General features: G+C 51.5%; 2 protein-coding genes and 1 long non-coding RNA gene across 3 annotated transcripts in view; 1 reads left to right on the top strand and 2 right to left on the bottom strand.

Annotated features, from left to right (window-relative positions):
• The window catches only part of PRF1 (perforin 1), a 4,951-nt gene extending 1,535 nt beyond the window's left edge, over positions 1–3,416 (top strand). Inside the window, exons 2-3 of the mRNA XM_003483492.4 lie at positions 47–589; positions 1,764–3,416. Coding sequence (XP_003483540.2) covers positions 51–589; positions 1,764–2,892 — 1,668 coding nt within the window. The 5' untranslated portion in view covers positions 47–50 and the 3' untranslated portion in view covers positions 2,893–3,416. The remainder of the gene's footprint in view (positions 1–46; positions 590–1,763) is intronic.
• LOC110256836 lies at positions 16,551–19,306 on the bottom strand. The gene is made up of 3 exons (XR_002338852.1): positions 18,848–19,306; positions 16,979–17,168; positions 16,551–16,703 (listed from the first exon to the last, which is right to left on the bottom strand). It is a non-coding gene; the product is annotated as an uncharacterized LOC110256836 (long non-coding RNA).
• On the bottom strand, positions 34,416–117,734 carry PALD1 (phosphatase domain containing, paladin 1). The gene is given in 22 exon segments (XM_021073790.1): positions 34,416–36,154; positions 38,499–38,654; positions 56,552–56,692; positions 59,594–59,665; positions 59,851–59,991; positions 61,102–61,284; positions 61,594–61,749; positions 61,829–61,945; positions 62,434–62,562; positions 63,005–63,100; positions 65,168–65,272; positions 65,460–65,559; positions 65,911–66,062; positions 66,672–66,747; positions 66,947–67,107; positions 68,202–68,233; positions 68,236–68,313; positions 68,316–68,364; positions 69,437–69,616; positions 71,152–71,254; positions 74,526–74,739; positions 117,439–117,734. Coding segments are annotated over 21 exon segments (2,565 nt in total). The 5' UTR covers positions 74,711–74,739; positions 117,439–117,734; the 3' UTR covers positions 34,416–36,001.

Genomic DNA, 143,697 nt, shown 5'->3' with positions numbered 1-143,697 from the left:
CCTCCATGGCCCAATTCACAAGACCAAACGCCCCCTGTCTCCGCAGCTCCATGGCCTCCCCAGTGCTCCTCCTCAGCATCCTCCTCCTGCTGCTGCCCACGCCCGCCCCCGCCCCCTGCTACACGGCTGCGCGCTCTGAGTGCCGACGCAAACTCAAGTTCGTGCCAGGCGCCTGGCTGGCGGGGGAGGGCATGGATGTGACCAGCCTCCAGCGTTCACGCTCCTTTCCGGTGGACACACAGCACTACCTGCGACCTGACGGCACCTGCACCCTCTGCCAAAATGCTCTGCAGGGGGGCGTTCTCCAGCGCCTGCCCCTGGCGCTCACCAGCTGGCGCGCCCAGGGCACCAGCTGCAAGCGCAAAGTGCTCAGAGAAGAGGGCCGCTCCACCGAGGAGGTGGCTAAGGAGGCAGCCAGCAATATCCGCAACGACTGGCGGGTAGGGCTGGACGTGACTCCCAAGCCCAGCACCAATGTACAGGTGACTGTGGCGGGCTCCCACTCCCAGGCAGCCAACTTCGCAGCCCAGAAGACTCACCAGGACCAGTACCGCTTCAGCCTGGACTCAGTGGAGTGTCGCTTCTACAGGTGAGTGCTGGGGGTGCGGGTGGAGGACTTGAAAAAGGCGTGGGAAACTCCAGGTGGTCTGGGAGCCCTGGAATGGTGGGTGGGCACCCAGAGGCTGCTTCCACCAGGAGGAAATGGCCATCCTGGTGCTCATATACCTTCTCCCCTGAGACCTGATCTGGAAGAGCCCAGGGAGAGAACAGGTGAAGGGAAGAAGCAAGGCTGTGCTTAGAGCCCCCAACCAGTGCCATTCAGGTCTACTGGGCACCCAGGCCCCTCTTTCCTGGGCTTTGCCAGCCTCCTGTGGTCAGGAGACCAGGTAGGGTCCCTCTTGTCCCTGGGCCTTTTTCATTCGTTCAAGCATTCTTCATCTCTGCCTGGTCAGCCTCTGTGCTGGAAATTAGGGCTACAGGCCAAACAACAGCAGCCATGCCCCCAGCCCTCGAGGACCGAGGCGTTGTGAGAAATGCACTGTCTCCATGGGGCCCAGAGTCACCCACTCTGATTTCTCTCCCGGGAGACCATACTTCCCACAGAGTGAGACAAGGTACCTTCTGCCTGCATGGTGAGAGCTGTCAGTAGGACAAGGGACAGACAGACAAAACCACACGACTAGCTTTCAAAACCAGAGGGATACCATCAGTGCAGTGTCATCGCTTTTAAAATTAGAACATAAAAAGGAGGAGTTCCCATATGGCTCAGTGGGTTAAGGACCTGACACTGTCTCTCTGAGGATTCAGGTTCCATCCCTGACCTCACTCAGTGGGTTAAGGATCCAGCGTTGCCATGAGCCATGGTGTAGGTCACAGATGCAGTTTGCATCTGGTGTTGCTGTGGCCGTGGCGTAGGCCGGCAGCTGCAGCTCCAATTCACCTCCTAGCCTGGGACCCTCCATATGCCGCAGGTGCAGCCCTAAAAAGAAAAGAAAAAAGAAAGAAAAAAAATCTTTTTTTTTTTTTTTTTGGAAAAAGGCAAAAATACCTATACAGTCCCTAGGTCACCACAGAGCAGTGGGCACGGTGGGTTTCCCTGATGCTCAGGGGTTCAGAGCTTGGGCTTTAGAGCCAGGCCACCTGGGTTCAAGTCGTAGTCCTGCCACTTAACGTGACCTTGGGCAACTCTGAGGAAGCTACTGAATGGGGAAAAACAGTACCTACCCCTGGGCCCACCTGAGGTTTTTCTCTCCCCTGCACAGTTTTCACCTGGTGCACACGCCCCCACTCCACCCTGAGTTCAAGAAGGCCCTCAGGACGCTGCCCCCCCACTTCAACACCTCCACCGAGCCCGACTACCTGAGGCTCATCTCCAGCTACGGCACCCACTTCATCCAGTCCATGGACCTGGGTGGCCGCATCACGGCCCTCACTGCCCTGCGCACCTGCGAGCTGGCCCTGGAAGGGCTCACGTCCAAGGAGGTGGAGGACTGCTTGTCCGTCGAAGCTGAGGTCAGCATAAGTGGCCGAGCCAGCTCCTCGGCGGCGTACAAGGCGTGTGAGGACAAGAAGAAGCAGCACAAGATGGGGTCCTCCTTCCACCAGGCCTACCGGGAACGCCATTCTGAAGTCCTTGGGGGCCACCACACGTTCACACACGACCTGTTGTTCGGGAACCAGGCTGGGCCTGAGCAGTTCTCGGCCTGGGTGGCCTCATTGCCGGACAGCCCCGACCTGGTGGACTACACACTGGAGCCCCTGCACGTGCTGCTGGAGAGCCAGGACCCGCGGCGGGAAGCGCTCCGGCAGGCGGTGAGCAAGTATGTGACGGACAGGGCGCGCTGGAAGGACTGCAGCCGCCCGTGCCCCCCGGGACAGCGGAAGAGCCCCCAGGACCCATGCCAGTGCGTGTGCCATGGCTCATCGGCCACCAATCAGGACTGCTGTCCCCGGCAGAGGGGCCTGGCCCGGCTGGTGGTCATGAACTTCGTGGCAACGGGTCTGTGGGGAGACTATTTCACTGCCACGGACGCCTATCTGAAGGTCTTCTTTGGCGGCCAGGAGCTGCGGACCAGCACCGTGTGGAACAATAACCATCCCCAGTGGATGATACAGCTGGACTTCGGGGATGTGCTCCTGTCCACGGGGGGGCCCCTGAGGGTACAGGTCTGGGACGCGGACTATGGCTGGGACGATGACCTTCTTGGCACCTGCGACCGGACACCACAGTCTGGCTCACACGAGGTGATGTGCGCCTTGAACCATGGCCACCTGAAATTCTCCTACCATGCCAAGTGCTTGCCTCACCTGACCGGGGGGAAGTGCCTGGAGTACGCCCCCCCGGGGCTTCTGGGGGAGCCTCTGGGAAACCGGAGCGGGGCAGTGTGGTGAGGACAGCGGGCCCCCAGAGGACCAGTGTCCTGGACTGACAGGGTCTCATGCAGGGACCCAGGAACTATCTTCATATCCCATTAGATAGCTGGAAAACTGAGGTTGTTTTATTTTGTTTTGTTTTGTTTTCAATGAGGTGGCTGATTTTACAGGGCAGCCCCGAGTCTCCCTGTATGAATTACCTTTGCTTTTCGATATTCCTGAGCCCCAGAAATGAACGGGGGCTGGGCCACGCCCTACAGCCACTGCTACACAGTCCCCGGCTCAGGTCAGGAGCTGGGCAGAAGGCCAAGAGGCGGCTCCCACTAGGCCGCCTGGTGTCATTCACACCATTCTCTCGCAGCCCTTTCCAGCGTGGTCAATTCTTCACCATATTTGATCTAACCTCTCTGGCTCCAGCTATGGTTTGCTCTATTCCCTTTGCCCAGCAATTTTGCCTCTCAAGACAAATCCAGGGCTGTCTTGACCTGTCTCGTTGTGTACATAGCCCGACAAAGGATGAATAAATGTGATGTGATAGTGACCATGATGGTGGTGGTTGAGGCAGAGAGGATGAGGACCAAATACAGCCTTTGACATAAAGTTCTAGCAACCCTACCAAGCAGAACAGGTGGTTCACCCCTGGGGTAAGGCAGGTGGTGTAAATAAACCTTTTCCATTTTTGTTGGAAATGGTGAGGGGGCGAGACCAAAAATATTTTACTTTGCTCACAACTCTCTGGTTTGAGAAACAGAAGCATACACTCAGTGGTAAATGGCCTTGGACATGCAGCTCCCCACCAGGAGGCAATAAGGAATGGTGAGGACTATGGTGAACTGAAAGGCACATGAATCATCCAGCGGGCACAGCGACAGCTCTGCACCAGCCAAACACAGGCACACATCCCAGGCAGGAATGTGAGCCCAGTGCTACCGGGTCTTCTAATTTATTAAAGTAACCAGAAATCCAGATTTGACTTCTCAGTGTTGACAATTCATTTTGCTTTGTAAAAATAAACCAATTTGGGCAAACACGGTACAAGCCAAAGAGAACACATATGCCAACCATGTTTGATCCAGAGAAATCCGTCTGAAAACTCTATAATTTCAACAAAATCCATCTGCAGGCTGAACAGCTCCCTCCTGACCCATAGTTCTAGGGGAGAAGGCAGTGATTCCAAGCAGGTGGTGTCTGAGGGCCTCCCGGCTTTGGCATGCAGGCAACTGCAGCACAGGTTATGACATACAATGAAATAGTCCTTGTTTCATGTGCCTGGGACACAGGCCTCAGAACACAGGGTTGGCAGCAAGATTCAGGGCAGCCTCCCAGACCCGGTAGGATTTGGCTGTGGAGGGCCACTGTCATAGGGGCTCAGAGTAGCTGGCATGGCCCTCCCTACTCTCTTTGAAACTCGCTACAAATTAAGCCCTTTGAGGCCCGTGTGGACCCAGATGCTCAAAAGACCAGCAGTGACATTACACTGACTCTGAATCCCCCAGTGAGGTGAGGTGGGGAGGGGTGGCTGGCGAGTTCTGGAAGTCTGATCGAAACCACCGTTCTTATACCTTTCCGTTCACAGCCCTACACACAAACAAGAAAAAGCACAAGAGAAATCACAAAACGTCACCCTGGCTACTGCACTAATTGAAAATAAACATGGAGGAGTTCCCACTGTGGCTCAGTGGTAATGAACCTGACTATATCCATGAGGATGCAGGTTCCATCCCCGGCCTCACTCAGTGGGTTAAGGATCCGACATTGCCGTGATCTGTGATGTAGGTCGCAGATGCAGCTCAGATCCCACATTGCTGTGGCTGTGTAGGCTAGCAGCTGCAGCTCTGAATCAACCCCTGGCTTGGGAAATTCCGTCTGCCACGGGTGCAGCCCTAAAAAGATGAATGAAAGAAAAAAAAGAAGGAAGGAAGGAAGGAAAATAAACATGGGTATGACCTTACACTCAGGGAAAGCAGGCCCAGGGCAGGCCTGGCTCTGGGAACAGCCCTTGCAAGAGATGTGAGTCTTAGTCTAGGTCCCACATGGTCGGTGACCTCCAGCAAATCCCTCTGCTCCCTGAGCCTTGGCTTCCCTGAAGGACACTCTTTGTTTTATTCCCGGGGCTGTCTGGGAGGGGCCCATGAGCCTTTCTGGAAGGTCAGCGCTATAGAAGAGGTCGTGGAAGGTCATCTGGCTAACCCTCCTGGCTTTGCATTTAGGCAAACCGAGGCTCAGAAGAAGGGGTCTGACTGTGGTTGCAGAAGTGAGTGGCCCCGTGTGAGTCGTGGGCACTTCACTCTGAGCACAGCTTTGGAGAGACCAGTGGGACGAGGCCAGGAGGGCCCTTGGGGAAGGTGTGGCATCACTGAGAAGGAACAGCCCGTGTTGTGGAGGGGCAGCTATGGAGCCCTTGGCCCTAACTTGACATATTCATTGACATTTCATTGCCACACTTGAGGCCCCTTGTTTGTTGGGGAATTTCCTTGCCTGATGTCTTCCATCAGCTCTCCAGGTCTCGTCCTCACCCTCCTCCACCCTGCCCTGGCCTGGAGGTGGGCAGATCTGAGCCTGTGCGACGGTGGGTGGGAGATTGGCAGAAGGGAGGCGGGGACAGCACAGGGAATAGGCTGTGGGCCTCCCTCAGGGTCTCTCAGTAACCCCCCCATTCCTCAGACTTAGGGACAGTAACCTCGCCACCACTACTAATTCTGAGTCACTGTACAGCTTGCTACATCTTTGTAAAAAGGCCCTTAAATTATCAAAATTTGAATATGCTGTTGGCTTTGGCTGTGGTCTAAATGTTTGTGTCTCCCCACAATTCAGGTTCAAATAGTAATTCCCAAGACGATGGTATTGCGAGGTGGGGCCTTTGGAAATGATTAGGTCACAAGGGTGGAGCCCTCATAATAGAGATTAGTGCCCTTATTAAAAAGGCCCCAGAAAGAGCCCTGGCCCTTGCCCTATGGGAAGACACACTGAGAAGGTGTCTCCTGTGAACCAGAAAGCAAGCCCACTGAATCTGCTGGCACCTTGATCTTGGACTTCCAGCCTCTAGCACTGTGAGAAATACATTTCTGTTGTTTATAAGCCACTCCGTTTATGGTGTTTTGTTACAGCAGCATGAACAGACTGAAACATCTTCCTACAGGGACCCTTACAGCACACTGCCCATTAGTCTTGGTGGGAAGCAGAACCACCTACCCACCCCCACCCCGCCCCCAGAAGCTGAAAAGATTCTTGCTTTTCCAACTTCCTTTCCAACTAGGAAAGGACGTGTGACTGGGTCTGCCTGTCGGAGGCAGCTGGCCCAGGTGTGGGGTCCCTTCAGAAGCAGATGCTGAAACCAGATGTGAGTACAGGTAATTGTGTGGGAGGCGATCCCAGGAAGCCCAGTAGGGGAGAGGGGAAGTAGGCCAGCGGAGGGAGAGTGGCCCACGAAAGGGGTATGACCTGGCAAGTCACGGCTGTGGGCACCCAGAGCCAATGAAGAGAGTCAGCCCGGCTGGGGTGGAGGGAGCTGAGTCCACACAGCCCCTCCCATCCATCACTGGTGAAGGGCTATCTTCTTTTTCTACTTATTTCATCCAGACTCGGCTTCTGTTTCTTGCAGCTAGAAACCCCTGTGATGACTCCCTCCCCATCTTCTCCCTCACGGTTCCAACACTGCCATCCCCTTTCCCAACCATCCTCCCACCCCATGCTGGTGGGCTCATGTCCTTAGAGCCACCACTCAGGTGTCCCCAGAGCCTCCCTCCCAACGGCATGGAGCACAGAAGGGCAGGGACCACTCACGGATTCCATCATTCCCAGAAGGTTACTGAGCACCTTCTGTCAACCGGGTCCTGGGGCCAGTGAACAAGCTGCAGAGCATCTGTCCTCTTGTGGCTTGTGTCTGATGGATGTGGGCACAGAGGGAGATTTAGGGATCAGGGTGGGAGCTGGGCTGGACTGCTTCCCCCTGCCCCCACCTCTCCCCACCCAAGTGATCTCTTCCGAGGCTTGGGGCTGGGTTGACAACAGCCCAGTTTCTGTTGTTGAAGCGGTTGCCACAGAGCCTTCCTCTCCCTTCAGACACACTTCGTGGTCTCTGAGGTGTGGCCCCCCCAGCTGTTGTGGCGGCCGCGTCAGTGTCTCTGACGTGTGTGAGCAGAGGAGTGTCTGCTGGAGGACAGCAGCGTGGGGGTGGGGAGAGCCGGAGGGGAGGGGCAGGGCAGGCTGTGAACCCTCTCTACAGTCATCTGCGTTCCCCCACCTGTCACCAAGGCCAGTCACCTCTGCCTCCTGACATTTGTCCCCTTCTGCCCGTGACCACAGCGTCTCTAGCCCAGGCCACCATCTCTTGCTTGGACTAGTCTTCCTGTGGCCTCCTTGCCAATCTCCAGGCTCCTGTCTGCCCTTCATGGTCCCTCCACCCGACAGCCACAGCGGTGCCAGCATGCTGCCCATCCCCCGCTCAGCCCCACCTCCAAGCTGGCCCTGCATCTCTGCCTGAGAGCCTGTGCTGGGGAACAGCCTTCAACTGATGGCTCATGGGAGGTGGCGTATTGATACCCCAGCTCCCTCCTCCTCATGGTTGGGGGCAGGGGCGGGGGTGGATTGCTCTGAGGGACACATAGGCACTGGTCCCCAGGGTTAAGTTCCAGCACTCACAACAGTGACTTGCTCGACTATACCTGCTCTTTGGGCCGGCCCCCTTCCCTGTCTCAATCCCCCACTGCCCTACTGGTATTTTCTGGAAGCAGCTCCCACATACACAACCTGTTTGCAAATCCCTGTCTCAAGACCCACCTCTGGGAAAACCAGCTAAGATGCCCCTCTGACCACGTTGTTGCCTTGCTTAAAACTCTTCATTGGTTCTGTGTGGTTCTTGGGATAAAGTTCAACCCCCCTGATGTGACCCACAGGCTGACCTCATGCTCAACTCTGCCCCTGCCAACGAAGCCCTGCTTCACTGAGCTTGCTGATTCTTCTGTTGGTCACGCTCTCTCTAGCCCTTTACACGCACTGCCTCCTCTTTCAGGAACTTTTCTTTTCCTCCTCAGCCTTCAGGCTTCAGCTTCAAAGGCGGCTTCCTCCAGGAAGCTTTCCATGGTCCCCTGTACCCTGCACCCATTGTCTTCACTTTTCCCCCATCACAGCAACATGAGGTCAAGGGCTATTTCTATCAGGAATCTACTAGTCTGGCATCTGACATAAGTTTGATGCTTGAAAAATACTGAAGGGATGATTGGATGGATGGATGAATGAATGAATGAGTGAAACCTACCAAAGAATCTTCCAGCCTCTGCTTGAACTCTCCCAGAGACAGAGAGCTCATTACCTCCAAAGACAGTTGTTCTACATGCGAAGGTTTCAGCTATGAACTGTCGTGTGACCCAGAAACCTGCCTCCTTATAACGTCCAGCCCTGGTCATGGATCAGGGATTCTGCGTCTCAGTCTCGAATCCCGTCTCTGACTTGGTTGGGCAGAAGGATCACTAAGCTGATTCCAGTGCAGGCAGCAGCTGGCCCTTACTCCTCCTCCTGCGACGGGGACACAGAAGCTCCACACAGTGCCCAGGTCAAGGCGGACGTGGACTGGGTTGGCCACCCTCCTCTCTGTTAACTGACAGTAGAAGCAAGGAATCCCTCGTGGAAGAATTAAGTCACCAACTAAGTCAGTTCCAAATGGGGCAGCTCTTTCTCTGGGCACAGCTGACACCCCCTTGGCCTAGGCAAGTTGTGACCCCAGAAGGGCCAGGGGTCCTGCTTATGGGGCTCCCCTCCCCCACTCTTGCCCACTTCCCGACATGGTCCTTTCCAGCCAAGCCCCACAACCCAAGTATCCCCACACACAGGCAGGAGCAGACTGGGCATCTGCCTGGCTTTTTACTGTTAGGGAGGGGGTGGGAGGAATGGGGGGATGGTTCTGGTAGAGCTGAGACCGTGGTCACAGGTGAGATTCTCATGGGTGGCTAGACTAGTGTCGCACGGAAAGAGACAAACCTCTGTCACAGACAGGACCCTTGAGAGCAGCCAAAGACTGACAGCTAACCCAGGCCATAGATGAGAGGACCACGGCCACAAGTTTACCCCAAACTAGCTGTAGCGACTTAACCATATGAAGCTTGGATTTGATCCAGCCAGTTCTCATTAGTATATCACACTCACATAAAACTACCTCCAGCCTGCCAGTCCCCAGCTGTCAACAAGGAGCTGCTAGAAGAATGATTTCTGCATGGCTTTCCAGCTGGGAGGGGCTGGGCCCTGACACTCAGTGGGCATGGCCCAAGGTCACGACAGCCCAGTTGCCCCAAATCTGTTGGGTGGGCATACCTCACAAGCACTGCCTTCCCAGTACCTGGAAGAAGTCCTGATCCACTGGCTCTTCTCTTTCCAAAGACCAGATAAGCAACCCCAGCCTGTCAGAACCAGGACAGCTGCTGCTGTTTTGCAGGCCATAGTGGCAATCTGTTTACCACGCAGCTCTGACTGCACATCTGGGCTTATAGTTCATCTCCATAACAGCTAATTCCCTGTTTCTCCTTAAAAGGACCATGACATCAGCGTGCTGGCAGGATGCTGACTTTTCCCCTGGGAGACCCAACCTCCCCACGAGATCAACCACCATAAAAGGAGGCTGGCCCCCAGGAATACATCTGTGTCTCCCTTTCCTCTGATTTTTTTTTTTTTTTTTTTTTTTTTTTTTTGCCTCACCCATGCCATATGGAAGTTCCCTGGCCAGGGACTGAATCCAAGCCACAGCTGCAGCAATGCTGGATCTTTAACCCACTGCACTGTGCTGGGGATCGAACACACGTCTCCACAGCAACCCGAACCTCTGCAGTCAAATTCTTCAAACGCCGTGCCACAGCAGGAACTCCTCTCTTTTTGCTTTATTCACAGGGGACCCTCACCCTGCCTCTGGTGGGAGGCAGTCACTGAGGACACCACTGCCACCTCCACCTCCACCCGCCCCTCTCCCGCAGAAACGTGGGGCTTCTTTGGAAGGCATTTTTCCAAGCTGCAGTAATTGAGAGACCGCACTGTCTCTTCACGCTTCTAAACTTCCCTTATATTTTGCTCACTAACACCACAAGTGAAATACGAATAAATCACATTTCTTGAGGGCTTGTCGTGTTTTAAGAGCTATATGCGTATTAGCTCATTTCATGTTCCAACAGCCCCACGAGGCCGAGGTAGTCAACCCCGTTTTAGGGATGAGGCCTCCCAGGAAGCTGGGGAACGTGCCCTCACATTTGCCCCAAACCTTCTCCAGCCACCCCTCTGTAGGACTCCCGAGGTGTGGAGAGGGTCTTTGGCACCGTCTCCCTCATGTGGCACCTGCACAGACTTCCCAACCATCTTCAACATAAGGCCTTCAAGTGGCTGAAGAGGACCTGCTTTGTGGGGATGGTCTCAGGAAGAGCAATCTCCTCGTGCCACTGCCACTCACTTTTTTTTTGGCTTTTTTTTTTTTTTTTTTTTTTTTTTGGTGTTTTTAGGGCCATACCCACCAATCGGAGCTGTAGCCGCCGGCCTAGGCCCCAGCCACAGCCCCGCAGGATCCGAGCCGCATCTACGATCTACACCACAGCTCACGGCAATGCTGGACCCTTAATCCACTGAGCGAGGCCAGGGATTGAACCCGTATCCTGGTCCAGCTCATTAACCGCTGAGCCACGACCAGAACGCTTACCACTCGCTTTTTTTTTAACTTGATAAACTATATGGAGCATAATATTTATCATTTTCACTCTCTGAAAGTACACAGTTCAGTGGCGTTAAACAGAGTCACGATGTTGTCTGAGCATCACCCCTTATATACCTGGAATTTTTCATCATCTCCAAGAAAAACTCTGTACCCGTGAACAATAACCCCCACCCCCAGCCTCTGGTACCTTTATTCTGTTTTCTGTCTCCATGAAATTGCCTACTCCAGGTATCCCACAGAAGTGGAAGCAAACAGTATTTGCTTTCTGTGTCCAGCTTCTTTTACGCCACCTAATGTTTTCAAGGTCCACCCATGCTGGAGGCGGTGTCGGGAGCTCACTCCTTTCATGGCTGAATAATATTCCGCTGCACAGATATATCACTTTGTTTATCTGTCGATGGACACCTGAGTTGTTTCTACCTTCTGGCTATTGTGAATAATGCTGCTATGAACACTGGAGTACAAGTTTCTTTTTGAGTCCCTGCTCGCACTTCTTTTCTATATACATCGAGGAGTAGGGCTGGCGGGTCATATGGTTCTATGTTTAACTTTTGAGATACCACCAAACTGTTTCCTGCAGCCTGTCCCTGGCTCCTGGCTGGCCTCTGCCTTGACCTGCTTGTGCCTCTATTCCCATCTGTCAAATCAAGGCTTGAACAAGATCCAACTCAGCTCCCCAGCATCAGAGAGCCCATCCTCACACCCATGGCAACGCCAAGCCTTCTTCCACGAAAGACCCGGCTCTGCCCACCATTCCACCCTTCCCTAGAGCTCCCTGCCAGAGCAGTGGCCCTGGGGTTGGGGAGGTGGGCAGAGGGAAGACAGCTGAATGGGTGGGCACTGTCATGAGGCTTCAAGATGCTCTTGCCTGGCACTGTTTCATTCTGTCTCAATCATCTCTGCCTCCCTGCCCCAAGTGGGCCTGGCACATAGTGGGTGCTCAACAGATACTGTTGAATGAATGAGCAAATGCTGGCAGGACTATGAGCTGAGGGAGGTGAAGGGGAGATAATGAAACTGGCATGGGGGAGGGGGGGCGAACACTGGAGCCCTACTCCTGGGAAAGAGAGCTAAGAAGAGCTCCGGCGGTCTCTCCAGTCCAGCCTTGGCTCCTCCCTCCTCAACACCCCCTGCCCCTTCCCCACCCAGAAAGGCCAACTCTTCCTTCTTTTACCTAAAAACAATTTGAGACCCACTGTGTGGGGAGCCAATGTTTGGGAGGAAGGGACTTCCAACCAGAGCCGACCAAGGTGCCCCTGCCCTCACCCACAGGTGCATGAGCGCATGATAAATGCCAAGATGACGTGAGCCCTCAGGGTTTCTGGTGTGTTTTTACCTTCATCGACCATTTCTTAAGGGCCTATGGAGGGACCCACCCTGTGTAAATACACATGATTTCATTAACTTGTCCAAAGAACTCCACTTTACAGATGAGGAAACGGAGGCTAAGAAAGGTTTGATGACTTGCCTGAAGTCTCCCAGTTGCTTAGTGCTGGGAAAGGTAAGATTCGAACCAGGGGTTCTGCTGCCAATGGCCCTGAGTATGTCCTGCTCCTGCTCCGAGGCCACACCCAGCCCAGCTACCACAGACCTGAAGCGGTGCCCAGGCACCTTCTGTCACCCCACCGCTCCTGGCCAGGGCACAGGGGTCTCATTAGGGTCCCTTCCCTCTGGCCCCTCAACCTCCACTCTGTACCATCTTGCATTAAAGGCTCCTGGCCCACCCCAGCTGCCCCCTCCATCCTCCACAGCATTTGGAAATGACTCTCCCAGCTGCCCATAGCTCTCCAGGGGCTAGAAAAAGGGGCACGCTTGGTGTCCCTTTCGGGGACACTCACTGAGCCAGACTCCCAGCTCCCAGGCCCACCCTCTGGACCAGAAGAAGGCGGGGAAGGCTGGCGGGGAATCTCGGGGAAGCTGAAGGGAAGGTAGGGGACACACACTTACTGGGCATCCTTGTGTCAGGCACTGGGCTGCTCTGTCACTCTAACCCCCTCGGCTGCCAGGCAAGGACCCACAGGCAGGACAAGAGGGGGACGTGCTCAAAGCCATGCAGACTGGCTCAGAAGGCCCCACTCCTCAGCAGCCACTCCCTTCCATTCCCAAGGGCTCTCTCCTCTCCCATAAGGCCAGCTGCTAAGGGAGCAGCCAGATGCCAGAGGCAGCTCAGGGGAGAGACCTGGGGACAGGACTCCAGCTTGGCTAGACCACCCCCCCCTTCCCCTTAAAGAGCAAACTGGGCAAAGGAGAGACAGAAAGACTGTGTTTAAGCTGGAGCCGCCAGTCTAAACATAAACATCTGTTTATGATCTCGAAAACAAAACAAAAATACGGTTCGCCGAACCAATTCACAGGGCAAATGACATGGTAGGAGATTCTATAACTTTGTTAAGAACGTAGACTGCTTTCAAGTCCTTTGGAAACCATTTAAAACCATGTAAATGTCTTATTAAGCAAACCGTGCAAATTAGCTTAGAAACCATGAGTAAATCCCTCAGGATTCTTATCCGGTACTTTAAGCAGGTGCTGCAGGGGCCCCAGCTGGGTCAGACGGTAGCTTAGCCTTGGTTTTCAGCTGTAGCATATCTGAAAATAACACTAAGGCTTTCCTTGAAAAGGCTGAATGATTTAGATGCTCTGGGCAGTTCCTCCCTAATTATGTTCCCCCAACGGTTTCCAAAAGGCATTTGGTTTGCTTATTGTTTTGTTGTATCAGCAAAATGGGCAAAAGGGCCTTTAGTGGTACCATCTGGAGTGAAGAGCGTTCCCACAGTCCACCCAGAACAGATGGGTGCAGCAGGCCACACCCTTGCTCACTCCGTGACCTCGAGCAAGTGGGTTCCCCTCCTGGTCCGCATGCAGGTCCTCACATCACCTGGACATGCTAACAGCTAGATCAGTTCGAGATCCCAAATGGGTCCTCCCTGGGAAAGGGCCGGATGTGGGAGCCCCCACAGACACGTGGGGCGCAGCAGCATCAGGAAGGGGTCCCAATGAGGGTTGAGGCCAGTCCTGCCGCAGATCCCACAGGCAGCTAAGGAATCTAGCCTGCAAGGCCAGAGGGGTCAGGAGCAGGAAAGCACTATCAATGCCTTTTAGAGACACAGAAACTGAGGCTGGGAAAGTTGAAGCAATCTTTCAGGCACATGTTAGATAGTACCTGTCACTCAAACACTCATGGAGCCTACTGTGCGCAGAGCTGCAGGGACAAGAAGACACACCCTGCCCCTGCTCTGCCGCTCTCACCTCCCAGCTGAGACCTGCTCCTGCTGAGGTCGATGCTCCCCCTCAGCACACCTGCTCTGGAAAATCTGTTTAGGAAGACACGATCCTGCCTGTCCTCAGCCAGAGAGCGTGGGGCTCGCTGGAGAGCATGCCAGCCACGGCCCGCATGCGGAATCCGAGGCAGGAGGGACCAGCGCTTGTCCAGAATGCATCAGCCTAGGACAGGAAGGAGGGAGACAGGGATCCAGGCAGCCTGAAGGGAGTGGGGTCATCTCACACGGCCACACACCCCTCGTGCTTCCTTTCTAAGAGAGTTATAGACAAGAGGTTGCTCTGGCCACTCAGAGTCTGTATTTTTCAGATTCTCATCCAAACCCCCTGTGAGAAAACTTAAGCCACTGGACCATGACATAACCACCCCATGTGACCTGAGTTCATTCCCATCTTGCACGCCCAGTCACCCTCAGTCATCCTGATGGAAATGCCATCCAGGGATCCAACAGAACCCATGCCTGACCACCTCAGGGGGCGCCTTTCAGAACTGTCTGCAGCCACCAGGACACAAGCTTTAAGTGGCTGCTTCTCTGTGAAGGAAAGGCTCCCAAAAGTTGATGCAAAATGATATGGCAGGGCACAGTGAGCAAAGTAACGGTTGTGTAGCATGTTAAAGCCACACCATCTAATTGAAAGGCCTGTCAATTTTATCCTCCAAAGAATTTGTCCTTCTTATTTGGAAGGGTTAAAATCATCCTTTTATGATATGGTAATGTTGTGAGCATGGTTCATTTCTTTCTTTTTCTTTTTTTTTTTTCTTGCTTTTTAGGGCCACAGTCGAGGCACATTAAGTTCCCAAGCTAGGGGCTGAATCGGAGCTACAGCTGCCAGCCTACACCACTGCTACAGCAACACCATATCCCTAAACCACTGAGCAAGGCGAGGGATCAAACCCGCATCCTCATGGATACTAGCTGGATTTGTTTCCACTGCGCCACAAAAGGAACTCCCGGTTCATTTCTTTTTAATGGACCAACTTTGCAAAAATTTGCATCCTACCATTCTTTTGAAAATTCTCTTTGTCTCTGCAGTCAAAAAGCTGAGGAACCACTGGAGAGAACACGTAAAAGAACCCCCACCCACACTGGGGGCGGGGAATCACAGTTTTTATATTTGTTTTGAGAGCCTGATATAAACTCTGGATCTTTTCCTAGAAAAGTTTTTAAACACAATTTCACACATAACTTCAAGACTGAAGCCCATGGAACCCTCAGTGAGGGAAAAGGAAGACAGGCAAGTGCCAGGCCAGGCACTCACACAGCCAGAGAGGCTCTTAGGAAATGCAGTTTCTGTCTGTCTCCAGGCTCTGGGTTAGTGGGTGGTACCAATCCAGATGCTTGCATGGATCCAGAGAGGAAGGGAAAAGAAAGAGCACTGGGCAGGGAGTCAGCACTCTGGCTCTGGCCCTGGCTCCCTACATGACCTTGGCTATCAATGCCCCTCCAGCCTCAGATCCCTCCTTTGCTAAGTGAAGAGGGGTACGAGCCCCCTTTAGGTATCATATCCCTGGAGTGAATGAATTTCCAGCAGTGAATGCCATATTCCAATAGTATGAAAACACTCACCAAATCTTCATTCATTCTTGCTTTTAAAAAACATTTACTGGAGGAGTTTCTGTCGTGGCGCAGTGGTTAACGAATTTGACTAGGAACCATGAGGTTGCGGGTTCGATCCCTGCCCTTGCTCAGTGGGTTAACAATCCGGCGTTGCCGTGAGCTGTGGTGTAGGTTGCAGATGCGGCTCGGATCCCATGTTGCTGTGGCTGTGGTATAGGCCGGTGGCTACAGCTCCGATTCAACCCCTAGCCTGGGAACCTCCATATGCCGCGGGAGCGGCCCAAGAAATAGCAAAAAGCCAAAAAAACATTTACTGGAGTTCCCATTGTGTTGCAGTGGAAACAAATCTGACTAGGAACCATGAGGTTGTGGGTTGGATCCCTGGCCTCGTTCAGTGGGTTAAGGATTCAGCGTGGCCGTGAGCTGTGGTATAGGTAGAAGAAGCAGCTCAGATCCCGTGTTGCTGTGGCTGTGGTGTAGGCCAGCAGCTGCAGCTCTGATTCAGCCCCTAGCCTGGGAACTTCCATATGCCACAGGTGTGCCCCCCCAAATAACAAAACAAAAAAAACCACAAATGAGATGCCCCAAAGCAATGTATGAAACCCCCCTGCAGGCATTCAATAAATAGAATTCTCTTTCCCCTTCCCTGGGAAATGCCAATGTCTTGTGAATGATCAATTTATCAAACATTAACTGACCACATTCTGTGTGCCAGGCCATCACAGACCCTGAAATGCAAAGAATGGTCAACTCCCAGCCCTTCCTTTAAGGAACTCAAGTTAGTGGAGGCACACACGGTCGACGCACAACCTTGTGAAAGTGCTTTTGAAAAGTGGGCACAGGGGTGCGAGGCTGTTCACACAATTCTTCCAACTTTTCTGTGGTTTTGAAATTTTTCACAATGAAAGCTTGGAGGCAATGTGGGCACAGCATCTTGAGAGGTCAGAGCCCTTTCTCTGGGTATCTTGAGGGCACTTAGATCATGGTGGTCAGGAGATGTGACTCAAGCTGAACTCGAAGCAGAAGGAGCAGTGGGTGAGAGAAAGGGGGGAAGGCACGCCAGGCAGAGGGAAGAGCAGAGGGGAATTCCGGAGGTGTCCCTGGATCAAGGTGCCCGGGCTTCCTCCTTTGCCAAATGAGGACAGTAGCATGCCTACCTCCTCGGGCTGCCATTGAACTACTGGAGGTGACGACATCCTCGGAGCGCTTGAAGGAGGGCTGTGCTGGACATGGTCTGCTTGTCTCCCCCTCGACTCCCCATCTCTGGAAGCAGACCCACCCTGTGGAGTGGACCATGTCACTGGGACTCCCTGCAATCAAAGGAAGGCACTTATCAAAACCAGAGAACAAGAGAAGGGAGACGTCAGGACATCTGTGCCCCTCCACCAGCCCCAGGCTCAGGGATGCTGCTCTGGCCCTGGCTGTCCCCTCCACAACTCAGTTTCTGAAGACACCCACAGAAGGCTCGGGCAACACTGTGCTGCTCTCTCGTCCCTTCAGGTCTAGGGACAGATACCGCTTCCCCCCTGTAACCAGTTCCTGATCACCTCTCATTCCAAGCTGGTTCCCTTAACCCTGCCCATACCTCTGCAAATGGTCCTTTAATTAAATCATCTTTGCAGTGGCGCTGAGGTTGCCATTGTGAGCTGAAGTTTGGACTTGCCATCACCTCTACCTGGAGTAGAACATGAGCCACGACAGCTGCCGACCCGCAGGCACCCTGCGTGGAGCTTGGGGTGGAGACCAGGACTGAGGCACTCTGTGCTCTGGGAAAACTGGAAAAACAGGTGTTTAGATAGTCAGATATTTTCAGGAGAAGATTTTATGTGCTCACTTCTTGCATCTCCTCATATCTAGAAAAACACTAAAATCCTTCATGGTGATGTCTGCTCCTTGTGACTGGTGGTCACCTTCAGGAGATCAGCAACAAACTTTTGTAAGATGTGTGTGTGCTGCATGCACTTCCCCCTCAACCTTGATCATCTCCTGATATTCCCCCTTTTCCTCCTTGGGTGGTATTTCAGCCCAGTCTGTAGTTAAGGATTAAGAATGTCAAGGTCATCTGTAAATGCAGTCACCTCCAAGGGTGAGAGCAGGTGAGCCCTGCGGGCTGTGAAAACTCCGGATACCGGCCCAGAGAGTGGAGGCGCATATCAAAGGAATGATTTCAGTGAGCCCAGGTCTCTTTTGTTCCTGCTCTTGGCCCTTTGTTGCAAAGACTCCTATATATCCTAGCTCCTCCCTCACTGCCTGGGCGCAAAGGTTTCTCAGGGTTCCCTGAGATGCTGTCTCCTGGGCCTAGGTCATTTCACCCCAAATAAAACTCTCAACTTTCAGGTTATGTATTTTTTTTAGTCAACACCATCTATTCTTCGTCAGGACCCTAGTTTCTACAGGGCCTGGTATATAGTGTGAGCTATTTTTATATAAACATTATGTTTAGGTATATGTTCAAGTTCCCTCTGCCAACCCAGTCCTCAAAATGTCATCAAGAATATTTATTTGGGGAGTTCCCGTCGTGGCGCAGTGGTTAACGAATCCGACTAGGAACCATGAGGTTGCGGGTTCGGTCCCTGCCCTTGCTCAGTGGGTTAACGATCCGGCGTTGCCGTGAGCTGTGGTGTAGGTTGCAGACGCGGCTCGGATCCCGAGTTGCTGTGGCTCTGGCGTAGGCCGGTGGCTACAGCTCCGATTCAACCCCTAGCCTGGGAACCTCCATATGCTGCGGGAGCGGCCCAAGAAATAGCAACAACAACAACAACAACAACAAAAAAAGACAAAAGACAAAAAAAAAAAAAAAAAGAATATTTATTTGGGGGGAGTTCTCATTGTGGCTCAGCAGGTTATGAACCCAACTAGTATCCATAAGGATTCGGGTTTGATCCGGGCCTCACTCAGTGGGTTAAGGATCTGGTGTTGCCATGAGCTGTGGGGCAGGTCATAGATGTGGCTCGAATCTGGCATTGTTTCAAGTGTGGTACAGGCCGGCAGCTATAGCTCCAATTTGACCCCTAGCTTGGGAACTTCCATATGCCTCAGGTGTAGCCCTAAAAAGTAAAATACTACTACTACTAATAATAATAATAATAATAAAATTATGTCTTAAATTCAATGCCAGAATTGAATAATAATAATAAGTCAGAAATAATGAGGAATTCCTGGTAGATGTTGATGGAACCTGATAGGCAGGGGAGATGACAGCCATGCAGGTGAATGCCTTTGAGAGAAGATAAGTTTTAAGACAGCTTTCAGCTCAGATGCCAAGCCAGGAGGAAGGAGGAAGCCTGGACCCCCAACAGGACATAGATTGGAGAATCCTAACAGAGACAGCTGGAGAATCTGGCTCTCCCTGTACCCCTTCAGGAGCCCGGGTCAAGTCAGGGTACCAGTAGAGTCTGCCAGGTGGTACCAGTGACTGGGACACTTGGAACAACATCCTAGTGCTGATATATACCTAGCACCCTTGTCCAGAAGGGCAGCCACCAACACATCCTATCATCAGCACGTCTCATTTGTCCCCAGTAGTCAGAAGTCCAGGCTGTGCTAAATACGCACAGGTCTTCCAAACAGGGAAACCTGAAATCTCAAGACAAAGATGAGTATACAACCCAAACGCACCAAACACTGAGGAAATTCACCAACATGAAAAACAAACACCAGGAGTTCCCATTGTGGCGCAGCAGAAACAAATCCAACTAGTATCCATGAGGTTGTGGGTTCAATCCCTGGCCTTGCTCAGTGAGTTGGGCATCCGGTATTGCTGTGAGCTGTGGTGTAGGTCGCAGATATGGTTCGGATCCTGCGTTGCTGTGGCTGTGGTGTAGGCGGCAGCTGCAGCTCCAATTTGACCCCTAGCCTGGGAATTTCCATACACTGCCGGTGTGGCACTAAAAAGAAAAAAAAAAAAAAAAAACACACAGACACACAGCAAATTCAATAAAAAGAACACCACCCAAGGAAAAAGAGCTAACTAAATAAGCCTTCAAGTTAGAATGAATTGGAAAACTTTCAAATTAAAAATGTGAGCTGGAGGGGTGGGGGTAGGAAATACATCAACTATACACTGATTAGAATGGCTAAAGTCAAAAAGAGAGACAATTCCAGAGTTCCATCCTGGCACAGTGGAAACGAATCTTACTAGGAACCATGAGGTTGTGGGTTCGATCCCTGGCCTCGCTCAGTGGGTTAAGGATCCCATGTTGCTGTGGTTGTGGTGTAGGCCGGCAGCTACAGCTCTGATTAGACCCCTAGCCTGGGAACACCCATATGCCATGAGTGCAGTCCTAAAAAAAAAAGAGAGAGAGAGAAAGAGACAATTCCAAGGTTGATAAGGAGGTAGAGGCACTGAAACTCTCACATGCTGTTGGTGGGGATGAAACCGTCTGGGAAAATAGGTGGGCAGGTTCCTAAGATGTTAAACATACACACAGCATATGATTCAGCCATTCTTCTCCTAGGCATTGACCCAAGAGAAATGAAAACATAGGTCCGAAAAAAGACTTACACATGTTCATAACCGTTTTGTGTGTAATAGCCAAAACTTGGAAACAACCCAAATATCCGAAAACAATTTGGAGTAAGCCACTGAGGGTAGGCCATACAGTGGAAACTGCTGAGCAACAAAGAGCAGTGACCAACGGATGTGCTTAAACATGAATGATTTCAAAATAATTATGCTGAGTAAGAGAAGCCAGATAGTAAAGAATACACACTGAGGATTCCATTTATATAAAACCCTAGAAAATGCAAACAAATCTATGATGACGAAAGCAGAACAAAGAGTGCCTGGGGAGAGAGGTGGGGAGGGAAATTACAAAGGGACATGGGCGAATTTTTGGAGAGGATGGATATGTTCATTGTCTTGATTATGACAATTTCACAGGTGTATGTATACATATGTAAAACTTAACAAATTATACACTTTAAATAGATGCAGTGTACTGTATGTCAATTATACCTCCATAAAATTGTTTTTTAAAAACTTTATGGAACTGTAAAACAAACAACCCAATTTAAAAAAATGCACAGATCTAAATAGACATTTCTCCATAGAAGACATACAGATGGCCAAAAAAACACAGGAAAAGATGCTCAATGTCACTAATCATTAGAGAAATGCAAATCAAAACTATTATGAGTTACCATCTTTCACCAGTCTACAAATAATAAATGCTGGAGAGGGTGTGGAGAAAGGGAACCCTCTTATACTGTTAGTGGGAATGTACATTGGTATAACCACTACGGAAAACACTATGGAAGTTCCTTAAAAAATTAAAAATAGAACTACCATAGGATCTAGCAATCCCACTTCTGGGCATCTATCCAGAGAAAACCATAATTTAAAAAAATACACACAGTGCCTGGCCGCACTCAGCTCCCTGCAGGCTGTCCCGCAGCCATCACCCCAAGCTGGATACTGCACACTCTTTAGCCTCATGCCAATACCTGCACACCCGCCATCTTCCTGCCTCCCTTGGAGTCCTGGGCCTAATACCCCACTGCCTGCAGAATAAAGCCTCAACCCCCGTAAAAAAAAAAAAAAAAATACATACACCCCAATGTTCATTTCAGCACTATTTACAATAGCCGAGACATGGAAGCAACCTAAATGTCCATCGACAGAGGAATGGATAAAGAAGATGGGGCACATATACACGATGGAATATTACTCAGCCATAAAAAAGAGTGAAATACTGCCATTTGCAGCAACATGGATGGACCTAGAAACTATCATACTAAGCGAGGTTAGAGAATGAAAGACAAACACCATGTCTTTCTATAGGTAGAATCTAAAAAAAAAAAAGGATAACAAATGAACATATTTGCAGAACAGAAACTGACTCATGGACTTTGAAAAACTTATGGCTACCCAAGCAGACAGGTTGGGGGTGGGAGGGATGGAGTGGGGGTTTGGGATTGGCATATGCACATTGAGGTATACAGAATGATTGTCCAACAGGGACCTGCTGTACAGCACAGAGAATTCTACCCAGTATTCTGTGATAATCTATGTGGGAAAAGAATCAGAGAGAATGGATATGTGTGTGTTTGTGTATGACTGGGTCACTTTGTTGTAAACCAGATATTATCACAACCTTACAAACTAAATATACTTCAATAAAACATGGAGTTCCTGTTGTGGCTCAGTGGTTAACGAATCTGACTAGGAACCAAGAGGTTGCGGGTTTGATCCCTGGCCTTGCTCACTGGGTTAAGGATCCGGCGTTGCTGTGAGCTGTGGTGTAGGTCACAGATGTGGCTCCGATCTGGCATTGCTGTGGCTGTGGCATAGGCTGGCAGCTACAGCTCCAATTGGATCCCTATCCTGGGAATGTCCATATGCTGCGGGTACAGCCCTAGAAAAGACAAAAAGACAAAAATAAATAATAAAACTTCAAAAAAAAAAAAACTTTTTGGAACTAAAAAAAAAAAAAAGAGAGAAAGCTTTGTATTAGAAAAGCACTATTAAAATGAACAATATTTTTCTCACTTATTTTTGTGGATGTTGGTTTATATAAGGTACCTCCAAGTGAAAGAGTGAGAGGTATAACTAGCAGTGACTTGATAAATCTTAGTAAGCTTTTGGGGGCATATTTCCATAAACGAGAGAGTTAATGACTCCTATATCCAGGGAATATATACTTTTGCAATTCACGTGTTCCCCACATTCTCTTGCTTGTAACAGAATTGCAGGAGTACCCACTTGACTGGCAGCCAATGGAAAAAAAATTTTTTTTCATGTTTTAATGAGATCATGACGTGATTTTTGCCATGTTACTCAGAAAAGGCTTGTAGAATTGAGTGGCACTACTACAGCAAAAATTCACCTTCATCTGTAGTTTACGTGATCACAAATTCTCAGTGCTCACATTTATAAGAATGAAAATAGGAGTTTCCGCCATGGCTCAGCAGACAAATCTGACTAGTATCCACGAGGACACAGGTTCAATCCCTGGCCTCATTCAGTGGGTTAAGGATCCGGTGTTACCATGAGTTGTGATAGAGGTGGCAGATACAGCTCCGATCCCGTGTTGCTATGGCTGTGGCGAAAGCCGGCAGCTACAGTTCCAATTCGACCCCTAGCCTGGGAACCTCCATATGCCATAGGTGCAGCCCTAAAAAGGTGTTAAAAAAAAAAAAAAGAAAAGAAAGAAAATAGGTTATTTGACTATAACTATAAAGAGAAAAATGTATAATTGTGACCGAGAAAAACATGTAAGATATTCATAAACATCAAAATTGAGAAAGACAATCACAGATGTAAAGGAGGCTTTTAAGTATTTAAGAGACTATTACATATGATTTTACATTTAAAAATTTTGAAAATCTTGACAGATGTCCATGTGTTACTCTGGCAAAAATGCTGACATTTTGCCAAAATTGATGCAAGAGAAAAGTAATTGGCCAGAAAAGGACAAAAAAAGATTAAAAAAAATTTAAAACCTGGAGTTCCTGTTGTGGCACAGAAGAAACGAATCCAACTAGGAACCATGAGGTCGCGGGTTCAATCTCTGGCCTCACTCATTGGGTTAAGGATCTGGTGTTGCCGTGAGCTGTGGTCTAGGTCACAGATACGGCTCAGACCTGGCACTGCTGTGGCAGTGGCTGTGGTGTAGGCCGGCAGCTGTAACTCTGATTAAACCCCTAGCCTGGGAAGCTCTATATGCCATGGGTGCGACCCTAAAAAGCAAAAAAAAAAAATTTTTTTTTAATTAAAAAACCATTCGAGGAGTTCCGTCGTGGCGCAGCGTTAACGAATCCGACTAGAACCATGAGGTGCGGGTTCCCTGCCTTGCTCATTTAAGATGGCGTGAGCTGTGTGTAGGTGCAGACGCGGCTCGGATGCGGTGTGGTCTGGGTAGGGGTGCTAAGCCGATCAATTAGCTGGGCTCCAATGGCGGGGGGGGCAAGACGGGAGAGGTGGGGGATAGACTGGAAGTTTGGGGTTAGAAGATGCAAACTACTGCATTTAGAATGGGTAAGCAATGAGGTCTATCTTGGGATAGACCATGAGAGAAGCTAATATAAGAAAGGGAATGTATATATATATATATATATATGACTGGGACACTCTGCTGTACAGTAGAAATTGGCACAAAAGAGTAAATCAGCTACACTTTAATAAAAAATGAAAAATAAACAAAAGATTTTTTATGTTTTAATTTTTGTCTTTTTAGGGCCGCACCCTCGGCATATGGAAGTTCCCAGGTGAGGGGTCCAATCAGAGCTTTAGCCACCAGCCTATGCCAGAGTCACAGCAACATGGGATCCAAGCTATATCTGCAACCTACACCACAGCTCATGGCCACACTGAATCCTTAACCCACTCATCGAGGCCAGGGATCGAATCCACATCCTCATTGATGCTAGTTGGGTTCATTAACTGCCAAGCCATGACAGGAACTCCAAAAGATTTTTTTAAATTAGGATGGAAAGTCATCAATGGTCACCAGAATGTGAGTGGATGTTAGGGGCAATGTCAACCACATGTCTACTGTATGGACCCACGCGCACATGAGGACCTGCATATGACAGGGCTGCAGTTCATGGAGTAGGGAAACTTGGCAACTCAATAACGTAGGGTCAATAGGATACCCATTTGGAAAAAATAAATTATTTTCTCTACCTTGTATCATTCACAAACATTTATTCCAGATGAATTGAAGAACAAAACATAAATGACAATACTGTATGAATCATCAAGGATAACACAGGAAGGAGATAAATAACTTTGAGTTGGGAAGGTCTGCTGACACTAAATCTAAAATATGAAATGCAGAAATTTGAAAAATACACTCTAAAAGAATTACAAGACCAGATAAAATGGGATAAGAAAGGGCCATATATATTTCTATTGATCAATCTATCTACCTCTCATGAATGAAATAGATTGTATTAAAAATTTATGCCTAAAGGAGTTCCCTGGTAGCGTAGTAGTTAAAGGATCCAGCATTGTCACTCCTGTGGTGTGGGTTCAATCCCTGGCCTAGAAACTTCACACACTGCAGACAGAAAAAAAATTTTTATGCCTATTAATTTTAAAAAGACAACCCAGAAGCTCCTGCTGTGGCGCAATGGGATCAGCAGTGTCTTGGGAGCACTGGGACATGGGTTTGATCCCTGGCCCAGAACAGTGGGTTAAGGATCTGGCACTGCTGCAGTGGTGACTGTGGCTCAGATCTGATCCCTGGCCTGGAGCTCCATATGCTGAGGGGCGGCCAAAAAAGAAAAAAAGAAGAAGAAAAAAAACAGTAACAAAAATAAGCAAACACATGAGAGAAGAAATTCAAAAGGCTGATAAACATGTGAAGAGATGTTCCATCTCTTTAGTAACTGGGAAAATCATGTTAAGATAAAAATAAAAGACTGTTCTTTTTCCTTATCAGTTGGGCAAAAACTAAAAAGACTGGTGACTTCAAACACTGGGGTGGAAATGGGTGTTTTCATAAATTGTTGGTGTTTAATTCAGCCCAGAAGACAGGCTCTTTTAGCTCAAAGAAAGAATGAAAATTACTTTTGGATAATGTCGCCACACTGTCACGTAGGGTATGCTGATGTGTGAGGTGGGCAGAGGGTAGGAAAAGAAAGAATACGCTAAGGGGAGGCACAAAATGAAACTTAAAAGATACTGTCATGGATAATCTATCAGAGTGACTCATAGGAAACAAGCAGTCTTGTGGGTGTTGAGGGGAACCTCTTAAAAGCACACAGAGGTTTGAAAAGCATCAAGTATGAGAACCACAAGACCCTGGAGGAAAGGTTTTCAAAGTGCTCATTCTTTCCCCTCATGCCCTGCCCTACCCACCCCAGGGAGGGCACACTTCCAGAAGGGCTGACATTTCTCTCCCATCACTGAGAATGTCAGAGAGGATTCTAGTACCCAGAGCTGGCACCAACATCTAACTCTGAAATGAGCATGGGCTTAGAATCAGATATTCTGGGCACACAGATCAGTGGAACAGAATAGAGCCCAGAAATAAACCCATGCACTTACGGTCAATTAACTTCAATAAAAGAGGCAAGAGTATACAATGGAGAAAGACAGTCTCTTCAATATCAGTATGGAGGGTCCTCAAAAAGCTAAAAATAGATCTAGTAATCCTACTCCTGGATATGTATCTGGAAAAGACAAAAACACTAATTCAGGGGGAAAACAAACAAACAAACATGCACCTCAATGTTCATAGAAGCACTATTTTCAATAGCCAAAATATGGAAGCAACCCAAGTGCTCATCAATAGATGAATGGATAAAGAAGATCGATCTATCTATCTAATAGAATATTACTCAGCCATAAAAAAGAATGAAACTCTGCCACATGCAGCAACATGGATGGACCTAGAGAATATTATGCTTAATGAAATAAGCAGACAGAAAAAGACAAATACTGTGTGATAGGACTTATATGTGGAATCTCAAAAATACAACAAACTAGTGAATATAACAAAAAAGAAGTAAACTCACAGGTATAGAGAACAGTTTGTTCTCTAGTTTAGTGGTTACCAGGGGGGAGATGGAAGGTGGGAGGGGCATGATTGGGGTAGGAGACTAATAGGCACAAACTATTAGGTATAAAATAAGCTACAAAGATATATTGTACAACATGGAGAATGCAGCCAATATTTTATAATAACTATAAGTGGAGTATAATCTTTAAAAATTTGAATCACTATATAGTACACCCATTAATTTATATAATATTGTGGGACAGGATTAAGATGGAGGAATAGAAGGACTGGAGCTCAACTTCTCTCATAAAAACAACAAAATTGCAATCAAATGCTGAACAACCTTCAACCAAATGGACTGGAAACTTTCAAAAAGATATCCCATTCCAGAGGACAAAGAGGAGGCCACATCAAGAGGTAGAAGGGGCAATTATGTGATATAAGCAGCCCCATACCTTCCAGGTGGGAAGCCCACAGACTGGAAAGTAACTGTACCACAGAGACTCACCTACAGGAGTGAGAGGTCTGAACCCCACGTCAAATCCCCACGCCTAGGAATCTGGCATTGGGAGAAAGAGCCCCTGGAGCATCTGGCGTTGAAGGCAGTGGGGCTGTGTACAGGAGTTCCAGGGGACTGAGGGAAATGGAGACCCTATTCTTGAAACGTGCACACAGAATTTCATGGGCACTGGGTCCCAGGGCAAAGCAAGTATCCACAGGGATCTGGGTCGGACCTGACTGCAGTTCTTGGAGGATCTCCTGGGAAAACAGGGGGTGACTGTGGTTCTTATGGGGGAAGGACACTGGAGGCAAAGCTCTCAGGAATATTCATCAGTGTGCCTTTCTCTGGAGGTGGCCCTTGGGAAAATCTGGCCCCATCCATCAGTGCTGAGAAGCCCCAGGCCAAATAATAATCCGAGTGGGATCACAGCCCCACCCATCAGTAAACAGGCAGCCTAAAAACCCCCCAGGCACACAGCTGCCTCTAATCTCACCCAGTGACAAAGCCCCACCCACCAGAGGGATAGGAATCAGCCCCACCTACCAGTGAGCAGACACAGTCCTTCCCATCAGGGAGCCTACAGCAAGCCCCCATACCAACTTCAGCCACAAGGGGGGCAGACACCAGAAGTAAGAGAGGCTACAATGCTATTGTCTTCAAAAAGGACACCACACCAAAACCCTATAAAAATGAAAAGACAGGGAGCTATAACTCAGATAAGGGAGAAAGAAAAAAACTCCAGAAAAACAGCTAAGTTATTTGGAGATTATCAGCCTCCAGGAAAAAGACTTTAGACTGTTGATGCTGAAGATGTAAGACACTGGAAATAAACTGGAGACAAAGATTGCTAATTTACATGGAACACTGAGCAAAGAAATACAAGATTTAAAACTTAAGCAAGCAGAGATGTAAAATACAATAACTGAAATAAAAAATTCATAGAAGCAGCCAACAGCAGAATACAGGAGGCAGAACAAATAAGCGAGGTGGAGGACAGACTAGTGGAAATCACTGATCTGGAACAGAAAAGAGAAAAAAGATTGAAAAAAAATGAAGAGAGTCTCAGAGAACTCTGGGTCAATGTTAAACACACCAACATCCATATTATAGGGATGCCAGAGGGAGAAGAGAGAGAGAACAGACAGAAAAAATATTCAAAGAGATAATAGCCGAAAACTTCCCTAACATGGGAAAGGAACCACTTTCTTTCAAATCCAGGAAGCACAACGAGTAGCATATAAAATAAACCCAAGGAGGAACACGCCAGGACACATATTAATCAAATTGACCAAAATTAAAGACAAAGGGAAAATATTGAAAGCAGCTAGGGAAAAGAAACAACATACAAGGGAACCCCTATAAGGTTAGTGGCAGATTTTTCAGCAGAAACTCTGCAGGCCAGAAGGGAGTGGCACAATATACTTAACGTGGTGAAAGGAAAAAACCTCCAACCAAGATTACTCTACCCAGCTAGGCTCTCATTCAGATTTGAGGGAGAAATCAAAAGCTTCACAGATAAGCAAAAGCTAAGAGAATTCAGCAACACTAAACCAGCTCTACAACAAATACTAAAGGAATTTCTCTAGGCAGAAAAGGAAAGGCCACAACTAGAAACAAAAAGACCACAAATGACAAGGCTCATCAGTAAAGGCATATATACAGTAAAGGTAGGAAATTATCCACACACAATTATGCTACCAAAATCAGAAATCATGAGGAAAGGAGGCAGGGCACTGGAGATGCACTTGCAATTAAGAGACCAACAACTTAAAACAATCTCGTATATACATAGACTCCTATATCAAAACTTCAGGGCAACTGCAAACCAAAAATCTACCATTGATACACAAATAAGAAAAATTGACTCAAATACAACACTGAAGATAGTCATCAAACCACAAAAGACAGAACAAGAGAAGGGAAGAAAAAGAGCAACAAAAACAAATCTAAAACAGTTAATAAAATGGCAATAAGAATATACCTATCAATAATTATCTTAAATGTTTATGGACTAAATGCCCCAATCAAAAGACATAGACTGGCTGAATGGATACAAAAAAAAAAAAAAAAAAAAAAAAAAAAAAAAAAAAAAAAAAAAAAAAAAAATGGATACAAAAACAAGACCCATATACTTGCTGTCTTCAAGAGACCCACTTCACTTCTAGGGACACATACAAATTGAAAGGAAGATGGAAGAAAATATTTCATGCAAACAGGAATCAAAAGAAAGCTGGAGTAGCAATACTCATATCAGACAAATAGACCTTAAATTGAAGAATATTTTAAGAGACAAGGAAGTATGCTACATAATGATCAAGGGATCAACCCGAGAAGATATAATTATTTTATTATTTATTTATTTATTTATTTTTGTCTTTTTGCCTTTTCTAGGGCTGCTCCCATGGCATATGGAGGTGCCCAGGCTAGGGTCTAATCCGAGCTATAGCTGCCAGCCTACACCAGAGCCACAGCAACATGGGATCTGAGCTGCATCTGAGCCTACACCACAGCTCATGGCAATGCCAGATCCTTAACCCACTGAGCAAGGCCAGGGATCCAACCCGCAACTTCATGGTTCCTAGTAAGACTGCGCCATGATGGGAACTCTAAGAAGATACAACAATTCTAAATATTTATGCACCCAATATATGATCACCACAATATATAAGGCAACTGCTAACAATATCAAAAGGAGAAATTGACAATAACACAATAATAGTGGGACTTTAACACCCCACTTACAGCAATGCACAGATCATTCAGACAGAAAATCGACAAGGAAATACAGGCCCTGAATGAAGCATTAGACCAGATGGACTTAATATTTATAGGACACTCCATCCAAAAGCAACAGAATACACATTCTTCTCAAGTGCACACAGAACATTCTCTAAGATTGATCACATCCTGGGCTACAAATCAAGCCTCGGTAACTTTAAGAAAATTGAAATCATATCAAGCATCTTTTCCGACCACAATACTATATGACTAGAAATCGACAACAAGAAAAAAAAAGTACAAAAAACACAAACATGGAGACTAAACAACATGCTACTATATAACATTGTGAAGCAACTACAATAAAACAGAAATAAATATACACAAAATTAAACACGTATGAGATTCTATTTTGAGCCACGAAAGTAGCATGAATTTTTTTTAAGAATTTTTTTTAATGTAAGAGGTAGTGCTAGCCAGGCTTAAGAAACAGTGGGCTCATTAACTGCTCTTTGAAATCATCAAATAGGACAGTTTGGGAAGACACACTGAAGGCGCCTCTCAAAAACCTTTGAATGGGCATTCCCCTTATTGGGGAAATAACCAGAGGTTTGCACTGCCACACACAGACTTGGGGGTATCTACCCAGATCACTCTATGTGCCTCGGTCCTCTCTTTCCCACCCAACCCCAACCCCTGGAAAGGTGAGCAACAATCTCCCGCCCTTCAGCCACCATCCACAGGCCACTGGCTCCACACAGAAGTGCCAGAGCAGCGCAAGAGAAAGACAACTTAGTCTAGCTGGAATGGTAACATATGAAGTTAGAAACCCAGCTGGTCCTCTCCCTAAGCAGTGCCTCAACCAGAAAGAAATTCATTTTCAAAAGTATTAAGTATTCACACAACGAAATGTTATCCAGCCCATCAAAAATGTTTCCAAGGTTAAAGTCATAGTGAGATGTTTTTACATGTACATTTAGAGAGACAGAGAGTGATCAATTTCTTATACTAAATTGGCTGATACCATGTTGGAGGCTGGCAAGTCCAAAATCTGCAGAGCTGATGTCCCAGTTGAGGGAAAAGTCAGGCTCTTGGGCTAGTCAGGCCTTCAACTGATTGGGTGAGGCCCACCACATTCGAGAGGGCCATCTGCTTTACTCAGTCCACCCATTCAAATATCAATCTCACCCCGAAACACCCTCACAGACACATCAGAATTCTGTCTGACCCAATAGCCAGTCACCCTGTAACCCAAGCAAGTTGACACAAAAAAATCAACCATCACAATCTGGTAAATGAAAAGCGAGAAAATAAATAAAAGTTTCTGGTCCTAATTTCATCAGGCCTACGTGAATGAATTGTGTGCTCGTGGAAGAGATATGGCACACACGTGATGGGTATATTCATAGACTCAAGCAAGAAGGAAATGGATGCAGACGTTGAGAACATGATTTTGAGCCTTGCGAGACGGCACACGATTTTTGTTTTCTTTCCTTCTTTGTTCTCCAAGCTCCCTCTGGGTTGAAGGAAGCTCCCATCTCCTATCAGACCTTTGTTTCCCCCTCTGCAAGTGTCATAACCCCGGACCTGCTCCTCAGTGTGAATACAGAAGGGAGCAAGCAGCACAGGGCCCAGCACAGACCAAGTGCCCAGCGGGCCTTAGTATGTGTCCTGTCTGCCCTCCTTTAGGCCAATGTGCAGAGGGAGACCAGGTTTCCCATTTGCCCATTATCCCTCAGCCCACGTCAAGATAAGCGGGGCCAGGGCCCTGCTGCCAATTCACAAGAAGGGAGGCCTCCCCAGGTAGCCAGGCACTGGCCCCAGCCCGCAGCAAACTCTAGAACTCAAATCACCCTGGAGCTTCCTGAGCCCTTGCTCCGTCCTGAGCCACACAAAGACAGGGAGGTTTTCCAGAAGTCTGGATGTCTCCCCTAATCCACTTGCAGCAAACCTGCAGAAAGGCTCTCCCAGTGGGCTCGGTGAGGACTGCCCGCTGCTGTCGGCTTCCCCTGGGACATTGGTGAGTCAGCCCTTGGTTAGGCCTCTCCCTGGCCTGCCACCCACCACCCACCACCCCACATTCTAGGCTGCCCTACGCCTGCTCTGGTTGTTCCAAAAGTCAATGTTTTCCTAAGAGAATGGCTGCATGAGATACCAAGGAATGACTCTGTCCCCTCAAACTGGGGCTTCTAGGACAGAAGACCTGGACGGGGCTCATGCAGCCCCCAACAACCAGACGTCCCCACCTGCCCCAACCCCCTGCCATGACCCCCTCCCTCCCTCGGGCTTCCCTGACTTAGGGAACTTGTCTCCACGTCACTATTTGGGTGACATCCCAGCTGGACTCCTTGGCTCCAGATCTCATAATAACAAACTACAGAACAAAGACAATTCCTGCAGGAACACCTATTGTGTATTAACGCGGGTCCCACCCTCCAAAATAGATGTAGAAGAAATCGAGACCCGGAGACGCAAGGTGACCTAGAGCCACAATCTCAACTGCCAGGGTCTTGATGCTGAAACCATCCTTGCTGCCTGGGCGGAGAGGGGTGTGTGCGTCACAGACTATTAGGAGGCCAGAGAAGCAGGCGGGGGTATTATGTCCAGGGACCGCGCAGCCGGGAGAGAGCCCAGCCAACCCACGGACTGCTCCACTCACAATGGGACCTTCTTGCCATAATCAGAAGGTGGGAAGTGGGAGGGGGACCTCGGAGGATAAATTCAGTGATTGAATTTTCGTAGCTAGCATATGATCATGTCTTAATCGTGTGCATAAAAGATGAACAGCTTTTGTTCATCTTTTTGTTAAGATAAAGATGAACAGATAGGACCATGCGGATTCTTTTTTTTTTTTTTTTTTTTTTTATGGCCATACCTGCAGCATTTAGAGGTCAAACCGGAGCTGTAACTGCAACCTACGCCCCAGCCACAGCACCGCCAGATCCAAGCCGCATCTGTGACCTAAGTGGCAGCTTGCAGCAACGCCAGCCCCTTAACCCACTTAGCAAGGCCAGGGATTGAACCTGAATCCTCACAGAGACAACATCAGATCCTGAACCCACTGAGCCACAGTAGCAACTCCTAGGACTGTGCTGATTCTACAGGTGAAATTGGGGGGAGGGGGGTCTCTACTGGACACAGCAGGAAAAGGTGAGGCAGACTAATCTGGGTGGATGCGCCATCCTTCCAGCTTATCCTAAACTGGTCCTTGTGATGAGCCGAGAAACCAAGAGCCTCTTCCATGGAGTAGGACCGATTCCCGGAGTCTGTCCCAGGGACAGTAAGGGATGACTGAGGTGAACAGAGTCATGAGCAGCTCAGACCATCAGTGCTGGATGGTTTCCTGGGGCACAGCGCCCGACCTCAGACACAGCATGACCCCCGGTTCGCTGCCCCAGGGCCCATGACATCAGTGTCTCTTTGTCCTAGGATCTCTATAAGAGGAGAACAACAGAAATCAGGGCCCCAAGCTGAACTCTGATCACATCTCACTGCCCTGTTCATGGGTACCCTGCACCATCCCAGCTCCTGCACCACCCGGAAGAAAGAACTGCTTCACTTTCTTTTCCCTGAAATACCATAGGCTCCAGGAAGGCAGAGCTGTCCCGGTACTCAGCCCAAATTTTACCTGTTGAATCACTGTCCACAGCCCATGTGCCAGTATTGCCACCTTACACACCCCAGCTATGCAGAACACTGCACCAGCTCATTACCAGGCACAGGTGCATGCCTAAGTCAGACAGGGGCCCAGCTGGACCCAGCTAAGGCCCATCAAGTCTGGACATGGTGGCAGAGGGCTCCTGGGAGGCTCCAAGAGAGAAGGCATCGTATGGGAGTGGGAGTCAGGCACATTGAAACCACAGGCCTAGGGTACCCGGTCCTCTGGGGGCAGCAAGAGGATGGGGTAGCAGTTCAACCAAGTGACCTAGTCAGCCTCCTTAGCTCCAAGCAAGCACAGACACGGGGCTCGTTCCAGCTGAAGTGGGGGAGGGCACGGGTGATGTCTGAAGCTGGGGACACAGCAGGCAACAGAGGGTAACCAGAAGTGTGGTAAGTGGGGAGACGACTCCTAAGCACCCCAAAGGGCCTGGAGACGGCAAAGGTGCCTAAAACTGATTGGGAACTTCCTGTGTGTCAGGGTCGTTCCAAAGTTTCACAGGTATCCATTCATTTCATCAGAAACCTCAGATGCTGCTGACAGAGAAGCTACTGAAATGCGGGCCAGTGCCATCCATGTAACTGCCAGATGCCGGCCCACGGCTGGAGCAGCCTAGGAGCATGCGGCCACGCACACGGACACGCCAGCCACTGCTGTGTATCCCCACCCACACCTCCTCGTGCAGGGCAGAGAAGTACAGAGCTAACACACACTCACACACACATACACACTCACAAACACAGTGGTGCACGTACTGCTTCACTCACATTTAGAAGCCATACAGAGCATCCATGGACTCTGCTGTGCTTGGAAATAACCCCAGGAGGCCACCCAACCTAGTGCTGTAGGTTCCATTCTGACCACCCCTAGCTGACCTTCAAACTAAAATCCAGAGGATCTGGAGTTCCTGTTGTGGCTCAGCAATAATGAATCCGACTAGTATCCACGAGGACAAGGGTTCGATCCCTGGCCTTGCTCAGTGGGTTAAGGATCCAGCGTTGCCATGAGCTATGGTGTAGGTCACAGACACAGCTTGGAGCCTGCGTTGCTGTGGCTGTGGTATAGGCCGGCAGCTACAGCTCTGTTTAGACCCCTAGTCTGGGAAGCTCTGCAGGTGGTTGCTGCAGATGCAGCCCTAAAAATACAATTAATTAATTTAAAAGACCCCGAGGGTCTAATTTCCCTAATTCTGGAAGAGCTCATGGAGAAGAAGCCTGGGCTCGCACTCTCTCTGCCTCACTCTCCTTACTGCCTCTTTACATACCAATTTCTCAATGCGAGTGTGTACAAGCCTTCAGGGGCCTCAAGGGATCAAGGGGGACCTGTAGGGATGAGAAAAAGAAGTAGAGGCCGAGGTACACCCACCTTCACAGCCCTCGAAATTCCATGTTGCTCCATTTCCCTGGATAGAACAGTCCTTCACACTTGAGTGTAAATTAGCCTGTTCTGCTGTTTTCTTCAAAGAGGGGCTCAGCATAGCAGCCCTGGGCATTCAGGGTAAGATGGTAGAGCCCGACGAGGGATGGGAAAGAAGAAGGATGTCCAGAAAAACTCACCTTCTGTGAGAATCAGGAGCACTAAGGGGGGGTGCTCTCAGCTCACTCTGCCCTCCTACCCTTACTCTGAAGGAGCAGGGACCCCAGCTTGCATCGGTTCTATAATACCTTCCCCACACTAAAGACATCAGCAGCCAGGCGCACTTCACATTTAGCTGTTTTTAATGCTCAAAAGCTCTGTACAAAAACAAAACAAAACAAAACAAATCACAAATGAATCCTCACAACACCCCTGTGAGGTAGGTAGGCAAGTATTATTCTCCCATTTTACAGATGGGGAAACTGAGGCAGAGAGGTGAAGTGACCAGCCAGTAGTCCCAGCACAGCTGAAAGTCAGGGCCAACCGTGAGAACACAAAGGATCCCTCTCCATTCAGCCCCGATCTCTGACCCCTCACCTAGACTTTGTCTGCGAAGAAATTAACACTTTTTATTACATGCGAAAATAAAACCAAAAATAACAAATCTGAAAAGGTAGTGAACAGACATACAGTAGATTTGCAAAAGAATTCAGCCAAGATGTTCAAATATTTTCCAATACTAGGTAGATGTGAACAACTTTGGCCTCGTCTTCCTTTTCAAATATCACCAGTGACACATCACCTGTTTTTCTGCACAAAGGTCGGTACGCAGCCAATGGAGGCCTCTTTCGCCCCAACGAGCCAGGCCAGGTGGACAGCATGCCCACGGTTCAGCCCCTGCGATTCGGCGGAGACCAGTCCCCAGAGGGAGAGCCACATTCTCAGATCAACAGGCTTGCCTCGCCAGCCCCTCCAAGCATCCTTCCACCACCTGCCCGGAGCTGCCTGGCAGCTGCTAACGCAGCAACACTTGGCCCCTGCTGCTCCCACTGGAAGGCAGCTCAAGGGCGCTCAGGGAGGAAGGCCCCTCATGTCATCCCTGGCCCCCCACTCTCACACGCCCCAATGCTCACTCAGGGTCACCCAGGAGTCCACGGGCTCCCACTGCAGCAGGTGGGTGCACGGGCGGCTGGTGTGGGGGGGGGGCAGTGAGGACATGCTTCCCCAGCCCTCCTGTCCACGCTCCCAGGGAACTGAGCTCCCAGGGAGCTTTTCCATGAGGCTGCACGCACCTTCTGGAAGCTCCTTCTTCCCCTCAGCTCCTTGGAAACCTTCATAGTTCTGCCAGCCCAGGGGTGGGGAGAGGCCCAAGGAAGGAGGGACAGAGACCTCTGCCTGGCCACCGGGCATGGGGCTGTCCTTCTTGAGGTCTCCAGGCTGGAGACAGGGGACATGAGAGGCAAGAAAACCGGGGAAAGCTGCCTGTAAGGGAACCAATCCAGCTGGAGCACTGTCCACTCCCCAGGAGCCCAGGGCTCCCAGGGCAGTGCTCAGGCAGCAAAAGAGGAGAAGCCACGTGGGAAAACAGCAAGCGAGGAGAGAAGGAAACCAATGCTGGCTGGGGCCACTCTGTGCTGGGGGCCATGAGAACAGCTCGGGGGAGGGGAGAGGGCGGAAGTGGCGAGGAGCTTCCCTTGGCAACTTGGGGGGGTGAGCTCCTTGGGGCATGGATGCCACACTGGGCATCTGCCACTTACAAGGTGTCCCTCTGCGCTAATGGTCCTGAAAAAAACACCTTCAAAATTGAAAAGGGGTCCCCGCTGCTCCCAGGGCCTCCCCCAGTGAAGAGCACCAGGTACCCCCAGCCTGCATAGGGGAGGTGGCCCTGCGGGCGGCGGCCACAGCAAGGGCAGCAGGGGGCGCGTCCTACAGGAAGTCCCCTGCGGCCGAGGGCTCGGGGCTGTGACTCTGCTCCTGCCACCGGCAGCGCAGCCTCGAGAAGGGCTGGTCCTCCACGCTCTCGAGCTCAGGGAAGCCCAGCTGGTTGAGGATCTCGTAGATGCCGGCCTTTGCTGCCACCTGGGGAGGACAGCAGAGATGGGGGCAGTGCTCCAGGGGCAGGAAGGTGTCATTCAGGTCCTCTGCCCCCTCCATCACACCGTCCTCCCCTCTCGGGGCTCGACAGACACAGAAGAACCGGGCTCTTGCCAGCTCAGTGACCTGTACAAGGTTGCATATTGATTACCATTAATTTGCTCTGAGCTCCTGTTTCCTTATGGTGGGAAAGCAGTCGCCACCTCTGGCACCAGCGCTGCACAAAGCACTCAGCAGGTAGGAAGCGGAGAGCAGCGCAGGAGGCCACGCACGCCCTGTGCCTGTACAGCCCCATGCCTGGGCAGCCCTGCCGCTCCCACTGGGATACTCAGGAGCAGATGCCCAGCTGCTCCAGGCATCACAGCTGGACCCACAGTGAGTGCAGCAGAAGGGAGCATGGATACCGGGCTAGCAAAAGCCCCTAGGCTGTGAATTCTGGCCGTGGACCAGGTGGGCCCACCATGGGCCTCAGCTCAGGCAAGCTACCTGGGGCCTCCCCAGATACCCTCCCTGGACAGCCCCGTGGCCCAGGCCCTGGCACTAGACTCACACCATTCAACAACCAGTCCCCCACTCTCTCCACCATCCTGGGGGAGGGGGAGGATGCAGACTCCATTCCAAACCAAGGTCCCCAGGCAACCCTCCCCCCGCCCTCTGCTCATTCCCCGTGGCTGGAACCCATGCTCCCGGCTGGACCAGCAGTTCTCTCCCTCCTTGATGCCCTCAACACCCAGTGCCCAGGCTCCGCTGCAGAGGGCATCAAGCTCTTCTCCAGCCCCTGGCCCCACTCAACTTCCGCTCTCCAAGCAGAACTTAAGTGGAACTGTCCTAGGTCCCCCACTCCCTCCACCTCCGAGAGGAAGCTGGGCCCAGGCCCGCTCAAAACAGTGGCCCAAGGTGGCCTCGGTGTGACCCACCCCCGACAAGTCTCCTTACTCAACACTCATCTCCCCATGAACCACCTGAAGGTTCGTCTTCAGCGCAAATGCCCAGCAGCCACCATTCCTGCCACTGGGCACTGCACCGGCCTCCCTGCCTCTGTCGCCCTGGTTCCTCACAGCTCTGACCCCACACGCCTACCTGAGCCCCTATACCGGTCCCACACCCACCCTGTCTGAGGTCACCAGCCTCTTACTCTCCTGCCCTCCTGCCCCACCAAAGCTAATTTCATCCTTGAGTCTGGATTAGAACCTCCAGGACAGGCTGTTGAGGTCAGCGGGGGCCTGCATCCTGGTGGAGGGGTAATTATAGGTCACTTTGCCAAGGGGGAAGGAGGCCTTTCTCCTGAACTAGAGGTGCCGAGGTGGCAGCTCTGCCTCGAAAACCAGCCAAGCCGGGGAAGAACCCGGAAGGGCCAGAGAGGGATGGGGGAGGTGGCATGAGAGGGCACTGGCGCAGGACAGACACGTGGGCTCTGGAGCGACCTGCTCTAATGCTGACTGTGAACAAGGCGCGTTTTTTAACACCTTTGCACTCAGTCTCCTCCTCTGTAGGATGGAGGGTAAGAGTCACCACGTAGGGCAGACCTGCTGGCACACGCTCTGGCCGACGGCACCGTCTGTACCCCACAGAATCCCCACCACGACCTCCTGAGATGGTGCCAACTGTGCCAACGTTATTTCCATCTTTTTTTTTTTTTTTTGTCTTTTTGCCTTTTCTAAGGCCGCTTCCGCGGCATATGAAGATTCCCAGGCTAGGGGTCCAATCGGAGCCATAGCCACCGGCCTACGCCAGAGCCACAGCAACGCAGAATCCGAGCCACATCTACAACCTACACCACAGCTCACTCACGGCAATGCCGGATCTCCAACCCACTGAGGAAGGCCAGGGATCGAACCCGCAACCTCATGGTTCCTAGTCAGATTCATTAACCACTGCACCATGATGGGAACTCCATTATTTCTATCTTAATGCTGAGGACAGCAGGTCAGTGGGGTCATTTAACTAACTAGTCCAAGTCAGGGGTGAAAGGTGGCAGGTGGCCAGAGCGGGAAGCTGGAAGGGCACAGGAGAGGGATGCACACAACCATCGGCAAGCAGCGCCCAGGGGTCGTTGGCCGTGGGGACACATGGAGCAGGGCCCATCTGGCACCAGCTCTGTGCTGTCCCCACACGCCTTGTCCCCCCTCTCCTCCTTGATCGTCCATTCGCTCACTGCCTGCCTAGCGTGGGTGCCATGCTGGGGACCCAAAGCCGAACAAGACAAGACCTCAGCCAGAGGGAAGCTTCCTGCAGAAGAGTGAGATGAGAACTCTGCCCATGCAACAGGCAGCCCGTCCCCAGGTGCCCACGGAAATCACACGGGGCAGTCTTGGCCTCCCGCCCTCACCTCCCGCATCCAGACGCTGAAGGGCCTCTGCCAGGAGCCGGCCTTCTCCAGGTGGAGGTACGCGTTGAAGAGCACCAGGCAGATGTAGCGCTCCAGGTACTGCACGCTCCGCAGCTGCAGCCGCCGCGCCTCCCGCTCCGATCTGGCTGCTCTCGCCTGGAGGACGGCACGGGGTGGGCATCAGAGCGGGAAGGGTCCATCCCCCCAAGGACCCTACATGCATCCCCCCCCCTACACACACACACACACACACACACACACACACCCTACACACTATCACACACCCCCTACATGGTCACAGACTCACACACACACCTCCCACTCCCATATACGTCACACACACAAACACCCCACAGTCATACACATATACACACTCACACACACACCCCGCTCACACCCCACATGCACTTGGTCACACACACCCCCTACACAGTCACAGACTCACACACACACACACACACCACCTCCCCCGTACACGCTACTGCCCTCAGTCCCAGGGCAGGGATGGGAAGCAGAGATTCAGAAGGCAAGGCCAAGGACGTCACCCCTGCCCAGGTTACAAGAGTGGCCAACAGGGCGCACTGGCACCCAGAAGTCAGAAAACATCTCCCACCTGGGAGCTGGGGGAGATCAACCCAGCTTCCCTGAACCCAGCTTCCCTGAACCGCCCCCCGCTTTTCCTCGGGAGAGAAGAGGCAGCCGAGAGATTAAGGCGAGCTTCCCAGAGGGTGTGGGATTCGGCTGGGCCAAGAGGGCCTGGGCGGACTGGAATGGAGACAGTGACACCAGATAAGGTGACACAGAGGGAGGATGCTGCCAGCAGGTGGCGACTGGGAAGGGGCTGGCTTGGCTGGGACGAGGGAGCGAAGGGATGAGAGGGGAACAGGGCTGACACCCAACTGTGGAGCGGCCCTGGCGCCTGGGCAGTCTACCCTCGAAGCCGGACTCCCAACCCTGGTGGGCAGATGGCCGGGCCCCAGCCCAGACCCATCAGATGAGAACGTCCGAGAGATGGGCCTGGGCACCAGGATGTGAAAAGTTCCCCGGGCAACTCTGGGTGGTCAGGGCTGGCTTTAGTACTGGGGACCACTGAAGGTTGGAGCATAGGAGTGACCTGTTAACGGATGGCTCGTGGGAGACCAAAGCTCAGGGGAAGGGGACTTCATGGGGTCCTCTCCAGTTCTCCTCAGTGTGCGAAGCAGTAGTGAGCAGACCAGCAGAAAAGGCCCAGGACACACAAAGCCTGCAGAGTGTCTCCGCCACCACACCCGCTGCTCTCCTAACTCACCGAGGATGGACGGCTTCCCTGGGGGGAGCCTGGAGGGGGGAGCACCACATCTCACCTTGCACCCCCACCTCTTACCCAGGGCCCACAACAGCACCCTAGAAAAGGATGTGGCATAGCGGTCACGCCCTCTGGCACCCAGAACATCTGAGAGAGGCACAGCCAGCCCCCAGGCCTCCGGGAACCAGGGAGGGCAGTCTCCCAACAGCTGGACCACAGCTGGAAGCCTTCCCACGCAGGCACACAATGTCAGCCTACGTGTGTCTCCTCCAGGCCACTTCAGAAAGGCTGCAGGGTACATCCCCCACCCCAGACATGACATGACCCACAGCCCCAAGAACCGGAAGCTGGAGTGGCCTTGCTTGTGGGGTCTGGGCTCCCCTACCTCCTGCTTTTGCCGCGGGTGCCTCTGCTGCCTTTGCTCCCAGGGTCACCCAGGGTCACGTGAGTGGACAGTAACTTGCACAGCTGGCCCACCCACACTACCCAGAAGGAGCTCTGGAGTTGTGGGGATGGAGCAGAGGTGGACAGGGCCTGGGGCGGGGGTGAGGGAGTGCCCTGACTCCCTGGGAGACAGGATTGGGTTGTGGTCTTGGTTCTGCCATTTAAACTCTCAGCCCCACATTGCTGGAGGTCCGCCAGTCAGGAGACTACAGTGTGAGGAGGCACCTGGAAGCCCTGCAGAGCCACACGGGTCCAACCAGTGATGGAATGGGAAAGGAGCCACTGCACAGAAGTGGGGCTCGCCCAGGCCCCACCCCATGTCTGATGCAGCCAGTCCTGTGGCCTGAGGCACAGCGGGCAGCTGGACCAGGGACGACCTCCAAGAAGCGGAGGTATTGGAGGTGGGTTAGGGAGAAGGGGGAAGAAAGACGCCCTGAGAAGGGAAGGAAAGGGTCAAAGAGTGAGGTGGGTTCAAGGGGGACGGGGGTGGGAGGGCTTGTAGCAGCTGGGGCCCAGATTCCAAAGCCCTGACTCTACAGACAGCGGGGCCAGTGAAGGCTTCTGGTGGATGTGAGCTTTGAAATGAATCATATGGTGACAGGGGTGGGGTGGAGTGGGGGCAGGGGACCTATTGTTTTAAGAATCAACCAACCAAGTACTCAAAAAAAAAGAAAAAAAAAAAAAAAAGCAACTTTGTTTACAAATGAGGCAGTGGACCAAAAAATAAAAGCTTTTACCTAAATACCAACTGTGGCCAATACAACACGACTCCGCGTGTCTCTAAGGATGACTCTTTCATGCCACGCAGGCCACACCAGCCCTTACGCAGCTGCCCAGTCTCCATCCAAAGGCCAGGAGCCTAGTTAGAAACACTTTCTTAGAAAGAAGGAAGGGGCATCGACCACAGTCTCACCAGGGCCAGAGTCACTTTAAACTACTTCCTGGAGCTCTGAAGTCACGTCCTGCGGGGTGAAGAGCCCTCAGCTCCCGGCCTGGCACAGGGACACAGCCACACCAGCCCTACCCTCTTGTGCCCCTGAGCCCGTGGGCACAGAAGCCAGCTGCCCCCAGAGACACCAGTGAGGATAAGGAACATTTGGGGTGGGAGGTAGAGCGATTTCTTCCAAGCCATTCTGGCAAGGTAGGGTGGAATTATCTCTAAATTCAGGCCCCTGGGTCAAGGTGACGCCTGCCAGTCCCCCATAAGGTTCCGTGGGCACATCCTGCCCGACTGCAGTCTGTGATTTGAGACAATGATCCATCTTCCTGGCGAAGCCCTGGTTTCCTTAAAATCCCCCCCCCTCCCATGGTGGCACTGTCTGGGGAGGACAGGCCAGCCGCCTCCAGGAGATAAAAATAGTGGAGCTGTCTTTAAATGGCCCAGTAGGCCAGGCTGTCATTAGCTGAGGTGGAGCAGACAAGCCTTCCTCGTCCTCTGGGGACTAAGCTTTAAAATAGACAGGGTCCAGGAATGGTGGCCGGGGCGCTGGGCATCTCAGGCCTCTCAAGCCTCTGGTCTGCACCGCATCCACGCCGGCGTGGCAGTGCCAGCAGTGGCTCTCCTGAAGCTCTGCTCTTCGCTGCACCACCGGGAAGAGGCCCATGGGTGCCAGGCTGCAAAGCCCCCCAGGTGTGTCCAGAGCTTTCTGCACACTGGTGCCGGACCGAGCATGTCACACACAGATCTGATGATGAGATTCTAATATACCCTCCCAGCAACCCCACGAAGCAAGAGGGACTTTCCATCTTGCAGACAAGACTCAGCAAGGTCCGAGTTCCAAGCCAAGACATGAAGTCCAAAATCTGACCTCTCCTGCCACCCCAGCCCCTTTCACCACAATCAAGTTCAGCCACTTCCTGCCTCACTCTTGCCTCTGTCCTTCTTTCTACCCCCTCCTCTCTTCCCCCTGCCTGGATGCCCTCCCCTCCGCCTGGCCTGGCCTGGCCTGTTCAGCTTGCCTCTCCAGGGCCCAGGATAGGCCCCCTGCCCCGCCCCACACGGCGCCCTTCTCCGCCTCCTCTGTCCTGAGCCAGTTCATTAACTGCTGTGTTACATTCCATCTTGAGGGGTTCTGCTTGCTCTGCCAAGGCACGAGTGGTCTCTCCAGGACAGCGGGCAGCCAGGGGAAATGCACCAGATGATAACCAGGTTTCCAGCTCCACCTCCCCCCCACAGCCCCAAGTGTCTGACCAGGACCCTGTGTGCAGAGGGTGCCTGGCTGGTCAGTAGGCACTCGCCTTTCATCGCCTGACTCCGTCTCAAACACTCAGCGTCATCTGGAACCCAGATCCCAGACTCGACCCTGGGGACTCCCACACAGGCCCCTGTACCCGGGACTCCAGACTCAGACATGCAACCGCTGTTCAAGCGCTCCACGCAGATACAGTTAAGGCTCCGCAAATTCCAAAACACCCCAAACGGACCTCCAGAGCACTGCCCACACCTGCCCCCTGCACAAGCTTGCCACGTCAGAGGCAACTGCGTCCTTCCTGCTGCTCAGGCCAACCCAACATTTCTCCTCGACCTCTCCCTCTCTCAGCCCCGCATCCAACCAATCGGGGAATCTTGTGGTTGCTACGTCAACACACTCCCAGAGGCCACCCAACTCTCGCGCCCCAGTCAAGCTGCCTCAACTCCGTGATGGTGCCTGATGAGCTTCCCTGCCACTGCCCTCCCCCTGCCCCTGCTGTCTATTCTCAACCTGGACCAGAACGACTCTGCTAGGATGTGACTTCATTTCGGAAGCCTCCCACCCACTCCCCAGGAACAAGCATGGGCTGGTGACCACTGTCTTTCAGCTGAGGTGGGGTCCAGGCTGGGCAGGCAGCTGACAGCCCTTCAAGATGGTCAGTTTCTGCGGGGCAGGGTCCCAGAGCTCCGACTGCATCCTCCTTCTCAAAGTTCAATGTCACCCCTCTCCTTGAGGGTTTTGCATGCACCCCTGCAGGCTCCATCCTCAGGCCTGTGGGGCAGAGCGGCCTCAAGCACCAAGAAACTTTCCAAAACTAGTCCCTAGAAGAGAGAAAGTGGCCCTCGGCCCAGAGGCAGGTAACTAGTTTTCCAAAGATGTCATTATTTTTTCATTTTAGGGCGCACCTGTGGCATATGGAAGTTTCCAGGCTAGGGGTCAAATAGAAGCTGCCGCTGCCACCTACACCACAGCCACAGAAACACCAGATCTGAGCTGTATCTTCAACCTACACCACAGCTCACGGCAACACCAGATCCTTAACAAGCTGAGCAAGACCAGGGATCGAACCTACATCCTTATAGGTACTAGTTGGGTTCTTAACCCGCTGAGCCACAATAGGAACTTCCCAAAGATGTCCTATTTTGATCAGCACTTTCAAAGCATGAAGGGGCTAAACTTGGCACCAGGGGCTTTTCTGTGTGCTCTTCACTCAACAAATATTGTTCACCCCGAGGCCAGGCTCTGGGGTTCAGTGGCGACCAGACTTGGTCCCAGTCTTAGGAGCCCAATGTCCCTGCTCATAGCCCAGGGAGTCAGCCTGGTGTCCCAGCCACCTTACACTCTACTCCCATCCCACCAGTACCCAGACTGGTGCTCCCACTCCCCGCCACCCCTCAAAGTAGGCAGGGCAGCAGTAGTGTCCCCAGGTGACAGCTGGAAAAGCAGAGGCCCAGGCAGCTTAGAGCGACTTGACCAAGGTTGCACTGGAAGTTACTAGCAGAGCCAGAGCTAGAACCTGAATTTCTAACCCCAGAGCCTGGGCTCTTTCGGTTGCTGGAGAAGAGCGCCCTCTCCTGGAGACTAACAACAGGGACAAAGAACCAAAAGGTATAGAGACAGTAGGGAGCAGGTTTCCCATTTAATTACAGAATGACTTATGACTTACTCAACTTTCCCCTTTCCAGCCACTCAGATCAGACCTCTGTGGAGCCCTACTTGTGTCAGACAGGGTCTGAGTCAGGAGTTGGCAGGGTCTGATGAGCCCACGCACATGGAGCACAGACGAGCAGCAGAGACAGGCACCCCTGGTGACAACCACAACACTGACAATGACAGTAAGCACAGAGGCAGGGTCCCAGGAGACGGGGAGTGTGCTGGCTGAGGAAAGGGGGGAGGGGAGGCTGGGGCTGAGATCTACACCCCTCCCAAACTGCTGAACATCTCAAGCCTGGTGGTATACCCTCAGAAACCAAGCCCGGGCAGGCTGGCAGTGCTCACTGGATGGCCGCTGCTGAGCCAACTAGGCAAGTCCCCCCGGGGAAGGCGGAAGTAGTTCCAGCTCCGGTGGACAGTGGGAAGGAAGGGAAAGTGAGGGAGGTCTCGGCCACTGGGAACATGAGTGCACTCACACATACTCACACTTCCACACTCACATGCACCCCGTCACGCACACACTCCGCCCAACAGCCGACCCGCTGGCCCTATCTGGGACCAGTGAGAGCCTTGCGAAACAATCCTTTCCTTCTGTCTTAGTTCTGTGACAGCTCCCCAGCATCCCAGGGCTGCTCTACTTGCACAGCCTGGACCCAGGAGACACATGACCTACTGCAGTGAGGTCTCCAGGGAGTGACTTGGGCCAAGCAAGAATCTTAGAGAGACTAAGAGAGACCCAGCTGCGGCTCAGAGCCAGCGCTGTCTCTCTTTACGATTTTCTTAAGAAAAGATCTTGGTCCTTGGGGTGCTGAGCTGGACCTCTCTGACTCTGAGCAGCTCTGCACCAGCCAAGGGTGGGGCATCCGGGAGGGGCTGGTGGCTTCCTTGTTAACCCCTTTTTTCTGCCACCAGAGAACCGTCCCCTGAGCTGTGGCCGTCACGGTGAGGGGAAGGAAGGTAGGTTGAGGAGCTGGGAGACAGGTTCAGATCCTGCCTCTGGCTGGTCTCCAAACTTCATTAGGCCTTGGTGTCTCCCTCTGTAAAATGGGTCTAATAAAACCCACCCTCATTACCTCACCAGCTACTCTGAGGGCCAGAGGAGACAGGGAAGTTCTCAGAAAACTCAAAAAGCACTGCTCCAAGCTAAAGCATCACAGCCTTTTTAAAAGAAATCTCAACTGGAGGCCAAAAGACAGTTTACTTCTCTCCCTGTGGCCACCTTCACCTCAGATTTCCTTCAAACTCTTTCTGAAGAGACCAATGGGAGACACATCATACAGTTTTAAACACAGGATACTAAGAATCAACATCACTAGCCACGGCTAAGGAAAGTTCCCCTGGCACTAATGAGTCTAACAGGACTTCCTCCAGGAGCCCTGACCTTGGTTTCTGTCACAAATATTTTCCTTTTCCAGGCCCAGCAGAAAACAACTCATTCACCAGATGGTGTCACCGCTGTGGGCTGGGCCATCCTGGGTTCTCCTCACTCAGGGGCCCAGTCTTCTCACCTCTATCCCAACCTCACAGAGTGGCTTAGTTCAAAGGGTTTTCTCTTTCATTTTTCCCTTTGAGGAATTTTTTTTAATACCCTGAGCATTCTGGAGTTCCCATCGTGGCTCAGTAGTTAACGAATCTGACTAGAAACCATGAGGTTGTGGGTTCGATCCCTAGCCTCGCTCAGTGGGTTAAGGATCCGGCGTTGCCGTGAGCTGTGGTGTATGTTGCAGACGTGGCTCAGATCTGGCATTGCTGTGGCTGTGGCATAGCCCAGTAGCAAGAGCTCCGATGAGACCCCTAGCCTGGGAGCCTCCATATGCCACGGATGTGGCCCTAGAAAAGACAATCAAAAAAAAAAAAAAAAGGCAAAATACCCTGAGCATTCTGGACCCTGCACACACAGCGGGTGATCAGGCCTTGACCCGACCTCACTGACACCCAAGAGAATGGAGGGGGCATCATGGACTGCAGCCCCCGGAGGCCAGGCAGCCGGAGACAGGCCTGCTCAGACAGCGGGGCCAAGACCGCTACATCAGGGAAGGCGTGTCTCCATGGAAAATGTGTGTGTGGCTTGGTCCCATGCTCCTCTGCAGCCAGGACTGGAGTCTGGGATGTGTTCCTGTCCTCTGGTCTCCTCCCCCTACGCAGGTGGGAAGACAGGGGCAAGGAGCACGCCTGCCAGGCCTTATTTTTCTCCCAGTGAGGCTGGCCATGGGCAAGGGAGACAAGCTGTGCCACCTCCTCCTTGGGCGGCCATGTGGCCCAGTGAAGGGGGCCTGATCTGGAGCCAGGGCCTGGGGTCTCAAAAGTAGTGTGTTCTCAGGCAGGCCCAGTGCCTCCCTTCCCCAAATGGAGGTAACGGCACAAGCTACTGTGCCGGGCACAGGCACAGGGAAGATGGAGCCAGACTGTGGATGGGAAAATGTCCAGTCCACCTGGCGTGGACATCTCCCAGGCTGGTCCTGGGTTGGCCAAGGATACATGGGGCCTGGGTCCCCTGTGGCTCCCCTCTCCCAGCCCACCCCACCCAGGCACCAGGACCCTCATCACATCCGGGTATGGGGGAACAGCAGGGCTCACCGAATCCTTTGCCTCAGCATCACAGAAGCCTCTCCCATACCTCATCTAGGGACACGTAAATCCAGCAAGCAGTGGCCCTGCCTCCCTGCCCTCACTGCACCTCGGGGAAGACCCCTGCTGGAAATACTGCAATTACCTAATGCAGAGGGAACCAGAGCCTTTTTGCAAACCCCCAATGAAATCAGGAATCCAGGGGATGAGCACTGGCAGCTGCCACGTCACAAGAGAGACCATGGGACCTTCCGTGCCCCGGTGGCAGCCCCCGGCACCACCCATGACTGTGACAGCCAAAACCAAGCCGAATCTGATCAAGCCTCCATTCCACTCAATTACAGGAAGCCCAGGAACTGCAACACAGGCTCAACTAAATCCAGGGGTGCAATTAGCAAGACACAGACTTCGGGATGCCAGGTAAGACAACCCCATTACCTCACCACACTCACTTTGGGGGGAGGAAAGGAGGAGAAATGTTCTAGATTCAATGCGACCCAAGGGCCTCAACAGCCAAATGCCAGCTGTGGCTCTTGTCTGGGTCCTGATCCAGTTGCAGAAAGACTTTGTGAGATGAGTGAGAAAACCTAACACGGACCGGGTACTGGAGGATGAGAAATCACTGCTGCTTTAGGTGTGATAATGGCGTTAGGATGATCTGTGTTAAAAGCTCCCCCTTCTTTAAGGTATGTGCTGAAACGTTTACAGAGGAAGTAACATGAGGGCTGTGATGTGCTTCACAATCATCCAGTGGGGGTGGTGTGGGCACTGTCGGGGCTCTGGGTGAAATCAGACTGGCCCTGACTCCTGAAGCTGGTAGATGGGCACACAAAACTTCATGAAATTATTCTCCCTGTTTTGAAATTTTCTGTTAGAAATTTTCCAAAATAATTGAAAAAAAAAAAAAAAGTTCCTACTTTTCAATTCGGTCAATAATCCTACCTCTAAGAACCAGCCCACAGAAGCAAACTACACAAATGAAAGAGCAGCTTGCACTGGGAGGTTCACTGTATCATCACCTGTCCAGAGAACAGGAAGTAATCTCATGGACCACCTCCACACAAGAGCAGGTGACACAGGGCATACCCACTCACCTGCGTGTTATGCCGACATGAGGTATGATGATTTAAAGGTTCTTCAACAGACAGGCTGAAGTGTCCATGAGCTATGTGTCCATAAGCCCCTCCTCCTTCTACTAGAATATAAGCTCAGTGAAGCTTCACTCACCGTTCCACCCCCAGACACAGGACAGGCGCACAGTAAGCATGCGCCAGCTGAGCGCATTTAAATGCAACCTCATCCAGGTCAATGAGCAGGTCAGCCTGTGCACGCACAATAGTCACACCTGGGACAGGAAGTGCGTGCAGGTGCACGAGGACCAGAAAGGGAGAGGCAAAACCGAAACCATCGCTGGGAGGCTGGGCAGTGGTCTAACATCGCTGCCATAACCACAGACAAGCTACCGACAGTCCTCATCACTGCTGGGTGACCTCACCATGCAGACGGGGACTTAGACACACTCTGAGCCCTCCTTTCTGATCCAAGGCAGAGCGGCAACCTCCGTGTTCCCCCACTCATCTCCCCGAGGGCCCTGAAATAGTTTTATCGCTGGCAGAAGTGCCCTCGCCAAGTTCCAGGAGCTGTTTTCTTAATCGCTTGTTACTGAGGTGTCAGCGGACTGCTGGAGCTGGCAGGGGCCAGGGAAGGGAAAGGCACTGTCTGGGGCTCCAGGGGCAGGGCAGGAGGCCAGGGAGCCATGTGCTGGGGAGAGTCTCAGAATCCCGAGGCTGGGGGCTCCTGGGAGGAAACCTTCCAATGGGCAGGACGTGGACGGGACCTGAGAAGCTCCCAGACAAATGGAGCCTGTGTAGGCGGTACAGCCCCACCTGAGCCTCGGCTTGGGTCCATTTCCATTCAGAGGTTGGGGGGGCAACCAGGTAAAGGAGCCTCACCTGCATATGCAGGATCCCCACCTGTACCGAGCACCTGGGGACTTCCAGTGTGAAAGCAAACAGCCAGAAACCAGGGTTAAGACACAGAGGAGTCAGCCCATCAGAGGGAAAGCAGGGAGAAGCAGCTGCCTCTGAAGCCTCGGCAAGCGCTCCACTACTCACGAGGGAACCAGGGGCCAAGACTCTGGTCACAGGTGCCGCAGGGCAGGAGGGCTCAGGGCTGGGAGTTCCTGCTCTGCCATCAAGTCACATGGGGCCGGGGCAGCCTGCTCTGCTGCTCAGCTATACACAGAGGGGCCAGATGCTCTCCAAGTCCCTTGGCACTAAAACTTGAGAGTCCATTCAGGGGGAGCTGAAGTTAGGAAGAACATCACAGGACACTCTGCCGTACAGTGACCCTTGGGCCTCCCATTTTCCAGGATTTACCATGCGCCAGCCAAACCCGGTGCTTCTAGACCCCACATCCTTCCCACACACAGCCCGGGCCAGGAAGGAGCATCAGTTCAGCCAGCAGGTGAGGGGACATGCGGTCAGAGTATGAAGATGGTGCGGCCAGAACCCAGCTCCCTCCAACTCCCACACCCCTGCCCTCCCCCTTATCAGCCCAGAACTATCTAACCTGCTTCCTTCCCATCTACATGGATTGACGCTGGGCCACAAAGCTCGTAATAAGTGCGTTTCAGGATCCACACACACAGGCCCGGCTGGCCACGTGCCCCTTCAAATCAGCTGGAACGGCTCAGATCACCCTGGCCTTAGACCCGTCTTGGCTCTGGGTCTGGCCAGGCCAGGCGGAACACAGGGGGACCCAGCAGGAGGCATTCTGCCTTTCTGACTAAAGTAAACACTGGCCTCGTTGCCAGAAGCAGCAGTAATTCCCCAAATCTAGGTCCACGGCCAGTTTCCCAAGTCCACAGGCATTTAGAAATAGAAGTCTTTTCAAGGACTGTCCTCTAGCCTGAGAACAGCCACTCTATTTTGCTGGTGTTAAAATATCCTTTCTCTTATGAGATGCCAGCCATAGGAGATGGTAGTTGGGTTTGTTCATTTTTGCTCCTTTCCTTCCTTCCTCCCCCCCCACATGGGCGTGTTTAACAAGGTCACACATTGGCAACCCTAGAAAGGTCCTTCCTTCTGTTAACACGGGTGTGTGACACCCTGACTATAGGAATAAGGGTGCTTGGGTTCTTTCTGTTTTCTCCAACAGCCCTTCCAAACTCTGAGATTCGTGTCCTTATAAAGAGATACCAGAGAGCCCCCCTCCCTTCTCCTCTCTGTACACACACACATACGCACACACACACACACACATACCCGTGAGGACAGGCCGTGTGAGGACACAATGAGAAAGCGACTGTACGTAAGCCAGGATGAGAGCCCTCACTAGAAACCCAATCAGCCAGAACCCTGACCGTGGACTTGCCAGCCTCCAGAACTGAGAGAAAATAGCTGTGTGCTGGTTAAGGCATGCAGTCTGTGGTATTCCGGCATGCCAGCCCCGCTGACTAATGCGCTTGTGATACCCTCTCTCCCTCTCCTGTCTCTGCATCTGTAAAAAGTGAGAGGGTAACATTCTATGATGAGGCCAGTGTCATCCTAATGCCAAACCAAACACCTCATAGGAAAAACCACAGATCAATAGCGCTGATGAATGGGAGGCAAAAATCCTCAACAAAGCAAAGGCAGCAATATCTAAAGACAGTCACATACCATGACCAACTAGGGTTTAATCTCAGGAATGCAAGCTTGGTTTAATACCCAAAGATCAATTCAAACAATAACCTATCCCAAAGGAAGAAAGGGCAAAAACCAGAGAATCATCTCAATGGACAGAGAAAAAGCATTTGATAATATTTAACATCTCATCATTAAAAAAAAAAAAAAAAACACACACACACACTTAGTAAACTACAAATGGAAGGAAATTTCTGCAATCTGACAAAAGAAGTCTATGAAATCATACTTAATAGTGAAAGACTGAAAGCTTTCCTCTTTTATTTTTTTTTTGCCTTGCTTTTTAGGGCTGCACCCATGGCATATGGAAGTTCTCAGGCGAGGGGTCAAATTGGAGCTGCAACTGCCGCCTCCACCACAGCCACAGCAGTGAGGGATCCTAGTCTCATCTATGACCTACGCCACAGCTCACGACAATGCCGGATCCTTGACCTACTGAAGGAGGCCAGGGATCAAACCCACATCCTTATGGATACGAGTCAGGTTTGCTTCTGCTGAGCCACAATGAGAACTCTGAAAGCTTTCCTTTTAAGATCAGGAATAAGACCATGATGTCTGCTCCTGGCACTTCTAGTCAACATTGTGCAGGAAGATCTTGCCAGGGCAATCAGACAAGAAAATTAATAAAAGGCATCCCTCCAGATTGAAAAGAAAAATCTATTTGCAGACGACATGATCTTGCATATAGAAAATTCTTAAGGAATTCTCTAAAAAAGTAAAAGTATTAGAACTAATAAATGAGTTCTCCAGACTGAAGACAGAAGAACCATATACAAATATCAGTTGTATTTCTATACAGTAGCAGTGAACAAACTAAAAAAAATGAAATTAAGAAATCAATTCCACTTACAATAGCATAAAAATAGTAAAATACTCAGGAATAAATGTGACATAGGAAGTATAAAATTTACATTGTGGAAACTTTAAAACATCATGTGAGAAATTAAAGAAGACCTAAATACATGGAAAGCTATCTCATTTTCATGGATCAGAAGAGTGACTATTGTTAACACGGCAATACTCCCTAAACGGATGCAGTGCAATCCCTATCAAAATCTCAGTCGGCATCTTTGCAGAAATTGACAAGCTGAGCCTACAATCCGTGTGGAAATGCAAGGGACCTAGAAGAATAAAAAAATCCTGAAAAAGAAAATCATAGCTGGAGAACTTACACTTCCTGGTCTCAAAAACGTCAATACAAAGCTACAGTAATGAACACACTATAAATTGTCATAGGGTAGACAAACAGATCAGTCAATAGATCAGTGAAATAGAATTGAGAGCCAGAAATAGATCCTCACATTTAGAGTCAATGCTTTTCTTTAAGGGTGTCAAAATAGTTCATACGAGGAAAGAATTATCTTTTCAACAAATGGTGCTGGGACACCTGGTTATCTACATGCAAAAAGAATGACGTTAAACCCCACCTCAAATTTTAAAATTAACTCAAAATAGATCAAAGACTAAATAAGAGTTCTAACTATAATATTTTCAGAAGAAAACAGGGGTAAAATCCTTATGGTCTTAGATTAAGCATGTCACCAGAAGCACAAGCAACAAGAGGAAAAACAGATAAACTGGACACAGTCAAAATTTAAAACTTGGCGTTTCCATAGTGGCTCAGTGGAAGTGAATCTGGCTAGTATCCATGAGGACGCAGGTTCGATCCCTGCCTCGCTCAGTGGGTTAAGGATCTGGTGTTGCCATGAGCTGTGGTGTAGGTCACAAATGTGGCTTGGATCCCGTGTTGCTGTGGCTGTGGCATAGGCCAACAGCTATAGCTCTGACTCGACCTGTAGAATAGGCCTGGGAACTTTTTAGGGCCACACTCCAAATGCTGCGAGTGAAGCCCTAAAAAGACAAAAAAAAAAAAAAAAAATTTAAAACTTGCATGCTTCAAAGGACGTCATCAAGACAGTGAAGACAACCTCAAAAATAGGGAAAAAAGTTTTGCAAATCATATATCTGATATGTCTCTGAAATATATAAGGATATTTAGCATATATGAAAAACTACATATGACTTAATAATAAAAAGATTAAAAAACCAATGTAAAAATGGGCAAAGGATCTGAATAGACAAATCCCCAAGAAAGATACAAAAATGGCCAATAAGCTCAGGAAGAGATGATTAACATTAGTCATAAGAGAAATGCAAATCAAAACCATGATAAAGCAGCATTCACATCCAATGGGATAGCTCGAATCAAAAAGGACAATCACTAGGAGTTCCCGTTGTGGCTCCTGACTAGTAACCATGAAGATGCAGGTTCAATCCCTGGCCCCACTCAGTGGGTTAAGGATCCAGCGTTGCCGTGAGCTGTGGTGTAGGTCACAGATGTGGCTTGGATCCAGCACTGCTACAGCTGTGGCGCAGGCCAGCAGCTGTAGCTTCGATTCAACCCCTAGCCTGGGAACCTGCATATGCTGCAGGTGCGGCCCTAAAAAGACAAAAAGAAGGAAAAAAAAAAGGACAATCACTAGTGCTGGAGAGGATGTGGAGAAACTGGAACCTTCGCACACTGCCAAGGAGAATGGATAATGGTGCAGCCACTTCAGAAAAGTCTGGCAGTTCCCAAGAGACGAAACCTAGAGTTATAAAATGACCCAGCAATTCCACTCCTACATACCTATCCAAAAGGACTGAAAACATGTCCACACAAAATCGTGTACATGAATGCTCACAGCAGCATTATATTCCTAATAGCCGAAAAGTGGAAACAAGCCAATGTCCACCAAAGGCAGAAGAGACAAACAAAATGTGATAGATCCACACAACAGAACAGCATTCAGTCATAGAAAAGAAGGAAATACTGATTCATGTTCAAACATGCTAAGAAAAAGAAGCCAGTCACAAAGGACCAAAAAGTGTATAGTTCCATTTATATGAAATGTCTAGAAGAGGCAAAGGTCCAGAGACAGAAAGTAGATTGGTGGTTGCCGAGGGCTGGGGGAAGAGGGAAATGGGAAAGACTATGAATGCGTGTGAGAGGTGTCTCTTAGGGGTGATGAAAATGTCCTAAGCTTGATTGAGGTAATGATGGTTATGCAGCTCTGTGAATGTGCAGAAACCACTGGCAGGCACATTCTTTTTTTTTTTTGTCTTTTTAGGGCCGCACCTGTAGCATATGGAGGTTCCCAGGCTAGGGTTGAATTGGAGCTACAGGTGTTGGCCTACACCACAGCGCATGGCAATGCTAGATCCTTAACCCACTGAGCAAGGGCAAGGATCAAACCTGCTTCCTCATGGATACTAGCTGGGTTCGCTGCCGCTGAGCCACAATGGGAACTCCTGATCTGCACACTTTAAACAAGGGAATTGTGTGGCATTTGAGTTAGATCTTGATAAATCTGTTATAAAAGGAAAGGCAGAGTTCCCTTGCAGTGCATGGGGTTAAGGATCCAGTGCTGTCACTGCTTTGGCAGTGGTTTGATCCCTGGCCCAGGAACTTCTGCAGGCTGCAGGTATAGCCAAAGAGGAAAAAAAAGAGAGAGAGAGCACAAGAGGGTGAGACAGTCCAGCGGCAGATCACTGGTATGGTCCCCACCTAGAGGCATCAGGAGCTAGATGATGCTTGCTAGACACCTAAACCTACAGAATCAAGAGCTCAGAAGTAGACCCGGCAACATGCATTTTAACAAGTCCTTCAGGGATACAGAACCTCGCTAAAGCTGGGGACCCCTACTTAGAATATGTGGATCTTAACCCTCACTGTACTTGGCAAATATTAAGAAAAGACCCATGCCCTGGCCTCCAGTAGATTAACTAAATCAGACTCTCTGGGGATGGAGCTCAGGCATGGATTTGATTTAAAGCTCCCAGGTAAATCTACTTGTAGCCAGGGTGAGAAAGGCTGCCTTACAGGATGTCTCAGGCCCCTCTGCTCTTCAGCTCTTGAGAGTTTGGCCCAAGCAGAGCTCACTGGTGCCACCTGGTGGCCAAATTGGGGAATGACTTTACATCTTGTTTCTACTGGCCACTGGCCCTTGGCCCCACCCACCCCATCACCACCAGGAAGCCCGGGGATGGGCTCAGGGATTTCCATCCTCCCACTGCAGAGACTGGCACTAACCTGGCCTGTGGGTGAGGCAGGCCTGGAGGAAAGAGGTGAGAGGCCTCTGCTAGCTCTGCTTCGTGCCTCCTCAATAAATACCCCACACCCCAAAGGCACCCACCAAAGGCAGCCAGAGCACCTACTGCTAAACAGAGTCCCAACCCACCCTGCTTCACTCCCACTCCAGCAGAATAGAGCCAACCTACCCATCCAACCTCATCTCTGACAACTTCCAACACAAAGTGTTCGTGGGCACCAAAGCACCTTCACTGCCTCTGAATTTACTTTGCATCTTTTGGCTTCTGACTCTTTGCCCATGCAGCCCTCCCACCTGGAGTGCCTTCCCCCGGCTCTCATTATAGCTCTCCTCTCTCCCTGTGGCTCGTGTCCCCTCATGCTCCCGATGCACCCTCCGTGTGCCCCACAGTGAACACCCACAGCTGCAGAGCTCCGGGAAAAGGGGTGCCTATCATTTTGGGGGAATGTGTGTGGGATACCCGGATTGCCTGAAGGCAGTGAAGAGCCAGCAGGGCTGGAAGGACGGGATGTGGAGGAGGGACTCTGACACCGTGGGGCCAGTGTGGGGAGGGGCCCACAGTGCTCTGAAGCAGAGCTAGGCACTCCTTTTCCACGACTTGAGTCTCCAGTACAGAGGGACACGGAAGCCTCTGTCCTCGGCCCTCTCAGTGCCTCTTGTCTACTGAATCAGCTCAGTCACTCAGGGTGGCAGGATATGAAACCACCACGAATGAAACCCACAGGCAACTCCAAAGGGGATACAATGGAGCTGCTGGCCCTGGAGAAAACTAGTCCATCTTCCAAAGCTCTGCAAAGCCCACTTTCCGAAACTCCTTAACCACCCTCCCCGTGCCCAAAAACCTGGCAGCCCTTCCAACTGATCTCTGACCTTGGGCATAGCCCGACTCCAAGTGGCCCTTTTTCTGAAACACAGTCTGATCCATGACCCTGAGTGAAGCCGTTCACAACATGAGCTGGGTGCAGGCTGAGCACGGGGCTGGCTTGGAGCTGCCCCTCCTCTGTAGGGGCCACAGGCAGGAGCTGACCTTGGGGACCGCTGGCCAGCAGCAGAGAGCACAATGTCGGCACCAGGGGGTGGTCCTCACTTCGGGCACAGTCTTCTCGAATCCTTGGCTCCCCACACAGTTGCCCCCCAACCCCACTCCAGCACCCTCCTCTGCCCCAGAGGCCAAACAAGTTCACTGGGCCAGAGAAGAACAGAATTAGGCAGGTCAGCATGCTCCGCCCAGAGACCAGGGACCACCTCCACACTGATGCCCACAGCAGCCTGGTGGGTTACACCACTGGGCCAGGTGGTCTGCGTGTGAAAGAGCGCTGGGGACCACAGCCAACTGGAGGGCACACTTTTTCTAGGTAGGCTATAAATCTGAATTTCTATATGAAATCCGGACTTTTATAGAAAATTTCTGATTTCTTTGATTAAACGCCCAGTTCCTGTCATGGTTTAGCAGTAACAAACCCAACATGTATCCATGAGGATGTGGGTTTGATCCCTGGCCTTGTTCAATGGGTTAAGGATCCGGCATTGCATGAGCTGTGGTGTGGGTCACAGATGCGGCTCAGATCTGGCGTTGCTGTGTCTGTGGTATAGGCCGGCGGCTCCAGCTGATTCAACCCCTAGCCTAGGAACCTCCATATGCCGCAGGTACAGCCCTAAAAAGATTAAAAAGAGAAAAAAAAAAAAAAAAAACCCAGTCCCTCAGGCAGCATCAGCTGTGAGAACACTGACCTGCTTCCCTGCTGGGCATTAAACAACCACTCTCCAGGGCCGCACAGGGGCCTCATCTGCCCGCCTGCCTCCAGCCCAGGTCCCCCAGGACCCTCAGAGCCCCCCGTGGCCCAGAAACTGGAGGGCGATTGCCTGGCACCACAGCGCTCTAGGACAAGGTGTTCCCTCTGACTGGTCGCATCCTCAACAGTCCCAGGCCCACAGCCGCTGTTAAATACCCTGAAGATCACCCCTGCCCACACCCGGCCGTGCGCCCCAGAAGGCAGCCAGGGCAGGGAGTGCTTCCACGGCAGGGATCGCCGCCACTTCCAGAAGGTGGAGAAGTGCCCGAGAACCCCTGGGGGTCCCGTGGGCCCCATTGCCACCCTGTGCCCACACTGGCTGCCTCCTGGGCGGGGCTCACCTGGCGGAAGGTGCAGATGATGATCTCGCGCAGGTGGTAGTGCATGGGCGTCATGGTCTCACTGACCGTGTCCAGCGCCGCGTCCACCTCCTTCTTCACACGGTGCCCGTCGGGAAGCAGCTGCACCACCTTCATCACCACCTGGGGCCAGAGGACGGGAGATGAGCGGCGCGGAAGCCAAGGGGGCAGGGCAGGGTCTCCGGCCCTGGCGACAGGCTCACCCCACACCAAGGGCCTCAAAACCGGCCCGGACTGGCCCTCGGTTCTCAGATGGGGAACAAGGGCTTTGCCGGATCTCTCTGAGGCCCCAGGGCTCCCAAGGTGCTTATTTTTTAAGCTGTAGGAACCTTGCCACCAACAAAACCTTATCCAGGACTCTAATCCATACGACAGACAGCTGTCCTGTAACTGGGGCTGGTGGGGCGAGGAGAGCGTGGATGATAAGCCCTGCGGGGGCCCTGCCAGCTCCCTGTCCACTCCACAGCGGCCCCCAGGCACTGTGGGGACACTCAGCTCTGGGGACCCCACTCCTCTGATGTAAACTGAGGCCCGCTGAGGTTACTGCTCAGGGCAGGGCTCCTGCCCTCAGTCGCCCTCCTGACCACACCCCTATGGACCCCCCTCCAAATCTGTCTACCCTGCACCCCCACGGCAGCACCAAGCCAGGCCTGCATCACCTCTCACCTCCACCGCAGCAGCCCCCCTCCTCCCCTCCCTGGCAGGCAGAGGGGTCTTCCCAAAGTATAAATGTGAGCGTGTCTCTTTTGTAAAATTCCTGGCTTCGGTCTCTTCCTGGCTCCCTTCCCTCAGCATAAAAACCGAAAGCCCTCTGAAGTCTACAAGGTCCCCCAATGCCTGACCCCACTGCCCTTCCACCCCAGCCTCAATCATAACCCCTCCCACAGCTTCAATGCCTTCCTGGGGCCCCCTCAGTGCCTACCCAGCAGCCCAACTCAGTCCATTCAGAGCCCTGGTGTCAAGAGCTGCTGAGCTCCATGTCCTCGCTGTTGCCACCAGCACCCACAGGACGAGAAGTCCCCCTGATCCCTGAGAGCAAGAGCTTCCAGCCAGGAGGCGCCCCATGCACAATGTTAAGCAAACGAAAGAGCAGATTCCTACCCCACGCACCCTGCTCTCACTCTGGCCCATCTCCACGAGTGGGTCCCAGTGGGGTAGTGGCAGCGAGGCTCTCCCTTACCCTGTGGTTCTCAGGAGGAACCTACCCAGGGTGAGAATATGGGCAGGGTTGGGCTTCAGCCCAATGGGAGGAGAGAGAACCCATTGCCTGGGAGGACCCTCGGCTAATGTGGCTCGGGCCACAGCCAGGTCTGGAGCTCTAGGGCGGACACCTCCCTTGAAAGGAGCATGGGCTACAGACAAGTCCCCAGCAAGGCCTGGGGGAAGGTCTCCAGGCAGAGCCAAACTCCTAGCCTCTCCCCTTAAATCACTCCTCTTCTTCAATTCGTCATCTCCACGGCTGTCACCAGCACCAGCTAGAAACCCCAGGTCATCCTGGATGTCTCTCTTCTCCCATGACCAATGGCCCCCAAGACTGACCAATGGGGCCTGGGCATCTCCTGTTCACAGGGCGGCCCCTCCTCACTCAGGCCCAGCCTCTCCACTCCCTCTTCCACACACTGGTCCCCCAGAATGAGAATCTATCAGGACCCCTATTTCCCTGCTGGCCTCAAGATTAGGGTCAAACACACAGTTGGGCCCCCCAGGGTCCTCAGAATCAGGGGTCCCCACGTCAGCCCTGCCTCCTTCCATTCTGGCCAACTGCAGCCTTCCACAGTTCCTGCCCTTTCCAGACTTGTGCTTGGCATGCTTGATCCCCTCTGCAAACTATCCCTCCACTCACCCCCTGCCCCGGCAGACGGACACATCTTCCTAAAATGCACTCATAGGTCATCTCCTCCACGAAGCCTTCCTGGACTCCCCCAGCTGCACCTTCAGCTCTCTCCACACTCTATTGAATGCTCCACTGGAATGTGGGCTCAATGGGCCTGAATTAATTACAAAGGAAGCTGGTCCAGACAAGAGAATGTCTTGGAGTAGGTGAGGACGTGGGTACAGGAGTGTCTCTGGGGTCATATGATGTAACTTTAGAACCCTGACTCAGAGGTCAACCACCTGGCCTGTGCTCTGACCCTGTCGCCCCTCTGACATGGCTCCAAGGTGATAGCTTGGCTCCCCACACCCCAGTTTCCTCATCTGTCAACTGGAAGTACAAAGGGCATCTCACGCTGAGGGCTTGAAGGGTGAGGAAGGCAGGGCACCCAGAGCTCCTGACCCAAGACTGGGTGGTGAGAAGAGAGTCCTGGAGTTCCCGTCGTGGCGCAGTGGTTAACGAATCCGACTAGGAACCATGAGGTTGCGGGTTCGGTCCCTGCCCTTGCTCAGTGGGTTAACGATCCGGCGTTGCCGTGAGCTGTGGTGTAGGTTGCAGATGTGGCTCGGATCCCGCGTTGCTGTGGCTCTGGCGTAGGCCGGTGGCTACAGCTCCGATTGGACCCCTAGCCTGGGAACCTCCATATGCTGCGGGAGCGGCCCAAGAAATAGCAACAACAACAACAACAAAAAAAAAAAAAGACTCAGAAGCTGAAAGAGCTTGGCAAGTATGGGAAACTGCACCAAGGCCAGGGTGTCAGGACAGCAGGGAGGGCAGGGGAGGGGCATGGGGTGAGGCTGGCCAGGTGGGCAGGAGCCGACCACCAAGGTCACCAACCACAGCTGGGTCCCAGGTGCCTGAGAGGTTGTTGTCAATGTTACCCAGCCAGTGGGGGCCAGATGGCCTCCCCAGGGCACACAGCAGCCCAGCAGCAGAGCCAGGAAGACTGGGGTATACCAGCCCCCACTTCTCCAAGGCCATCTGCCAGGGCCAAGCTGCCCCGTGCCTTGGTTTGCTCATCTGTGAAATGGGAATAGGAGGCAGTGATATGATGAGGTGGAAGCAGGCAATGGTGCTTCCAGACCTGCCAGGAAGACGCATCCTCTCCCCTCCCCCAGGTATCCCGTGGAGTCCCCACGGAGCGTGCTCACCTCAAACTCGCCCTTGGTGAACTTGGCGTCAGGCACACTCACGAGCTCCTCCTCGCCCACCTCGGGGAAGCCCTAAGGGAGGACAGCTGCTGGGCTGGGAGCACCTCTCCCGACGCCCAGAGCCCTGACCGAGGGCCTGCCCAGGGCTGACCGGAGAGGGCTCTGCCCCCATCCACCCACCATGGTCCAGGTCCCCAGGGACTGACGCCCACCCTGCCTGGGCAGATCCCTGTTCTCACACAGGAGGCCGCACGTACTTGGATGTGCCAGAAGACAAGCACAGCCACCACCATGGCGGTCGTGGTCCGGCCCTGGCCGCTGAGGCAGCTGAACACGAAGCCAGTACCCGGGTCCTTGGCAAGGGCAGCCTGCAGGGCCTCCAGCAGCCTGTCAAAATCCTGCACCGGGAGACCGAGGTCTGAGTCAGCCATGCTCCCGGCTGCAGGATTACACTCCCAAGCTGGCCCACACCCCCGCCCCATCCGTCCCAATGGCAACCCAACCGCTGTCCTGGGAGTGTGTGCCCCAAGCCTGGCTCTGCTGGCTCAAAACCTTGAATACACACACTGAACTCACTGGGGTGTATGCACACAAGACTGTGCGCACATAAAGAGTTACACCCTATGTGCAGTCCAGCTCCCACCCCGGGATTGGACTGTGAGCAAACACGCTGCCCACCATGCACCATGTCCTGCACCCCAGCCCTACTGCCCATGTGAGGTGGACCCAACCCAAGTCCCAGATAGAGGGAAGTCCCCACCTCAGCTGATCATGGCAGGGCTCGGCCACTAGGGGGCAACAAACTACAGGCAGCCAGACCCGCAGGGCAAAGGGAGGGGGAAATAGAAGCCCCATCACCACCCATCACACAGGGCACATCACAGGCCCTGCACAGACAGACACAGACACGTGATGCAAACAACTGACATATCACACAGGCACACAGAGAGCCCCACATAATACATCCCTGACACACACACCACACACACCTTAAAGATACACAGGCTACAGTGACATCCACAGGCAGAAACCTGCAGATACCACACGCTCACACAAACACCCTCAGTCACACACGGCATTCCACGCATCCTCCTCTACAAACCCCACACAACACACACCACACCACACATACCTCCCCGCAAGACACTCTCTCCGCACACACATCCCCTAGTAAAGACGAGAGGTACATCACGGCCTCCACAGACACAGACACACCACATACATATACACAATCCGCACACACACGCCCTCCCAACACATTCCCGACAGACACACAAACTCCACCAAGACCAGGGAAGTGCTTGCTCACCCACCCTCCCGCACACCTACAACACGTAATAAACACACACACACAGCCTGGAAGGCATGTGAATAGACCACCTGGGTCCATCTGAAACTTTGTAGAACAAGCTTAGTCCCTCAGGGGAGCAATATCCACAGCCCAGGCCCCAGGGAGGCAGGAGGGCGTCCTGTCCCTCCCCAGGGGCCTCAGCCACACAGCCCCTCACCTCCTCACGGGGGGCGCAGAAGTCTGGCACAGGGATGCGGTGGTAGGTGAGGCCAGGGCAGGCCCCACGCTGCTGGCTGAAGACCTCCTGCATGGTGAGGCATGTCTGGAACCTGCGGGTCCGGGGGCCCTCCGCCCCTGGGAGGGGCGTGCTCAGGTGAGCCTTCAGCTGGGTCTCTAGGTTCTAGGGGAGAGGAGAACAGAGGGCTCAGGCCGCTGAGGCCACCCCCTGACAGCCCAGAGCCTGCTGCAGCCAGGACGAGGCAGGCTTCCGGGCCGATCCCAGCCCATTCTAGAGCCTCAAGGTTCAGAGCCAGGCCCCAAGCTGGGGAGAGGGCGGCCAGCATGGGGTCCTGAATCAGCCACACCCCCGGACTGCTAATCAATTTTTCCATCTGCACAAGGGGAGCATGGAAGCTCCTGAAGACCCTTGCAGGCCACCTCCCCAGAAGACCTCCAAGGCAGGGGTGCTTATAAGGCAGGAGGGCCTCACCTCCAGCTGATGGGGGGCCATGGGGGGCCCAGGCCACCGCAGGCTGTGGGTGTGCCCATCACACTCCAACACAGCCTCCTCCCTCAGGCTGACCCACACGACCTGCCGCAGCTTCCTCCTGGTGTCAGTCAGGTAGGCCAGGATACTCCCCAGGGCCTGGGGGACAAGGGGCGGTTAGTGAAAGGGCTCAGCTCCTCCCTCGCCCACCCCACAAGCAGGCCCACTGGGTGGTCACCTTGGCACTGGGCTGCGCCGTGCCGTAGATGGGCATACGGGGCACCCGCCGGAAGTTGGCCACATCCATCTCTCTGACGGTGCTGAGTGCATCCGGGGAGATGAGGTCATCCACCCCCTGCAGGGAGAGCGGCAAACCTGGGACCCACAGCAACCCACTGAGGTTCAGAGCCCAGCCCAAGGTGGGCGGAGGGGTGGGACCACCAGCGCTTTACAGTTTACAAAGCACTTTTGCACCCTGGAGCTTCACAACGACCCTGGCAAAAAGAGCGATGGTGCGCATTCTCCAGATGAGGAAGCTGAGGCTCAAAGGTGAGACCCTGGCGGCAAAGATACCAGAACCAGGTCTCCTGACTCCCTGCCCAGAGCACGTGGGCTTGAGAATGAGAAGCGGGTATTGGAATAGCAAGCAGAGCTGCAGCCACTTCTTAGGGCCTGAGAATGGCCCCGTTTTGTTCACAGGAAGATCCCGACACCGCCACAGGCTGTCACTCCTTTGCCTCCTGGGAGGGCAATGCTTAGTTCAACCCCACAGGAACCCGGCTCTACTAGCCCCAGCCCACATCTACACCCACTCCCACTTCCCAGCCAGCCAGCCACACTCACCAGGGAGCCCGTGGCGATGAGGTCCCCGGGGGCCACAGGCTCCACTGAGCTTAGTGTCATAGGCAGGCGGTAGAGTTCAGGATGGGCACACAGCCAGCGGCTGAAACTGAGGGCAAAAGCCAGCGGGTACTACAGCCCGAGGCAGAGAGAGATGGGGGTTCAGGGGCACAGGGCCACCCCAAACTCTCCCTGCCTGCCCTGTGGTGGGGGAGCCCCAGGAGACAGCCATCTCGGCCCAGGGCAGGGACGAGGGGTGGGGAGAGAGGACCAGAAGTCTGAAGCGAGATGGTGCCAAGCCCCGATGCCCTGACTATGGGGACAGAGACGGGCCCAGAGGAAAGAGAGGTGGGGTCTCCCTTGGCTGACCTGCTCAGGGACCACCCCTCTATCTAGATTCCCCTTGCCCCCCCCCCAATACCCGCCTTCCTTCCTCTGGAACCAACACGCATGTCCCCTCACCCCTCCTCAGCTCCACAGGGGTCCCCCTCAACCTCATGCCAGTCACTGTGTGGGGAAGCTGGAGAGGCTCCAGGAGAAGGGGCGTGGGTCCACTCACCCCCGAGGGCCCCACCTGCTCATGGAGATAGTAGTTAAACAGGATCAGGTAGAAGTAGCGCTCCAGGCTCCACAGCGCCCTCTGCCGGACACCGTGCTGGCTGCCACTTCCCTGAGAGAAGAGGATGGGAAGGGCGGCAGGTAGTCAAGATGGGGATGCTCAGGCCGCCCATCCCCATCCCCAAGGGGCAGGAGTTAAGCCTCAGAAATTCTCAGAAGACACTCTATCCCTCCCTTGATAACACCGCTCTCCCAGGTTGAAAGTTCTTCCGACATCTAACCCCATGCCACATGCTACAGTTTCTCTGTGGTGCAGGGAGAGCTGGTGACTAGAGCAGGCATTACAGCTGCAGATGTGGGTCTGCCTCCCTGCAGGCTCTGTGCCTAGAGACAAGCTGGCGCTCCCCGCTCTGCTCCAACACTGCCACCATCTGCGCTGAAGCAGCAAGTGCTCAAACAATCTTCCTTGATCCAGAGGCCCTCGCTTAAGAGTGTGACGCTCCTCATCCCAGCATCCCCTGGGCAGGGGGCTGTCATAGAGAATTCCAAGGGCCCCTCTCTCCACTTGTGGATCTCAGGCTTCTCCTTGGGTCAGATCAAGCTTCTGGATGGTAAGGGAGAGTGTTCAGTCCCAAAAGAAAGGGCATGCCCTTGGATGATGTTCAGTCCCGTCTTTGGGAATCTAGGCCAGTGGTCGGCAAACTTTGATTCTATAAAAGGCCAGACAGAAGTTCCACTGCAGGTTAAGGATCTGGCATTGCCGCAGCTGTGCCATACGTCGCAGCAGCTGTGGCTTGGATTCAATCCGTGGCCCAGGAGCTTCCATATGCCACAGGCCAAAAAAAAAAAAAAAAAAGCCAGACAATAAATATTCTAGGTTTGCAGGCCACACAATCTGTGTTGCAACAGCTCAACTCCACCCCAGCAGCCTAAGAGAGCCATAGACAGTATATAAATGGACAGACAAGGTGTGTTCCAACAAAACCTATTTACCAAAACAGGTGTGGGTTGGATTTTGGCCCATGGACCAGAGTCTGTCAACCCTTAATCTAAACCTTATAAGGGGAAAAATCCTAAATGCACAAAAGCCTCATCTTTATAAATGAAGAGGCTCAATACAAAGTATTTACACTGGTGACGCCACTGTGCTAAAAGAAGGGGCCTGCTGAGTAAATCCCCGCAGGTGACAGTCCAGGACCACCTGCTCTGCTGGGCTCCCTTCCAATGCTTTGTGATCTTAGCCCATCTCATCTTCACAACACCCCTACGGCGCAGTGATCGTTAGAGGCCCCCCTTTTAAAAGTGGGGAAACCAAGGCACTGAGCGATCAAGCAGGTAGCCCATATCCACCCAGCTGGTGGCAGAGCCAGGAAGAGAATGCCAGCAATCGGGCCGGGGTCCTGCTCCTAGCCTGCCAGGCCAACGATGGCTGAGCCATGCAATGGCTTTGGTTACACAGCCAGTAAAAACCTCAGTGACAAGCAGGTACAGAAAAGACGGCACGTGAAACACAGGAAAGACGGCCGTACGTGAAACAAGCAGGGTGTAAACGTGCCCTGGGCACCCACATGAGAACATCAGGAACCTCAGAAATGAAGGCAGCCAGGCCCAAAGGCCCACAGCAGCTGTGCTTAAATGACAGGCAAGTTTTCCTTCTCTAATTTCTCAATTTTCCATAATACGATATTGCTTTCAAAAGACATTTTTTAAGTGTTAAAGAAGAAAAAGGCTCTGCGGGCTCTAGATTCTTTCCAGGCGCTGTATGCAAACACTGTCAAGCCGACCTCCTCTCCCCCGAGCACAGGGACAAGGCTGCTGAGACAGCCCAGAGCCCATCACTCTTCTCAAAGCAGCGGCTGGACCAAACCCCGGCCTTCCCAAAGACACAGCAAGGATTTTATTTGCAGGGGGAGCCAGGAGCAGCCTGGGAAGGATCTGGAGCCAGAGGCCCCCAGCACCTCGCCAGCAGCCCCTTCCTCCATCCTGTTTATTCTGCAGCAGGGGTCCTGGTCAGGGAAAGTAAACTTCCTCTCTTCCTGCGGGCCCAGCTCCCCAGCTCCCCTTCCTCTGAAAACTGCTCTTCCCACAGGAGAGGCAGCCATCAGGAAAAGCCAGTCGGCAGACCTAACCGAACAAGGCTGCCAGGCTCAGGCCAAAGCAGCAGCTCTCCGCGCCTCACCTGGGCCAGGCTCTCCAGCCGGACGCCCTCCAGCTCCTTCTGGTTTTCCAAGACAACTTCCTTCAGGTCGTGCAACTCTGCGCAGGCAGCGATGGCTCTGTCCACCTGATGCCAGGGACCAAGGCAGGGAAGAGGGGACAGCAGCGGGGAAGGGAGCAGGGCCAAGGAAAGATGGCAGGAGGGAGGAGAGAAGAGAGAGGGGCAAAGAGAATGACTGGCCCGAAGGCGAGGGGTGTCAGGGGAGGAGGAGACCCCACAGGTCTCAGCTCCTTGCCTGGCCCCCCTCACTCACCTCCTCCACCATCCTTCTCCCCTGGGGCACCAAGTGGAGAAAGCTCTGGACCACCTGGAGCTGCTCCATGGCCAGTGCCTTGGTCTTCGTGGGGACAGACCTGACGAGGAAGGGGCCGTGGCATAATTGGCACACCCAAAGGCTTCAAGGATGGCCCTGCCGTCAACACCCACCCAGTCATCTGGCCACTGAGAGCCACCGGGCTGCAGGCTCCATGTTTTCCTTCTGAATCAGGGTGGCAGTGGGGGGAGAGGGGTATTTGCTCCTGGGACACAGGCCCAGAAAGGTCAAGCAATTTCCTCCAGGTCACCAGGCAAGTCTGTGGCACAGCAGGCAATGAACCCCTGATGTGCAATTTCCCAGCTTTAGCTTTGGCTCCTGATATGTCCCCAGCAGCGCCCCGCCCCTCATGGGCACAGCCCCTTGGGGCCCTGGGTCCCACGCCACTCACTCCGGCCTCAAGGCAGTGCTGCTATGGTGAAACAGGACGAGGGTGCCAAGAACCATGCCCAGGTTGGTCCTGCCCACGCCCGTCTGGCAGCTGAAGAGGAACGCAGGAGGAGGTCCGTGGGCATCTCGGAGCAGCAGCAGGCTGGGGGTCTCCTGGGGAAGGGCCACGAATAGCGAGTCACGGTGGGACCGCAGAGCCCTCAGCGTGTGTGGATAGGCGAGGCCAGACCAGCAGCTCAGCCACTTTGGCCAAACCCCACAGCAGGATCTGCTCCACCTGCACTACTGACCCAAAAGCACAGGCCCTGCCCCTTTTCCAGGCCCTGGAGGTGAAACTGCTCAGAGCAGTCACATTTACACCGCTGTGAGATGCAGCTTAAACATGGTGACCTCCCAAGGCAGCTGCGGCAGAAAACTCAGAAAATATCAGGCAATGACTGGAGGGTATGACTTTTTAGCTCCAATAAAGAAAAGAGATGCTTGAGGCCTAGAAGAGTTAAATTTGTCCAAAATCACACTGCAAGTTAGCAGCCGAGCCACAGCTACCATCCAGCCCCCCTCAGCTGACATTAGAGAATGTGTACACACACACACACACACACACACACACACACACACACACACACTGACACACCTGACCCCTTCACCTTCCTCCAGAGGCCACACCCACCCTAGCATCTCCATGGAGACAGAGCCAAAACCTGGACCCACTCTCCAAGAACCAGCCCCCCCCTTACCCCCCCTTCTCCCGCCCTCACTTACCCGCAGGACACTGACAAAGGCATCAAACTGGGCTTCCAGAGGGGCCCCTTGCTCTGGCAGGGGCAGGCGGTGGTACCTGCCAGGTGACAGGGAGCGGCCCATCAGATAGGCCACACACCCCGGGCACCCCCACCCCTCATTCTCATGGGACAGGTAGGTGTGGGGAACTCAGGCCAACCTGCAGGTGGCCAGACTGAGGCCTCAGCCCGAGAGCAGACCCAGCAAGCACACGTGCCGGTCACGCTGGGGTCCTACATGGGACAGGCCCCTTGTACCTGTAGGTGGGCCACAGGAAGAGGGGCCGCTTATACACCTCCTCGGTCACGTGCACATCGTCCTCGCCCCGGACGGCCACAGTGTGGGGCTCCCCCCTCAGGTCGTTGGTGTCGTGGTACACGTAGTACGTGTTCTCGCTCAGCTGGGCAAAGTCGTGGATCTGGATGGAGGTGGGGAGCCAGGGGCCGTGACGGGACTGTCCAGCTGAACGCTGGAGCACCAAGGCCACGCAGAGGCCACAGACAGGCTGCTTCCCCTCCAGGGAGACCTACGTGGCCAGAGGGGCCCCCTGTGCCCTGGGAGTCCTGATGGGACCGGGGTGGCCACTGGCCCAAAGGCAGCCACCTACACATGAGTGACATGGCCCACACTAGAGCCTGGTTGGAAGGGGCAGCAGGAACCAGCTAAACCGCCAGACTGAAGGACGGGAGGGAGCTAAAGAGGAGGGGGCCTGAGAGGGAGATGGGGAGGCAACCAGGGCCAGAGTGGTCTCTGTCCCTGTGGAGTCTCGGAGAAGGGGGACACCATGACCCCCACGCTCTATTTCCACACCCCTGTGGCGTGTCACAGCCTCAGAGACCCTGACAAACCGCCACGCTCTGGAGGGCAGTTATTTCTTCAGCTGTTCCCCTCCCCATGGAGCCTCAGAACAGAGGCTCAGAGTTCCCGTTGTGGCTCAGCGGAAATGAAGCCAACTAGTATCCAAGAGGACACAGGTTCCATCCTTGGCTTCCCTCAGTGGGTTAAGGATCCAGCATTGCCATGAGCTGTGGTGTGGGTCACAGATCCGGCTTGACTCTGGCATTGCTATGCCCGTGGTGTAGGCCAGCAGCTGCAGCTCTGACTGAACCCCTAGCCTGGGAATTTCCATGTGTCACAGGAGTGACATTAAAAAGCAACAGAGGCCCATCAAGGGCATACCCCAGCCCAGGCCTCACAGCTCACAGAGGCTGAACTTCAATCTTGGGACTTTTAGTCTAGCACTCTTTCCCTGCACCAGACCCTTTTCTAAATAAGGGAGCTGAGTTTGGAGGAGAAAAGCAGAGTGGCAAAGGGGCAAACGGAACCAGGAAGAGAAGTCCTTCCCCTGGCCACCCACAAGCTGGCCTTGCAGCAGCCACTCGCCCAAGCAAGGCAGAAAAGCGGGCGAGCATGGGCCCGGGAGAGCAAAGCAGGGCTGTAGGCCGGGGCTCAACTCAGCTGTCTGAAGGCTGCCAGGGAGGGCGACCTCCCACCCACACCGGTGGCCCCCACCTCCTTCCGCATGGCCAGCTCCAAGCGCTCCGCCTGGACCCCGGGCCGAGGCCCTGGAGGTTCTCATGAAGACTCTGCTTGTCTCGAGGCGTGTAGGGCACGAAGTCCTCTCAGCACGCAGAAACAGCACGGGCTCCTCCCGCACACAGAAGATGATGCACGCCTGCCAGGAGCCCAAGCAGGGAGGAACCATCACCACTCCCGCTGTGGACACCCGGACCCCCTGCCCCACCTCCGGCCCTCAGGTAGACTGTCCCCCCTCCCCATAGGCTCATCATCCCACTCTACCCCTGTAAACTGAATCCCACCCCAGAAGCAAAGTTCAGCCCAAATGCCACCTGCTCCTGACCCTCCCTCCTCTCAGGGCCAACAGCCCTTCATCTGAATCTCCTAGTGTTAATTCTTGCTCTGTATTAACATTATCAATCCATACATCTTTCTCCCTTCCTAGACCACAGGATCCTCTCTGTCCTGGTCATTTTCACATCCCCACAATTCCTACCGCAAAGCCCTGGGTAAGTCAAGTGCTTGATAAACATCAGCTGAAGAAATAACTGCCCGCCACCACCCTGCAACCATTCATTCACTGAGCACCAAGCAGGCAGATATGGGGGCGGGCCCCGCCCTGGAGGAAACTGCTGGCAAGATGGGGTCCAAGCTCAGTTAACAGCCCCTCCCCACTCTGGTTCCCTCGAGGACTCTCCAACTTAAACCAGGTCAAATCAGACTCAGGTCGCCCACCGTGAGCCTGCAATCACGGCAGACCCTCAGCCTCTGTCCTGGAGGCACGTAAAACCCCGCCTCCACATCAGGCAGGAGGGAGGAGTTATTAAAAGCAGACACGGGGAGTCTCAAGTGTCTGGGTCTTGGGACACCACTCAGGGGCTCTGTCACTGATCCTCGCTGGGCCTTGGTTCCCCCACCCTCCTAGGGCTGACATGAGGACATGAGTGTTAGCTGTGATCATCCTGTAAGCTGTATAAGGGACTTCTGACCTCAGGGCTCCCATGTCCATATGGGACAATGCAATAAACATTCACCCAGAATTCCCCAGTCATGCTGACCACAATGACCATCATGGCATTCAAGGCCTGGCAGGGCCTGGTTCTGGTCACCAGTTACCCTCCCCACCATATGGCCCGGTCCCTCCAGAGGCTCTGAAGTTGCCCCTCCCAGAAACCTCTTTGCCCAGATTTGGGGGGCTTGGCCCCTGCCTGGACAGTGGCCATGCTTACCCTGTGTCCATCCTTCTGAAGTTTCTGGAGGACCCGCCTGAATCCCAAGAGGCTGGGCTGCCCCATGCCGAACACAGGGGCCCCACCCCGCACCTGCCGGAAGTTGGGGGCCCCACAGCTCTGCTGAGTGCCCAGCACGTCCGTCTTCTCGGCAACATCCCGCACCAGGAAGTAGCGTCCCTGGTAGGGAGAGAAATTCTGGGGGTCACGCCAATGACTCAGGGACATCTTTACAGACGAAGCTCTGTCCCAGGCCCCAGGAGACATGGAGCAGGGAGATGGGGCAGGGGACATGGTGCTCAAGTTGTCTGCAGCCTCATGGAAAAGGCAGACAAAATACGTGACTATCTGTGATGCCGGGGGCAGTGGTGTCAAATAGTGGGGGGAAAGGAAAGACAACTCCTCCTGAAGGGGAATCAGAGAAGGCTTCAAGCAGGAGGTGGCATCTGGGCCAGGCCTTGAAAAAGGAGGGCAGGGAGAGGCACTCCAGGGAGAGGACATGGAAGATCGAAGCCGGCTCTTGAGTGGGCCTGCAGCTCCCCAGGCAGAAGACAAACATCTCTCACCCCCCAGAGGAAGCTCATGGAAAGGGGGCCCGAGAAGGGAGTCACAGCTGGGGCACTAGGAATCAACTAGAGAAAACTGCAAGCCACTTCCTGGGGTCTGTCGTTCTGAGGATGGGCAGGACTCTCCCCTCCCCAGTTGGGGGCTGCAGTGGCTACAGGGAATACAGGAAAACACTACCCAGGGATCAGGTAAGAGCAGGAGGGACCAGATTGGTTCATTCTGGGGCCAAAGGAACCACAAGGATATCTCATCCGCCCGTTCGCTCATCTACCTATCCATCACCGCCACCCAGCCAGACCCTCTTTTAACAAATACAGTTTAGGGAGTTCCCGTCATGGCTCAGTGGTTAACAAACCTGACTAAGAACCATCAGGTTGCAGGTTTGATCCCTGGCCTTGCTCAGTGGGTTAAGGATCTGGCATTGCCGTGAGCTGTGGTGTGGTTGCAGACATGGCTCAGATACCGCGTTGCTATGGCTGTGGTGTAGGCTGGCAGCTATAGCTCCAATTCGACCCCTAGCCTGGGAACCTCCATATGCCCCAGGTGTGGCCCTAAAAAGATAAAAGACAAAAAAAAAAAATACAGTTTAAGCACCATGATTATCATTCATTCATTCATTCACTGACTATTTATTAAGTACCTACACTATACCCAAGCACTGTTCTAGCACTTGGGGTGTTCTAGGGCCTTGCAGTGAACAAGATGCATGAAAAGTCATTCATCCCTGTAGACTAGGAGATATTTAAGGGGGGGGGAGATAAACAGATAGATCTATCTAGATAGATCTACATCTACATCTGCATCTCTATCTACATGCCAGAGAAGTTCTGAAACTTCAAAAGAGAACAGAAGGAGATTTCCTGTCTGGGGGCAGCAGTCTGGGGCCCTGGGGGCTTTCAGACTCCCATCTCTGTTCTCCCTGGTGCTCTGAGGAGTGGGGGTGGGCAGGCTGGGGACAGATAGGGCCAGAAGAGCAGGAGGCTCCGCAGAGCAGGAAGAAGAGATCCCCAGAAACCAGGGGGTAGGGTGAGGCAGTAAGGGGACACTGGGAAAAAGCAGGAGTGGATTAGGGAGGAAGCCTGTGAGGAAGGTGGGTGGGACAGGTGGGAAGAGGCTGGAAGAGGGAGAAGGGACAGGGCCCACCTCACCTGCACCAGGTAGTGCTCCGGGGTGGAGTCCGAGAGCCGGCCCAGTGTGTAATGGGCTTTGAGCAGCTCATCGTGGATCTGGAACTCCTCCTTGCAGTTGTACCTGCCAGGGGAGGGATGGAGACTGAGTTGGACAACTGCATGGCTAGGATCCACTCCTCCTTCGCCAAACCCCATCCCACACCACTCCACTGATTTATGGCAGAGGCTGCCCACTGTTCCCCAACATCCACTCTCCCCTTCTTCCTTGGCAATAACACCCTGGAATTGTGACTGGAACAACCGGCTTCAGACTACATGTCCCAGCCTCCCTTGCAGCTAGAGTGATCATGTGATTCAGTTTTGGCCAACGGGATGTGAGGAGACATGACATGTGCAATTTCCAGTCTATTCCCTTAAAGGGAAGGCAGGAAGTAGGTATTGACGGTGGCAGGGCAACAAGAAAGGAGGAGCCTGGCTGCTCATGGAGGAGCCAGCCATACCAGTCTGGAGTATCTCCTGGACTTTTGTGTAGAGAGAAGCTTCTGTCTTGCTTAAGGCCTCCTGAAACAAGGGTTGCTTTGGTTCTCGGTGGTCCCTCCATCAGACTCTCTCTGAGAACAACCCCCCACCAACAATCCCACAGGACAGTGAGGTGGTTCAGGACACAGACTTTGGGGCCATGCAGCTTGGGCAGGAGTCCAACCCCCCTCCCCATGACTCCATGGCTTTAATTACTTGCTCTTTAGTGTCCAGCAATTCCCACCGTCTAAGGGCTGCTGTGATAAGACAATGCGCTAAGGAAGAAAGTGCTTAGTTAGCCCAGTGCCTCAGGCATAGAAAGCATTCAGTAATCCAATTAGTATTACTAGTAGTAGTTCTGCCTCCACATGGGGCCGTTTCAAACAAAACCCAGATTTCTGTAGATGCTAAATGGGGCAGGGGTGGGGGGGGTGTCCTGTGCACTCAGACCCAAAACAGCTTTTGTGTTGATTATAACAAAAAAAAAAAAAAAAAAAAAGCCTCCCAGAGTCTTCGATCCGGGGTCTGACCCTCTTTATAAATGAGCTGCCTTTAGGAAAGGCAGGGTGCTGGAACAAGTGGGGTGGGAGAACTAGACAGGAGTCCAGAGGCCTGGGGTCCCTTGGCCACTTCTGTCTCCATCTCACACATGACCTGAGGAGGGCAAATCCCTCTGCCTCCCTGAAACTCAGTTTCTGTACCTAGATCCGTTTTCACATCAGATCGAAAAGGTATTAGATCATGGAGTTCCCACTGTGGCTCAGTGGTAACAAACCCAACTAGTATCCACGAGGACACAGGTTCGATTCCTGACTTGGCTGAGTGGGTTAAGGATCTGGTGTTGCCATGAGCTGTGGTATAGATCGAAGACATGGCTCAGACCCGGCGTTGCTATGGCTGTGGTGTAGGCCAGCAGCTGTAGCTCTGATTCGCCCCCTAGCCTGGGAACTTCCACATGCTGCAGGGGTGGCCCTAAATAAGATGAAAGAAAGAAGGAAGGAAGGGAGGAAGAAAGGAAGGAAAGAAAAAGAAAGAAGGAAGGAAGGAGGGTAGGTGGAAGGAAGGAAAGGTATGAGATCAGGAGTTGGCAAACGCTGTCTGCAAAGGACCAGACAGTAAATACCTCAGGCTTTGTGGACAACTACTCAGTGCTACCCTTGCAGCCCTCAGCATCCACTGACAAGATGCAAATGAATGCAAGTGGCAGTGTTCCAATAAACCCTTATTTACAAACACAGGGGATGGGCCAGATTTGGCCAAAACCACATAGTTTGCCAGGCACCGTGCTGGCTGATCTCTAAAGTCCCTTCTACCTCAAATAAGCTATAACCTAAGAATCACTGTGTCATGGATGGCTCTGGGGACGCACAGGACCACTGAAGTGGATTTTTATAGTAGGCCAGAGACTGTTCTGAGCCATATCACATCTAAATATTTTGAATGTCATCCCCACATACCTTTTTTTTTTTTTTAGGGCTGCTCCTGAGGCATGTGGAGGTTCCCAGGCTAGGGATCAAATTGTAGCTGTAGCTGCCGGCCTACACCAGAGCCACAGCAACACAGGATCCTTAACCCACTGAGCAAGGCCAGGGATCAAACCTGCATCCTCATGGATCCTAGTCAGATTCATTTCCACTGAACCATGACGGGAAATTCCACCCCCACATATCTTGATAAGGAAACAGAGGCCTTGAGAGGGAAAAGTATCTGCCCAAGGTCAGAGGGGGAGGGAGCGGCAGAGCCGGGCTTGGGACGCATGGTTCCAACACTGTGCTCGAGACCCAAACCTAGTTTTGTCATCTGCTAGTCCAAGGACTACATAGCAAGTCCATTTTCTTTAAAATCTTTTCTGCTCCCCTATCATGAGCGCAGCAATGTATTATGACTACAATGCCCCTGTCAGGCCCCAAAGCCAGCAGGCCGGACTTATCACTCCCACTCCTCAGGTTTCCATACACAGAAAGCCCCACCTGCTACGGCTCTGCCTAATGTTTACGCATGGCACATATTTAAATCTTAGTTCATCAGGTCCCACTTCCTCCGTCCTGAGGGGGTCCAGAGGCAGGGGAGCTCAGCGGGCAGATGGGATGGAAGATAAGTGTTCTTGATGCACCAGGAGGCGGGTCCAATGCCCCTTCTGTCTCCTAGCCTCAGGCTGCCAGTATTCACTCCTTCACTGGCCCCAGAGGACACATGCAGCGTGTCCGGGTCTCTCAAAATATGGGGCAGAACAAACCCTCGGTCCCCCTGGGAATGTCCCTGAAGGACCTAATTAGGAAAGCTGACCAACAGCCTCCAGCTTTTTCAGCCCAAGGCCCTTTAATAGCCTGGGGTTAACCTCAGTTTTGAACCATAATTACAGGTGGTGGGGGATAAAAAAAAATCTAAATTTTATGCATCAAAGTATATAAACTTCCTTTAAAAATGTTTAGCCAAACTCTACTCTCAGGAGCACCCGCTGTGGGACAATGGGATCAGCGGTGTCCTGGGAACCCTGGGACTCTGGTTCAACCCCTGGACCAGCACGGTGTGGCCCAGATCTGATCCCTGGCCTGGAAACTCCATATATGGCAGGGCAGCCAAAAAAAAAAAAAAAAAAAAATTTACTCAACAGGGTGCCCCCATTCAGGCAATGCCCCCTCTTCATGCTCCCTAGCCATGTGGACATGACAAATAACATGGGCTAAGAGACACTGGCTCTACCATCTACTTGCTGTGTGACTCCAGACAAACTGCTTCACCTCTTTGGACCTCAGTGTCTTCATCAAGGAACAAGGTTTGGAGACCTTAAGTGCTATAAGCCACCAACCCTCCCAGAGGCTCCCCCCAGCCATGTCTTCTGGGGACATGGTCACACTCGTCCGGCCACTCACGTGATCACGACGGGGGCCACCTTGTTGGGGATGATGGACTTGGCCTTACTGTTGGGCAAGCTCGCGGTCTGGAAGGAGTGGACGCTGAGTGAGTGCCGACCATCCATCGTGCTGCCGTCCTGGAGGCCCTCAAAGGGGGTGCTCGCTGAGACCGTCTGCTGGGCTGTGCTGGCCGTTGTACCCATAGTCTGCCGGCGGCCTCAGGACCCAAGACCTGTGGGGTAAGAGGGCACGTGGTCAAGGAAGGGTGGGAAAAGTCACAGCAGGAGGGACCTAGGCCGGAGTCCCCATTGCAGCGCAGTGGAAATGAATCCAACTAGCATCCATGAGGACATGGGCTGGATCCCTGGCTCGCTCAGTGGATTAAGGATCCAGGGTTGCCATGAGCTGTATTGCAGGTTGCAAATGTGGCTCAGATCCCACGTTGATGCGGCTGTGGCATAGGCCGGGAGGTGCAGCTCTGATTCCACCCCTAGCCTGGGAACCTCCATATGCCATGGGTGCAACCCTAAAAAAGAGAGAAAAAAAAGCGGGACCTAGGTCACCCCTCACCCCCACCCTATGTACAGAGTCTGAAACCCAGAAAGAGCCAGCTCACTCTGCAGCTGAAGACAGAGGTGGGTCCTGCTCCCCCCACCACCCCCACCCCTGCACTGTGCCCAGTAAAGCACATGTTCACCGAGTCCCTACTGTGTGCACAGCCCTCTGCGCTGCTGCTTTGGGGAGAATTATGGACATGGAGTGACAAGACAGCGTAGCCCCTTACCCCTTATGGTTTACACTCCCTCCCCGGCAAAGGTAAGACAGGGAGGGGTTAGCCATCCCGCCCCTCTTCCCCGCCAGGCCTAGGGCGCTAAGTGGCTGGGTCCTGGCACACGGAGGGCAGGGAGAAGTGGAGGCTGTCACCGAGCGAGAGGCAGAGGGAAAGTCAGCAGAGGATTTGAAGGATTTAGATGAGGTGAAGGATTTGGATGGGAACGGGAGGCAAAAGGACATTCTGGCTGTGAATGTCACCAACAGAGGCCAAGCGAGTCCAGACTGGGCAGGTTCTCAGCAAACCAAGGATACAAAGAAAGCGCCAGCGCCTGATCTCTACATCAATAATCTGAACATCGTCAACAACACCCCAACAGCAAAGCTTCTGCCCGACATCTGGCAGCTGGGCATCCTAGTGGACTCACAACTCCCCCTGCAGGGCTTGCTCCTGGGGAGGGTTAAGGACGTGTGCAGACTGGGCTGTAAGGGTGTTTTGGTGGTAGCAGTGTTGTTGATAGTATCCAAACACTGGAAACAACCTGCAACAGGGGATTTGTTGAATACATTACAGGACATCTCTAAGGTGCAATGTTAGCCTGAAAAATACCACACTGACTGACATGGAAGGGTATCTAGGCAACAGGAATGGAAGGACAAGGATGCAAACCAAGTACAGCCATTTCATTTTATTTTATTGTATTTTGCTTCTCAGGGCCATACCCATGGCATATGGAGGTTCCCAGGCTAGGGGTCCAACTGGAGCTACAGCTGCCAACCTGTAGCAGCAACTCCAGATCTTAGCCTCGTCTGCGACCTACACCACAGCTCACGGCAACGTTGGATCCTTAACCCACTGAGCAAGGCCAGGGATCGAACCAGGCTTCCTAGTCGGATTCATTTCCGCTGCGCCACAATGGGAACGTCTATGGTCCCATTTCAATACATGGATTTTAATACACGAATGTGTATCAGGAGAAAAGCCTGGGAGGATACCCATCAAGATGCTAACCTGAGTCATCCCCTGGCGATGAGATTAGAGACCATTTTAATTCTCTCCTTTCTCCTTATTTGCATTTTCTACAATTTTTTTCCTCTGATCACTGGGTAATAAAACCTACTTAAGACAAATAATAGAGTGGCTGAGGAAACAGGCCAGGAGAGCTGCTAAGAGCTGGAAGAGGATGTGGGAAGACTGGCTCAGGGGTCTGAGAACCAGGGCCACTGGGAAAGGAAGGGGCTGAGAATTCCACACTTTCTGGGAATCAGCAGCAGCGGGCTCCACATGGCACTGATGGTCCAGGATCAGGAGAGGGAGGGAGCGACCTGCCCCGCCAGCCCCTATCCCCGCCTGGACCCTGAGCTGGCTCCACTCCGCAGAAGCAGAGTCCTTCCCTGAAGATCCCCACCCCCTTCCAAGCTGCCCTCAGCCATCCACACTCACCCCCACCCCTGACCCCACTCTCACCCCTGCCCTCTCATAAGCAGCAGCAGCACCTCAAGAAGCCAATGGTGGGGTCAGGGGTCACCATGAAGCCTAGGCAGCAGGTAGGTCTGAAGGCTGAGCTCACAGTGCCCTCTCGCCCCAGACCCCAAATCAAGAGTTCCTGGTCCTGAGGCAAGTGCTTCCCATGCCTCCCGAACACACTGACTGCACTCGGGCTCCCTGTCCCCGGGGCCACCTGGACAGCTCCCTATCATTCCAGTCCTCCCTGCTGGAAGGAGCTTCCCCCTCCCTCTCCCATCTGGAAAGGGCTGTCTGCGGCCCAGCCTTGTCAGCTTGACAACTCCCAGCAGCCGGGGGACGGCTCGGCTAAGACGCGCGCCTTGGGTTTATAAGAGTCTCATCACGGCTCTCCACACCCAGGCTCGCTCTCGCTCGCTCGCTCGCTCGCTCGCTCTCTTTCTCTCTCCTTCTCTCTCCTTGGTGGAAGATGGAAGGAATGAACCTCTGTTCCCAAACAGAAACAGAGGCGCTCAGAGCGGCTAAGGGGCTCCATAGTGGATCCCCAGCTGACCATCAGCAGGGCCAGAACCTTCTCTCCACTTCGCCTGACGGGGTGGACCCCCAGCATGGCTCACCAGCGTTCCCCAGACCCCTCTCAGCAGTCTGGGCCAAGGAGGCGTGGGTGGGAACAGCCGCCTCCAAGAAGAGGGGCACAGCGACAGTCACTGAAGGAGGGGGTGATGGACATGGGAAGGGCCTGTGGGAGGCAACAGCTGGCTACAGCTGCCAGGCCAAGGCTGGGCCCTGCTAGAACGGGGCTGGGCCTGACACCTCCCACTCCCCTCCCCCACAGCTCCAGCTCTGGCCGTCCTCTGCTCTCTCGGGCTCCACAGGCAATGGCAGTCCCAGCTAATCCCCGTAAGGACAGCTGGAAAATACAGATGTGCACAGCTGCAGGCTGCAGCAATGAGAGAAGGACCGTATCCTCTGAAAGTTGACCTATTTCCCAAATGTCTAAAGGCGGGTGAAACCCCAGGCTTCCCAGGCTTCTCAGTCGGTAGCTCTGCCCCTGAAACCTCCCAAGCCCTTCTGAAGTGAGCCTTGCCAACAAAGGGGGCTCCATCCTGCTGGACATCCTGCTGGGCAATTTACTTTTCCTCTCTGGGCCTCCGTGTCCCCAGCCATAAAATGACAGTGACAGATGGGATGGTCTGAAAGCCCTTTCCATCTAGCCAAGTGGATCTGGCTACTAAGATTGGCAGTCTGACCATCTGTGACCAGGGCCGGGGTGAGCAAGGGCAGGGATGTGGGTGGGGGCCCTAGTGTTCAAACCTCTGCAATGGGGAGGGTGGGGGAGAGACTGGGATGAGCCCAAAGAGTAAGTGGAGTGGCGGGGAGGTGGCTATGAGCCAGGATGATTTGCAAACAATTATGCCTATTTCCCTAACTTCTAACTAAAACCTAGCATTTTCTTCAATCATGAATGAAGGCCAGAGTTCCCACTGTGGCTCAGCAAGTTAGGAACCCAACTAGTATCCCTGAGGATGCAGGTTCAATCCCTAGCCCTGCCCAATGGATTAAGGATCTGTCATTGCCATGGCTGTGGTATAGGCCAGCAGCTGCAGCTACAATTTGACCCTAGCATGGGAACCTCCAAGATGCCATAGACCCTAAAAAGTGAAAGGAAAAAAAGAAAAAGAAAAAAAAAAAAAAAAAGGAAGGCCAGCCCTGTCATGTCACGGAGTCTGGGACATGGCCACCACTGAGCTCAGAGACATTTTCTCATCACACGGCAGCTGGGCAGGTTCTGGAAACGGGGCAGGCACTCAGCACGCCCTTCACATCACTGTAATCAGACCTTAGCTCCTTGCTCCCAGACCGCAGATGACAGGACTGCACAACTCTGGACAACTCTGTGCCTGGTGGTCTCGGGGCCCCACATCGGATCCCAGGTTCTCACGGCTGCATCTCACTCAACAAGTGTGAAGAACACAACAATCCAAGAGGCAAACCTAGCCTCACTTTAGGAAGCCAGCTGTAGGGAAGCTGCCATGCAAAGTGGGGTTCTCAACACCTGGGACAATCAAACTAATTGCCATCGCTCCGAGTCCATCATGCTAGGCAGTGTCCTCAAAGGCATGCCCCAGCTGAATGTCTCCATCAAAGCTGAGCAACACCAGCCCTTTCTCTGGAGTGTCTTTTTTTTTTTTTTTTTTTGTCTTTTTGCCATTTCTTGGGCCGCTCCCACAGCATATGGAGGTTCCCAGGCTAGGGGTCGAATCGGAGCTGTAGCCACTGGCCTACACCAGAGCCACAGCAACGCAGGAACCGAGCCGCATCTGCGACCTACATACACCACAGTTCACGGCAACGCCGGATCCTTAACCCACTGAGCAAGGCCAGGGATCGAACCCCCAACCTCATGGTTCCTAGTCGGATTCATTAACCACTGAGCCATGACGGGAACTCCACCCTGGTGTGTCTTTAAAAATAAAATTTAGGAGTTTCCATCGTGGCTCAGCAGAAATGAATCTGAATAGCATCCATGTGGACGCAGGTCCGATCCCTGGCCTTGCTCAGCGGGTTAAGGATCCAGCGTTGCTGTGAGCTGTGGTGTAGGTTGCAGATGCAGCTCAGATCTGACATTGCTGTGGCTGTGGTGTAGGCCACTAGCTGCAAGCTCCCATGCGACCCCTAGTCTGCGAACTTGCATATGCCGCAGGTGCGGCCCTAAAAAGACAAAAAATAAAATAAAAAATATAAAAATAAAATGTAACCTTAACTTACTTAATGGATTATTTCATGGACTCAGGAGCAGATATTACAACTATACCAATTTGGTTTAGTATATTGACAGCCCTCTCAATAAAATGTACTTCCTCTGTAACACCATATACTTAGTTTTGTCTCTTTAAAAAACCCCTTCTCTGAGAAGGGATTGATGAGCTTCTGCCATATTGCTAGAGGGGCTCTTGGTAAATCAGAAAAGGGAACCATTGGAGTTCGCACGGTGGCGCAGCGGGTCAAGAATCCGACTGCAGTGACTTGTGTAACTACAGAGGTACAGGTGTGATTCCCAGCCCAGCACAGTGTGTTAAGGACCCAGTATTGCTGCAGCTGTGGCTCAGATTCGACCCCTGGCCTGGAATTCCTATATGCTAGATGCAGCCGAAAAAGGAAAAAAAAGGTAACCCTTGCTTTAAGGCAAGACCATTCCTGCCCCAAATACAGGTGCTGGGTGCTTTACAATATCCAGTTCCCCCCCCGCCACCTACAACCTTGAAAGGTCCAGGCTTCACTGTGTCCATTTTCACAGTGAAGGACAGCTGGTCTTTGGTAGGTGGCAGCATCAGCTGGCCTCCCTGCCTCTTCACAGCTGACCCTGACAGCGAGAGCACCCCACACACGCTCCCTCGCTCCACACGAGGACGTGCCATCCTCCTGACCCTTGGCAAGTATATGGCAGTTGGTCCTGAGAGAAAATAAACCGCCCTTGGGAATCCTTGGCAGAGAAGTAGTCTCATTTCTCCAAAAAGAATCAAACTTCAGGAGTTCCCATCGTGGCACGGTGGAAACAAATCCGACGAGGAACCATGAGGTTGTGGGGGTTGTGGGTTCAATCCCTGGCCTCACTCAGTAGATTAAGGATCCAGCGTTGCCGTGAGCTGTGATGTAGGTAGCTGCGGCTCGGATCCTGCGTGGCTGTGGCTGTGGTGTAGGCCAGCAGCTGTAGCTCCAATCTGAACCCCTAGCCTGGGAACCTCCATATGCCATGAGTGTAGCCCTAAAAAGCCAAAAAAAAAAAGGAAAGAAAAGAAAAGAATCAAACTTCAGGAGCTGGACTATTAGCTCCAACTCCTCAACTGACTGCCTGACTCTATAGCATAAACACCCAGCCTGCCGAAGCAGTGAGCCCCTTGTCAATGGCAGTATTCAAGCCAAGGGGTCACGGCAGACAACCATTCTGGGTCCTAGAATAGGGGATGACCCACAAGAGGTTCAAAGCTGATTTCTAAGGCCCCAGCTCTAAACATCTCAGGAGCCCAAGTCCATTTCTTTTCATATGGTTCTTGGTAGAAGTGAAACGTCAGCATCCCTGTCTCAGTTTCCCCATCTCTAATACAAAGCTCACAGTACTCACCCCCCCAATTCTTTTGTGTGTGTGTCTTTTTTTGCTTTTTTAGGGCCACACCTGGGGCATATGGAGGTTCCCAGGCTAGGGGTCTAATCGGAGCTGTAGCCACCAGCCTACACCACAGCCACAGCAAGACTGGCAGCGACCTACACCACAGGTCAGGGCAACGACGGATCCTCAACCCACTGAGCGAGGCCAGGGATCAAACCCACAACCTCATGGTTCCTAGTCGGATTCATTAACCACTGAGCCACAACAGGAACTCCAAATTGTATCCTTAAAATGGGTGATTTTTTTCATATGAAGTTTGCCTAAATAGATCTTAAAAACAAGAGGAGGAGTTCCCTGGTGGCCTGGCAGTTAAAGACTCGGCATTGCCACTGCTTTGGCTCAGGTTCAGTCCTTGGCCTGGGAATTTCTGCATGCCATGGGCGAGGCCAAAACATTTAAAAATTTAAAAATAAAAACAAGAGGAGTTCGCCCCTCTCATCACACCTTCCTCCCTAGCTCCACAAGCTACCTCCCTGGACCTCAGTTGTCACATCTCTGAAATGGGGACAACAGCAGTACTTCCCCTGTGGGGTTGAGTGAAGGTTAAATACCACAGTTGACCCTTGAACAACTCGGGGGTTAGGAACGCTGACCCTCCAACAGTCTAAAATCTATATATAAAAATAAAATCAAATCTATATATAACTTTACAGCCATACCCACAGCTCTGCATACAAGAATTCAAGCAACCACAGATCATGTAATATTGCAATGGGTACCTAATGAAAGGTATTCATGTGTAAGTGGCCCTGTACAGTTGACACCTGTGTTGTTCGGGGGTCCACTGTACACATATATAAAGTCCTCAGAACAGGGCCTGGTCAGTGAGTGTTCCACAAAAACCAGCCAGTACCACGCCCTGCAGAAGTGGGGGCACTGATCAATCAGATTCTGGAGCTGGGCTGGCAATATATTCACCACCAACTGCACGTGGGTGCTGAGCCCTTTCAGTGTGCCTGTTCCACAATGGGATGTGCTGCACGGATAAAATGCGCACTGGCAGAGTTCTCTGGTGGCTCAGCAGGTTAAGGATCCAGTGTTGTCACTGCTGTGACACAGGTTCAATCCCTGGCCCAGGAACTTCCACATGCCAGGGATGCAGCCTACATAAATAAATACATGAAAATGCACACTGGATTTTGACAACTTAGTGTAAAAAGAGAAACATCTCAGGAGCAACTTATTATGCTGATAATGTGTTAAAAGGATAATATTTTGATATATTGGGTTAAATAATATATGGACTCAAATTTAGTTCAACTATTTCTCTTTACTTTTTAATATGGCTATTTAACATGACGCATGATGAAACTAACACAACATTGTAAACCAACTTTACTTCAGTTAAAGGACATGTGGCTCACTTTATACAGGTTTCCCCCATTTTTCAAAAGCCTGTGTGGAGTTCCCATCATGGCTCAGTGGTTAATGAATCTGACTAGGAACCATGAGGTTGCAGGTTCAATCCCTGGCCTTGCTCAGTGGGTTAGGGATCCGGCATTGCCCTGAGCTGTGGTGTAGGTCGCAGACTTGGCTCGGATCTGGTGTTGCTGTGGCATAGGTCAGCAGCTATAGCTCTGATTGGACCCCTAGCCTGGGAACCTCCATATGCCAAGGGAGCAGCCCTAGAAAAGGCAAAAAGACAAAAAAAAAAAAAAAAAAAAAAAAAAAAAAAGCACGCCTGTGTAACTCTATTTGCTTTAACAAAAGACATACATTAGCAACTCTTCACTAACAGAAAGGAACCTAGAAAGGACTTTACTTTTACCAAAGCAAAATGAAAAGCAAAAACAGTGTTGAGAGTTTGTTCTGCAGGAACCTAAGTTATGGAGAAAATTCACCTCCAGCAGCGGGAGCAGCCCCGCCAAGCTCCTTTCCAGGAACCACACTCAGATCTCAGCATCCAGCCCCAGAGCTCTGACCTGTGTGGGTGAGCATCTGTGCTTTATCTAACTTATGTTGTGCACTGTTAGCAAGAGGTGCCCTAAGGTAACTGCTTCTCTGCTCTATGCCCGTTTCGGCTCACAAAGCTTTCGTAGACTCACTCAACTTTCAGACAGCAGGGGAAGCTGTGCTCCCGTCGGACAGCACGGCCGAGTCTCAAGTCCGCTGTGGTCCTTGAGGGACCCCCTCAGTCAGCTCTGGGTCCTTAGAGTTGAGCCCAATGCCTGTTGCAGGTGAGAACTTAACCTTCTGTTGGAGGCATGAAGAAGCCCCAGGTAAGCAGTGCTAGCATTCTCAATACGGATAGAAAAGTGAGGGCCCCCAGTGTCCTTATACCTGGTTGGGGATACCGTGGTTTCAACTCTATGTGAAGCGCGGTCTCTGGGGGCCAGAATTTTCCCATCTCTACCACATATTAGTTGCATAGCACATGGCTTCACTTCTCTGTATTCCTAACTATAAACTGAGGACCGTAACTGTACCTCCCTAATTGGATCACACAGGAATGAAACAAGTGAACGTGTGTTTAAGACAACACCCACCCAGCCCAACACCCCGCAACAGCACCATCGGTATCACCACAGGCCCCGCCCTCCCTGCACAGGCTCCCCGCCTTCTCCACATCCCCTCCTTGCAACCACTGGTACCAGATCTAAACCTTCCGAGCCAGGACCAGGGCCACGCCCAGATGCTGCCTATAAAAAGAATGTTTGAGGAGTTCCCTGGTGCCTCAGAGGGTTAACGACCTGGCATTGGCACTGCTGTGGTGTGTGGGTTTGATCCCTGGCCCAGGAACTCCCACAGGCTGCAGGCACAGGAGAGAAAAAAAAAAGGAATGCTGTGGAGGAATAAGAGTGCTTAGCCACTCCTGGCTCACATCCTGGGCAAAGAGCAGGGCAGAGAGGCGCTGGGCCACAGCAGCAGCCCTGCTCTGGTAACACACAATTATAATTTTCCCCGTGTCGCTCTGTCCAGTAAGCCACCTAGGGAGGTTTCGGTCTGCTCCTGGCCTTAATCAAGACTGGAGGGCCCAGCTCTACTCAGGGGCCTTGGGCAAGTCCCCTGCCTGCTCTCAAACCACACTCATAGATGAACCATTTGCACCCCTAGTTGGCCCAGCTGCTCTGCCATCACTGGCCCCTGGCCCCTAAGGAGACGACTACATGGCCTCTAGGAGTCTCTCCTTCCCTCTTTCCCCCCAACAATCCACCCTCCATGCAGCAGCCAGAAGGATCTCGAAAGCTCTAAATCACTTCACTGGCCCTGCTTAGCTGTTTGCTCCCTGTCAAGTGGGAGTCATAAACCCTGTCTCGCCTCTGGAGGTTAAGGGCTGTTGACAGTAGCAGAGACAGAAAAACCACAAAGACACAAAAAAGCCCAGCAGGCTGTAGGAACAGAATAGTTATCATGGGAACACAGACGGCCCCAGGCAGGGGGCACTCAGGCAGGGGTCATGTCATTTCCTTCCATCACACTATCACATGCAAACCTCTAACCTGGCAGACAGGCCACCCCACCCCATCCCACCCCCGCCACAATGCCCCATGTCCTCCTCCTTCCAGCATGTCAGGCCCTCTCCTCATCATAAAAGCTTCACACCCACCACCCTTCCGCCTGGAATGCTCTCCGGCTCATCCATGTGGCTGCCCCTTCCTGTAGCCTTAGCTCAAATGTCCCTCCTCAGAAGCCCCTCTGAGGCCCTGGTGATGCTGTCTACCCACACCACCCTCCCTCAGTCCTTCTCCAGCTTATGACTCCCTTTCATTTCTCCATCACCTCACGGACGGGATTCTGTGTGTAGCAGCAGTTCCCTGACTTCCCAAGAGCAGGCTGGTACCTAATTTGTCCAGGCCATGGCCCCAGCACCAGACGTCTCCTGGGCCCCAGCAGATGCTCAGGAAATATTTCTGAGCTGAACAGCATCTGCAGTTTTCAGGACTCACAGAGGAGCGCCAGGCACCAAGCAGCACATCTCGCACCCCACCCGCCTGGTCTGCCCTTCTCCCCCACCCTTCCACACTCCACTCATCCTTAAAATTAAACCCAGCTCCGCCAGGAAGCTCTACCAGACAACACGCCCACCTTCCTTCTCAACTCCCATAGCCTATTGTGAGCATCGCAAAATGAGACACTCCATTCCCTTCTGCTGCACACTGTTCCCAGAAGGGCCCAACTTATGTCCTTCCTGACTCTGCCAGCTGCCTGGCTCAGAGAAGGAGACAGACACATAACTGCTGACAGAATAATAAATCAGTGCCATCCCTTCACCTTCCCACCCTGCCTGGCGCTTTACTGATGGGACCAAGGACAGCTCTCAACAAGTTGGCACAAAACATTTAAGACATTCAAATATTATATTCATTCCTGAGCTGAGGGACCAAATGTGGTATTTCTTTTTTGCTTATCCATCACTTCTAAATTTCCTACAATGGAAGTTCCCACTGTGGCTCCACGGGTTAAGGACCTTACATTGTGTCTGTGAGGATGCGGGTTCAATGCCTGGCCTCCCTCAGTGGGTTAAGGATCCAGTGTTGTCGTGAGCTATGGTGTAGGTTGCAGATGTGGCTCGGATCTGGCGTTGCTGTGGCTGTGGCGTAGGCCAGCAGCTACAGCTCCGATTCGACCCCTAGCCTGGGAACCTCCATATGCTGAGGGTGTGGCCCTAGAAATGGCAAAAAGAAAAAAAAAAAAAAAAAAAGATCTAGTGTTGCCAAGAGTTGAAGCATAAGTGGCAGATGTGGCTTGGATCTGGCGTTACTGCGGCTGTGGCATAGGCCAGCAACTGCAGCTCCCATTTGACCCCTAGCCTGGGAACTTCCATATACAGCTGGTGCAGCTGTAAAAAGATTGTAAAAATTAAATAAATATCCTACAACGGAAATGGTAACTTTGGGAATGTTAAAAAATCAAATTAAAAAATAAAAAGTAGTTCTTTGGGCGTTTCCACTATGGCGCGACAGGATCAGCAGCCTCTCTGGAGCACTGGGATGTAGGTGAAGGATCTGGCATTGCTGCAGCTGTGGCATAGGCTGCAACTGCGGCTCAGATCTGATCCCTGGCCTGGGAACTTCCACATGCTGGGGGGAGGGGGGGGGCAAAAAAATAAAAAAGTTCTTTGTAAAGTTTCAAAGTTGGACAAAGGCCACAGATCCTCACCCGGCCATCCCCAGCCCACCCAGCCCCAGGTCCCCAGGCTCCCTCAGCTCCATGCCTTTGCCGCCTGAGTGACCTCTGCCTGTTGTCGTCTGTGTTCCCATGATAGGCTTTTTTGTGTCTTTGTGGTTTTTCTGTCTCTGCTACTGACAACAGTTCTCAAGGGAGGTAAGACAGGGTTTACAAACTCCCTCCTGACAGAGAGGAAACAGCTAAGCAGGGCCAACAATGTGGAGGTCCCCAGGTTCCACAGCATGACAGAGGCAGAGTCCTGGTTTCTGCTGCGTGGCCCGTCACCTCACATCTCTGAGGGTCACCCAGACCTGTCCCTTCACAGCCTCTGCCCTTCAGCCTCCTTCTCATTAAAACTAGGATAAGGTCAATTTAAAAAAAATAATAATAATGGAATCTGAAATCCCAGGTGACCTTTGCCCGCTAAATTGTTTCCAAAACGTTTTTGTTTTTTAAACTTGGAAAAAAAAAAAAAAAAGTTTAAAAGTTAAAAACAGGCGTTCCTGTCTTGACGCAGTGGTTAACGAATCTGACTAGGAACCATGAGGTTGCAGGTTCAATCCCTGGCCTTGCTCAGTGGGTTAAGGAGCCAGCGTTGCTGTGAGCTGTGGTGTAGGTCACAGACGCAGCTCAGATCCTGCGTTGCTGTGGCTCTGGTGTAGGCTGTTGGCTACAGCTCCAATTAGACCCCTAGCCTGGGAACCTCCATATGCCGAGGGAGCGGCCCTAGAAATGGTAAAAAGACCCAAAAAAAATTAATTAATTAATTAATTAATTAAAAGTTAAAAACAGAAGGTAGAGGAGTCTCGCTGTGGTGCAACAGGACTGGCAGAATCTTGGGAGCGCTGGGATGCAGGTTCGATCCCCGCCCAGCACAGTAGATTAAGAATCTGCAGCTGCAGTTTAGGTCAAGACTGCAGCTAGGATCTGACCCCTGGCCTAGGAACTCCACATGCCATGGGGCGGCCAGAAAGGAAAAAAAACAAAAAACAGGAGGAGGAGGCGAATGTTTGGAAATACTGCCCAGTGTCCAGCAGGTGGGCGCCTTGGTGAAGTGGGCCTGCAGACACTGGCAGCCTTGTCAGAAGGTCTGAGTTCTGGCAGGGAGATGGATGTCATCATTGTCACACATTGAGATGATACCTCAAGGTGGCCTGGAGGTGGGACAAAAGTGGGCAGCGTGACTGGGCAGCTGGCTGAGGAGCTGTGGTAAGAGGGGGCCAGCAGCAGAGCAGGGGGTTGGGGGGGTCCCTCTGTAGATGGACCCCTGGTCTGGGAGAGGCTGCAGGTGGAGCAGCAGGCCCCTCCTCAGGGAGGGGCGAACGCATCCCCTTTTGGCTCACCTGACAGGTGAGGAGCAAAGAAGGGGCTATGGCCTGCTCTGCAGTCAGCAAAGATCCTGACGATTGTCACCTGATGCTCCAGTAGGGAACTCCTAATTTGGGGCCCTCTGGAAGGAAAAGGGCCCTTTCCAGCACCCCTAGTTGCCTGCATGCAGGCCTTAGAGAGCCCCCCACCTCTGGAGGTCCCCATGGTGGGTCAGCTGTGCCTGACAGGAAGCTCAGTCTGCATGGGATCTTGGATTGGGGACGGGCGGCGACTATAATGGACATTTTGAGGACAAGTCAGGAAACTTGAACCCAGACTGTCTGTTGGATAAATGAGGTAACTTCTTTGGTGTGATAATGACAGTGGAGATACCGAGGGCAATATCCTTGTTCTCAGAAGATACAGGCTGAAGTGTTCAGAGATGAAGCATCTTGATGTCTGTGACTTTCATGCGGTTGGGGGATGGGGTGAATGGAGCAACTGGTGAGGAGGGACCTGCATGTACTGTACCCACCTTTCAACTTGTAAGTTGGAAATTTTTCAAAATTAAAAAAACTGGTATTGAAAACATTTTTTAAATTAAAAAAAATAATAATAATGTTAAGCTATCTTACGAGAAGCTACTTTTCCACAGAGTCCCCGGTTCTCCTTTCCCCCAAACTGAAAACTCCAACAGGCCACCTCATCTGGAGGGAGAACCTTTTTTGTTTGGTTGGTTGGTTGGTTTTTAGGGCTGCAAGCCACGGCATATGGAAGTTCCCAGGCTAGGGGTCGAATCAGAGCTTCCGTTGCCGGCCTGCAACACGGGATCCAAGCCACATTTGTGACCTACACCACAGCTCACGGCAACGCCAGATCCTTAACCCACTGAGCAAGGCCAGGCATCAAACCCACAATCCCATGGTTCCTAGTCAGGTTCGTTTCCACTGCGCCACGACGGGAACTCGTGGAGGGAGAACATCTGGAGTCCACATGTGCCAAGTGCTCAAGCCTCATAGTTTTGGTACTTCCCACTCTCATTAGCTGCCAGTACCTGAAAATCAAGAGATTTCATTTAAAGCTCCAGATCTCTGCAGAACCCAACAAGAGACAACAATGGGGCACATAGGCGATGCCTAGAGCGGCCCTGCACCCTCCAGACTCAGCTACCCGGAGACTGGGTGGGGGGAGCACTCCTGTGGAGCCCCATCCTGGGGAAGCCCCACCATCACTGCATCCAGGCCACATGTTCCTGGTGCTGGCAGCTCTTTCTCTCTTCTGAGCCTCCGAGTCCCCCTGCCTCCTGAGCCCTGTCTGTCAGTGAGGGAGTCCTCTCCTCAGGCCCCACAGCCCAGGCACAGGCCACACTTTCTCAGTGACGACGTCAAATCCTTAACCACTAGGTCACCAGAGAGCTCCACAGGCCACATCTTCTCAACCCGCCCCAACCCTCTGAGAAAAGAGTGGTCCACCCCCCCCCCCCATTCTGACCATGCCACCAGGCTCCCTCGAAAACCTCTCACCCTTCTGGGCCTGGGGCATGTGGCTTTCTGGTCCCAAGGCAGGACTGGCCCCCTCCTGAGAAATCTCCCTGGGTAAGGCTACTGCCCCCAATGCAATGACCCCACTTCTCAGCCTGGGAACATCCTCCGGTTTGATCAAAATGCCTGCAAAGCCTTCTCCACCTCCCCCAAACCCCTGTGTTAAAGAAATCAGATGAGGGTCAGGGACAGCTGAGCACGCGGCTGCCCAGAGCCAAGACTATGCTCCCCATCCCCCCTGCAGCTTCGAGGGGCCAGGGGACTAATTCTAGCTGAACGGAACATAAGGGGCAGTGTCCCTTGGCAAGTTCCAATCCTTCCCCAGGAGCCCCCCTTCCTCCACGCTGCTGCCTGGAACACAGACGTGATGCCCGAGGTTTCAGGGCCATTTGGAGCCACAAGTGCGTGGAACCGCAGCCTAGGAACCAGTGGAGCAGGACTGCTACACCAGGCCTGCACCGCAAAGCTCTGGGCTTGGATAGGACAGAGAAATAAACTTCCATCTTGCGTAGACCGCCGTTACGTGGCTTTTCCTATTACTCACAGCCAAATCTGATCCTGACTAATTAGAACTAATTAACAAGAGTGACTAACACTCCGATACGTTTAGGGTTGGCCCTCAATGACCGCACACCGCAAGGCACAATTTCCTTCCTCCCCTTTTTGCAGGAAAGCATGGGGTTCTGCGCTGGTCTGGCTCGAACAGGGCAACGCCAGGATCCCGTGAGACCAGTCCACATGGGGGGCCACGGAAGCTCAGAGAATACAAAAGACACTGTCCCCGGCCCACAGGGTAGCTGAGGAGACTCACATGCATCACAGCACCATGACTGATAGATAGTCGGTGTGGTGCAGGACCTTTCCCTAAGCCAGCTGCAGGAAGCCAGAAAGTTTCAAGCTGCTAAATGTTCGTTCCCCACTATCGGTGGAAGCTGGGGCTCTATTCCTCCAAAAAGGCAGAGAGACCACAAGAGTCTCCCCATCTGGAGTCTCTCATCCCTCTCAGGGCCCTTCAGAGCAGGGGGAACTCCCTGGCAAACAAGAAAGTATTATCTGGCTGGGAGGGACCCTGCCTGTAGGTTCTTTCAGGGACAAGCAGGAGGGGAGGGTTGAAATCCCCAGGGGGGCAACAGTCAACTCAGAGAAGGACATTCATTCTGTGCCTAAAAGAGCCTGAAGCTCTGTCCACCTCGGATTGGGAGGACAAGGAGGGTGGAGTACTAGGGGGAGGTCTTGGGCAGAGAGGGGTTAAGAGTGCCTGGACACGTTCGGAGTTCCCACTGTGGCTCCGGGGTAATGAACCTAATTAGTATCCATGAGGATGCGGGTTTGATTCCTGGACTGGGTCAGTGGTTAAGGATCTGGCATTGCCAAGAGCCGTGGTGTAGGTTGCAGACGTGGCTCAGATCTGGCGTGGCTGTGGCTGTGGCGTAGGCCGGGGGCTACAGCTCCGATTGGACCCCTAGCCTGGGAATTCCATATGCCATGGGTTCAGCCCTAAAAAGCAAATAAAAAAAAATAAAGATAAAAATAAAAAGTACCTGAACACACTCACAGGCTTAGGGATATTGCTCCAAAAAGCTGGGAATTTGGGCATTTCAAGGTCAGCAGAAACCTAGATTCTGAAACCCCTACCAACACTCTCCTGGCTGCTTCCAGGGACCAGGGCTCAAAGACCCAGTGGGAATTTAGGCCTGAACCCCACTTCTGACCTCCAGCAACACTGTAGGGACCGGAAGTATCATTTTAAGGAGCTGGGAAGAACCACAACCCAATTCAGAATTCTGTCCCCATCCCTCCCACTCCTGCGGCCTCCAGTCTTAACTCCCTGGCCTGGCACTTCAAGACCCCCATTCCCCACCCTCACTGTCCCCTCTTTACCCTCCCCACACCCTGCATTCCAACCCCTGGTCCCAGCTGCCCTGTGACATGGAGCAGGAAAAGCCCCAGGCAACGGTCCCCTCCAGCGCAGGCTCTCTGAAAGGCCTGAAGTTCAGCGCACCCCTCTCTGGCCAAACTTGGTTTCTGCCTAGAAAGCGAGCCGGCTAGACGAGATGGGTCGTTTTCAGACATTTTAGCAGCTTGACCGTTTGTGCAAAATCAATCTTTCAAGAAAGTCCAATGTGCAAAACAGCCACAAGCAGAGCTGCTGCACCAGCTGCCAGCTCAGGAGGGGAGCTGCAGTGCCTCCTGCCCCCAGACCCACCGTGGGGCCGCTCCTAGGAGGGAAGCAGCTCCAGAGCTGCCAGCCAGAGAGAGAGGCTTAAGGCCCTTCACTGCTCAGTCCTCCCAGGACACATCTAGCTCTTCCTGCCTCCACACGTCGGCCCTCCCTGGCCGCTCAACCAGGAAGGCATTCCCACTCTTGCCCCTTCACCCCATCCATCAACGTCCCGTGGAAACATCCCCTTCCCCTCCAAGCCTTCCAGCACACAGCCTGTACCCCACCTGGCCCTGGCACTGAGCCCACCGGCCTGGTGTTTGGTAAGACACGTCATCTCCCAACTCTGGATCTGATGCTCCTTTGGGACCCCCACAGGGTTGAACCCACAATAGGTATAGGTTCCAAACGTCATTTTGCTAAACAATTTTTACATGCACGCTCTCATTTCGGCTTCAAGAACAACCCTACGAGAAACGCAGAAGCAGAAGCTATTGTGCCATTTAACAGATGGAACGACTGAGGCTCAGAGAATTCCCTACATGACATAACAACAGAGCCAGGCCTCTGGTTCCACAGCCTGGGCCCTTTCTACTGCATCATCCACTTGTTACTCCCCCCTTCTCCTGAAGCCACCCTCACTTTCCCCATGGACGCCGGGAAGCTTAACCCAGGGACGTGGCAGAAGGCAGAGAGCAAGCCCGTCCCAGGGAAGAGTGAACCTTTCAGGGCCACAGCCTCTTACACACCCCCAGCAGCCAGATGCCTGGGGTGGGTAACAATGGAGCTAAAAATAGGGCAGGAGGCTGAGTGGCCAGCTGCAGGAAACATCTGCCTCAGCTGCAGAACAAACACAAAGGAAGTCAGCATGTTGCAAGGCTCCCCCTAATCCCCACCTCCCCCACCCCCCCACCTCTCCCACCCCCACCACCCCCGGCCAGGGGAGAGCTGGGGAAGAAGGCTGGAGAGGGAAGGCGGATAGAACTTTCAGGTCTGGGCAGGGGCTCAGACCAGCCCACCACCTGCCCTGGGCCTCACCCCCCCCCCCCCGCCAACACACACACACATACACACACGTGCAGACACGGTACAGGGTCTAAAACCTTGGGCACTAAAATGTTCTTAGAGTCATCGCTGCCTTTGAAACTCTAGTCTATTCCTCTCGTTTTACAGATGAGGAGACAAAGGTCCAGAGTAGACCAGAGACCTGCCCACAGTCGCAGAGACAGTGGGCAGCAGGGCCAAGACCAAGGGCCTCTTACCCCTCTCCCTGCATCTCCCTGCTCATCTGCTTTGCTTTATGAAGCATGTCCACCCATTGCCAGGGAAGACCCTGACCAGAAAGAGCTCTCCTGCTTCAAAGAATAAAGCACAAGGTCAAAAGTGTTCTCAGGACAGTACTAAGACATCACTGCCTCCGTCATGAGGCGCAAAGGCCAAGGTCAGCAAAACTGCCTGAGGCTCAGCAGGAAGCATGGCAGTGGCCCCAAATTGGGCTCATCACTCACAGTGACAAAATTCACCAGTGTTACTTCAGAGTCCTTGATGCAGCAGTGAAACTGACAAATTTCACTGACTCTCAGCCCTTGTGCACACATGCTGTGTGTGAAGACCTGGGAAGAGCACATGGGCTGGTTACTAGAACACAACAGGTGTCTGCAGCTGTCCTGAGCAGTCGTCTGAACCAGCCTCTTTGGCTATGGAGCACTTTTACCTGAAAGCACAGCTGGCAAACAAAGGTCGGTTATTCAGAATGGGGACAGGCAGACATTTCCTCAAAAAGGAACAAAGTGAAGGAGTTCCCACTGTGGCACAGTGGGTTAAGAACCCAGTTGTAGCAGCTCATGTCTCTGTAGAAGTATAGATTCAATCCCTGGCTTGGCGTAGTGGGTTAAAGGATCCGGCATGGCTGCAGCTGTGGCTCGGATTCCATCCCTGGCCCAAGAATGCCCATATGCCATGTGTGCAGCCATAAAGTTTTCTTAAATTAAAAAAAAAAAAAAAAAAAAGTGAGCCTGTCTCTTCAAGGAAAACAACTGATAGACTTGGTGCTGGTGATAAAGTTTGAACTTTTAGGGGAAAAATCAGAACTCTGGAAAATTTGCATCAGCCACTATGAATTTGATGGCTTCTCAAAACATTAAGCTTCAGTGAGGATATGGTTGATGATGTTAACATGTGCAATTTTTGGTTAGGATGAAATGAAACATGCCCACATTTGGAAGATCTGTGCAACTCAGCAAACCAATATTTTCCCAATGACTGATACACACAACCTGGGGCAAAGAGCCATTCATAGAGCAAGAGAGTCCAACAAAAGGGACCCCCCCACACACTGTTGGTGGGAATGTAATTTAGTACAACACTATGAAGAAAAGTATGAAGGTTCCTTAGAAAACTAAATAACTACCATACGACCCAGCAATCCCACTCCTGGGCATATATCCAGAGAAAACCATAATTCAAAAAGATAGGAGTTCCCACTGTGGTGCAGTAAATTAAGGGTCTGGTGTTGCCACAGCTGTGGCACAAATTCAATCTCTGGCCCCCAGAACTTCCATATGCTGCAGGTGCAGCCAAAAAAACTTTAGGAAAAAAAAGATACATGCACCACAGTGTTCCCTGCAGCACTATTCAACAACCAAGACATAGAAGCAACCTAAATGTCCATTAAAGAGATGAACGGATCAAGATGTGGTACATATATACAATGGAATAGTACTCAGCCATGAAAAAGAACAAAATAATGCCATTCACAACAATCTGGATGGACCTAGATATTTTCATACAAAGTCAGTCAGACAGAGAAAGACAAATATCATATGATATCACTTATACGTAGAATCTAAACAGACTTGCATATTTCGAAATCAAACTTATGGTTACCAAAGGGGAAACAGGGAAAGAGGGGTGAATTGGGAGGTTGAGACGGACATAGATACACCACTACGTGTGGAATAAATACCTAACATGGATGTGCTATATAGCACAGGGAAATCTACTCAAGGTTCTGTGATAAACAATATAGGAAAGAATCTGAAGAGGAATGGATATACGTATATGCATGGCTGATTCGCTTTGCTGTACACGTGAAAAGACCACAACAGTTTAAATCAACAATATGCCAATAAAATTTTTAAAAAGAGAGTCCAACGAACTTTCATGTAACAAAATACGAAAAGGTCATTAATATGTTTTCAGATTCCATATTCCCTTTAAGAAACTCTCATTTGTTGAACATTTACATAGTATCAAAGGAAAATATCCAGAGGCTAACGAAACACTCCTCCCCTTTCCAACAACTTATCTGTGTGAAACTGGATTTTCTTCCTATACTTCAGTTGAAACAACATATCCCAACAGATTGAATGCAAGAGCAGATCTGAGACTCCAGCTCTCTTCTATTAAACCAGACATTAAAGAGATTTGCAAGGCAGCAAAACACTGCCACTCTTCCCACTATATTTTTTGTTTTGGAAAACTATTATTGTTCAGAAAAAAAAATTATATGTTAACATATAAGGGGTTTGCTATTATTATTTTTAAGTGAATGTATAAATACATTTTTTAAATATACTGTTTCAATTTCTAATATGGTAAATATCAATTTATGTATATTATCCACATAAACAAAAGCTCTTTGCAGTCTTCAATTTAATTTTTTAATTTTTTTTTTTTTGCCATTTCTTGGGCCGCTCCCACGGCATATGGAGGTTCCCTGGCTAGGGGTCGAATGAGAGCTGTAGCCACCGGCCTACACTAGAGCCACAGCAACTCAGGATCTGAGCCACGTCTGCGAACTACACCACAGCTCATGGCAACGCCAGATCCTTAACCCACTGAGCAAGGCCAGGGATTGAACCCGCAACCTCATGGTTCCTAGTCGGATTTGTTAACCACTGAACCACTTAACCCCTGAGCCACAACGGGAACTCCCACGGTCTTCAATTTTTAAGAAGGAGTATTGAGAATAAAAGGTTTGCAAATAGCTGTGATTTAACCCCCACCCTATCCTTTTGGTCACTATGTCTTAGCATTACTCCCATTTTGCAGGTACAGAAACTGAGGCATGAGAATCTGAGTAACCTGCTCAAGGCTGGTGGCTGAAAGCCTCCAAGTGCATGCTCTTAACCTCTAATCTGTCCCTCACCTAACATCAAGCTTCGGAAAGAACTACAGAAGGATGAACAATGACACGCTACAGAGGGAACCAAAGAAGCAAAAAAGAGATAAGTAAATATTTATATATCCTTGGGGCAGAAAAGGACTTTCTGTGCAAAACACTAGAGAGGACACAGTTAAATATCAATAATCACACTACATCAAAAAATGGTCAGCTTTTCACAAGGAACTATAATATCCTATGATAAATCATACTGGAAAAGAATACTATATATATATATATACACATATACATATATGAGTTCCCTGGTGGTCTAATAGTTAAGGAATTGGCATTGTCACTGCTGTGGCTCGGGTCACTGCTATGGTTCACGTTTGATCCCTGGTCCAGGAACTACTTCATGCTGTGGGTACAGCCAAAAACAAAACAAAAAGAAAATACGTATGTATAAATGAGTCACTCTGCTGTACAGCAGAATTTAATACAACACGTAAATCAACTATATGTCATAAAAAATTTTCTTTAATTTTTTTGGCCATACCGACGGCATAAGGAAGTTCCCGAGCCAGGGACTGAACCCAAGCCACAGCACTGACCCAGGCCACTGTAGCAACAATGCCAGATCCCTAACCCACTGTGCCATAAGGCAACTCCCCTAAAAATTTTTTTAATAGTCAGCTTTAACCAACACAGAAACCACAAACTTAAAAGACAAATGACAACTTGGATAAAAGACATCTGCAACATATTTTTATTGTTTATCATATTCAATATGGAGGGGTTTTCTCCCACATGAGAAAACAAGTATGTCTTGAGAGTAAACATACCAAAAATAAAAATCCAACAGAGAAGAGATGCAAATTGCCAATAAATGTGAGAAAAGATGTTCACCCTAACTTGTAATTTTAAAACTGGGAACAAGGAGTTCCTGCATGGCTCAGTGGTTACAAGCCAGTCTAGTATCCATGAGGACACAGGTTCGATCCCTGGCCCCGCTCAGTGAGTTAAGGATCCGGCATTGCCATGAGCTGCGGTGTAGGCCAGTAGCGGCAGCTCCGATTCAGCCCCTAGCCTGGGAATTTCCATATGCCATGGGTGCGGCCCTAAAAAGCAAAACAAAATAAAAAATAAAAACTGGGAACAATGAGATGCCACACATTGCCTTTCACAGTATCAAAGGTACAGCAGGATGAAAACACCTGGTCTCCACGTGGTAGCAGGAATTGGCTCCCTCCTAAGCGCCTGGCAGGATGTAACTTATTAGCACAGCTCCCTGGAGGACAATCTGGCAAAAATTCTAAAATACTGGAAGTTCCTGTTATGGCTCAGGGGTAACAAGCCTAACTAGTATCCATGAGGATTCAGGTTCGATCCTTAGCCTCCTTTATAGTGGGTTAAAGGATCTAGCATTGCCATGAGCTGTGGTGTAGGTCGCAGACTTGGCTCGGACCCTGCGTTGCTGTGGCTGTGGCATAGGCCAGCAGCTGTAGCTCCAATTTGACGCATCGCCTGGGAACTTCCATATGCTGAAGGTACAGCCCTAAAAAGCAAGAAAAAAAAATTCTAAAGTACCTTAAAAATGTGCCACCCTTCAACTCAGCAATTCTTCAATTGAGTGAAAGGAAAGAATCAAAGATATGACTACAAAGGTGTTCGGTACAGATTTGTTTATATTAGTCAAAGACTGGAAATCTTTTTTACATCAGTAGAGTTCAAAGTCCAACATATCATCACATTGTCATTAAACTGGATGGAGCATCAGGTGACTGTCACTAACAGAATGTGGAGCCAAAGAAGCCAACATAAGCAAATACCATATGACTCCATTTATCTAAAACTCAACGTCAGGCCAAACTAGTGTAAGGTGCTGGAAGTCAGGCAAGAAGTCACATCTGGAGCAGGAAGGAGAGGTTGGTGATGGGGCACAGGGTCTAGGGGCTGGAGGAATCCTACTCCTTGACCTGGTGAGGCTCTGAAGGCTGTGCTCACTTTGTACAGTCATCAAGCTGAACACTGGTGATGTGTGTTCAACTTCAAAGGAGCTGTTTACTGACAGAGGAAAGTGCCTACTGCATTTGTTCAGTTGTGGCGGGGGAGAGACACTAAAGAGTAATTTAGGAGTTCCCGTCGTGGCGCAGTGGTTAACGAATCCGACTAGGAACCATGAGGTTGCGGGTTCGATCCCTGGCCTCATGCAGTGGGTTAAGGATCCGGCGTTGCCGTGAGCTGTGGTGTAGGTTGCAGACGCGGCTCAGATCCTGCGTTGCTGTGGCTCTGGCGTAGGCCAGCAGCTACAGCTCCGATTCGACCCCTAGCCTGGGAACCTCCATATGCCACGAGAGCTGCCGAAGAAATGGCAAAAAAGACCAAAAAAAAAAAAAAAAAAAAAAAAAAAATCCTGCTAAAGAGTAATTTAGAGTTTTGTCCCATTAAAAAGAAGAGAGGGCTCCTATGTACAAACACACACAATCACGCTTACACACACACCACCAACACCTGAAAGGACAAGTCTCCAAATATTAGTGGAAAACTGTGGCTATCACTGGGAAGTAGGATCACAGGTGATTTTTCTAATCTTCCTACATATCTTATTTTCTCTGATTTTCCTATATGAACATAGACTATTTATAGAAAGGGGGGGGCGGAAAAGAACTATACAGTACGTACACCGCACCGAGGCCAAGACCCATGGTTCTGTATCGACTGCCCAAGGAGAGTCTGACCCTGCGGGAGAAGATGAGAGGCGTGACAATGTCCCCAAGTTGCCCTCCCCCGAAAAGAAACCAGGATGCTGGAGTCAGAAAATCCTGGGCACACTCCCAGCACCATCCCCCACCAGAGACCCAGGTCAGTTCCTGAACCTCCAATGAGCCTCAGGGTCCCTGCAGTGGAGAGGGTTTAACAAGGTCAAGGACTTCCCTGGCAGATGGGATTTGTTCTCAAGGCAGATCTGACACACAGGTGCCCCCAGGTTCCACGGAAGAAGAAAACGAGGCTCAGGGAGACTGAGTGATCTCCTCACCTTATGCGGCAGCCCTGCGACCCCAGGGGGAGCCCAGAGAGGCCCCACAATGGGAGTGTGGCCCAGAGGCCTGACCCCGGGAAGTGCCCTGCCCTCCCTGGGCCTCAGTGCCCTCAGAATAAAGGGCGTAGGCTGGGCACTGAACTTGACCTCGGGTAGCCTCCCTTGAAACCCACACCCATGTATCCCATAAAACCCCCACGTGGAAGGCTGTGGCAGGAAAAGTGGCCAGCTTATCCAGACAGGAAGTGACCTCACCGGATGAATGACAGGCCAACATTCCAACGGGAGCCCCACCTGCTGGCGACCTTCAGGGTCATGGGAGCCTGGAGTGGGTGGGCACGCAGAGGCCAAGGAGGAAACAGGATTTAATGCAGAAGGCCAGGCACACGGCAGGCCCCCAGGCAGGGAAGTGACTTCATCTCACACTCTGTCCTCCTTGCTTCCGCCCCTGGCACGGCAGGGAGTTAACCCTGAGGGGGCCAAGCTTCACCCGCCCTGGCCAACTCTACACAGGCCAGGAAATGAGAACCCAGGCTTTCTCCTCTCCTCGTCCTATGTGCCCCAATCCACACATGAGGAAACTGAGTCTCAGAGAGGCTGACAACAGGCCAGAGACCCCATGGCCTTTCCCATTACACTGAGCTGCCCAGAGGAGGGAAAGACTAACTCAGGGCCGGGAACTCCAGGAAGTCTTCTTGGAAGACGAAGCCACTAAACTGGGCTTTGAATGATGAAAAGCACCTGACTGACAAGAAAATCCTTCTGCACACAGGAAACAGCATAGACAGAGAGAGGCTTGGCACTATGCAGGCTTCCTAGGAAGTATTAAGGTACTTGTGAGGCCAGAAAAGAGGATACGGTAAGGTCGGTCTGAGCCCCAAGAGCACTGGGGACCATGCTAGAGAGTTAGGATGCTGCTCTGAGGGGTGAGATGGGCTGGCCAGGCTGGGGCAATAGGAAAGAGGCATGATGACACCCTGTGTCAATCTAAGATGGCTGCATGGAGGAGGCAACATGAGGGGAACCTCCTGAGCAAAGGTTAAATATTGTTCTGGGACTGTGGGGGCCAGAGCTCTGCAGGCCTCACCCCAGCACCCCAACTAAACTTGGTTTCTCTGTAAAAAGAGAAGGGAAAGGAATTCATAGCACCAATAGTCCAGGGTGCCAAGTTCTGCACCAGAGGCAAACTGATAAAATAGTAGGACCCTAAGTACACAGCTACCTAAGTTCCAGCCCAAGCTCTACCACCACCAGCTGTGTGACCTTGCACTTGACCTTTCTGTGCCTCAACAGCTATTCGATAAAGACAATAACCCTGCCCACCTTCAAAGGCTGAGAGGATTAACTGAGATAATCATCCCTATAGATGCCTTCCTAAGCACGCATGGCCAGTGTTCAATGAATGTTCACTATGTTATTTCTCCATTCTGACCCACACTGAGGCTGAGTGAATTAACTTGGATCACACGGCAAAGACACAGCAAAGCCAAGATTCAAAGTGGGGCCTCTCTGGCCCCGGCGCTCAGGTTTATTCCAGTCCAACAGGCAAAACAAAACCTGGACCAAAAAAAAGGAGTCCCCTTTGTGGCTCAGTGGGTTAAGAACCTGACTCGTATCCATGAGCATGTGGGTTCGATCCCTGGCCTCGCTCAGTGGGTTAAGGATCTGCCGTTGCCGGGAGCTGAGGTGTAGGTTGCAGACGTGGCTCCGACGCAATGTTGCTATGGCTGTGGTGTAGACCAGCAGCTGCAGCTCCAATTTGACCCATGGCCTGGAAATTTCCATGTGCCATGGGTGTGGCCCTAAAATGACCAAAAAAAAAAAAAAAAAACCTGAAACCCTAAAACCTAACACCCGCCAGGCGTGGCTCCTCAGGCCTCCAGGTGGTTTCTGACAGGTGAAAGGTTCCACCAGCTCAACCCTCCAGGGTCCAAGGGACAATAGGGAGGAAAACAACAGGGCACAAGAGCAGGGAAAATAGCTCTCAGTTTCTCCCTCTTCCTGTTTATCTCTCCTCTCAATCCTGAAGCTCCTGGTAGCTATTTGTTCAGGGAAAAGTCCTGCCAAGAGTGACATCCTGCTAGTGGCTGCCCTGCCAGCCTGTGCTGGGGGCACTGAGGCCCACGTCCCTGCAGTCCCTGCAGACCCCTGCCCAGCCCCGGGAGGCTGCTTCACAAACAGGCTTTCATCAGAAGCCAGGGCCCAGGAAGGGGGACCTGGGCCAGGGAGCAGGGGCCGCTGCCACTGCCTCCTTGGTGCCAGCTGGCCCCCCTCAGTTCCAATTGAGCAGCTCTGATCAACTAATGAGAAGGATTCGAGGAAATGACTGTATGCCTGGGATGGGTGCTGCTCTGGGTAGCAGTGGGGACTCAGAGCATGGGCTATGCAGGCAGGCAGACCCAGTGTCCAATCGTGGCTGACCAGTGACTTGCTGTGTGACCCTGGTCAAGTTATTGAACTTCTCTGAGCCTAGGTCCCTTACCCGTAAAATGAGGCTAATATTAGTACGAATTCATAAGGATGTGATGAGGATTACATGAGACAACATAGGGGAAGGGCTGGCACCTAGTAAATGTGAATAAATACTATTTATTTTCATTTCCACTGTCAAGTGGATGCCTTCACTCAATCCTGAAGATCTGAAGTGCCTTTAAAATATGTTCAGGGGAGTTCCCATTGTAGCACAGCGGAAATGAATCTGACTAGTATCCATGAGGTTGCAGGTTCAATCCCTGGCCTCGCTCAGTGGGTCGGGGATCCAGTGTTGCCATGAGCTGTGGTATAGGTCACAGACATGGCTCGGATCCCACGTCGCTGTGACTGTGGCGTAGGTCGGTAGCTGTAGCTCCAATTCAACCCCTAGCCTGGGAATTTCCATATGCCCTGGCTGCAGCCATAAAAAAAAAGAAAAAAAGAAAAAAGAACGCTCAAAAGAATGATTACAGCCTTCAAAAGGAATGAAGTTTTAACACATGCTAAGACACAGATGAACCTTGAAGACATTATGCTAAGTGTTTAAAAAAAAAAAAACTAGACACAAAAGGACAATTACAATGAATTCCACTTATAAGAGATACCCAGAGCAGGCAAATTCAGAGACAGAAAGTGGAAGGGGGGTTACCAGGGCCAGGGGGTAATGGGGACTTAGTGTTTAATAAGCACAGAATTTCCACTTGGGAAAAAAAATTTTTTTGGCCATGCCCTCAGCATTCAGAAGTTCTCAAGTCAGGGACTGAACCTGAGCCACAGCAGTGACAACACTAAATCTTTAACCCATTAGGCCACCAGGGACAATTTTTAAATTATGGAGCTGGAAGGTGGTAAGGGGTGAACCAATAGTGTGAACACACTTAATGCCACTGAATTGTCCACTTAAAAATGGTTAAAGGGGTAGATTTTATATATGTGTGTATGCACTATTTACTGAGGTGTGTCTATTTTACCTCAATAAAAATAAATAAATAAATAAATAAGGCCCATTCAAAAAGCTGAATTTCCATATTCATTTCTGTCCCGGTCCTTGGAGAGTTCAGGGTCAGGTATGATACAAGTGGGACAGGTATGGTACTGGCTAAAGCACCACCTCCCAGGAAGCTGGTACCACAGAACTGAGTGGAGAGAGCTGAGGAAGAGATACACAGGCTACCTCCAAGGTCAATGAGGGCTTCAAGGAGGTAGCTCCCCCGCCAGATGTGCACCAGCCCCAGACTGAGCCACTCCTCCAGGCTTTCCAGCACAAGGCCACTCCCCTACACAAGGCTGGAGGGAGAAGCAGCAGACCACAGCTGGGGGCAGAAGGTGGGCAAGGCCAGGGGTGAGAGGGCTTGGAGGCTGGGGTAGATAGGATGAGCTCCCCCATGAGTCACCTTGTGACCTTGAGAAGTCACTTCCCCTTCAGAGCTTCTGAAGCCTCTTTAGTTTCCCTCCTAATAAAACAAGGATTTTACCCCATCCCCCAGCAAGTACCCCTGGATCTACACCCTAGAGAAGTGTTTGTGTCCACCAAAAGACAAGCAGCGGTGTTTAGCAGCTTTCTTCATAATCCTCCCCCAAACTGGAAATAAGGCAAAAGTCCATCTATAGAAAAAAATACACATACTGTGAAACACCCAAACAATGGAATACTATATGGCCATGAAAAGGAACCAGCAGCAGCATCACAGATGAATCTCTGAGTTTATGTTGAGGAAGAAGCCAGAAGGAGCCAGATTAAAAATAGCTCACACTGTTTGATTCCATTTACATCAAGTTCAAGAACAAGGGAGACCAATCCTTAAAAGGCACTTGGATGCATGACCATTTGAGAGTATAGGATGTTCCAGTAATTGACTAGAAACAGATCTCAGGGATTCCAGGCCACTGAAAATGTTCTATATCTTGATCTGGGGATGGGTTACATAGGTGATATATCTTTAACAATTCATCAAACTATGCTCTGATTAACTTTCTGAAATTTACATCTCAATTTACAAAATAAAATACAACCAACTACTAATGCATACTCTGTCTTCCTCTGAGGACCCCAGTGAGGTGACACTGAAAGCCGTATGCAGAAGAGTTACACAGGTTTTGGGTGGTAGATAAGAACACAGGTTGGGAGTCAGAAGGCCTAGGGATCAAGTCCTGATGCTCCCTCTGACCAGATACAATTTTTTTGTTAACCAAAAAAAAAAAAATTCTTTTTTTTAACTACAGAATTTATGCTTACTGTCACAAGTCAAACAAAGATGTATAAAAAAAAAGGTTTTGGAGCTCCCTGATGGCCTAGTAGTTAAGGGTTCAGCATTGCCACTGCTGTGGCTCAGGTTTGATCCCCTGCCCAAAAACTTCCACATGCCATGGACGCAGTCAAAAAAAGAAAAAAAAAAAATGTGTGCCCTTCCCATCCAGTGCAAGCCCAGCTCTTTTAAGCTTCCTTCTAGAGCGCAAGACAACATAGACATCCCTCCCAGCTAATTACATCTAACTCCAACCCTGACTAAGGGTGTCATATCATTTCATTGTATCGCTACTCATTCAACAAATAGCTACTAAGTATTGACCATGTCAGCCAGATAGGCAACTAGGAGCAGACCTCCCACAAGACAGAAAAAGAGAGAGAGAGAGAGAGAGAGAGAGAGAGAGTCAACAAATACAATAATGACACATTGTGTACACTGTGATGAGGGCTCCAAGGGCTGATATGCTGAGATAGAAAATGAGAAAGGCAGGAAAAGGATATACAGGAGTTCCCGCTGTGGTGCAGTGGGTTAGGAATCTGACTGCTATGGCTTGGGTCACTGTGGGGGTGCAGGTTTGATCCGTGGCCTGACACAGTGGGTTAAAGGATCCAGCATGGCTGTACCTAAGGCATAGGTCGCAGCTGCGGGTTGCATTCAATCCCTGGCCCAGGAACTTCCATGTGCCATGGGTACAGCCACTAAAAAAATATTTTTTTAATAAAAAATTGTTTAATTGTTAAATAAATTTAAAAAAAAATAAAAGGATATACACATCTTCCTCGACTTATGACAGGGTTACATCCCAGTAAACTCAACCTAAGTTGAAAATATCACAAGTCAAAATTGCATTTAAGGAATTCGCACTGCAGTGAAACAGGATCACCCAAGCCCTTTCTGAACATGCTCAGGACACTTACATTAGCCTATAGTTGGGCAAAATCATCTAACCCAAAGCTTATTTTATGATACAGTGTCAAACCCCTTATGTAGTTTACTGAATACTGTACTCAAAGTGAGAAACAGGACAGTTGTGTGGGTGCAGACTGGTCGCCATCACCCATGTGACTGTGCGGCTGATGGAGCTGCAGCTGCACTGCCCAGCAGCACCAGATTTGCACAGCACATATCACGAGCCTAGGAAAAGCTCCAAATTCCAAATTCAAAGTATGGTTTCTACTGAACATGTATCGCTTTCACGCCATCATGAAGCTGAAGAATCCTAAGCTGAACCATCGTGAGTTGGGGCCTGTCTCTATTTTAGATATGATGGTCACAGCACACCAGGCAGAGGATGCAGTCTGTGCCAGCAGCCCGCGCGCATGGAGAACACAGAAGTGAAAGGAGACAGTGTGGTCTCTGGGGCGTGGCTGCACATCCCTGGGCACTTACGTCCTATCGGTCTTACTTCTTTAGGACAGGCTACCAAAATGTGGACTGTTGAGACGAAAAGCCCTATGTGTTTTAAAGACCAGATAACTGCCATATTACTACTTATCCAAAAGATTGTGGCACTTGGTACGGCAGGTGGAATGGCTTCAGAGGGCTGTTTTCCCCACATCCTCGCGGTTCCGGAGCCTTTCCATTTCTGCCCACCTGACAGCTCTCTCCTTCTACGTGACAGCACTCCATGCCCAATCCGCAGAGTGGGGGAAATGACAGTTCCTCCGCTTCAGGCGGCTGTGGTGAGGTTCAGCGAGAAGTAAATCCACCTCACCTGCTGAACCCAGAGTGCGCGCTCAACAAGGGGGGCAGGCTGCTACGGCATCTGCACAAATGCCGACCCTGCAATTACGGTAACAAAGGGAGCTTCTAGGGGGAGCCTGGAAGCCTCAAACCCACAAGATGTAGCACGGCTGCCCCTGGAAACAGGGATACAGGGAGGAGGAGGCAGAAACCAGAAACCAGGGCTCAGCCAAAAAAGCACTGGGCTGGGAGTCGAGACTAGGCTCAAGTCAACCTTTCTGAGACTCAGTTTCCTCCTCTATTAAGTGGGCTGATTTCCTCCCTGTTGATGCGGCCACTCTAAAATCACTTCTGGGGCACCTACTATGCAGGGTATTGCTCTAGGAGCTAACTGTACAGAATAAAAATTCCTGCCTCATACTCGCTAGCTAGAGACACAGAAATAAACTATGTAAAATAGTAAAATATACAGTATATCAGATGATATGTGATTAAAAAAAAGCAAAGGGTTGTGGTGACAAGGTGGGACAGTTTAGGGCATCCAAGGGAAGCTCCACCTTTGAGTAAAGACTTAAATGAAGGGACATGGCGAGCTCTGGGGCTCAGGGAGGAAAATCACCCCAGGTGGGGAGGACCAACTGTGCAAAGGCCCTGAGATGGGTTTGCAGGGGCCATGAGGGGGCCCATTTGGCTGGAGCAAGGTAAGCCAGAGGGCGGGTACCAGGTGGAGGTGTGCTGGAGGCTGGGGTGAGGACACTGGCCTGCACTGTAGGCAAATGAGGAACCACTGGGGGACATGGGGCAGAGAAGTGCCCTGATCTGACTTCTATACTCTAACAGGGTCACCCTGGCTGCTGTGTCAGAAGAATCTGTCAGGGGGCAAGAGCAGAAGCCAGCAGCCTGCTAGGAGTCCACCGTCATTGGGCAAGTGGTGCTGGCAGCCTGGGGCCAGCAAGGCGGTCTGTGCTGGAACCATCCTGAGGGTGAAGCCAAGAGGACTGGCTGACGTGCTTCTGAGGTGGGAGAGAAACAGATGCACCATGGACGACTGCAGGTTTGGCCTGAACAACCAGAGGGAAGGGCTGCACGAACAGAGGTGGAAACAGCAGGCCTTGAGACGGGGAAAGAAAGAGGAGCTGGTCCAAGACCTGTGTGGCCCCCTCTGCAGAGCAGCGAGAAAGCCAGAGAGGGGGAAAGGCAGGGTGGAGGGAAGTCAGGGCAGCATGTCTGAGCCGCTACAGGCCTTGCTGCTCACAGAGCCCCAGCCCGGGCAGCTACTCAGGGACCCACTTCCCAGGTGGGGAGACAGGGGACGGACTTCCACAGCGAGCCCTTCGCACCCAGAAGCCTGAAAGTGCGGGATGAGCCCAGGCAGGGAGGCAGGAAACCGCCACCCACCACCCCAGACGAGGACCACCACCCAGGAAGTCCGCAGGATCCCAAGAGGGGATGGAGGACTCTGGGTTGTCCAGAGCTGAGACCATGACTCAATCCAGACTCCAAGCTGTCTGCTTTAGGATCTGTGAGCTCCTCCCTGCCGCCCCAGTTGGAATGTAATTCACATACCATAAAATTCACCCTTATTGGCGTTCCCATCATGGCTCAGGGGTTAATGAATCCGACTAGGAACCATGAGGTTACAGGTTCGATCCCTGGCCTTGCTCAGTGAGTTAAGGATCTGGCGTTACCATGAGCTGTGGTGTAGGTCGCAGATGCAGCTCGCATCTGGTATTGCTGTGGCCTCTGGGAACCTCCATATGCTGCGAGTGTGGCCCTAAAAAGACAGAAAAAGAAAATCACCCTTATTAAATTAATTAATTAATTAATTTCAAGGGCATTTAATACGTTCACAATGTTGTGCAACCACCACTACTATCTAACTCCAGAAATCCCAAACCCCCAAAATATAACCCAGCAACTCCATTCCTAGGTATCCAAAGACTTGAACATGAATGCTCTAGTCACAACAACCAAAAGTGATAAATGGAGAAATAAAATGAGGCATATTCATACAGTGGATTAATATTCAGTTATAAAAAGAAATGAAGCACTGATAGATACTAAAGATAAACTTTGATGATATTAAGCCAAGTGAAAAAAGCCAGACACCAAAAGTCGCAAATTATATGATTCCATTTATGAAGTACCCAAAATAGGTAAATCCATAGAGACAGAATGCAGATTAGTGGTTGCCAGGGGCTGGGGAGAGGGGAGCATCAGGAGTGACTGTTTTATAGACAGAGAGTTTCCTTTTGGGTGATGAAAGGTTTTGGATGCTGAATATCATTAATCATCAAGGAAATGCAGATCAAAAGTACAATGAGCTATCACCTCGCACCTGTCAGGATGGATATTATAAAACAAAAATAAAAAAAGAGAAGTGTGTTGGCAAGGATGTGGGGAAATTGGAACCCTAGCATGCAGTCGATGGAAACGCAACATGGCACAACCACCATAGAGAACAGCATAGCAGTTCATAAAATTTAAAAACAGGAGTTCCCGTCGTGGTGCAGCAGAAAAGAATCCAACTAGGAACCATGAGGTTTCGGATTTGATCCCTGGCCTCACTCAGTGGGTTAAGGATCTGGTGTTGCCGTGAGTCGCGGTGTAGGTCGCAGATGCAGCTTGGATTCTGCGTTGCTGTGGCTGGGGTGTAAGCCGGCAGCTGTAGCTCCGATTCGATCTCTAGCCTGGGAACCTCCATGTGCCCCAGGTGTGGCCCTAAAAGGCAAAAACAAAGCAAAACAAAAAAAACCTTAAAAACAGTATTGCCAGATGATCCAGCAATCCCACTGCAGGTATTTACCCAAAAGAATTGAAACCAGGGTCTCAAAGCAGATATTAGCAGATCATGTTCACTAGACATAACAGCCAAAAGGTAAAAGCAGTCCAAGTGTCCATGATGGATGAATGGATAAAGAAAATGGAATATTATTCAGCCTTTAAAAAGAAGGAAATTCATGAGAACTATGTCTAGATACTCATGTTGCAACAGAAGAAAGGGTGGGGGAAAAAATGTAATTGTAATGTACACATGTAAGGATAACCTGACCCCCTTGCTGTACAGTGGGAAAATAAAAAGAAATATATAAAAAAAAAAAGAAGGAAATTCTGCAATATGCTACAACATGGATGAACCTTGAGGACATTATGCTAAGTGAAATAAGCTAGTCACAGACAAATATGCATTCACTCATATACGAGGTATCTTAAACAGTCAAATCCATAGACTCAGAGTGGAAGAGTGGTTGCCAGGGGCAAGGGGAGAGGGAAGTGAGGAGCATAAAGGTTCAGTTAAACAAGCTGAATAAGCTCCAGAGATCTGCTGTACACCACTGCCCTTACAGTCAAAAAAAAGATATTAGGAGTTCCCATTGTGGCTCAGTGCAGTCTCCATGAGGATGTGAATTCAATCCTTGGGCTCACTCAGTGGGTTAAAGATCCTGAGTTGCTGCAAGCTGTGTTACAGGCTGCAGAGGCAGAACAGGTCTTGCGGTGGCTGTGGTGCAGCACAGTTGCAGCCCTGATTTGACCTCTAGCCTGGGAACTTCCATATGCTGCAGGTGTGGCCATGAAAAGAAAAAGAAAAGGGAGGGGGGCAGGGTTAGAACGAAGGAAGAGGTGCGGGTCGGTTGCCTTGCTCAGTGGGTAACGATCGGCGTTGGTGAGTGGTGAGGTGGGATGCGGCTCGGACCGCGTGCGTGGCTGGGTAGGGGGCTAAGCTCGATTCAACCCTAGCTGGAACCCATATGCCGGAGCCCAAGAAATAGAACAACAACAAAAAAAAAAAAAAAAAAAAAAAAAAAAAAAAAAGCTATTGTACACTTAAAATTTTGTTAAGAGGGGAGTTCTCAGGTTAAGTGTTCTTACCACAATAAAATTCAACAAATTTTTAATGTTTGGCAACTAGGGAGAAGTAAAGGTTGCACAACTTTGTGGCTGTACTAAATACCATTGAATTGCATACTTTAAAACAGTTAACTTTATGTGAATTTTACCTCAATTTAAAAAAAGGAATGAGCAGGCCCTAGATCGTTCAAGTGACCATCTCACAAGCAGGCGCCACTGTGCAATTTGGGGCTGGAGCCTGCTCTGTGTTAGTGATCCAGTTCCTTCTTCGGGAAGGCCAGATAACATCACTGCACACAGCACAGCCAAAGGCTGTGGTTCAAGTAAGAGAAGGGAATGGGGTGGAGAACTGAGCCACCCAGAGCCCCTGGCAGCCTGGATGTGCCCAATTCAGAGGCCTGGCATCTCAGCAGTCAGGACCCTGTTCTTGCTGAGAGCAGGCCTGTGAACTGAGCATCTCCGTGCCAAATTCTTGGAGGAATTGGGTTTAAGAGCCATTAGATGCAGATTTCAGTAGCACCAATATTTCACCCTTATCTTCGATCAAATGAGCTAGTTTTCCAGGTTATCAAGTGATGCACTATTAAAGCAGACATTTGGGAACTCACTCACTGGCAGTTTAGGCTCAGATGTGAGTGGGGTCAACCACCCATATCTTTTTGAGTTCTGCATCCTCGGATTCAACTAACCTCAGATCAAAAATATTTGGGAAAAGGGAGTTCCCGTCGTGGCGCAGTGGTTAACAAATGCGACTAGGAACCATGAGGTTGCGGGTTCGATCCTTGCCCTTGCTCTGCGGGTTAAGGCTCTGGCATTGCCATGAGCTGTGGTGTAGGCTGTAGATGCGGCTGGACCCAGTGTTGCTGTGGCTCTGGTGCAGGCCGGTGGCTACAGCTCTGATTCCCCTAGCCTGGGAACCTCCATATGCCGCGGGAGCGGCCCAAGAAATGGCAAAAAGACAAAAACAAACAAACAAACAAAAAAAATATTTGGGAAAAAAAAAATCCCAGAAAGTTCTGAAAAGCAAAACTTGAATTTGCTGTGTGCTGGCAACTATTTACATAGCATTTACATTGTATTTACAACTATTTACATAACATTTACATTATATTAGGTATTATAAGTAATTGAAAGAGAGAGAGAGAAATTTAACAGATAGAGGAGGAAGTGCATAGGTTATATGCAAATACTAAGCCATTTTACTTAAGTCACTGGAGCTTCAGCAGTGGTTTTGGTATCCGTGGGGGTCCTGAAACCAATCCCACCCAACCCCCCAGGATGCTGCCACGGGACAACTGTAATCAAAATGACCCCCAACTAGCCAGCCAGGCCAAACTTTAGGAAGGCCACTCTGCACAGCTGGCCCGAGCGACAAAAGCAGGGGAAACAGGCCAGCTCTCCGCTATCAACCCAACATGGGCAATTTCATTTCAATTCACTTCCTTCCAATTAAATGAACACTCTTCATTTGAAATGGGTCAGCTTTCTGGCTTTATTGTTTCACTCTGGGTTTATTTCATGTTGGCTTTATAGTTAGATGAAAACTATGTAAGTCTAAGCACTTACACCTAGTTTTACATTTTGTACATTTAAGGTATAAGAAAATGTAAGTCAACAAGCAATGCTTTTTTTTTTCCTTTAAAAGGGAGTCCACCAAAAAAAAAAAAAAAAAAAAAAACCACATACTTATGATTCCATTTGTATGAAATGTCCAGAACAAGCACATCTATAGAGGCAGAAAGTGGACCTGTGGGGTGGGAAGCAATGACTAATGAGAACAGGGTATCTTTTGGGGCTGATGAAAATGTTGTAAGATTAATACTGTAGTAACAGATGTACAACTCTGTGAATACACTAAGAGCTACTAAATTGTGCACTTTCAATGGCTGAGTTGTACTTTCAATGGTTGAGTTAAATCTCAATAAAGCTATTTTTAAAGGGGGGGGGGTCGACCTATTACCCAAGTTTGAGCAGCATGAAGCTGGAGAAATCACAGGGAAATCAACAAACCCACCTATGCATCACTTCCCTTCCAGGCCCACTCCCCTCTCCCTCCTACATTGTCCCCAAGGGCTCAGGAGACAGAGGCTAAAACAAAACTCTTAAGTGACAAGCCAAGCCCACCCTGGGTGAGCAGGTGGCTGCCTGAGAACACCACAACACGGGATTCCTAGCTCCTGGAATCTACTTCCCACACAATAGTACGAAAGCACTACTTTGAATTATTAAAGTAGGAAAAACTTAAAAACAATGAAAACAGCCAATGTCAGTAAGTATGCAGGGAATGGGATTCACATATACATCAATGACAGTGTCATGGAAAGAAGCATGACACTGCAGATTCGGAGCTTCAGTGACCCAACTGGCTGGGGTTGGGGGACAGAGCCAGGAGTAGGCAAATCTGAGCACAGGTGGCCCCCCTCCTGGGGAGGCAGCATTCATATCCCTACCCTCTCTCTACCCACGCGCCAGCACAGCCAGCCACAAAGGACAGGGTCCCTATCAGTGAGACTCCAAGCACGCTGACCAAAACAGTGCGCCTCAGCAAGGAGCCACTCCGCTATAACAGGAGGGGAAGCCTCAAGGGTTCCTCTTCTGTCGACCCAGCAAATTTCCCACTCCTTGGGCCTGTTCCTTCCGGCCAGACACTTTACCGAGACAGGAAGAGGAAGCCCCCGCTGGCAGCTGTGGGTGGGAGGCAGTGAAGGAGCAAGCAGGCGTGCACGTCCACCCTGACGCCCAGCTGCCAACCTGTCTGCCCCAGGACACACTGACCCCTTCTGTCCCAAAGCCGCCCTCCTCCAGAAACCTGCTTGGAATCAACCACCTCCAGGAAGCCTTCCTTCTGTCTCCGCAAAGCCTCACTGAGCCCCAGCTCGGAACCAGGGGAGGGAGGAGGGAGTGGACACCTGTTTGCATGGTCTAGGCCCTCACCTCTCAGCCCTCAGCTCAGGGGTGGCAGATGGCAGGGCTGGGAGCACCCTCCTAGGGCTAAGGGCTAAGTGAGAAAGCGGGCGCCCACGACCTTGGACCAAGTGCAATGCCAAATCAAAACTACACAAATCCACACAGAGGCACAGGAGAGCCAACTACAGCTGGAAGAGGTCTTCTAGGCCCTGCCAATCAGGGCCCTGGGAAGCTGAGGGGGTCAGCACCAACCTCAGGGATGCAGGAGAAAGATTCAGAAACTACAGTACAGCCATCAATGTGGACACATCCACCAGCCGCTCTGTGACCAGCAGCCCTGGGATTGACTCCTTCCTGGGGTCTGCAGTTCCAGGGAAAGGAAAAGAAAAGGGGAGAAGTTCCCCTCTGTGCTTTCTAAACAGAATCTTCCAAAATGCCCAGTGTCACCGCCCTCCACCCTGGGGAAGGCCCGCACAGAGGCCACATGGCCTGCCAGGATGCAGAGGCTGGCAAAGTCCGAGATCATCTGAGGGCACCCACTTCTCTCCCCCCTGCATGCCCCCGACCTAACCTCTTGGCAGTGGGGCTGTTTCTCATGGGTGAGGGCGGGAAGCCCTGGACCCACAGCCAGTCCAGCACCACACCCTCCCTCCCTCCTGGAATTTCCAAAAGCCCTGCTCCCTGGGAGCCCACGGGGTCAGAAACGGCACACCCAGTTCCCAGCTGCTCCCCATGGCCTGCCATGGGCATAGAGGTTACCCCAGATGCCCCGTGTCTCTCCCTCATCAAAGTGCCCCAGCCTCAGGACAAGCAGGGGCATTCTTTAGACCTAAAGCCAGTCCACTTGTCAGTTACAGGAAATAAAACACCTTCCAAGGTCCAGGAATTCCACTATTAGGCATTCACTCCTTAGGAGAGGTTTCAAAGGCTTCGATGCATTCCTGAGGAGGGGGACCTATTATTTACCTATGGGCATCCTCAGCTAAGAGCAAAAGTAGGCATGTTGATACTGGGGCGGGAGCAGTCTGAAGCCCCAGCTCAAAAATGAGGGGCCCCCGGGAGGGCTGGTGGGCATTTATAAGAGGATCAGGGGGAGGGTGTCCCCTGGGGAATGAGGGGACCACGAACATGATTCCTTAAAGGAGAGCGGAAGGCCAAAACTCCAGAGGGCCTCTAGCTTATGTCCTAATAGGGACACCAGGGCTGCCTCAGAGCCCAGTGTGGGAGGGACAGCAGGTCCCAGCAAGGTCTCTCCTGACAGGCCCGAAGTGCTGAGGGTGGGCCCCACCCCAGGTCTGTGGATCTGCGCCATGTTCCCAAATACACCAAGCTGTCACATCTCTGCACAGGCTGCTCCTTCTGCTTGGGAAGCCGTTCTCATCCTTGCAAACTCTTGGCCATCCTTCAAAGCCCACCTGAAGTGCCACCTCGTCCCCAGGCAAGCCCTCCCCTCATTCCAGCTCCAACCGTAGCTGGCACCACCCCGGGAAGCAGTGGGGTGTGGCATAAGGTGCCTCTCTCACCTGGCAGGGGCTGAGTCTCACTCACCTTTGGTCCCCTGTACCTCAGACTCAACCCGGGTCCAGGAAAGGCCAGGAACCAAATCAAGATGCCATCCGGGTGCCTCCCTGCCGTGAGGCACTGTGCAAGCACCCAGCCTCTGTGGCCTCAAAGCTCCCTTCCTCTGCTGAGAAAACTAGAATCATGGCAAGAGTGGCACCTAAAGAGCACTTACTATGAGCCACAAGCCACCCCAAGGGCTCTCCGTGTGCTATGGAGACCTTTCATCCTTATGACCTTCTTATAAGGGAGTTACTATTATTAATCCTGTTACACAAGGAAATCAGGCACAGAGAGGTTAAGTGAGTTGACTGGTGCCAGAAAGCTAAAGAGGAAGAAAGCCAAAATTCAGACACTAGTGGTCTGGTTCCAGACCCAGTATTATTACTATTTTTGTTTTTTTAATAGGGCTCCATCTTGTTCTTTTTCTGGGGGGAAGGGGATCATTGTGAGATGGTTTTACATGAAGTTTTTTGTTTTTCTAAGTTTTATTGAAGTATAGTTGATTTACAAGGTTGTGATAATCTCTGCTGTTCAACAAAGTGATTCAATTACAGATATACACACATCCATATTCTCTCTGTGTGTGTGTGTGTGTCTTTTCTAGGGCCGCACCTGTGGCATATGGAAGTTCCCAGGCTAGGGGTCTAATCGGACCTGTAGCCACCAGCCTGCACCAGAGCCACAGCAACGCCAGATCCGAGCTGCATCTGCAACCTATACCACAGTTCACGGCAATGCCAGATCCTTAACCGACTGAGCAAGGGCAGGGATCGAACCCGCAACCTCAGGCTTCCTAGTCGGATTCGTTAACCACTGAGCCATGACGAGAACTCCCACACATCCATATTCTTAATCATGTTCTTAATCACTACAGGTCTACTGAGGGGTAGGAAGGTGGTCAGCTGTCAGGACAAGCTCTGAGTGGAAGAGGAATTCAGAGATTTGAAAGGCTAGTTCTCCCCAGGCCTTCTCTTTCCAAAGATCCCAGCCACAGACCTAGGAGGAGCAGCAGGGCCTCCTCCCACACCCAGCCTGCTGCTCCTGAGCTCAGCCCCTTGCTGAGTGCCAGTTACAGGAAAAATGAAAGGCCCATCTGCAAGCCCCTTGGCCCAGACCCAGGAGGTGCATGGCTGCCCACTGGGAAGCAGAGCCATAATTTGGGGCTATTCTTAGCAAACCACTGGCTCCCCTCCCAGAGGCCTGGCAGGCGCAGGCCCAAGCTTCATACACCCTGCCTGCAAGCATGTAGAGGTCCCACAGGGCTAAGGAGCGACTGGTGGGCAGGAAGTGAGGACAAAGCCCTCCAGCTTTCAAACCAGAGGAGTCTGGCCTGCCAGCCTTCCCAAGGCCAAGCACCTGGGTGCTGAAGTAGCTCTGGAGAGTCCTAGCCACAGGGGAAGGCTGGTCACCAAAGCTCCACTGCCTCCATGTCTGCTCTGCACCAGACCTTGGGCCACGTGCTTTCCACTGATTATCTCACTCTCACCAGGAGGAGCTAGACTTTAAAGATGAGTGAGTTAAGGCAGTAGGCAACTTGCCCAGGTCACGCGGTGAGTTAGTGTCCAGCTGTATCCCCCCATCTCCAGGTTGGGCCACAGCCCTTCCTGTCCCACCCTGGGGTTTGGTGGAGGGGCAGTCCATACCAGAGAGCAAAGGTCTCATCAAAGACCCAAGGGCATGTCAACTCTTTCTCTCCCCCTGGGATTGTCCCTTCCCTGCCAGAAACCCTCAGGCCTGGGCTCAGAAGGGGAGTCCCCAGCCAGGTGCCTCCCCTCCCTTGGCTGCCACACTTCAGGAAACTCTGGAGACACCAGGGAGATGAGCCTCAAAGTCTGGAGCATCCCTGCAGGTGCGTCAGGTGTGCACGTGGTCCTGTAACTTAGCGAGTGAGAAGGTCAGAGGACTCAAAGGGTGAAACAGAGGATACTGAGCCCTTTGGGATCTTCAAACCCCAAAGTGGGAGTCTAGAAACAAAGCCACACCACACAACACCTGCACCGCCACCACCCCAAACACGTCAACTTTCAGGCTCTGCTGCCACTGTCATAGGGATACCTGAACAGCAGGTGCCCCGGACTCCCTCTCAGTTCCCACCTCTGACTGTGTCTTGGTCTCGCTGCCAGGTGACTCAGCGGGTATAAGGGTCTATGTCCCGGGGCTCACAGCCAACTCCATCCCTGCCCAGGGGTTCAAGCCACATCCGTGTGGCTCCACATCTCATGCACGTGAATGCCAGCTCACAGCTATGTCTGTGCTCCCATGAGCCCGCCCATATGTCTGTCCACTTCCATCAGCCAAATCTCCATGCCCGAGTAGATCCGTCTACACAGTATCTGCAGCCCGTGCGTGGTCCACGTTTGTATGTTCACACTGTCTACCCCTGCACGTGTCTGTGCCCTGAGGTGCTTGCCCGCCTCCCATTGTCTGCCTTTGTCTGCCTTCCCACCCATCTGGACGCTGTTCCTCCCTGGCCCTGCCCATGCAGCTGTAAATCTGAGCACATCTGCCCATGCCAGCATTCCCCACCTGTGCCCCGGTGACCCTGTGTGTGCCATCTATCTAGAGGCAGGTGGGTGTGCTCCCCCATGTGCTCACAGTGCTGGCCAAGGACTAAAGGGTGAGTTCAGCAACTCCCACCCCCAGAACGGCACCCAAGGCCATGGGCATGAGCACACTGCCACCTCCGCAAAGCATTCCAGAAAGAGAGACCTGCCAGGGATGCTGGGGGAGGTGGCAGAGCCCTAGACACAGCAGAGCCTCAGAGATGACGTCAGTGATGCCCTACGTACCACTCACCTCAATCCAGCCTGGCCAGGTCCGCCCACCTCCACCACCCCAACTCCAACCCCCTATGGCCAGTGAGGGGAAGATTGTCTGCACTCACAGGAAACAGTGTCTGGCTCAGGGCCTCCAGCCTGCCAGGCTCATCCCCAGCCTCCCTGCAACAGACTCTTCAGAAAGGAAGTGAGGACTTCCTCATGTAAGGCTGGATCAAGACCCCAAACCTCAGGAACTCCAGGGAGGCTGAGAGAGTCCTGTGGTCTGCCTGACCCCAGAAACCAATATATTCCTTCAGAAATCCACCAGGAAGCAAAAACAAAAACAGGAGTTCCCGTCGCGGCTCAGTGGTTAATGAATCTGACTAGTATGTGTGAGGATGTTCGATCCCTGACCTTACTCAGTGGATTAAGGATCCAGCATTGCCTCGAGCTGTGGTATAAGTTGGAGACGTGGCTCAGATCCCGCGTGGCTGTGGTACAGGCCAGCAGCTGTAGCTCCAATTCAACCCCTAGCCTGGGAAGCTCCATATGCCACAGGTGCGGCCCTAAAAAGACAAAAGACAAAGAAAGAAAGAACAAAAGCAAAGAACCCACCTGGGAGCGGGCTGGGGAATACCCCTGCTGCTCCCTGTCCATGAAGGGGGGTGAGAGGCCCTAACAACTAACAGGGAAATAAAAAAGGATGGATATGGAGCCAGAACATTTTAAACATACCTGCATGGTTGCACAAGAACTGGATCCCAGCTCCCTGGTGATCCAGCCTGTGTCACTCATTCAGCAATTAATCATGTGTAGCCTTTTGGTATTTTCACTAATATTATTCGTCTGGGAGCAGTATGGAAACCCAGTATTCACGAACTTTCTCTGTGCTCACATCGTGTCTCCCCCAAACGGCTGAGGACGGACCCCTCCAACTCCTCCCATTCTCCCTGGCAGAGCCCAGTGCCTGGCATTTAAGCGCTCAGTCCCTGGGTCCACGGTGCTCTGCAGGAAGCCAAGGACTTGGTGCCCGGAACTCTGGTGGAGAGTAGAGAAGCTGGGAAGCTTCCTGATGTTGGGGAGCTTTATTTCCATTTCTGACTCCCCAAAAGAGAACACAACCATCCCTTCAAGAGTCCAGGGCAGCCATCTCCCACACACCGCGCTCCGCTTTTCTGACAGGCCACTTGCCCCTTCCGGGAAAAAAAACCTCTGAAGATTAAAAGGGTGCTCCCCTGGGAGACACAGGCATACAGAGGGAGAGGATGAAAATGAGGCCCAGCAGCAAAGCTTGCACCCGCGGGGACCACAGGACTCTTCCAATTCCATGGACCTCAAGCCCCTAAAGATGAGCCCAGGGCGCCAGGTGTGCATCATGAAGCTTCCCTCCCCGCAGCTGCACAGGAAGCCCAGTTTACCGGCCTTGCTCCCAGGCCTGGCCATGAAGATTGCAGGTGTGGCCAGCCCACATTTAGCCCAACATCTACCCAGGCCGAAGGAAACCTCCTGGAGGAAGTGGGTATAGCCCAGAGCCAGACAGACAGAAAGACTCAACTGCGCCTCACTGTTTAATAGCTGAGGTTCCGCTTTTCTCCCAGGCACCAATCCCCTATGGGTTTGGATGGGGGCCCAGGACCTCTCCACTCCGCGAAGCCCAGGTGGGCGTGCGCTCTGGGGGATGGGAATGCGCGGTCGGGGCATCCCCCTGCCCCAGGAGTGCTCAGATGACTCCCGAATCAACCCTCCCTCCCCAGCTCTGGGTCCAGACGCATCGGTACCTGCCAGCCCACCGCTCCAGGGGGCATCCGCGCTCCTTCGGCCGGCGAGCTGCGCCCGGACTGCGGGCGCCGAGTCTGGCAGCAGCGGGGTGCGCACGGCGCGGGCTCCGGCTCGCTCCTCCCAACTTCCCCAGCCCATCCGTGGGCAGAGGCGGCTCTGGAGGCTGGCAAGCCAGGCGCGACAAGGCGAGGCCAGGAGATCCGGAGCCCGCGCTAGCCGGCGAAGAGAGCTGCCCCAGCTAGAGCGCGCCGCCCGGCTCCTCGCGCCCCGCGACCCCCACGCCGAGGGGCGGACCTGGCCAGCCCGCCAATCAACGCGCCCGCCGCCTCCCCGCCAGCTCGAGCCCCGGCCCCAGCCTCGGAAGGGGCGGGGGGCTCGGATTTAAAGACACACTCACCAAGCCGCGTCCCGATTGGCATTCCAGAGCCGAGGCGGCCGGGCCGGGAGGGAACGGCTGGCCCCACCTTCCCCAGCCCCGCTTCCTCCCTTCGCCCGCCCACCCTCCGCTTGGGAGGAAAAGTTTGGGGCGGGGGAGACTGCCTGGGAAGCCAGTTCCTCTTCCCTTGTCATTAGTTCGGCTCGTTCTGGAAGATGACCAAACCCTACATCCAGCCTCCCTGGCAGGAGAAAGAAGCGAATGCTCTCGGCGCCACACCCCCTCCCAGACTCCAGCTCTCCGGGAGATCGGCGGGCCTGGGCTACCCTCGCCCATCTCTGTTTTTTAAAACCAGGCCAAGCCTGGGCAGGACCGAGAATGCGGGGGGAGGGGGGGGGGAATTCCTCGCTGTGCTGTGCAAACTGAGCCAGGTGATTGCCCTCTCTGGACCGGTGCCACAGGAGTCTTTTAACGGAGCCCTTAAAAAGCAGATTGCCCATGCTACTGGTACAAAAACAGAACCATAGATCAGTGGATCAGCATAGAAAGCCCAGAAATAAACCCACGCACCTATGGTTATCTACGGACAAAGGAGGCAAGAATGAAGAAAAGACAGCCTCTTCAATAAATGGTTCTGGGAAGACTGGACAGCTACATGTAAAAGAATGAAATTAGAACACTCTATAACACCATACGCAAAAATAAACTGAAAATGGATTAAAGACCTAAACAAAAGACCGGATACTATAAAACTCTTAGAGGAAAACATAGTGAGACACTCTTTGACATAAATCGCAGCAATATCTTTTTTGGTTCACCTCCTAGAATAATGAAAACAAAAACAAAAGTAAACAAAGGGAACCTAATTAAGCTTAAAAGCTTTTGCACAGCAAAGAAAACCATAAACAAAATGAAAAGACAACCCACAGAATGGGAGAAAATCTTTGTAAATGAAGCAACTGACAAGGTGTTAATCTTCAAAATATACAAACATATCATACAGCTTTATACAAAAAAAAAATTAAAAAATGGTCAGGGAGTACCTGTTGGGGTACAGTGGAAACGAATCTGACTAGTATCCATGAGGATGCCGGTTCAATCCCTAGCCTTACTCAGTGAGTTAAGGATCTGGCATTGCTGTGGCTGTGGTGTAGGCCAGCAGCTGTAGCTCAGATTTGACCCCTAGCCTGGGAATTTCCACATGCCTTGGGTGCAGCCCTAAAAAGCAAAAAACAAAACAAAACAAAACAAAACAAAAAAAAAAAGGTCAGAAGCTCTAAAAAGATAGTTCTCCAAAGAAGATGGAGAGATGGCCAAAAAGCACATGAAAAGACACTCAACATCACCAATTATTAGAACAATGCAAATCAAAACTTCAATGAGGTATCACCTCACACGAGTCAGAATAACTATCATCAAAATCTACACACAGTAAATGCTGGAAAAGATGTGGAGAAAAGGGAACCCTTCTCCATTGTTGGTGGGAATATAAGCTGGTACAACCACTATGGAGAACAGTATGGAGGTTCCTTAAAAAACTAAATATACAACTATTATATGATCCAGCAATCCCACTCCTGGGCATCTATCTGGAGGAAACCATAATTTGAAAAGATACCTGCACCCCCATGTTCACTGCAGCACTATTTACAATAGCCAAGACAAGGAAGCAACCTAAATGTCTATCCACAGATGATTGGATAAAGAAGATGTGGTCCATATGTACAATGGAATATTACTCAGCCAGAAAAAAAGAATGACCTAATGCCAGTTGCAGCAACATGGATGGACCTGGAAATTATCATACTAAGTAAAGTAAGTCAGTCAGAGAAAGACAAGTTATCATATGAGATCAATAATGTGGACTCTAATAAAAATGATATGAAAGAACTTACAAAAGAGAAGATTTTGAAAACAAATATATGGTTACCAAAGGAGAAACATGAGAGAAGAGAGATAAATTAGGGGGATTGGGATTGACATATAAACACTACCATATATAGAATAGATAAGACATGGAAACAACCTAAATGTCCACCAACAGATGAATGAATTAAGAAGATATGGTACATAGACACAGTGGAATACTACTCAGCCATAAAAAAGAACAAAATAATGCCAATTGCAGCAACATGGATGGAACTAGAGACTCTCATACTGAGTGAAGTAAGTCAGAAAGAGAGAGACAAATACCATATGATATCACATATCTGGAATCAAGTATACAGCACAAATGAATCTTTCCACAGAAATGAAAAGCATGGACTTGGAGAACAGACTTGTGGTTGCCAAGGGGGAGGAGGAGGGAGTGGGATGGACTGGGAATTTGGGGTTAATAGATGCAAACTATTGCCTTTGGGATGGATAAGCAAGGAGATCCTGCCATATAGCACTGGGAGCTGTATCTAGTCACTTATGATGGAGCATGATAATGTGAGAAAAAGAATGTATACGTGTAACTGGGTCACCTTGCTGTACAGTAGAAAATTGACAGAACACTGTAAATCAGCTATGATGGAAAAAATAAAAATCATTTTTAAAAAGGAATAGATAGGTAAAAAGGACCTACTATGTAACACATGGTAATCTACTCAATACTGTGTAATAACCTGTATGGGAAAAGAACCTGAAAAGGAAAGGATATACTTATGTGTATGACTGATTCACTTTGCCGTACACCTGAAACTAACACAACTTTGTAAGTCAACTCTATGCCAATAAAATAAAATTAAAAAAAAAAAAGTGCAAGACTGTCCACTCAATCATGGGCTTCTCCCACGCCCTGGACACCCAGAGAAACGTACTTCTTGGTCCCCAGAGACAAAAAAGGAAGAACAGGGCTCTGCTCCCACCCCATAGCTCAATCCCACCCTCAGGAGGGCTGTGCCTACCTCCCAGGCTACAGGGAGCTCCCCAGATGCCCCAACAGCCCGCGCCAGCCCTCGGCTCACACCCACCAAGAGCGCCCACATGCCTTCACTCTCTGGCCACTGTTTCCTCTCAGGGAGATGGGCTTTGTTACCGCTGGTAAGTCACTTCCTCCTTCTTTCTGCTTCCTTCCTCCTTCTTCCTCACCTGTCACCACCTGCCTCTCCTCCAATCAGAGCTGGAGCGGGAGTCAGGGAAGTCCTGGTTTCCCTGGGATGAAGGTAGCGCAGGCCTCACCTGGCTCCAAAGTCAGGCCAGAAGGCGCTGGGCTAGGAGAGGGGCACGCGGGTCCTGTGCCCGTGTGAGCCCTAAGAACAGACAAAGACAGGAGGAATGGCTATTATTTGTGGTGTTCTTACAAGGTCTCCAGCACCTAAGTCTCAAGTGCCCAGGGGATAATATTATTAGATAACTACCTTTATTATTGCTCTTTTAATGGACGAGGAAACTGAGGCCCAGGGAAGACTCGCCCTCAGCTCCAGGCCTCCTCCTGTCCCATCCAAAGCGTGTGAGGACAACAGGAGAAGAAAAAGTCCAGATTTGACTTTCAGAATCCAGAAGAGCGAGGCTCAAGTTGGCTCATAGTTACTGCCTGTGTGGTCTGGGGATAATGACAGAACCTCTCTGATCTTCGAGTTCCTCAGCCAGAAGATGGCCTGACCTCCTTCAAAGAGGTGTTGAAGAATGAGGGAGCTAAGGTGCGTGATGCCCTGGAGCGTAGCAGGTGGCACATGGTAAGCTCCATCCTGGGGTACTCTTCCCTTCCTTCCTCCTCTTTGCACCACCTCATAACCCGCCTACCCTCTGTCAGATTCCCTGACTGATGCCCCTGCCATACCGAGGATCCTGAGTTCCAGGATAATGTCCCTTTGTGCCAAGACTAAGGTAGGGGTACACATGTGCACACACACGCACACACACTACTCCCCCTCCCTCATATGCTGGGATCTGGGGCTTAATGCCTCTCTAGACTGAGCTCCTGGAGACAAAAGTCCGAGTCTGATCTGTCTCTTGGTCCCCTGGCACATGGGTCATTCATTCATTTGTGTTCACCGTGTACACTGTAGGTGTTCTGGTTGAATCCAGCAGAAAACTCAGAGATGTCCCCAGAAGAGCCAAATGCACAGCCCTCCTGGCTCCAACAGAGAGCCTCGGGCTCAGCTGAGAGACCCTAGAGGTAGAGAGCTAGGGGGCTAGAGGTATCTCAGAGACCAGGTACAGACGGCATCCAACCCACCACCAGCCCCTGAGGTTCTGCTAAGTCCCTGTCCAGAGCAGCAAGTCCTAGGGGGTCCACCCAACCGCGCAAAAGCCTGCAGGATCAGATTCTTTCACAGACACACTGGCCCTGAGAGGGGGATGGAGACAACGTTGAAGAAGGGAAGAAGGAAGGGACACAGCAGCCTTGGGTACACCCAAAAGAAGGCACTCTGCCTGCCCTCTCCAAGCCCAGGCAGAAGGAAGAATTGATTGAAGCAATTCTCTCAGCCCAAACTGCCACAGAACCTCCCCCAAGACGTCTGGAAGCTCAGAGCAGGAGCCCAAGAGTCTCCCAAGAAAGGAACAATGGTCCCAGAACAAGAACTCAGAAACTAGAGGGCTCAGGACCTACCCCCACCCACCCAGCGTCCCCACCAGCACTCCCACCACCCCCACATCCGAGAAGCACAAAGATATCACCTTATTTTAAAAATGCTAGGGCCCCGTGGGTGGCCCTGCAGTACAGCTGTGTGCTTATGTGTGAATACATGTGTGTACACGTATGTGCTTGTGTTGCTCATGTGTGAATGCAGGTTTGCAGAGATGTGATTGAGGGTGTGCATATTTGCACACATGTTTGATGGGTGTGAGTATGGATGTGTGGGACTGTGTAGCACACACACAAACAACCCACCACCAGCCAACACCAGGCAAGCTGCTGCTGCAAAGGACAGTGAAACACCCCATTACTCACGTGTGTAGGAGAATCGCAGGGGCCGTCCTCAGCCCACTCTCCCTGGGCAAGCAATCCCCAGTTCAGTCCCTGTGCAGAACCACAAGCTGCGGGAAGTCCCAGCTCCCTCATGGGAATGCTCGAGCCAAGAATTATTTCCTGACAGGCACAAATGACTCGCCGGAAGGCAGAGGAGCTGGGTTCAAACCAGCAAAGATGAGACTTGACAAAAGATGAGAAACAGGTCCTACTGCGCTTCTCTGCTCCTCGCTCCCAGCCAAGGCTGCCACAGGCTGGGGGACACTGGGCCCGAGAAATGGACAGCATCAGGGCAGGGAGCCCATCTGGCTTTGCTCCCCGTGGCCGTGTTATTGCCAAGCCCAGGCTCACAGGGGCCCTCCAGCGTGGATGTCTCAGGGCCTGCCGTCTTCCCCCTCCCCGAGCCTGGCGGTCCCTGAGCCCAAACACAGACCTGTCCCCACCTGCCCTGCCTGCCCGGGGTCCCGCTGTGGCTGCTTGCCCTTTCAGGCCCACTACCCCACTGCCAGGACCTAGCAGCCCTGGCTTGTTCAGGCCCTTCTGTGTGCAGTCCAGGGCTGGTAGACGCAAGCTTTGAGAAGGGCTGACTTGCCCTGCATCTCACCTCAGCAATTTTACCACCATGTGACCCCTACCCTAAAAGTTACCACATTTCTCTGAGTCTTTTTTTCCCCTCCTTTACAAAATGGTGTGGGAGTTCTTGCGGTGGCGAAGTGGATTAAGAAGCCAACTGCAGCAGCTTGGGTTGTTGCAGAGGTGTGGGTGAGATCCCAGCCCCCAGTGCAGTGGGTTAACGGATCCATTGTTTGTTGCCTCAGCTGTGGCATAGGTCACAGCTGGGGCTCAAATTCCATACCTGGCCCAGGAACTTACATATGCCACAAGTGCAGCCATAAAACATTTAAACATTAGGAGCTCCAGCAGTGGTGCAATGGGGTTAGCAGCGTCTTGGGAGCAATGGGACATGGGTTTGATCCCCGGCTCTGCACAGTGGGTTAAGGATCCAGCGTTGCCGCAGCTGCAGCTTAGGTTGAGATGGCAGCTTGGATCTGATCCCTGGCCCGGGAGCTCCGTATCCTGCAGGGCAGCCAAAAATGAAAAAAAAAATAATATTAATAATTTTTTAAAAATTTAATTAAAAAATTGAAAAAGTTAAATGGTATGAAGAGCAGTTTCTGCCTCCCAGAAATGTCTGGAGGATCAAAGGGTTGCCTGGCACTCAGCCAGAGCTCACTGACCGAAACTATTGTCATTGTTCCCATTCTTGCCACCTGAGCTCCCACCCTGGCCCAGCCCTGAACCTGCCAGGGCAGAGGGGTTCTTGGAGGGTGAGTTCCACCTCCTCCAGGCAGTCTTCCCTGCTCACAGGATCTCTATCTGATCTGAACTCCTTCCCCCTCTGTGCAGGGCCCGGGACCTGAGCACCCCTGCCTGGCACAGAACACATGTTCAATAACTGATGTTATAATTATCAGCTGGATTATTAATTTCATTGGTTGTGCCCTCCTTTGGGTCTAGGTCCAAGGATAACTCTCCCACCTCCCAAATTCACACTCTAGATTCAGATGTTTCTGACGGAAACTCAAAGTAAGAAATACATTTTAGGGACACATCCAGATCAATGAAGTCTCTAGTTGAAAAAGTTGCATGCACCCCAATATTCACAGCAGCACAAGACACTATGCTTGGCAAGACATGGAAACAACCCAAGTGCCTATCAATAGACGTTTGGCTAAGGAAGATGTGGTATATTTATACAATGGAAAATTACTCAGCTATAAGGAAAAAAAGAACGAAATATCACCTTTGGCAGCAACATGGATGGACTTAGAGAACATCATACTTAGTGAAGTAACTCAGGCAAAGACAAATATTATAGAATATCACTTATATGTGGAATCGGAAATATAATGCAAATAACTACATACAAAATAGAAACAGACTCAGAGACACAGAAAACAAACTTATGCTGACCAAAGAGGAGAGGGAAGAGAGAGGGACAAATTATGGGATTAACAGATACAAAACATGAAATAGATACAGCAACAAGGATTTACTATATGATACAGGGAATATATTCAATGTCTTGTAATAACCTACAATGGAACAGAATCTGAAAATACATACACATATACAGTAATTCAGTTATATATATATATATATATATATATACACCTGAAATTAACACAACATTGTAAATCAACTATGCTTCAATTAAAAAAAAAAGAAGAAAGAAAGAAATTGGAGTTCCTGTTGTGGCTCAGCAGGTTAAGAACCCAACATGAGGTTGTGGGTTCAATCCCTGGCCTTGCTCAGTGGGTTAAGGATCTAGTGTCGCCGTAAGATGCGGCACAGGTCACAGATGCAGCTCAGATCTGGTGTTGCTGTAGCTGTGGCATAGGTTGCAGATGTGGCTCCAATTCAGCCCCTAGCCTGGGAACTTCCACATGCCCACAGGTGCAGCCATGAAAAGAAAGAAAGAAAAAGAAAGAAATTTTATTTTGGGACCACCAGCTACACAGAGACATAAATATACAAAAACTGGAGTTCCCATCATGGCTCAGCAGAATGAATCTGACTAGAACACATGAGGATGCAGGTTCAATCCCTGGCCTTGCTCAGTGGGTTAAGGATCCAGCATTATCATGAGCTGTGGTGTAGTTCAACTCAGATCTGGCACTGCTGTGGCTGTGGCAAAGTCTGGTGGCTACAGCTCCGACTCAACCCCTAGCCTGGCAACCTCCATGTGCCATGGGTGCGGCCCTAAAAAAAAAAGTGCCAAAAAAAAAAAAATGCTCAGCCTGGCTGTGTGCAATGTACTCTGATACTTTCTAATCTATCCTATCCTATTTCTTTTCATTTGGCTGATTGTAGTGCAGAAAATTGACTTTACCTGTGACCTGCAGTTTGAAAATGCTTTGAGGAACACTGAGGTCCCTGAGGGAAAGGGGATGTCCCCTCCCTCCCCTAGCAACACTCAGCACCTGACTGAAGCATGCCCAGGACATGTGGGAGGAGGGCGATTCTGTCTCCAGAACATTCCTCAAGTACTACAAGGAGAGGGCTCATCAGAAAAAAGAAAAGGGAGAAGGAACCTGGTTCATTCCTTCAACAGACATTTCATTCATTCATTCAGTAAGTTAGTCAATCAACAAACATTTACAGAGCCCCCTTCTATATTCTTAGTCCTGTTCGAAGTCTTGAGCAGTGAATGACACAGACAAAGTCCAGCCTTCAGCTGACATTTCAGTAGGGTGGGGGCAGAGGATAAACAAGTAAATAAAAACAGAAGCAGATTGTTCCTGAGTGATTCATGCTATGAAGAAAACAGTACTAACAGAAGGTATAGACAAGTGTCCTGGCGGGGCTACTTTAGAAATGATGTGGAGTTCCCATTGTGGCTGAGTGGAAACAAATCTGGCCAGTATCCATGAGGACACAGGTTCGATCCCTGGTCTTGCTCAGTGGGTTGAGGATCCAGGATTGCCATGAGCTGTGGCGTAAGTCGCAGACGTGGCTCGGATCTGGCGTTGCTGTGGCTCTGGCGTAGGCCAGCAGCTACAGCTCCAATTAGACCCCTAGCCTGGGAACCTCCATATGCCGCAGGTGCCACACTAAAAAGACAAAAACAAACAAAAAAGAGAGAGAAATGATGGTGTTCTCTGAGCCTCACCTCAGGTAACTCATGACACTTACCTGAGGTGGTGGTTGCGGGGCTTGAAGGAGGTGATGAATTCAAAGTGTGTGGCACCATCTGGCACACAGTGGCCTTTATCGTCACTATTAGATGGATAACTAAGGGTGAAGGCAGCCCGTGATAAGGTTCTGCAAAGTGTAAGGTGGGACCTCGGTTCAGAGGAAGATGAGGGGACAATGCTGACTAGAGCACAAGCCCAGGACAATCAGGTATTGGCTTGTCCCTCTGCACAGCTCACCTGGCTTGTCTCTCCCCATTCCCCTGGTCCCAGCCCACCCCACGAGTCAGCCCAGCCCAGGTTGACCTGTAAAACCCGAGGCACAGAAGAGTTAACGTCCTTCTAGTGGGTGTCCCAGGCCACACAGAGACAGACACCCAGAGGCCTTTACCACCCACCCTGCACCTCTGTGGACTCCCACGCATCACATCACACCTGCCCAGGAGCATGGGTGCTGAATCCCAGCACAACTGCACAAGGATAGTGATCTGGAGCCCAGCCCTGGGAAATGCTGAAGAGTCTGGGTCTATTCAACAGGAGTGAGAAGACTCAGGGGCAGGACATTGTCTTCCAGTCCTCAGGAAGGAAGGATCCCTGTGTCAGGTGAGCTGTTCAGGCATCTACACTCCAAGTGGCAACATTAAGTACTTACTGGCTGGGGGTGCAGATGTGAGCCAGACCCCATCCTGTCCTGGGTGCTCACAGACAAGTAAACTGATCTTTCAGAGTGATGTGTTTCCTGCAAGGTGGAGCAGGGATGAGGTGGTCGGGGAGCAGGTGATGGGGGAGCAACTCAAGACTACCTCCCAGGTCAGCTCACAGTGAAAGCGGACATCCTTCGAGGGCCCTACCAACTCTGTGAGGTGCATTGATTTATTTCAGCTCTGGCATCAGACAGACCTGAGTTTTCATTCATCATCTGCCTCTTCTTAGCTCTGTGACCTAACACAAGTCTCTGAGCTTCTCTAAGCCCCTGTTTCTGTATCTATAAAATGAGGATAGTCATACATACCTTGACAGGATTGTGAGATCCGATGAAAGACCTTAACAAATGGGCAGACAAAAGGAAGCTCCATAACATAACATAACAGGGGTTGTAGCTGCTACCAGCTGCCCTCCAAGGCAACACCCTCGGCCCTCCCCACCCCCGACTTGTGCAGTGCCTCCCTAGAACTTGCAAAGAATTCCCTGCCCCCACTGCCATCAGAAAGGAGCTCCAAATGGCCTTCTGCTGGGTCTCACTGCAGAATCCCAGGCCCCGGACACTGAAAATAATAAGGCGGGTGGGATGGGAGGGGTTGAGAGGGGGTCTGCCAAACCCTGCAGCAGGAAGACCATCCATCCCTGAATAAACACGCTGTCACCCCTTCCCTCTCACCCTCCCTCTCCCTTAAATAATCCAGATCCGTTGCCCAGTTGTATCCAAGCAACACCACTCAGGCTCCCAAGGATGTCTCGCTCTGACAGAGCCATTTACGAAGACACTGCGGGGTTAGGCGGGGGGAGCGCAGTAAGGGGGTCAAGGGAGCTACAGCGGCCTGACAGTGTCTTCCCAAGGCCTTGCTATGGCGAGCTCCTTGTCCCCAGGTACAGAGCTCCTGGGCTGACCCCTCACCAGAGCGGTGGGCAGGGAGGAGTCCTTGCTCACCAGAAACATTCCAGGAGAGGCCACAGCCTCCCGGACTTACAGGGAAGATCCCGGACTCCACGAAGCTTGGAACCCACAGGAGCCGGCAAAGTGCCCTGGAAAGATCACTGGCTCAGGCTCAGCCTCCTGAGTTCTGGTCTCAGCACCAGTGCTCATGGGCTGTGCTATTCCATCCAGGTCACCCACCCTCTCTGAGCCTCAAAGAACCTTAGTGCCAGAAGAGGGGTAGGAAAGGGACACTCTCACACTCTTTGACGGTATCTCTCCACATGACAAATGCACAGGCTCTTTGCCTCAGCAATTCCATTTCTAGGAATTTAGCCTCAAGACATGTCTATACATATGAGATTGACAACTGCGCAAAGTTAGTCCTAGTCTGCGATGGAGAGAGATTAGAAATAGCCAAAAAGTCTGTGGACAGAGAGGTAATGGGCTAAATAAACTCTGGAACATCCAGAAACTAGAACTGCCATGCAGCTCTCTTAAAACACAAGGCAGGAGTTCCCATCGTGGCTCAGTGGTTAACAAATCCGACTAGGAACCATGAGGTTGCAGGTTTAATCCCTGGCCTTGCTCAGTGGGTTAAGGATCTGGTATTGCCGTGAGCTGTGGTGTAGGCCGCAGACGCAGCTCGAATCCCACGTTGCTGTGGCTCCAGCATAGGCCAGCAGCTGTAGCTCTGATTTGACTCCTAGCCTGGGAACCTCCATATGCCATGGGAGCGGCCCAAGAAATGGCAAAAAGACAAGAAAAAAAAAAAAAAAAAAAAAACAAGGCAGATGTTATGATGGCTGATTAAAAAATGATCCCTAGGAGTTTCCTGGTGACCTAGTGGTTAAGGATTCAGCATTGTCACTGCTGTGGCTCGAGTTACTGCTGTGCCTCAGGATCGATCCCTGGCCCAGGAACTTCTGCATGCTGCAGGAGTGGCAAAAGAAAAAAAAAAATATGATCTCTAGAGCTGGGAGCAAAGTTCAGGAGTGGACAAGGACAGAGATGATCAGGGCAGTGTGGTCTGTGACAGTGGGTGCTCAAGCCAGCCTTAGCATCTGTCTCTAGGGAAATAGATAAGTCATGTGGACTCCCATCCAACAAGGACACCCAACAAGCCAGGTGTACACAACCCAGAAACATGAAAACACAGTATCCTGCAAGAAAAGTAATAAAATAGAGCTGTCAGCCATACAACAGCATTGATGGAAAGTAACAACATCCATACAAAGAAAAAAACCATAGTTTGTAAAAACGAGGATATGTGCATTATGCAAAAACATTTATCAAACATACTACCATGGGTGCCTATGAGAAAAACGGATGAGATGAAGGGAAAATGAAACAAAGAGACAGGCTTCATGTATAGCGATGATGATTAAGGAAAATTAAGTGATTAAGGTAAGCAGGAAGGAGGGAAGCAGGGGAGGAAGTCAGGAGAGGAAATTTCAGGACAAGATCTCTAATATTTTAGCACTTTAAGAGCTGTAAATATACTGTCCCTCCCTATCCATGGGGGATTAGTTCCAGGACCCCATGGGTACAAAATCCACAGATGCTCAAGTCCCTTTATTTATTTATTTATTTATTTATTGTCTTTTTAGGGCCGCACCCACGGCATATGGGAGTTCCCAGGCTAGGGGTCAAATCGGAGCTGTACCTGCCAGACTACACCAGAGCCACAGCAACGCGGGATCCGAGCCGCATCTGCAACCTACACCACAGCTCACGGCAACGCCGGATCCTTAACCCACTGAGTGAGGCCAGGGAGAGAATCTGCATCCTCATGGATGCTAGTCAGTTACATTTCCGCCAAGCCACGGCGGGAACTCCTTCAAGTCCCTTTATAGTAGTACAGCCATGTCACCTCTGTGTACAGTACGTATCAGCTGATGCAGAACCTGTGAATACGATGGCTGCCTATGCAAACATACACACGCATACTACAGCTGACCCTTGAAGAACACGAGTTTGAGCGGCAGGGGGCCACTTACACGCAGATCTCTTTTCCATGAATACATACTACAAGACTCACGGTTGGTTGACTCTGGGGATGCAGAAGAGGGGGTGCAGCCAGGGGCCAGCTATAAATTAAATTACACGTAGATTTTCGACTCACAGAGGCGGCACCCCTCACCCTTCCCATACATTAACTGTACAGATCAACCATACATTAATGACCTCTAAAGTACAGGTAAGAAACCAGTGACTTCAGTTGCCTCCAGCAAACTAGGTGGCTGGGGCCTCGAGCAGGAGGGAAACTTTTCGCTGCATACCTTCTTATGCATTTGAACTTTGTTCCGCGTGGATGTGCTATCTAGTTTTAACTAGGAATTAGCTGGTAGGCTTGTATACACCAGGTCAGTCTCTGGAAGGATACAAAATATGCTGGAAAGAAGCTTAACCCTCAGAGGATCAAAGAGGCTGGAGGAGGGAAGCAGAGTTTCTCTTCACTCGCTATCCCTGTGCACAGTTGGGTCTTATTTATCCTGTGCACCTGTGATGTAGTCTAACATTTGTCATGTTTAATTTTTCTTTTGAACACTCTACATATGCAAAAAAGTAGAGATTCACATAATTGATTCCATATACCTATTACCAGGTAGGACAATTATCGATTTTGCCACACTTGCTTCATCTATGGTTATATTGTTTTTCTCTTTTGGTTTTCTTTCCAGAGTCTTTTAAAGCAACCCCCCAAACAGCACACAATTTCGCCCCTATATCCATCACAACATGATAAATGTAATAAATGCATATTAAAGCAACAAAATTTAAAATTCCTATTGTGGTTCAGCAGGTTAAGAATCCAGCATAGTGTCCCTGAGGATGTGGGTTTGATCCCTGGACTCCCTCAGTGGGTTAAGGATCCAACACTGCCCTGAGCTGTGCTATAGATTGCAGACGCGGCTCAGATCCTGTATTGCTGTGGCTGTGGTGTAGGCCAACAGCTGTAGCTCCAATTCGACCCCTAGCCTGGGAGCCTCCCTATGCTGTGGGTTCAGCCCTAAAAAAGAAAATAAATAAATGAATAAATAAATACATAAATTAAATAAAGCAACAAAATCCAAGAGGCCAGACAGCATACCCTGCCAGAAATGGAGGATTTCCTGCATGAAATCTCTGAGGGACAGCAGTCCTTGCCTCTGCTTGACTGCCCCCAGAGACAAGGAACTCACTCCTGACCCAGTCTCCTTGTCTGTCTCTTTGTTGTTGTTGTTCTGTATTTTTAGGGCTGTACCCATGGTATATGGAGGGTCCCAGGCTAGGGGCCGAATCGGAGCTGTAGCTACTGGCCTACACACAGTCACAGCAATGCAGGATCCAAGCTGCATCTGTGACCTACACCACAGCTCACGGCAACGCCGGATCCTTAACCCACTGAGCAAGGCCAGAGATCAAACTTGCATCCTCATGGATATTAGTCAGATTCGTTTCCACTGAGCCACGACCGGAACTCCTCCTTGTCTGTCTTGACGGCCTAGAGTGAGGTGTCTCAGAAGGGGCAGATACCACCCACTTTCCCTTTGTTGTTGTGGAGGCACCCAGTCACAGGCAGGGACAGCTCAAAGCCACAGAGAAACAGCCCAGCTCATCAGAACCCCTTCCTCCCCAAAACAAACTCAGAAGCACAATGAATACATACTACAAGACTCACGGTTGGTTGACATTCCTGCACATTCCTGTAAACTGGACGCCACTAAGCCCTGCTGGCTGGGAAGGCCTCTCCAGGCACCCTCCACCCGCCCCGGGCCATCTGAGACAGGCATTCACTGTCCTGGCAGTCCAGAGTAAACTCAGGGCCAGGACTCAACAGTTGTTCCCACCCAGCCTCCGTGTGCACTTGAATCACCAGCGGGAGGGGCTGGACCACAGATTCCCAGGCTCCACTCCAGGCCTCCTAGGCCGGAACCTGCAGGGCTGGAGCCTGGGAAAGCCCCCTGGGTCGTTCTAAGGCAACAGTCAAGTGTCTGGTGCTTGGGAACAACTGGGCCAAGTGGCTCTGAGGCCCTCTTCTGGCTGCAACAGGCCAATCCAACTCTCAGCAGCCTGCCTTTGTACCAAGACTCTGGCCTGCCGCCAGCCACCAGCACAGGGTAGAGGGTTTCCACCTGTGGCTGGCAGGGGATCAGGGTATGTCAACTCCTCTTAAGAGTGTGCTGGCAGAAATCCCCTGGTGGCACAGCAGGTTAAGGATCAGGGGTTGTCACTGCTGTGGCTCAGGTCACTGCTGTGGCATGGGATTGATCCCTGGCCTGGGAACTTCCACATAGCGAGGGCAAGGTGGAAGGAAGGTAGGAAGGAAGAGGGAAAGAAACGGGGTGGGGGGGGAGGAAAGAAGAAAGAAGAAAAAGAGAAAGGAAGAAAGACAGATGGAGGGAAGAAAGGAAGGAAGGAGGAAGAGGGAGAGAGGAAAGGAAGGAAGAAAGAATGAATGAATGAAGGAGGGAGGGAAGGAAGGAGGAAGAAGGGTATGCTGGCCACAGCTCAGAGGAACACGCACAGCCCCCCAAGTCCAGGGTGCTGAGACTAAGGGCGTGGATTCAGAGACGGCCTCTTGCCCCCTCCCCTGCATGGTCTTCCTGCTTCCAGAGGAAGGGAGACACGGACCATTTACTATGCACCCCGGTTCATGTGCCTTAACTCACGGAAGCTCCACCCCTGCCCCATAAGGCCGAGCCCCCTGATCCTGCTTAGCAGATGAGGAAACTGAGGCTCAGGGAGATGCACTCAGCCACTCCAGGGCACACAGCTGGTAGGGGACAGAGCTGGGACTCACCCCAAAGCTCCCTTTTCCTACCCACAACAAAAGCTCAGGCTGCCCTATGCTCTAGCAACCCAGCTAGACATCCAAGGTCCCCTCGGTCTGCCCTGAAGTGTGGTCAGCATATTCTACTCAGCAAACCGGGCAGGCGTCCCCGGGTCAGGGCACGACTTCCACAGCACATGTCAGTTACAATCCTCTAGAGGCACGAAGGCAAAGTTAGCAGTGCAAACGGGTTACTGGGGGAAATGCCTGTGAGAGACAAGGGGCAGAGGGGCAGGGGGGAGAAGGCAGAGCGCACACCAAGCTGCAGGTCTGACACCTGCGTGAGAATGGAGATGGATGGAAGGTGGGGAGGAAGAGCCTCAGGCTCAGCGCCACCGGAGACCTGAGGAAAGGCTGCCCATTAGAGGCATCCTGCATCTGGCAGATGTGGCCCAGCTCTAGCACCCCTGCTGGGCTCAGCCACTGGCCAGGAGCAGCCCAGGAAAGGGGTGGCCTCCGTGTGAATCGGCAGTGGATCCCAAAGGTGCGGCAGCGAGGGCAGTCAGCTAACTGCATCCTGCAGCAAGTTCTCTGCAAGGGGGCTCAGATCAGCACACCTCAAGGCTGTCGCCCCTGGCAGGACCCGTGAGCTTGCTGACCCCTTCACCACTAGGCAGTGAGCTTCTCAAGGGCAGGGGAAGGCACACTGTTCATTGCTGTGTTCCAGCCCAGGGCACAGCATATAGTAGGAGCTTAATAAACGCTTGTATAACTGGCCAGACCTGCCCTCCAAACACTGCAGGGCAGCTGCTTCCACTTTACGAGGTGGTCTTGGGCAGAGGAACATTTTTGAAGGAAGAAGTTCAAATCCTGAGTTCTTATATTTGCAAAGTTTGGACTCAAAGACTGCTTTGGGGTTACAAAGGGCTTTCTGGAAATTACCATGAAATTACTATTTTCAGCAAATGGGAGAAGGTGCCACTCCCACCTCCCAGAGCACTGAGGTGATGTCACTCATCTGAGGATGGCTCTCCTGATGCCAAAGCCCGCTGTGCCCTGTCCACCACAGCAGGTTCACAAGAAGCCCCGGGCAGGGACTCCTCTTGGGGCAAAAGCAGGGAAAGGGGGGTCACACTTGGGCCCTGGGGAAAAGAAGCTTCCTTAACCTTACCTCATACTCCCTCACCTCACCTTCTTTTCAGCCAGACAGTCAGGCCACCCCTCTAACTGAGCAGAAACCAAGAAGAAGGTCCTCGTGACCTAACAGTAGAGCATCTGACTCCAGAAAACCGAGAGGCGGGGCTTGATAAGGATCATGACCAGAGAGGCAGGGTGCACAGAGCCCCTGACTGGGCTTCTGGGGACCTAAGCCCTAGGCTAGTTCCTGCCTCACCATGTCTACACCAGGCAAGTCAAGGAAACTCTCTCGGCCTCAGTCTCCTCATCTGTAAAATGGGATAAAAATTCTTGCCTTGCACACAAACACAGGTACTCTGCTCAGACCCCCCCTGTGGTGGGTAGGTGGGCAAATTGCCCATGTGATGGCAAGTGACAAACTTCACACAACTCTGGTACACGGTCAGGATACGCTCCATGGTTCTCCTTCCACTGAACATCGGGGCTGAAGGGCCTTTTGTGGAGATTTCACCCAACTCCCCACCTCACCCAAGAACACTCCCCACAGTATCTTGCTCCGTTACGGGTGCTTTCTACATACCAGATACTGAGTTAGACTTCAGAGCCACAATCTCACTGTTCACTTGTTTTTTGGCCACGCCCACGGCGTGTGGAAGTTCCCAGGCCAGGGCTCTCACCTGCGTCACAGGAGTGATCTGAACTGCTGCAGCGACAATGCCAGATCCTTAACCTACTGTGCCACGGGGGAACTCCTCATTCCTCACTTTTGAAAAGTGTATTTCACTATTATCCTCATTTTTTAAGTAAAGAAACTGAGGCTCAGAGAGGTTGAGGAACCTGCCCAACATCTCCCAGCCGTCTGACTCCAGAGCCCTTGTGTTCAGCCACCCGAGTGTCTCTCCCAGGGATGGGGGCTCATCCCCCGAGGAGACATCTCCAAGAACTGTGCCACACTTAGGACGTCCTTCCTCCTGCCCCTCACATGAATCTGACCTCCACTTCCCGCCAATCTCCTTGGACCCCCGCTGGTCCTGTCCCCCCACCCTGGGACCACCAGCGCACAAGTACTTACCTCTTCCTTTCAAATATTTGAGAAATGCCATTCCATACCCCTGCTGCCCACAGACATCAACTAAACACCCCAGGGCTTTCAAAGACCGATGGGAACCTCCAAGACCAGAAGGGGCCTGAACTCTTGTTCTACCTCCAGATCCCCCCAGGGGGCCCTTTCCCAAGAGAGTTGAGAAGAGAATGAAATCTTTCTTTCTCTCACCACGCAGCACCTCCCTCCTCCCCCTCCCCCCCAGGGAGCTGGTCTCCTGAGTCTGAATTCACACCGAGCTGGCATGTGATGATCAGACACCTGCAAAGTCCGGGGCTCCCACGTACCTCCAAGCCCAGCATCCCCTGCAAATCTCTGAGGGTCGTGCAGCTGGCAGGAGGCAGCAAAGTGGTTAAAATGCCCACTATCCTGCAGGGAGAGAGGGAGAGGCCGGGAGGGGGGTGGGGGCAGCAGTCAGAGGCAGGCAGGAAGGAAAGAAAGAGCCCACACAGGATCTAGAAAGCCCCGGGCAGGCCTTGGAGGGGAGTAGGCCAAGCCTCCTGTCTCAGGGGCCCTGGTTTCTCCCCCAGATGCCTGCCTTTCCCACCAGTCTGTTCTGAATTCTCTCACTTCCTGTCACAGCTTCCCACCTCCCACCTCCCCTGCAGAAACCTCTGTTCAAAAAGCTACATTTAGAGTGGGTAAGCAAGGAGGTCCTGCTGTACAGCACAGGGAACTATATCCAATCACTTGTGATGGAACATGATGGAAGATAATTTGAGAAAAAGAATGTATATATACGTTAACTGGGTCACTTTGCTGTACAGCAGAAATTGACAGAACATGGTAAATCAACTATAATAAAAGAATTAGGCATTCCCGTCTTGGGGCATCGGAAATTAATCTGACTAGGAACCATGAGATTGCGGGTTTGATCCCTGGCCTCTCTCAGTGGGTTAAGGATCTGGTGTTGTCATGAGCTGTGGTGTAGGTTGCAGACACGGCTCAGATCCTGCGTTGCTGTGGCTCTGGTGTAGGCTGGCGGCTGTAGCTCCGATTAGACCCCTAGCCTGGGAACCTCCATATGCCGCGGGTACGGCCGTAAAAAGCGGAAAAAAAAAAAAGAACTAAAAACAAAACAAAAAGCTAGCATTTATGGGTATGGAATTTCACTGGGGGAAGATGAAAAAGTCCTGGAGATGACAGTGGTGATGGTGGCACAACAATATGAAGGGACCTGATGCCACTGCACCATGGCATTTAACCAATTAAAATTAGCCAAAATGGTCAATTTTATGTTATGTATATTTTACCATAATAATTTTTTAAAAAACCCACAGAATGGAGAAAATAATTGCCCCTCCCCCACATACATAAAAGGCCTCCCCAAGGAGTCCTAAGTGGGCTACCGTCCAGCTCTGGTAGGAAGACCACTGCGTGGGAAGCAGAGCCCCATGCGGTGATCCTGGAAGTCCCAAAGCCACCTCCAGCCTCGCCAGCGGCAGCCCTGGAGCCAATGAAGGCCTAGAGACCCTAGTCCCAGCCCCACGTCAGAGGCACAGAGAAGCAGCACCTAGCCCAAGGTCACACAGCAAGTTAACCACGAAACTGGGGCTTGAGGCCCAGAGAGCTGACCCAATTCAGAAGTGCCCTCAGAAAGGAAATTGCCCTTGGGCCAGTTGGCATCTGGCAGGGGTTTAAAACAGAAGGACCCCAGCCATTTCTCCCTGCTGCTTCTTATCACATCTGGGGAACTGTAGATGTGACAAGCCCCCAAAATTTCTTTTTTTTTTTTTTTTTTGTCTTTTGTCTTTTTGTCTTTTGTTGTTGTTGTTGCTATTTCTTGGGCCGCTCCCTCGGCATATGGAGTTCCAGGCTAGGGTTGAATCGAGCTGTAGCCACCGCCTACGCCAGAGCCACAGCAACGCAGGATCCGAGCCGCGTCTGCAACCTACACCACAGCTCACGCAACGCCGGATCGTTAACCCACTGAGCAAGGCAGGACCGAACCCGCAACCTCATGGTTCCTAGTCGGATTCGTTAACCACTGCCCCACGACGGGAACTCCCCAAAATTTCTCATTGCACTGCAGGTTCCAAGCCTTCACCCCCCTGAGTGGCAGCATGTTAAGGTCAGGTGTTAGAATCAGATGGGCCTGCCTGAGTCCTGACTCCACCTCTATAAATATACCCTCAGACTAGGCCCCTTGTCTGTAAAACGGGCGCAATAATGCCTAATTGGTGTGGCTCTTTTGAGGATCAGTACAAATGGTATAATACCTACAAAGGGCCTGAAACATAGTAGGTACTCAAAAAATATTTTTTCTTTCTTCTTGCCTCCCAGTGGGGGAACCCAGGGCCTTCTGCCTAGCACGAGTGGTTGTGCAAAAATGGTCAGCAGCATCCCCCTTGTGCATGGACTGCCAGGTAACCTGGGGGCAGGTCCATTCCCTTCTCTGGGCCTGTTTCTCCACCTGCAAAATGACAGGGTAGAGCTCTCTGACCCTTTACTGGTGTGTAGGACACTAAACATGTGCTATAATACCTGTCAGGCACATCGTTTTTAAGGATATTCTTAGCATGGAGTTCCCACCATGGCTCGGTGGAAATGAATCTGACTAGTATGCATGAGGACACAGGTTTGATCCCCGGCCTTGCTCAGTAGGTTAAGGATCTGGTGTTGCCATGAGCTGTGGTGTAGGTTGCAGACGCGGCTCGGATCTGGCATTGCTGTAGTTGTGGCACAGGCCAGCAGCTACAGCTCTGATTGGACCCCTAGCATGGGAACCTCCATATGCCACCAGGGCAGTCCTAAAAAGACAAAAATAAATAAATAAAATAAAATAAGAATATTAGCAGCATTATTCAGAATAGCCCCAAACATGGAAACAACTCAAATGACCATCAAGAGAAGAATGGGTAGATTGGGAGTTTCCCGGTGGCCTAGCAGTTAAGGATCTGGTGTTGTCAACACTGTAGCTTGGGTCACTGCTATGGCTTGGGTTTGATCCCTAATCTGGGAATTTGGGCATGGCTTAGGCATAGTCAAACAAAAGAGAGAGAGAGAAGAGTGGATAAACAAATTGTGGCGTGGTATTGTGACAGAATACTTCCTAGCAGCTAAAATGAATGAACTGCTGATACAAAGCCTCATGGATGAAAATCACAGACTCAAGAGTGAAAAGAGGATTTCCTGCTGTGGCATAGTGGGTTGAGGATCCCGTGTTGCTGAAGCTGTGGCATAGATCACAGTTGTCACAGTTGCAGTTCAGATTCTATCCCTGGCATGGGAACTTCCAGATGCCATGGATGCAGCCAAAAAAAAAAAAAAAAAAAAAAAAGAAGGAAAAGAGCCAGATCCAAAAGAGAATGTAGTATAAGATTCTACTGTTAGACAAAAAAAATAAACAAATAAAAATAAAAACAAAAGGAATTCCCGTCGTGGCGCAGTGGTTGACGAATCCAACTAGGAACCATGAGGTTGTGGGTTTAATCCCTAGCCTTGCTCAGTGGGTCGACGATTCGGCGTTGCTGTGAGCTGTGGTGTAGGCTGGACGGCTACAGATCCAATTAGACCCCTAGCCTGGGAATCTCCATATGCCGCGGGAGCAGCCCAAGAAAAGGCAAAAAGACAAAAAAAAAAAAAAAAAAAAAGATTCTACTGTTGCCATCATCATAGGCAAATCAGCCTATGATGAAGGAGAGCAGAAAGGTGGTCTCCTCTGGATGAGGGTGACCTTAACTGGGAGGGGACCTGACAGGGCCTTCCGGGCTGCAGGAATGTTCTGCATCTTGATCTGGATAGGAGTTATGCCGATGTATACAACAATGCATCAAATTATGACTTTAGGATCAGTGTATTTTATTATTATTTATTTATTTATGTCTTTTTAGGGCCGCACCTGCAGCATATGGAGTTTCTCAGGCTAAGGGTCTAATGGGAGCTGCAGCCAACGGCCTACGCCACAAGCCACGCCAGATCCGAGCCACGTCAGCAACCTACACCACAGCTCACGGCAATGCCGGATCCTTAACCAGGGATCGAAACCGCAACCTTATGGTTCCTCATCGGATTCGCTTCTGCCGCGCCATGATGGGACCTCTGGGATCAGTGCATTTTAATGTGTTATTTTCCTCATCCCCTTCACCCACTAAGTTCCAGCCTAACTTCTTTCTGTTCCCTGAGGTCTTTGCCCTTGCTGATCCCTCTTTTGGAAAATGTTCTTCCTCCAGACCTTCCTTCCTTCCACTTAAATCTTTGCTCACCTCTCACCTCCTTGGAGAAGCCTTCCCTGCCGCCTGCACCTGAAGCAGCCCCTTGTTCTCTCGTGATTTCACCACCCTCTTATAATCCTCAGCACAGCACCCATCACTATCTGATACTTTCCTTGTTCTGTCTGTTGCTTTGGTTACCTTCTTTCTCCCATTACTAGGATGTCAGCTCCCCGAGAGCAGGAACATGTCTACCTGGATTCAAATCTTAGCTCCACCTGGAGCAATGGCTGACACACAGTAGGTACCAAATAAATACTTGGGGGATGAACAGGCCATCTCTAGAGCGGATCAGATTATGTCTCAAAACTTTACTCTTCAAGGCAGTAAGAGGAAATTCATTTTTTGTCTTTTCATTCACCCCAGAGACAGGCAGAAGAGGCCTACTAGGTGCCAGGCACAACCTGAACTCTCCAGGGCTTCTGAGGGAATGCCCAGAAGTGAGCGGCTGCCTCAGCCCCCTCGTTCCCAGGGCAGGGAGACTGGTGGGCTCTGGATGTGGTCACGGCTGAATGTCTGGGCAGCAGGAGGGCCTGTGTCTTGGCAGGAAGCCACCTCTTCCTCAAAAGCCAGATTGCTCAGCCAAGGACAGCCACTGTACCTGCCTGCAGGCCCAGTCATCTGCTGCCATGTAAACTGTCCTAACAAGCCAGTGGCCCTGAGTTCAGGAGACACAGGGCCAGGAGGGTGGCTGGGCATCCGTTGGGCTCCCCTGTCCTGGCGAGAGAGGTACCTTGGCCTGCCTGAGCCACAGCCAGGAGAGGTGTGTGTTCCAGTGTTTTCTTCGGCATGTGTGTGTGTGTGTGTGTGTGTGTGCACCATGCACAAGCACAGGGGACTGTGCCCTGTGCCCTGTGTAGCAGCGGGCCGTTTCTCCTGCATCTGGAATGGGGGTTCCAATAGGGGGTAAAGACCTGTTTGATAGTAAAAGCTGTCATTCACTACACATTAATTACATGCCACTTTCCATGCTAAAGACTCATCATGTATTTTTTGTTGTTGTTGTTCTTTAGGGCCGCACCCGCCGCATATGGAGGTTCCCAAGCTAGGGGTTGGACCGGAGCTGCATCTGCAACCTACATCACAGCTCACAGCAACACCGGATCCTTAACCCACTGAGCAAGGCCAGGGATTGAACCTGCATCCTCATGGGTACTAGTCAGATTTGTTTCCACTGCGCCACAACAGAACTCCAAGACTCACCAGGTTCTTCTATATTCTAGTCTCACAACAACCCTATGACGCAGGGACTGCTCCCCATTTACAGAGGAAAATAAGGCACACAGTAGTTAAGCAACTTGCCCAACATCTCACAACTAGAAAGCAAGAGAGAAAGGATCAGAAGCCAGGCAATCAGGCTCCAAAGCCTTAACCTTAACCATTGGGTGCACAGCCTCCAAGGGAGTGCGTCATTTGCTTCCCCCACTGGTCATTCAGTTTTTTGAGCTCTGCACAGGCACCAAGGAAAAAGAAAATGGGTTTGATCTGGCTTCTGGCTTCAAGTTGCCACTAGCCCCCTGCAGGAGATGTGAGTAAACACCACCAAGATGCGAATGGAGCCCGAATCTCAAAGAGGAAGTAGTGCAAAGGGTTCTGTGGGGCAGGAAGACCAAAGTGGGGAGCCTGGCTCCCCTACCTGCCGCTGGGATCTCCAACTGGGGCCATGGGGTGGGGCGGGGGCACCGCTGGAATTCTGCCCTTGGGTGCCACCTGCTGGACAGATGGCAGCAGGACAGCCTTGGCAGCGGCCTCGCCTCTTCACCGTGTTGAGTACCATGCTAAGTGCAGGAATGCAGAGGCAACGCTGATGATAAACGCGACCGCCTTTGTGATGCTTACAGTCTGCTGGGGGAGGCAGACATGAGCCAATAGCACCCCATCCCCCCCAGTAAAGATATAATGGCAACTGACAGTAAGTGCTCTGAAGGAAAAATACAGGGCGCTCTGAGGGAGTGTGAGACAGTCATCTTCAGACAGGGTGGGAGAGGAAGCTCTCTCCAAAGGGGTGACATTTAAGCATAGACTTGAAGGCTACTGGGTGTTTGCCATGCAGAGTGGGAGAAAGGGCACTTGGACAGAGGGGATGGCAAGGGCAAAGGCCCTGTGGTGGGAACAAGCTGTCAGACTCTAGGAACTGAAAAAAGGCTGAAGGCTGCTGCAGCTGGAGGCTAAGGAGGTTCCCAGGCTTCAGGAGCCTGTATGTGGATCCTGAGGCAATGGGAGCTCTGAGGGTTTTAATGAGGGAAGTGCTGCAGTTACAGGGACCAGCAAGGAGGCCAGTGCAGTTGTCCAGGAGAGAGATGATGGTGGCCGGGACCAGGGTGGTGACAGAGGAGATGGAGAGGGACAAATGGGTTCTGGAGATTTTTATTTTTTTAATTTAATTTAATTTAATTTAATTTTAGGTTGCACCCACAGCATGCAGAAGTTCCTGGGCCAGGAAACAAACCTGAGCCACAGCAGCGACAATGCTGAATCCTTCCTTAAATGTTAGGCCACCAAGGAAGACCCAAATGGGTTTCAGTTTTAAAAAAGAAACAAGGAGTTCCCACTGTGGTGCAGTGGGTTAAGGGTCTGGCATGGGTCTCAGATACAGCAGATTCAATCCCTGCCCAGGAACTTCCATATGCCACAGGTGCAGCCATGAAAAGAAAAACTGAAAAAAAAAAAAAAAAAACCAGAAATGACAAGGCTAATATTGGACTGGATGTTGGGATGCCCGGGAGAGGCGGGAGGCAGGGTGTCTGGCCTGAGTGATGTGGGAGCACTGGGTCAGGAGCATATGAAGGGCTCCATCTTGAGTAGGACAGGGAGCTGGAGATGCCCATGAGGGAGCCCAAGGGAGATGCACAGGTGGGTGGTGGAGGGGGGTCCTGGGCTCAGAGGAGTGGTCTGGGAAAGAGAAAGGTGGGGCACCATCAGCAGCGGGCAGGCTTTAAGCCTTAAGCCTTAGGAAGACAAGACCCTTCAGAAGCAGCACACAATGGGAGGGGTGAGGGCCTTTAGTGCTGAGTGGCGATGGGTGGCAGGCACTAGAGAAGGGGGAGGAGCCAGGCAGACTGAGGACTGAGCAGGAGTGGGATGAGGGGGATGGAAGCTTGGTGGTATAAAAGCCAGTGGGTAGGAAGCATTTCAACTGCACTTCACCCATGTCAAAGGCTGCTTCGAAGGTCAATCAGGGCTAAACCAATTTGCAACAGGAGTGTCCCACAACCCAAGCTGGGACAGACCCCATGGTGGGTGGGGGTGGCAGGAGCTCTTAGGGGAGAAGGGTGACCAGGAGGCAGGGAGTATGGGGAGGCAGCACCATCGATCAACAGCTGGGCTGTGAGAAGACACAGCAGCTGGAAGGGGGTTGGGCTGTGTGGCTGTAAAGAGGCTCTCAGGGCGGGGTGGTGTGTGCTCACACCTTTCTAAAGCCTCTTGTTCTGCTCCTTCTACTTTCACCCTCCTTTGTGTAGTCATCCTCTGATGAGGGAAACTGAGCCCCAGAGAGAGGCTCAAGGTTACAAGGGCTCTGCCCAAGCTGGCTCCTGACACGGCAGGCAAAGTGTTGGGGGGCGGGGTGGGCAGGATGGTGGGCAGGCTGTTTGGACTCCTGGGAAGGCAAGAATGGGGCAGAGTTCCTATAGGTCCCCTGAGCAGTCTGCAGGCCCTTCTCTCCCCGCCAGACCTGCACTGCCTGGCTCCAGGAATCCCCCACCCCCACCCACCTGGGCAGTGCGGCAGAGGACAACAGGCAGTCCCAGGAAAGATCACTTGTTATGGGGCCTGAGCCTCATCTTTTCGGGAGGGGGCTTTTGAAAGAGAATACAAAAATACAAATACAGGGAGTTCCCGTTGTGGCTCAGCAGGTTAAGAACCAGACAAGAATCCATAAGGACGTGGGTTCCAGCCTGGCCCCGCTCAGTGGCCAGCATTACTGTGAGTGAGCCGTGGTGTAGGTCACAGAAGAGGCTCGGATCTGGTGTTGGTGTGGCTGTGGTGAAGGCCGGCAGCTGCTGTTCTGATTTGACCCCTAGCCTGGGAACCTCCATATGCCACAGGTGGGCTCTAAAAAGAAGGAAAAAAAAAAAAATATATATATATATATATATATGTATTAGGGCTGGGAAACAGAAGGGTCTGAAACTATTACTTCATTAGCCTCAAAGTAACTCCACCTGTGGTTGCCATTGCCTCAAATAAGTGACCTCACCTCACAGTACCCACCCTACAGGGCAGTATCTGAGTGAGGGATGGGTGTCCGGTGAGCCCTGACAAACCGTGGCCTGGATACAGTAGACTGGGCTCCCCTGGGAGGGATGCACCCTGCTCCTTCTGAGCCCAGCGGCAGCAGCAGCTCCTGGGTATAAGAAGCCCTGTGGAGGACGAAATGGTTGTGACCCGCCCCACCTGTCCTACCCCAACCCCAGAGCCACCTGGGCACCCAGGGTTGGGGGCAGGGA

This window comes from Sus scrofa, chromosome 14 (assembly GCF_000003025.6).
Source record: "Sus scrofa isolate TJ Tabasco breed Duroc chromosome 14, Sscrofa11.1, whole genome shotgun sequence".
NCBI classification, from domain to species: Eukaryota; Metazoa; Chordata; class Mammalia; order Artiodactyla; family Suidae; genus Sus; species Sus scrofa.
Note: the sequence above shows the minus strand (reverse complement) of the source record. Positions and strands in the feature narration are given on the sequence as shown.